At 38.6% G+C, this 144,179-nt stretch overlaps 3 protein-coding genes across 7 annotated transcripts; 1 reads left to right on the top strand and 2 right to left on the bottom strand.

Moving 5' to 3' along the window:
- Positions 1-44,797: 44,797 nt before the first annotated feature.
- LOC127814020 (uncharacterized) lies at positions 44,798-137,141 on the bottom strand. 5 transcript variants are annotated; one of them, XM_052355232.1, is made up of 14 exons: positions 136,650-137,141; positions 135,911-135,988; positions 135,774-135,815; positions 97,381-97,538; positions 80,834-80,909; positions 68,975-69,042; positions 68,081-68,333; positions 67,731-67,859; positions 67,522-67,628; positions 67,391-67,444; positions 67,201-67,284; positions 47,220-47,383; positions 45,587-45,737; positions 44,798-45,315 (listed from the first exon to the last, which is right to left on the bottom strand). In XM_052355232.1, exons 1-13 carry the CDS (start codon positions 137,020-137,022, stop codon positions 45,590-45,592), a joined length of 1,734 nt encoding a protein of 577 aa, XP_052211192.1. In that variant the 5' UTR covers positions 137,023-137,141; the 3' UTR covers positions 44,798-45,315; positions 45,587-45,589. The 5 variants fall into 5 exon arrangements, with proteins under 5 accessions (XP_052211192.1, XP_052211193.1, XP_052211194.1 ...); XM_052355233.1 differs by having other exon boundaries at positions 67,522-67,625; XM_052355234.1 differs by lacking the exon at positions 135,774-135,815.
- On the bottom strand, positions 73,949-76,097 carry LOC127814021 (uncharacterized). Its single transcript, XM_052355238.1, has 2 exons — positions 74,293-76,097; positions 73,949-74,166 (listed from the first exon to the last, which is right to left on the bottom strand). The coding sequence occupies exons 1-2, from the start codon at positions 74,846-74,848 to the stop codon at positions 74,111-74,113; spliced, it is 612 nt and encodes a 203-aa protein (XP_052211198.1). The 5' UTR covers positions 74,849-76,097; the 3' UTR covers positions 73,949-74,110.
- Positions 106,180-106,999, top strand: LOC127814022 (uncharacterized). The gene is made up of 2 exons (XM_052355239.1): positions 106,180-106,293; positions 106,388-106,999. Exons 1-2 carry the CDS (start codon positions 106,228-106,230, stop codon positions 106,853-106,855), a joined length of 534 nt encoding a protein of 177 aa, XP_052211199.1. The 5' UTR covers positions 106,180-106,227; the 3' UTR covers positions 106,856-106,999.
- Positions 137,142-144,179: the final 7,038 nt, after the last annotated feature.

Genomic DNA, 144,179 nt, shown 5'->3' with positions numbered 1-144,179 from the left:
TAAGAAACATCCCGAGCCAAAGCTCCCTTGGGCCTGTGTTATCGAAACCCAAGAACCTGGTATGCTAATAACGTCCGTAAACCCGGCATGGCATAACCATCCGTAAAATCCAGCATGCCAATCCGCGTCTGTAAACCCATCACAACACACACACACACACACAGCGCCAGTAACCATGCAATGCACAAATATAATGCAGTAGCATAATGAGCATAAACGATGATACAAAGCCCCCATAAGCCATGCATCAAACCCTGCTCGCCCATATAGGAAATCACACACAATGCAGTGCTCATGTAATGCAAAGGCATAATGAGCACAAACGATGATACATAACCCCCATAAGCCATGCATCATGCCCTACTCGCCCCGAAGGGAAGACAAATATACAAGAATATGCCCATGTCCAAGCACACTAGTCACATGAAACCCCCATATGCATATCCCAAACCCGTGCATGCATATGAACTGACAAGATACTAGAAATAAAAGAATCACGTGCAAATACTCTCAGCCATAACCACCTCTAACAAGATCCTAACCACAGGTACCTAGCTTCATTCCACAAAAGAATATGAGAGGAAACTAACTCTCCATTGAAACAAGAACAAGACCCAATTTACTATTTACGACTCGATTTACTATTCATGACCCGGTTACTATTTATCAAAACTTATCCCGACCGATCGTGATTTTAACCGTACTACTATTAATTACATAGAAATACATATTACTAATATTATTTACTATTATTATTTACATAGCAACACATATTCCTAATATTAATTACTATTATTATTTACATATATAATAACAACAACAGTGGTAATAACAATAATAATATTAGTTATTATTAAAATCTCCCCCCAACCCTTACACTCACGGCCAAAGGCCATCTTCTGAGCCTAACACTCAACATTTAATATTAAATATGAATATATATATAAATATACTCACTCTAGTTTTATCATTATAATATTAGAACACACCCACAGTAACCCATTTCACCCCTTACATTCACGGCCAAAGGCCACTTAGTCTTCCTCACATACTCAAATACTCACTGTGCACCTGGACATATATATGAACTTACGCATGGTGATGGATACACACCCACACGGACACAGTAAGCCCCTTGGCCAAAGGCCATTTCTTTAATTTGAGCACACACACACACCACGCTTTCTTTAGCTTTAAACACACACTCTAACACTCACACAGCAGAGCCCCTCACCCACGGTCACGTTGCTGCCCATCGATACATACATATATATATATATATACACTTGTAGTCCCCAGCAATGGCAGCCACCCGAGGACCTATCGGAACTCCCATTCCCAACTGCCAAACACCTTAGAATACCTCACAGACTTGCGCGAAGGCCACCGGGACCGTATATATATACATATTTAACCACCGAAACCCACTGCTATATAAAACATGTAACAACAAGAGGGAGGAGGCAGGCAACGAAGAGGAGGAACAAAGACGCTTGGAAATAAAAGATAACTGGAAGGCGAAGAGCTCGCAGCTCGCACATTCACTGGAAAAATAACAGTGACCCAAGGAGAGAAAAGGAGGAGGGAAGCTTGCCTGATTCGCGAAGAAGAAGACCCCAAAAGCTGCCAAACTCTCCTCCTTCTTCCTTTGTTTTCTTCTGCTCTCGGCAACTCTGAAAATTCTCCGCCTAATCCTCACATTCTCTCTGTTTATATAGGCTGAAATTAGAGACAAGAGGAGACAGCGACTAGACAGCCTGGAAACTCTCTACCACCACTCTAAAAGTTGGGATTTTTGGTCGAGAAATGGCTTGGGAACTCGCTTCCAGAAACATGCGTTCGTCTGATTTCAGAGGATACCCGAATGGCCGACCCGGATCCGGATTTGAGAGGGTTTAATGAAAAGCGGATATTTCTGGACAGATTCGACATGCTTTCGAATTTCAGGCATAACTCACTCATCCGAGCTCCGATTGAGTTGATTCAAAATGGTATGGAAATTCAAGAGACAGATCTACAAATTTTATGATTTAAGTTTTTATAGAATCTGTCTTAATCACAGTCAAAATTCAGATTGAATGAGGAGACAGAATGCTGGAACGCAGCATTTACGGAATTCTGGACAGCTGCGACACACCGCACTAATTTGGCCATAACTCTCTCATATGATCTCAAATTTTGGTGATTCAAGATGATATGGAAATCTAATAGAAATAGCTACAACTTTCATCCTTTGGGTTTTTAGAGATTCGGACTGCATCAGGGGCGAAATTGGATTGGAATGCAACATTGCACACTGAAAATATAAGCAAATCCGAGTCACCTACACCCAATTTGAATCTCTCTCTCAATTCGGATCACACTCGCTATCCTAATCAAATACCTATTAAATTAATTCTGATACTCCAAACTTACACACAACACTAAATTAATAAACACTAAAAATAACATATTAAACATCCAGGCTAATCAATTCAACAACAAGATACTGGCTGCACTCCTCACCCTACAATTTAAATAGCCTTAATCAGTTTAGATGTTCAGTGTTGAAATGGTGAGGAGGTTTAAACTCACCAGTGTGTGAGTGTAGTTGTAGCACAAATATAAATTCCGGACAAGTCCGGGTCGATTCACTGGGAGGTTTATTTAACAAAAGAATGGGTCATTCGGGTTGATTTATCCAAAGAGAGCTAAGTTTTCTTGATTGTGAAAAGGTTTTTTTTTTTTTTTGAATATTAAAAAGGTCTTGGGTTGAGGCGAGTTCAAAACCATTGCCTAATAAATCTCTTATAGTAATTTAAATAGCAACATTAATCTGAAATAAACAGATGATCATTTGAGAGTTATAATTCAAGATACGAATGAGTCTCAGCTAAGCAACCCTCATACATGATACGATGGTTCTCGGTTAAGATGTCACTGTAAATTGTATTATACTACAGACTATGATTTGATCGTCTGAGTTTGGGTATATCTCATCTCCAATTCTAGCAACTCTCATACATGGCATGAGAGTTCTAAGTTAGGATGATGACCCAATCCAAACTCACAAAATCATTTACACACTCAACTCGAGTTTAACTCAGATAAATCTTGCATTCATTGAGGTTTGGCTTATTTTTGAGATTCAAGAACATTGGCCACTGTCCTCGCCTTAACCCAAGATTAGGTTTAGCTACTCATTTCCATTTAAAAGTTAATTGGCAGGAATTTAAATGACGGGAATTAAAAGACAGTATTTAAAAGACACTTTTTTTAACCGACCATATAGGCGGTATATAATTGAAAGATAATAATTGAAATTGCAAGAATTTAAAGGTAGAAATTAACCGACCATTTAGGCGGTGGATAATAAAGTAACAATAAATGACATAAGAATTTAAATAAGAAAGAGAAGAAGTAAGATTTGCAAGAGAAAATAAGAGAGAACAAGAGCAATTAAAACAACTAAAATTTCATTCCAGAATAATCATCCCTTACAAGTGCACCTAAGTGCTCTATTTATAAGCTAAAAGATGTAATGGAAACCACTTAATTATATAATTTAATAATACAAAATATCTAATTGATGATGTAAGCAATGATGTCATTCCAACCCATGATGTAAGCGATGATGTCATCCTAACCCATGATGTAAGCGATGATGTCATCTCAACCATGATGTAAGCGATGATGTCATCCTATCCCATGATCCAAGCGATGATGTCATCTCAACCATGATGTAAGCGATGATGTCATCCTATTTGTGGGACTTGGGCTTTTCATATTTATGGGCTTGGGCCTTCTTTATGTTGGGCTTGAGCTTGGGCTTGGGCCTTTCTTGTGTTGGGCTTAAGCTTGGGCTTGGGCCTTTCTTATGTTGGATTCTATTTGATTGTTGAGCTAAGTGCACTTGAAACATCCTCTAGACTCTATAGTTGCCCCATGATTTTGAGCAACAATAATGGGTAATCCAACGTCTTCGATTTATGCCCCTAATTAATTGTAGAAGACAGCTTCCTTGCTTCATCCTATAATAATATATAATGCAAATAATTATTTATTTTAAGCATAATTATAAAGCCAAAATAGGGATATAATTCATTAGGATATAGGAAATATTGACCCTTATCACACCCCCTAACTTGAATATTGCTAGTCCCTTAGCAATTAAATTATACACCAGCCATGATCTAATCGCAATACTTGCATGAATATAAAAATTTCAAATTCGAAACCAAAATGCGTAGAGTAGAACATTCAAAATAAGTCGAACATTCAAAATTAGATTTATGGTTAAAGGTCATACAATCTTAGGAATGGCAATCAGGATGATCAATACACAGATTTACTCCCTCGAAGTTTTGACTTTAAGCCTTACTGTGGATTTTCCCTATAATAAAACGATTCCTCAGGTGTACACACAAGGGGGTGCACCGTTATAAGAGTAAATGTATAACAAGTTCAAACTCGGTGTCATCCCAAATACAAAGAACGTATTTTCATGAAAGAACAGGGAAATTAACATAGCTTCATGACTAGAATAATGCCATAGATAAATAACTTTTGAATTTAAACAGAATTCCTTGCTCCGAACTCGAATCTTGAGATCACATGATTTATAGCATCAAGAGGGACCAAACTGGGTTGTAATGGGGCTGTGAGGTTAATACGGGTTGTCAAAGAAAATGGTAAGTGTGCAAATGGTGTGTTAGGTTTTTTTTTTTTTTTAATCTCAAACTGGATATAATGTTTTCTTCAGCATTTGTTTTGAAACACTTATGCTGAATAACTAAGAGAACTTCCCCTTTTCTTTTCTTTTCTTTTTTTTTCCTTTTTTTTTCTTTTTTTTTAATATGAAAATACTGAGATAGACTAATTCCTAGAAACTCACCAGGTTGGACAAACTTTATATGGTTACAGGTTTAGACGAAGGTAAGGAAAGAAATTGTGCTAAGAACAGCTCAAATGGGCTAGCAAGTTAGGCTAATGTAAAGAAAGAAAAAAAAGTTAATAGGCCCAAATTGAAAGTAATTGATCCCCCTATCATACTTCTACAAAACAATGTTACTCAGTCAACTAATTCAGAGTTTGAAACCAGCCAAATTCATCCGCTATCATACTAGACATTCAAAGCAAATTGATGTTTTGAAACTATTGAAAAGATGAGATAAACAATAAAGCATATTTAGAGTAAGTGTTATTTCACTCAGAAGTAATGATTATTAAGCTCAAACACTCACTTGGGTAATAGTCTCTACTTCTGTTGAGGGATCATGTAGTGTGCTAATCAGCTAATTACCATTGTCTTTGACTTTATGACCGATAAATCAATTTCTAATTATTGAACACCCGATGCATGCAAATCATCTATTCTAATTCCATACATATACGTTTTCAAATAAGAAATTAATGTATTCATGATTCATATTGCAAATTCAACTGGCTATCAGTGTATAATTCCAAAGCTTTAGGGATAGCATTATTTAAAGCACACACATTCTTTTTTTTTTTTTTTTTCTCTCTTTTTTTTTTTTTAATTCACACAAAACTACAAGCATGCAATTGCAAATTCATAGTTAAACATAGACCAGATAATTCAAAAACATACCTTACTCCTCCCAACTTGAATTGCAGTAATAAAATAGGGTTGTTAGGAATACCTGTAACTCCATAAGTCCATAGATTTACTGTGAACTGCTAAAACTCAAACAAATAAATGAGCATACCATATATATATATTTTTATATTTTCACACCAAAATAAAAATTTCATTCAAGTCATAAGATAAACAAAATGCGTCTCAAGAGTACAAAGTACTCCTTACTCAGCCATCTTATCATAGACTCGCTTAACAACATTCCACAATTTTTTTTTTTTTATATATATATTTTTTTAAGAACACAAGAAAATAAATTTTGTACAAGTCATAGGAGATGCGTCTCAAGAGTACAAAAAGTACTCCTTACTCAGCCATCTTATCATAGACTTGCCTTACAGGGATAATTCTAAATTAATCGAACATTTTTGCCGCTTGTTTTTGATTGCCTTAGACCAATCTATCCGAGGCTCATAAGGATCGTGCTGTGGAACATAAGTATGTAATTTCTCTAGCAGCTCCTCGATGGTGGATGCAGAAATAAGAATCTTTCTTGCTGAAGGAGAAATGAACTGTTGGTCCACAGCCTGATCAATAAAAGAGAGCAACCCATCGAAAAAATGGTTAACATTTAAAAGTCCAATGGGTTTGGTATGCAGATTGCTCTTGGCCCAAGAGATTATACAGAAGATTTCTTCAAGTGTACCAAAACCTCCTGGTAAAGCGATGAAAGCGTCTGACTGATAAATCTTACAAGCCATGCGCTCAGACATAGAAGTCGTTTCTACAAGTTGACCGCGTGTAATCCCAGAAATACGTGGTTCAGCCAAAGGGATTGGCATTACACCTACCACATATGATTTTCCAAAAAGTGCAGCTTGTGAAACATAACCATTCAACCCACGACTTCCCCCTCCATATACCAAGTTAATCTTTTTCTCTCCTAATTTTTGGCCTAGTTCGCTTGCTGCAAGTGCGTAACAAATATCACTCCCAAGTTGAGAGCCACAAAGTACACATATGGTTTTGATTCGACGAATTAACTGGCCTTCCATGTTTGTTTCTTTTGTATGCCCTGGAAAGAGGTTTGGCAATCAAAAGTAGCTATACAACAATTCAACAAGAAATAAATACAAACAAAAATCATGCGTATGTACAAGTAGTTGTGATTGTGGCTCACATCTTCCTCTGGTTTTACGTCCAGAAACGGCTTAAACACTTTCTATGAAGTGAGGATAAGCTTCCCATCCAATTTTCTTATAGATTGGCAAACAGGGTCATTTTTAGTCAGATTCCCAAGACTATAGCGTTGGTGGTCACTTATGAACTGGGTCCATAAAGCAAGAAGTTCTCTTTGCACTATTCCACATGGATGCGTCTCAAGAGTCAATCGGATATCATCCAATGACTCCTTACTCAGTCCATCCTTTATGAAACTAATTTTATCTTCTCGATTTACGGACATAAACCCTACAGATTTGCATCGAGTGTTATAGGTCCAACAAGCACACTTGTGACAACCATTCACTCTTTCAGCTCTTCGTTTCTTCGCAAAACTACTCTTCCCTAAGCCCGGGAAGTGCTTAAAACTAGGTGAAGTTTCGCCAGCTAATCGAACTTTTGCTTTGATCAGCCAACGAATATCTTCAGGGATGTTATTACGCATCAATATCCTAAGTCTTTCACACCTACCAATATAAATTTGTTTCAAATCATTCATTGGGAGAGATGGATAGTACTTGCGGATTTTTGATAGTTGAAGATCCATTTTTTTTTTTAAATCAAAAGACAACTATAATAAGAGAAAAGTAGAAACTATAAATCTTACAAAATGAACGAAAATACCTGATCGAAGAACAACACGAAGGAGAGGAAACTGAGCTTGCTTGCAGACGTGTGGTTTAGCTCATACAGATATGGAGTCTCTTATAGAGCAATGGGTGTCACTATTCTATACTTGGCTCGAGGCACGCCATAATTGTAGGGTCAGGCGCATCTCTTTTTTTCAATGCTCGGTGCCTCATTTTTCAACATTTGGCAGTGCGCCTTTTCCTTTATAGGACAGTGTGATTGCACTGCCCGAAAAAAATGGCCGCCACCAGCGCCAATTCTGTCTCTCTCAATTCAATTTTTTTTATATATATATATATATATTTTTTTTGTTTTTTTGTTTTTTTTTTTGAAATATATATATATTAGTTTTTATTTTTATTTTTATTTATTTATTTATTTATTTTAATTTTTGGGTTAGTTAAATTTTTTTTTAGGTGCTTAATAAAATTATATATACCACACAAAGCATTATTATCGAGTCAAACAAAATTATTTGCACAATAGATTAAATTCAAACACCAATAAATGCCTAAGTACACCTTACCCCCCAACTTAAATTGCGCATTGTCCTCAATCGGCAATAAAATGATAGAAGATAGGCATACCTGGCGATCTTCAATGCATGAACTCGTATGCAAAAATTTTTATTTAGACTGCACACAGAGAAACACTATTTAAGTAATGCAGAAAAAAAACAAATTTTTATATACTTTTTTTTATTATTATATATATATATTTTTTTCAAATCTAGAAACATCCATTTAACCTAAATGGAAAGGTGGTCTTTTAACGTCAGATTCCCAGACGAATGTGTTCCTAAAGGTCACTCAACCACTGATGGTGGATCACCCAACTCCACCATCTCTTCATTTCCTTCAACAAGATCTTTCTCAGCTATGCCTAGATATGGTTTTAGCCTTTGACCATTCACTTTAAAACATTGTCCAGACTCTTTGATTTCAATTTCTATTGCCCCATATTCTGATATGGTTTTGATTGTATAGGGTCCTGTCCATTTTGATCTCAACTTCCCTGGGAACAAATGAAGCCTTGAGTTGTAGAGAAGCACCTGCTGACCAACATGAAAATTTTTTCTGTTGATGTGTTGGTCATGCAACTTTTTCATATGCAACTTAGACAATTTGGCATTTTCAAATGCCTCATCCCTAAGTTCTTCAAGTTCATTAAGTTGCAATTTCCTATTAAGGCTCACTTCTGTTGATTCCTCATTAATCTTCCTAATGGCCCAGTAGGCTTTGTGCTCTATTTCAACTGGCAAATGACATGGCTTGCCATATACCAACCTATAGGGAGACATGCCTAGAATGGTCTTGTAAGCAGTTCTATAAGCCCAAAGTGCATCAATCAACCTCAAGGACCAATCCTTGCGATTAGAATTGACTGTTTTCTCTAAAATCCTTTTTATCTCCCTATTGGCCAATTCAGCTTGGCCATTGGTTTGAGGGTGATATGGGGTTGCAACCTTGTGGATTACTCCATATTTTCTCATTAATTCAGCCACTGGTTTGTTGCAGAAATGAGAACCTCCATTACTTATGATGGCCCTAGGCATTCCAGACCTACTAAACATATTTTCTTTCAAAAACTTCATTACAACCCGATGATCGTTTGTTCTTGTTGGGATTGCTTCTACCCACTTGGACACATAGTCAACAGCTAACAAGATGTACTCGTGTCCACCTGAATTAACAAATGGTCCCATGAAGTCTATTCCCCAACAATCAAAAATTTCTAACACCTGAATGGGTTGCAAGGGCATCATATTCCTCTTGGTTAGGCTTCCTAGCCTTTGGCATCTATCACATGAGCTACAGAACTGATGCACATCTCTAAACATGGTAGGCCAAAAGAATCCACTTTGTAAGATCTTGGCCAATGTTTTTCTTGTGGAGAAATGACCTCCACAAGTAAGAGTATGACAAAAATTCAAAACACTCCGTTGCTCATGCTCGGGGATGCACCTTCTTAAAATTTGGTCAGAACAATACTTAAACAAGTAAGGGTCATCCCAAAAATAAGTCCTAACCTTCCTAAAGAATTTTTGTTTATCTAGCTTGGTCCAATGATTTGGAATTAGACCGGTGGCTAGATAGTTGGCCAGATCTGCATACCATGGTGTAACAGAGGTTGAGGTATCATTGATAAGGAAGAGTTGTTCATCTGGAAAGGTGTCCCTGATTGGTTCCTTGTCTAGATTAAGGTCTTGGCATGGAAGTCTAGACAAATGGTCTGCCACCACATTTTCTACTCCCTTTTTATCTTTGATTTCTATGTTGAATTCTTGGAGTAACAAAATCCACCTAATAAGACGCGGTTTGGCATCTTGTTTGGTGAGCAAGTATTTCAAAGCAGCATGGTCAGTGAAAACAATGACCAATGACCCCACCAGATATGATCTGAACTTCTCTAATGCAAAAACTACTGCCAATAGTTCCTTCTCAGTTGTTGTGTAATTCTTTTGGGCTTCATTGAGGGTTTTACTGGCATAGTAGATGACATAAGGTTTTTTATTTTTTCTTTGCCCTAGGACTGCTCCTATAGCATAATCACTTGCATCACACATGAGTTCAAAGGGCAATGACCAATCTGGTGGTTGAATAATGGGGGCTGAGATGAGAGCATTTCTTAACCTCTCAAAAGAGGTTTGACAAGATGATGTCCACTCAAATGGGACATCCTGGGAGAGCAAATTACACAGAGGCCGGGCTATGCTGCTAAAAGATGCTATGAATCTCCTATAGAACCCAGCATGCCCCAGGAAAGACCTAATGTCCTTAACACTCTTAGGGACTGGTAATTTTTGAATGGCTTCAACTTTGGCTTTGTCCACCTCCATTCCCTTAGCAGAGACAATATGCCCTAGGACTATACCTTGTTTGACCATGAAATGACATTTTTCCCAATTAAGCACAAGGTGGGTTTCTTCACAACGAGCTAGAATTCTCTCTAAATTCTCTAAACATGCCTCAAAACTAGCTCCATAGACAGAGAAATCATCTATAAAAACTTCCACAATGTGTTCTGTCATCTCACTAAAAATACTCATCATACACCTTTGAAAGGTGGCAGGGGCATTGCATAGTCCAAAAGGCATACGTCTATAGGCAAATGTCCCAAATGGACATGTGAAAGTGGTCTTTTCCTGGTCTTCTAGGGCAATGTCAATCTGGTTATATCCTGAATAACCATCAAGGAAACAATAGAATGCTTGCCCAGCTATTCTTTCAAGGACTTGGTCCAAGAATGGCAATGGAAAATGGTCTTTTCTAGTCATTGCATTGAGTTTTCTGTAATCGATGCACACTCTCCATCCGGTTTGGATGCGAGTAGGGATCAATTCATTCTTTTCATTTCTCACCACTGTGACTCCAGACCTTTTTGGGACCACTTGAGTGGGGCTGACCCACTTTGAATCCGAGATGGGGTATATAATACCCGCATCCAGCAACTTTAGCACTTCTTTCCTAACCGCCTCTTTCATGTTAGGATTGAGTCTCCTCTGCATTTGCCTAACAGGTTTAGCATCCTCCTCTAGAAATATCCTATGAGTGCAAGTCAAAGGGCTAATTCCATGCAAGTCTGAGATGGTCCAACCTAAGGCTTTTTTATGAGCTCTCAGAATGTTTATCAGTTGAATTTCCTGTTGGGATGTCAAACTTGAAGAGATGACTACGGGGAGTGTGTTCTCATCACCTAGAAATGCATATTTTAACTCACTTGGCAAAGGTTTCATTTCAGGTGTGGGTGAGGTGTTATCAGATTGTGACTCCTCATTGTTCAAAGAACCCAATGGTTCTGATTTGGGAATCCATTGAGCCACAGGCATTGCTTCTTGCTCCCTAGTGTTTTCCAATTCTTTTAACTCTCTCTCTTCTTGATCGTCTTCCATAGATTTGTTCAAAAATTCTTTTGCAAAATAGTCCTCAGCTAATGTTTGAACCAAATCTACTTCCTCCACCTCATTCTCAGCTATGTGTTGTTTGGAAACTCTAAAGATATTCATTTCTACAGTCATGTTTTCAAATGATAACTTAAGTATTCCATTCCTACAATTAATTATGGCATTTGAAGTTGCTAGGAATGGTCTACCAAGAATGACTGGAATAGGGGGTTGAGGGCCTTGATGGGGTTGTGTGTCCAAGACTATAAAATCAACAGGGAAGTAAAATTTGTCCACCTGCACTAATACATCCTCCACTATCCCCCTAGGGACTTTGATTAACCTATCAGCAAGCTGTAGGGTAACTCTTGTTGGCTTGAGTTCTCTTAAGCCCAGTTGCTGATATACACTATAAGGAAGCAAGTTGACACTTACTCCTAGATCTAAGAGTGCTTGGTCCACCCTCTGGCTTCCAATTATGCAAGAAATGGTTGGGCTACCAGGGTCTTTGTACTTAGGAGGTGTTTTAAGTTGCAGGATGGAACTCACCTGTTCGGTTAAGAATGCTTTCTCCTTGATGTTGATCTTTCTTTTAACAGTACACAAGTCTTTTAAGAATTTTGCATAAGATGGTGTCTGTTTGATTGCATCAAGTAGAGGAATGTTAATCCTCACCTGCTTGAACACTTCATAAATATCAGCATTTTGTTTTTCCCTCTTTGTTTGAGTAAGTCTTTGAGGGAATGGTGGTGCAGGGTTGCTCTTGAATTCTTCCACCTTATTTTTTTCTTTACCTTCCTTTTTTTTTGTTTTCAAGTTTTTCCTCCAAAGCTGGAGCATTGACATTTTTTATATTTTCATTTTGTTCTTCTTCTTGTGCATTAGGTTGGTTTGTCCTAGGGTCATCTGGTTTGTCAATTATTTTTCCATTCCTAAGGACAGTGACTGCTTGCACCTGCTCATGATTATAGTTCCCACTATTTGATGATTCCACTTGATTTGTTTGCCTCACGGGGTTGGGATTTGGTTGAGAAGGGAATTTCCCAGGTTCTCTCACAGTCAAAGTTTGAGTTAGCTTAGTTAGCTGACTCCTCATATCCTCAATTGCCCTATTTGTTTGCTCTTGGAATTTTGCTACCTGAGCATTGTTCCCCATCTTCCCTTGCATAAATTGTTGTAGAGTATCCTCTAGGGATCTCTTATGCGGTGGCTGATATGAGCCAGATGGTCCTTGGTTAGGCTAGTAGGGCTGTGGCTGAGGTTGTGGCTGTGGTTGTGAGGGAAATGGTTGGTGTGGCTGAGGTGCTGAGTCATTTCTCCAAGAGAAATTTGGGTGGTTCCTAGAATTTGGATGGTAGGTGTTTGAGTTTGGGTTGTACCCTTGATAATTTCCACCCTGGTTCTGGTTTTGGTATATCCTACCCTCTGTTTGCCTTGGTTGTGAGTTTGAAGTTTGGCCATACAACACTTCTTTGAAAGCAGGGAGAGTTGGACACTCCTCTGTTCTATGGCTATTAGCTTCACACACTACACAATGCACCTCTACCTCATTGATAGCCTTCATTTTTTTCATCTCCAATTCTTCCATTTTCTTTGTCAACAGAGCTAATCTAGCACTGATGTCATCAGTTTCATTTAATTGGAGTTTTCCCTTTGGTTGTGGATTGTATTGGTCTCTCAAATCTCCCATGGTTAATGGCCCAACTTCCCAATTTCTAGAGTTTTCAGCTACATGGTCAAAGTATGCAATAGCCTCTTCAGGAGTTTTTTTCATAAAAGTCACCATTACACATGGTGGACACCAGCATTTTCAAATTAGGAGTTAAGGCATTAAAGAAGAAACTAACTACCCGCCATTGTTCAAAGGCATGGTGTGGGCAAGAATGCAAGAGGTCCTTGAAACGTTCCCAAGTTTGGGCAAATGTTTCATTTGGTTTACAGACGAAATTCATCATTTGCCTTTGGAGTGATGCTGTTCTATTAGCTGGGAAGTATTTTTTTAGAAATTTTGTTTGCATCTCCCTCCAAGTTCCTATTGATCTAGGCTCTAGAGTCCCTAACCACATTTTTTCTTTATCCTTGAGTGAGAACGGGAAGAGTTTTAGTCTAACAGTGTCCTCATGAATATTTTGATCCCCACAGGTACCACATACCTCTTCAAAATCCCTCATGTGTGTATATGGATTTTCAGAATCCATACCATGAAATGTGGGGAGCATTTGTATGGTACCTGGTTTAAGGACAAATCGATGATGGTTTATTGGTAGGATTATGCAAGAGGGAGTGGTTTGCCTTGGAGGGTGCAAATAATCCCTGAGGGGTTTAATCTCATCAACATCATGTTCTCCATGATCACTCCCGTGAGCAGATAGGTTTTCATTTTGTTGAGACATTATGGATTGTAAAAGTGATATTTCAGTCTCTGATAAAGAATCTATAGAATGGTTTAACTGATGGCTTAAGATTCTACCAGATCTAAGTCTCATACAATTTGAATAATATGCAAACAGTTAAGAAAAAAAAATTATTAAGAACAAAGTTACCCGTGGAGTGAATTTTTTCTTCTGTTGTACCTCCCCGGCAACGGCGCCAAAATTTGGCTGCACTCCTCACCCTACAATTTAAATAGCTTTAATCAGTTTGGATGTTCAGTGTTGAAATGGTGAGGAGGTTTAAACTCACCAGTGTGTGAGTGTAGTTGTAGCACAAATATAAATTCCGGACAAGTCCGGGTCGATTCACTAGGAGGTTTATTTAACAAAAGAATGGGTCATTCGGGTTGATTTATCCAAAGAGAGCTAAGTTTTCTTGATTGTGAAAAGGTTTTTTTTTTTTGGAATATTAAAAAGGTCTTGGGTTGAGGCGAGTTCAGAACCATTGCCTAATAAATCTCTTATAGTAATTTAAACAGCAACATTAATCTGAAATAAACAGAGGATCATTTGAGAGTTATAATTCAAGATACGAATGAGTCTCAGCTAAGCAACCCTCATACATGATACGATGGTTGTAGGTTAAGATGTCACTGTAAATTGTATTATACTACAGACTATGATTTGATCGTCTGAGCTTGGGTATATCTCATCTCCAATTCTAGCAACTCTCATACATGGCATGAGAGTTCTAAGTTAGGATGATGACCCAATCCAAACTCACAAAATCATTTACACACTCAACTCGAGTTCAACTCAGAGAAATCTTGCATTCATTGAGGTTTGGCTTATCTTTGAGATTCAAGAACATTGGCCACTCATTTCCATTTAAAAGTTAATTGGCAGGAATTTAAATGACGAGAATTAAAAGACAGTATTTAAAAGACACTTTTTTTAACCGACCATATAGGCGGTATATAATTTAAAGACAATAATTGAAAGACTATTTTGACCAACCATATAGGCGGTATATAATTGAAAGATAATAATTGAAATTGCAAGAATTTAAAGGTAGAAATTAACCGACCATTTAGGCGGTGGATAATAAAGTAACAATAAATGACATAAGAATTTAAATAAGAAAGAGAAGAAGTAAGATTTGCAAGAGAAAATAAGAGAGAACAAGAGCAATTAAAACAACTAAAATTTCATTCCAGAATAATCATCCCTTACAAGTGCACCTAAGTGCTCTATTTATAAGCTAAAAGATGTAATGGAAACCACTTAATTATATAATTTAATAATACAAAATATCTAATTGATGATGTAAGCAATGATGTCATTCCAACCCATGATGTAAGCGATGATGTCATCCTAACCCATGATGTAAGCGATGATGTCATCTCAACCATGATGTAAGCGATGATGTCATCCTATCCCATGATGCAAGCGATGATGTCATCTCAACCATGATGTAAGCGATGATGTCATCCTATTTGTGGGACTTGGGCTTTTCATATTTATGGGCTTGGGCCTTCTTTATGTTGGGCTTGAGCTTGGGCTTGGGCCTTTCTTGTGTTGGGCTTGAGCTTGGGCTTGGGCCTTTCTTATGTTGGATTCTATTTGATTGTTGAGCCAAGTGCACTTGAAACATCCTCTAAACTCCATAGTTGGCCCATGATTTTAAGCAACAATAATGGGTAATCCAACGTCTCCGATTTATGCCCCTAATTAATTGTAGAAGACAGCTTCCTTGCTTCATCCTGTAATAATATATAATCCAAATAATTATTTATTTTAACCATAATTATAAAGCCAAAATAGGGATATAATTCATTAGGATATAGGAAATATTGACCCTTATCACACCCCCCAACTTGAATATTGCTAGTCCCTTAGCAATTAGATTATACACCAGCCATGATCTAATCGTAATACTTGCATGAATATAAAAATTTCAAATTCGAAACCAAAATGCGTAGAGTAGAACATTCAAAATAAGTCGAACATTCAAAATTAGATTTATGGTTAAAGGTCATATAATTGTCAGTGTACAACATGCCCAATCAGATTGAGTCTAGAGCACCTACACTAACATTCTCCCACTTGCATTAGAGCTAATCACTCATGTATCTTATACCTAATGATCAAACATGACTTTCATGTTTCTCTTGGGATAAAGCTTTAGTCAAGGGATTTACGACGTTGTCATCTGTCGATACTTTCTCTATATATATCACCTCGGTTGATAATCTCCATTATCTTATAGTGATGTCGCAATACAAATTTAGTCCATTGATGAGATCGTGGTTCCTTCGCTTACGCGATGGCTCCATTGTTGTTCTGATAACTGTTATTGGATCAACAATGTTGAACACCACTTTAAGTTCATTAATGAACTTACGGATCCATACAACCTCCTTAGCTGCTTTGAAGGTTGTTATGTATTTGACTTCAGTTGTTGAATCTGCCATTATCTCTTGTTGGAACTCTTCCAACTCATGGCCCGGCCATAAAAGTAAAATATGAATTTCGATTGTATGTGATTTAAAATCATCATGGTCGAATTGGAAACTGGCATCCATAAACCCCTTCACGATATGCTCTCCTTCTCCATATGGAAAAAATATCTCTTTAGTGCTTTACATGTACTTAATAATGTTTTTCACAACAATCTAGTGTTTCTCACCTGGATCAGCTTGATATCTACTACATATGCTCAAAGTATATGAAATATCAGGCCTCGTACATAATATGGCATACATGATCGAGCCAATAGCCAAGGCATATGGTGCTTGACTCATCCTATCTCTCTCATCTTGTGTCTTCGAACACATAGTCTTTGAGAAATGTATTCCATGTGACATGGGAAGACTTCTCCTCATAGAATCTTCTATGCTAAACCTCTTTAGCACCCTGTCAATGTACACACTTTGGGAGAGTGCTAGCAACCTCCTGGATCTATCTCTATAGATCTTTATTCCCAGAATATAGGTTGTTTATCCCAAATTCTTCATGGAGAAATTTTCTTAAAGCCATCTTTTAACTAATTGCAACATAGGAACAACATTCCTAATGAGCAATATATTATCCACAGTAATATATTGTCCACATATAGGACTAAAAATGGTAATCGCGCTCCCACTAACCTTCTTGTAAACACAAGGATCAATTTCATTTTTTTGAAAAATCAAACCTTTTGATCTTTTAATCAAAACATTGATTCCAACTCCGGGATGCTTGCTTTAGTCCATAAATGGACCTTTGCAACTTGCAAATCTTATTTGCATGTTCATGGGTAACAAAATCGTCAGGTTGTGTCATATACACATCCTCGACTAGGTTTCCTTTAAGGAAAGTTGTTTTGTCATCCATCTGCCATAACCCAGAGTCAATGTCAGACATTGTCTCATCATAGGTAGTAGGCTCATCGTTCACTGCTAAAAGCACATCTCCATGTGCCGAGATGAGAAATCCATATCTCACTTGCTCACGACGAACCCTCGTCGACCCACAAGGTTCTTGTGTAGAAGGTTGTGGAACTGACACAACATCTTGTGTCTGATCTTCCTCGGGTTCTTGGAGGGGAGTATTTGTTTGTGGTTCGCCTTGATTCTCTTCGAGTTTAACATTCCTCCTACTAGTCACAACATCTAAGAATTCATTCTCAAGGAATACCACATACTTAGCAACAAAACACCTTTTGTTTATATGGGTTGTAAAAGTAATATCCATTTGTTTCTTTTGGATATCCCATAAACAAACATCTTGTCAATTTGAGTTTTAACTTATTATTGTCAACACACTTGACATAAGCTTTACAACCTCAAATCTTAAGAAAAGACAAATTTTGGCTTCTTTCCTTTCCATATCTCATATGGAGTCTGAGTAACTGACTTACTTGGAACCCTATTCAAAATGAAGATCGCGATGAGGAGTGCGTATCCCCAAAATGAAATGGGGAGTTCAGTATGTCCATTGTGAGAGAATCTCATTCTGCTTCAGATGATCTAGAAACTCACTGTTCAAGTATTCACTACCTCGATCTGATCAAAGTACTTTGATAGTTTTCCTAATTCATTTCTCTACTTCAAATTTGAATTCTTTGAACTTTTCAAAAGCCTCAGATTTGTGTCTCATGAGATACACATAACCAAAACGTGATCTATCATCAATAAAGGTTATGAAGTAGACATATCCACCTCAAGCCTAGATGGACATGGGCCCACACACATCAATGTGCACAAGCCCTAGCACTTTTGTGGCCCTCTCTCCCTTTCCTTTAAAATGAGACTTAGTCATCCTGTCAAGCAAACAAAATTTGCAAGCACCATATGATTCATAATCAAATGTACCGAGATATCCATCTTTATACAAGTTGGATGTGCGAGTCTCATTTATATGGCCAAGGCGACAATGCCATAAATAAGTGCTATTTAAATCACCTAATTTAAGTCGCTTAATATTTATGTTATTGATAGGAGTATCAACATCAAGGACATACAAACTATTACGTACTGTTGTTTTACCATAAAACAACTCATTTTTATAAAACAAACAACTATTGTCCTTAAATAAAAATGAATATCCATCCTTGTCCAAACAAGAAATAGAAATTATATTCCTAGTCAAACTAGAAATGTAGTAACAATTATGTAATTCCAATACTGGCCTTGAGGGAAATGTCAATAAATAGGTCCTTACAACTAATGAAACAACTTTTGATCCATTTGCCATGTGTAGGTACACTTCTCCTATTATTAATCTCCTTGTACTCCTAAGCCCATACACAAAAGTGAAAATATGAGCACTAGATCCAGTATCTAATACCCATGTGGACTAGTCGGAAGTAGATAGATTAATTCCAATAATATAAATACCTGAAGTGCCCTGAGTAGAACTCTTCTTACTCTACACCTCCTGGTTTATCATAGTGGAGATAGATCGCATCCTCCTTGCCCTTTCGAGTTTTGGTCTTCTGGACTCTTCCAAATGGCGCTATGGAAAAACTTTTCTTCCTTCTGTCTTTCTTATTCTTGGGCTTGCCCCTGTGCGCCTTGGGCCCTTCAACTAAGAGAACACTTCCCTTGGCCTTTATACAAGCTTAGGCTCAACGTCCCTTAGCATGGACAACAACTCTTCAAGAGTCTTTTCCATAACCATTAGGGAGGGACTTGTAGCACCAAATTTAGGGTAAGTTTCTACATCCATACCCAAGTTCAGCTCTAATATTGATAAAACGTATCATCTCCATGACATGCTTCTCAACAGATGATCCTTGAGCCTAGCCATGATCTCATATACATCATAACTTTTATGTTGTCGCTTACACTCCGGGATCATAGCAGCCAAGGTGATACACCAAGCGATGATCATATCACCCTTGTGCATTGTCCAGGCCTTATGTGCTACTATTTACTCAACTGGTGGCTTCGCAAGAAGAGATCTCTCTATCGCATAGAGGATCTTATCATGTATGAGGACTATCCTCAAGATGATCTTCCAGTCATAGAAAATAGTCCCATTGAAGGTATTTTTACCCTCGAGTATCAATCTTATCAACATGTTTCCAGACATTCTAGATCAACAATCGAATATAGAGATATTATTATAATCATATTGAATTATGAAATCATAAATTGCAAGAAGTAACATTTTATGATTGCTCCCACTATTTTCTACGAGTTCGCCACCCTCAAGACATAACTCGAGAAATCCTGTTGGAAGATTTCCTAGCGGGCTAGGATCCCATCTCCCCTCGCACAACCTTGAGTGACTCAACAAATTGTACTAGGATTGATTAGGTAGGTACTTGCTACCAATTGCATCTCCATGCAACTCCTAGATTCATTGGGTTGACAACTCCTTGTCAAGCACATCTTATGTGTCTCTCAATCTTTGCCTCTATACTCAATAAGGCCTTGAGTAACTCAACAAACCCCACCTTTCTAGTTAAGTCAGACCCATCATTCAAGGACATCTCATGGCCCATGAAACATAGGAATCATAGGTGACACATGACCTCGAGTGACTCAACAAATCAAGTGCCAGCTAGAAACCTAATGCTTCATAATGATGGAAGGCAAGTTGGCTTAATATTAATGAGGAATTTATTATTTATCTATTTAGGTCTCATCATATGCAATTAATCAAATTAATAATGCATAATAAAGGACTCAAACCAGTGTATGGTATGGATAACTATGGCTAGCCCCCTCGAGCCATAGAAGGAAAGCTAGCGGGTCAAACCTAGGTGAAGAATCACAACTTGTTTCTCAAGCACATTCTTCAAGCCTTCATGGGTCTTCGAATCTTGTCTTCAAATTGGGTTCATCTCTTACTCTTCATACAAACCACAACTATCACTACTCTATTCTATTCTACATATATTACATAGAATCAGAAACCCCGAGTTACGTTCGGGGGGAGTGAGATGAGAAGAGAATGTACATCAGAGTATAAGAGAGGCAGGACACGCAGGCTCTATTTCAAAAATCAAATTTACAAGCATTCATTCCCAATATAAAATAAATGGTTGACTTAATTCATACCATACACCCATGCAATCAATCACATTGATACATTCACAATTATGTTAATTAATTGTCGCATCTATTTCAATCTTAATGAAACGCTTTCAATAAATTAAAAATTTGTATAATTTTGGAAAAACAAAATTGTTTTAATTGTGTTGGGCTTGGGCTCCATCCATTAGTCTAACTAATAAGGCTTAACAGACCTTGTGTAACACCCCCTTTCCTAGATCTGCCCGAGAAGAGGTGCTACGAGAAAAAGAAAATAAACTGACTGATAAACTGAATTCTGATACCAATACTGTATATGTCAATTAACTGTAATAAAACTCTGAGTCAACAAAAACTAAAATCATAAACTGCATCTAAGCGAAATCCCTAAACTGGAATATAAAATAAACCTAAACTGATCAAACGCTAACTAATAAATTGACAACTCCCAGACATCTTTGGTCTTGAGTGGCTCCATGTACACACACTACTAGACACTGCTGCTAGGCCCCACATCTGGTACTCCCCCGCTAGGACCTGGAATGGTGAAGAGTACAAGGTGAGCTGCAAAGCTCAGCAAGTAATAAACTGGAAAGGAAAAACTGAAACTGAATCGAGAGATATTGATACTGATTAAAACTTACTAAACTTGTACTGAGAGATATAATAATCACTAGATGGCATTATAAGATGTAATGCACATAAACTGTAAACTAAATGCAGGTATGCAGCTTTGGCACGTAGGCCCACATAACTGTAATACATACCTGGCTGATCTGAATCCTACATACACAAAAACTATAAGCACATACTGTGGGCAATATGCCCCTGGCTCCCTGGTCGACAACAAGCGAGCAAAACAAAATTGAAAACTAAACTGGTGGGATCCCCATGGACAAGCCGCCTAGCGCGCTTAATGCAATGCTGTGCACATATATATGCTGGCACACAATATGTAGTGCTCCATATAAAATCGTGCCAAATGTTCATACCAAAAATGTATGCACATAATCTCACAAATAATGCTGACCATGTTATAATAATATACTAAACATGTAATCTAATCTTTAATGTATTAGAATACAAAGATTCCATGAACTATGTATTATGGCATGGGCATGATTAGCTCAATATAATCTGGCATTTAAATTCAATAGGTGTATTGACTATTTTATCGAAGTTAAACTTGAATTGGACTTTCTGGAAGCCTACTTGAAATTCTGAGGAGACCCATCCAGATACTAGAAAAAAGGCATATGGATACTCTGAAGGGTATTTGGATAATCTGGGATAAAGGCTTTCGGATACTAAAAGAGACAACTTTAAGAAAATACGGAATTCGAGACAGATTGTTACCCTTTTGTATTTTAGCCATAACTCTCTGCTCTGAACTCCGATTGAGCTTATTCAAATTGATATGGAAAGAAAAGAGGAAGAAATACAAGTTTCATATTTTTCATTTTGCGAGATTCAGGCTCCATAAAAGTCAAAATTGGCCCGCAAGAGAACAAAAGCTTTCTAGAATGCTGAGTGGACAGATTGATACCCTTTTGTATTTTTGCCATAACTCTCTATTCTGAACTCCGATTGATCTTATTCAAATTGATATTGAAATACGAGAGGAAGACCTAAAACTTTCATGTTTTTATTTTTTCTAGATTCTGGCTCCATCAAGGTCAAAATTGGCCCGCAAAAGAACAAAACTCAAAGAGACAACTTTAAGAAAACACGGAATTTGGAACAGATTGATACCCTTTCGTATTTTTGACATAACTCTCTCTTCTCAACTCCGATTTAACTAATTCAAATTGATGTGGAAATAAAAGAGGAAGACATACAACTTTTATGTTTTGAAGTTTCTGAGATTCGGGCTCCATCAAGGTCAAAATTGGCCCGTAAGAGAACAAAAACTTTCTGGAATGCTGGGTGGACAGATTGATACCCTTTCGTATTTTGGCCAAAAATATCTCTTATGAACTCAGATTGAGCTGATTCAAATTTATATGGAAAGAAAAGAGGAATACCTACAACTTTTGATTTGATTGCTACACATGCTCCCGTAAGAATGATTTACAAGGAGAAGAACTTGTCTTTTGATTTGATCAATCAACCGATGAAGACCAACGGATGGAACTTGGATGAACTCTAGGCTTCTTCAATTTGTTTTCTTTGTTCTTCACGGCGTGACTCTATGCTAGAGTTTAAAGGCTTATATATATATGTATATATAAGTAGGAAATACAACCCTAAATCCCATAACTCACACTCTTTTAGTAATTAGGAGACTATAACTTAATCCCTCTTCTCGGAAGGATTCTTCCAACATAATAACTCTTAATTAAATAATTTAATTCTAATTAACAAACCTCTAAAAGACTGTCATGTCCTTATATTCAATCCTCACAATTTAATAAGAATCTAATGCTATTTAAATATTATTTTCTCAAATAAAATCTCAATTGCCACATTAAGTAATTAACTCCCAATATCTTAAATAGAAAATTAATGAAATAAATTAATCAATGCTAAATAAATACTAAACCCTCTTATGGGTCGTTACACCTTGGATCAACCAATGCATGTCAAACATACACTAGCAGCACAATAATTAATAAATAATCCAATTAACGGCCCCGGCCCATTTTTAATCACGGCCCATAGATGTCATACACTCATGGATCGGATAAAAATAATAAAAAAATTGCCAAACAATTTGGTCGAGCCCCACCCGAGGGAACGGAACGCACTGGGCCACCGAAAGGTCGGCCCGAGTGCTTCACGTGAACCCCTAGGAAGGGTCAAACTGAAGCCCGAGGCAGCGGAAGGGGCCAGGAGGCGACTAGACAACATATCATACGTGTTGCCATCCCAAAAGGCTAACTGGGCACGCTTGGGCCGCGCCTGGCGCACGATGGGCGTGTCTGGCACACACGGGCCATGCTTGGGCATGCAGGGCCGTGGCCAGCGAAGGCTGTAGGGGTTGCTCGGGTCGGCTGCGGCCACGCAAGGGTCGCATGCGGGTCGTGGGTCGAACCTGCGGGCCTCGCCTGGGCACGAGATGCGCGCGTGCGGCCGAGCCTGGCCGGGCCATGCACGCGCCCAGGCTGCCCCAAGCGGTGCCCAACGCACGCGGACCCCGATTGGCCGAGTCTTTCGACACCCCGGTGCATCCGTATGCACCCCGAACCCAATTTTTTCCTTTTTTGTGTCATACACGATTTTTTCCCTTTCATAAAAGAATGTTTTGCAATCCAAAAAAATACAAATGCAACAATTATTTAATTATTTCACAAATAACAACATAATCGAATTTACACGTACGGAATTGAAATATTTCGACGATGGCTCTGATACCACTGAAAGTAAAGCAAGATCGCTACGGGATAAGCAACGTAGTTCAAAAATTTTAAATCTTACCTCGATCCCAGCGATTGGATCAACGTCGAAATCAAATCATTCAAATACAAATAAAATAAAATCTAACCTTTAGATTTTCTAGTTGTTCGCTGATTCAAGCCGTCCAAGCGTCCGTCCTCTAACTCGTGATACGCGGCACGCATCCATTGACAAGGAGTGCGGAATAGGAGTGCTAACTCCTTCTCCTTTTGCGGCTTGTGTATGGACAGGAAAAAGAACGCGCACGTTTCAAATCGATGCCAAAAAGAAACGGGGAAGAGTGAACGGCAATACGTTTTTCAACTCTTAAAAAACTATACCAAAAACTCTCTAGTTTGGGCAACCCATAAAGGGGTATTTATAAGGAGCTCTAGGGTTTCTTAAACCCTAATGGATATGGGCCGACCCATTTAATTTAGTCCAATTAGAAACTTAAATGGGTTTATTCTAGTCCAACTAGAAATATAATTAATTGGCTCAAATCCTTTTATAGGTTTAAATAAAATATTTTGACCCAAATCTAATTCAAGCCCAAATATAATATTTAATATTTGGCCCAAATCCAATTTAGTCCAAATATAATATTTAATTTAATATTTGGCCCAAATCCAATTTAGTCCAAATATTAACTTAAGCCCAAATATATTTTATTTACAATTTGCCACTCCAACAAATAGAAAAATATTAAATTAGAAACTCCTTCCTAATTTAATTAATTGTCATTTTAGGAAACTCTTTCTTTTATGACGACTCCTCGTCATATTGACGTTATTATGTCTCTTTGTTCTTTTTCCGTGAGAATCTACGACGGCACAACTTCTTGCCGAAGTGTCCCACTTAACCATACGTCCACTCTCTTGGTTTAAGCCTGGGACCGTGCCTATTGTGTATGACCCATTAGGCTTCCGAATATGTTGGCAATGTGTCAGTACAAAACACATAAGAGAAGATTGGCCTTTAGCAAGGCATCATACATACCCAATTATTCAGAAGGATTCATAATTCGCAAATAACCTTTCACGAGCATGGTTACCATGTAATTCGATCCTCTCGTCAATGTATCCTATATGATCTCAAGTTGGCAACGTGTTGCTTAATTATGATCACATAAGTTTTTTTTCTTCGGTTATCCAGATATCTTCACTTAATAGAAAGTAAATCAATAAGTCCTTATTGATCTCTTTCACCATGGCCATGGATTTAAAATGAATATCTACCGAAAGCGCCTTAGATACATCATCCTCTATCAAGGGATAGACGAGTCTTATCTTGGCTATGAACCCATCTCCATAAGCCTCACGATATACCCAACGATCGCCCACATGCAGCCTTTATCTGGGCTGTAACACCTCGTCTCACCGGGCGTGTCACTATAAGGGTATCTCCAGGAATCTTTTTTTTTTTCCAAGTTCATCACGCGCGGTGATTTTAAAAACAATCTTCACATGCAGACAACGAATCCCGAGAACCCCAGTCTTGCCTGTTTAACTAACAAGATTAATAATCTTAACAACTAAACGAGACATATTATAACGCAGCAAGAACAATAACATTAATACCATGGCCTACCACGAGTTCCATACAAGGTGTTCCAACACCGAAACATTTATTACAAAACTACCAAATGATAACAATATTATCATACTACCGTTTATACACATCCAAATACATACTAACGCCTCCAAATGATACAATAACTAGTAAGCTAAACACTGTTGGTCTCAACTAGCCACGTCCTCACCCTCGCAGCAGTCCCTAACTAGAACAATTGAACTTTCCAGGGGCATAACCCAGGTTAGATGCTAAAACATCTAAGTGATGGCATGAATAGTTTACATAATGCATGAAAAACATATGAGCATGGCCTACACATACAAAATGACAACATGCAAATATGTCTAACTTGATAAATCTCCCTAACATACTCAACCTCCCGTGGAAAACACATTCCACAAACCGTTGGGGTTGACCTTGCTGCGACATATTTAATCTCTCGAGTGCCCTACTGTGTCACTCGTTCACTTGGATTAACCTTGTCCCATTCTCAAGAAGACCCCATCCCGTCCCATACGGACCCAACAATGACACGAAAACCAATACCCCGATGATATGAAAATCACACGCCATGCACCGACTCTTTTGCAAGTAAACAGTTGATGCAATATACCACATGATCAATATGCAAATGATGTCATATGTACATGAATAAAACGCATAAGCATAGCATCCCGAGTTTTGGTGAGACCGCTCACCTGAACTCACTACACTCACACCAAGAGATTTCCAAAACAAGGGTAAAACTAGAATCAGACCACTCACCTAAACCTATTCGGATCTCCTTGATCCTCGTGCATTACCTTGATTTGCGTGCCAAATCGAAATCACTAGAACTTACACTCAACGTCGAGCCACAACACTTCCTAAACATCGTATTTAATTAAGGAAACATTAAAATCCATTGTCCTCAATTTTTTCATAATTTTCTCTATTTTTCTCCTATTTTTCACCTCGATAATTCAAAAATAATTATCTCCTCAGACATTTTCCAAAATATTTCAACACAATAATTCCTAAAATTATTAAATAAACATACTAGAATTAAAATTACTTAGAATGCCCTTATCCACGCTCCTTCACGCGCCCAGCGCTTGGGTGAGGGTGCTGTATGGCACGTGCAGCTCATGTGCCACCGTCTTCCCCAAAAATCCGACCGACGACGGATGCTCCGATGACCCCGAAAGTGGTACCCCCTTAAAGCCCACTTAAAGTCGATCACAATGGTGCAATTTTCAGGCCAAACCACCACCGGAAAGGCCACCAAATGGCCAGTTGCAGGTTCGGCGAGGCGGACCGCCTCCAACTCTCGGCCAAGCTTCGAATGGCCACCAAACGCACCCCAAAACGCTTCAAAATGCTCCCAATCCCTTCTCCTTGACACAAGGATCAAAACCCCTTATTAACTCTCTCGAAATCATTCAAAAGCATGACCGATTTAATGCCAAAAACCAAAACCCTCGACTTCTCTTTTATACCCAAAAATCAGCCAAAATCTAGCCAATCAGCAGCCAAGCTTGGCCCCCAAGCCTTCCTACCACCGTATAGCACCTTCCCCAGCTTTCCCTCGGCTATCCCGTCGCCGGATTTGGCCTCCACGTGCTGAGATTTGCGGCGGCCGAAATTCCATTGTTGTGTTCACATTGCAAACTTCCATTTTTTACACTTTCACCCCCTACTTTCTTCCAATTCCATTTTAGCCCTTACCATGATACCCCTGATCTTTCCAACACTATCACTAAGGCCCACAAGTTTGGTACTTCTCATTTCATCCTTGAAACTTCTGAAAAATTACCGTTTTGACTTCCCTCGGGCAAATTTAGAAAATTACACTTAGCCCGATTGATCGTTTTGACCCTAAATCCATTCGTTTCAACCCGAAATCACTTAAGGGTTGTTCTATACATAAAATATTGATCATTAACACGCTCCGTTGACCTTCCGAACGTCTCCTACGTCGATTCAGTTTTCTCAGCTCGGTCGACAGTTGTACCGAAACTGTTCCCGATCCAATTTCTTTCATCACTAAAAATCATAATTCGTATCACTCGTCAATACTATAACATTTTCCTTGGCTATCTAGAGTCCGGGGTACTCCCTCGAGTCGTTTCGGTCACTTAAGACTGCGATAGTGTGTCCTACAACCTTATTCTTTTGATAATTCCACTTGTACCCTTCATCAAATATTATTTATAGCCTCAAATCATTCCTGGGTATTACATAGGCCCATCGAAATGATGTCAAAGCATACCGGTCTTCTTATGAGATGACCGTGACAACCTCAGGTCCAAGGATTAGTTACACCTATCTCGTATGAGAATTCCATCAACATATAATTAAAATGGATTCTCATGGCGAGTCATGTCCAATGACATATTCTCCAACATTGGTCACCTATGTATTTGTCTAAGCATCCCCATACCTATAGGTGTGAGACCCCTATTGCTATCATATAGCAAAAACATAACACATACAAGTCTTACGGGAATTGTCAATGTCCATTCTTGACATTGCTACGACGTAGGCCCCGCAATGTGCTAGCCGCACTCGTGCCCGCGGCCACTATGGCCCCCTGCGGGCCACTAAGGGGCCCTGCTGCTGTTGCCTCCGTTTTTCTTCTTCTTTTTTTTTTTCTTTTGGCTTTCCAGCCCAAATTCTCCAGAAATTGCACACCACTAAAATGCATCAAAACCTCCATATTTCCAACAAAAACCATATGATTTAACTTCTTTGGTGCTTCCCATAACACACAAAAAAAAAAAAAAAACAAATTAGACTTTCACCTAACCTAGGCTTCAACATGTCATAAGCCAATATCTCATTTCAAATTAAAATCAAACATTCCAAAATATAAAATACACCCATGGTCTTAGGCTTTAACAAGCCATTACCAACCAAATAAATTTACATCTCATAAATCAAACACAACAACATAGGCTTCCATAAGCCATAATAAACTCTTGGATCTTCATTCCCATGCTTTCCCATGCCATTCCATCTTTGCCTTGATTTTTCCCATGCTTTAACAACCTATAAGTGAGGGTAAAAACCTCATGAGCTATTAAGCTCAATAAGGGTGCAATGCATGTAAATATGAATATAACCATGTTTATGTATGCCAAATGCATGCAAATGAGGCTAGGCCCATTCATCCTCACAACCCACCAAGGTTTGAGACATCAACCTACCCCTCCCATAACACTAGTCCTCCATATGACCATAGGTCCACTAGATCTCACATCACGCAAGTGATAACCACTACATGCAAATGCTACATAAAAATATTATCAAACATATTTACCAACTTGCAAGGCCACCTCCACATAGGGCCATCCCTTACCTTGACTTTCTTTGAGCTTTAACTCCTCATCTCAAGAGAGCTCCCATCATCATCTTCTCCCATCTAAGATGGCATTCCAACAAGCAACTTACTTTGCATACAAGCATACTAAAATAAAGAGAAGAAAGAATGAAACTTACCTTGATTTATTCTTCATTTCTTCTCCATTCTTCCCTTTCTTCTTCATTTCTTATCCATTCTTCCCTTTCTTCTTCATTTCTTTCATCTTCTCTCTTTCTTTCTTTCTTTCCTCCTTTGAGAGATTTTCCCTAAATCTTGGTATCCCAAAACTCAAGAACACATCCTAGCCCTTGATCTTTCTTTTTGAGGCTCCATCTCAACCCTTGGAAGAAAACGCAATCCATGCCATGGTCTCTTTAATTCTCAACCATTGGATTATTTTGCCTTTTCAAGACTTATTCTCCACCATTAAAAGAAAGCACAATCCATGTGCCTCTTTGACTTTTAATCTCAACCCTTAGAAATTCAAGACAATTTCTCCACCCTTGATCTTGTCTTCAAATCCCAAAAATATAATTTCTTTTCTATTTATTTAATTTGGCCATTTTCCAACCATCACATGAGAGACCACTTTGAAAGACATAAATACTTTCTTTCCCATTTAATAAAATCTCCATATTTTTCAAACATTAATGCTTGACCATTTTCATTTCTTTTGGATTTTTCTTTTAATCCAACACCATCATGCCTCTCCTTTAATGCTTGAAAGACTAATATCCTTTTTCTTTGCATTTATTTAATTCTCTCTTTAACTTGGACTGCATTAAGCCATGTGTCACTCCAAGACACCAATCTTGGCTCCCAAGTTCCATCTCATCCCTCTATATGGCATTACCACATTAATTCACCATTTTAGGAAAAATTAATTATTTTCTCAAATAATTGCATATTCTCCATTTTCCCTATTTTCCATAATTAAATTCCTTTATGGAATTAATTCCAAAATTCTCAAAATACCTTTTGTGAATTATTAATCCCATTTATCTCCACACTAATACAAAAATGGGAATTTAATTCACTTACATAATTAATTCCACCTAGGAATTATTTTTGATTTACCAAAATACCCTTTATTGGACTTCACTATCCAAATTACCAAAATGCCCTTCTCATAGGGCACCATTATTCTCAAGGATCCAACACCTTCTCAAGGGAATTTTTGGAAGTTTCTCACTTCCTTACTCATTTTCTTATCATCCGGTCATTACAATAATAACAAAAAACTAATAAAATGACTTCTTGTGAAATTGAATAACTCTTTATTGAATAATAAATATGATTGCAATTGTCAGTGTATAATATGCCCAATCTGATTAGGTCTAGAGCACCTACACTAACAGTAAGGTGTTCACAGACAAAACAATTTTTAATATTAATTATATAATCCACCTGTATCACAATCACAGATCCTGACTATACTTCTAATTTCCCTGACTAATATAATTGTTCCCTTTTGAAATAACAGAGTGTGAAATAAGAGAGTGATTACCAGAGTCCTTAGCTATGAACTGCAGAAGTACTTGGAATTCCCAGCTATAGAGTTGACTATTCATAAGAAAATTTAGCTTCTTATTATTAGAGTTAGACTTTAAACTTGTATGAACTTTTAAAAAAATATGATCTTTCCATATCTAACTAGATACTGCACACACATAGATGTATTTTAGGTTCAATACTCCAAATATTTTCAGCCACTTCTAAGTTATTTTTTTTCTTCTTTTCACTTCCTGGTGTTCATAAAATTTTCCAGAAACAATTCTATCTCTATTAAAAATGAAATATTGGAGAAAATGTTCGCTTGATCATTGGATTTTGTGAAATTTGAGGTTAATTTGTAATGTACTGAATCTCAATTTATAAACTCACAAAACATTTGCTCAACTGAAACTGTGTTAATTTGTTCCAAAATCCAAGTTAAAGTATATATCATTTGCTCAAATTGAAACTAACTTTAGAAGAACCAAAACTCAATATCTATAACCTCGAACAAAAATACAATCATTATTGCATATAATTGAAAGGACTATCAAAATATGTTGTAAGAAAGATACAAGCAAGTTCATCATGTCTAAAATAAAATAAAAAACAATTAATACAAAAATTATTAATGATTGAGCAAAAAAAAATAAAAAACAAAAAAAGTGAGATACAAACAAGTCCATCACGTCTTTGAAGTGACTCTGTGAGTCTACATGTGCAGCTTAATAAGAAGGCATTCACAGTCATGGTGAATCATAAATTCAGAAAAAGAAAGAAAAACATATAAAAAAATCGGATATAAAAAATATAAAATTAGTTGTGTGAGATGGAGAGACCTAGTTAACAACGATGGAGCAAGAGGCGGTTGCCGTGTTGAGGAGGCTACGACAGCATTGAGGAGGCGATGCAATGGGCTGGAGGCCGCGACGGAGGAGACGACCAATAGACGATGGGAGATGGAGACAACAAGTATAGAGGCAACGATCGAGGAGGCAATGGCGGTGGCATTAAGGAGGCAGATGCAATGAGCTGGAGGCCGCGCTGTGTTGAGGCGGCGAAGGAGATGAGTGAGGAGGTGGCAATAGAGTTGATGGCTGGAGACGATTTGGAGTATGGGAGAAGGAGATTTAACAATGGGAGAAATTAGGGATTTGGTACCCCAATGGAAAGAGGCGGGCAGAGGGTTATTTTTTATTTCTTTTAAACATTGAAGGGTTGGGGATTTGGGGAAGAAGGCGGGGGATCTCCCCCCCATATTTTTTGTTTTTCATTATTTTTTTAAAATATTTATTTGTTAAATACAAATAAAATAATTTATAAAAATAATATTATTAATTATTTAATTGATAAAAATAAAATATTTAGTTTTTTAATATTACATTAATGACCAAAATTAAAGTCGTAGTTAGTTTTTACTAAATAATATTTTATTATTTTCAATATTTCTAATTAATATTAGCTCTAAAAATTTAGCACTAAATTTGAGACGGAATTTTAAGACGAAATTTTTTTTGTCTCAAATTTGAATATATATATATATATATATATTGTACATATGTATATGGTATAAATATATCGTATCTTTTATTCTACAATTGCAAACAAATCAAATATAAAAACAATTGCTAACTTTGATTTATGAAAACAACATCTTGGAAAAGATCTTCATTTCTCTTAACCCATTTCTCATTATTACAGCTTAATAAATCATACAAATAGTAAAAAAAAAAAAAAAAAAAATTAAGGATGTCTACCGAACATGACTAATCCAAGTTCATCGACATTTTCTTCTGGGATATGAACAAAATCACTGACGAAACTCGGATCCAGTTCTGGAATAAGGTTGGTTTCTGGGTGAAATCGATTTTGAACATTTTGAGGGTTTGCATAAGAGTCTGCAAACTCCTTCAAAAAGGCTAAATAAACTTGTAGATTGTTAACCTAAAAATCACATATAATTAACAAATTAAGTCCAAAAAATTAAAAAGATTAAGGATACACAACCATAAATCATCATACCTGCTGTTGGAGGGAAAAAATTTCGGATAAATAGCCATAAATGGGATCTTGAAGCCTAGATTGAGCTTCATATGAGAGTGTAACGACAGCCACATAACGATCACTCACCGGAAGCTGGGACAGGAGTTTAGAGACATTTTTTGCACCAAAAATCGTGTGGATAGCTCCAAAAGAAGTAGGTCCTTATTTATAGCTAAAGTAAGGGACAAAAACACACTATTGGATACATTTTCTTCTCAAGAAGAACCTGCAAGCACCACATCGAGAACCAAATGCTAGAGTTATGGGCGGAGTTGCAACTGGGGCAGCAAATGAGGTTGAGGGAGCAGCATCGAGTTGACCAATTAATTAAAAAAAGTAATATTTATTTAAAAAATCATATTTAGTAATTAATATTTAATATTTATTAAATTAATTAAAAAATAACATGTGATGGCCACTTTCGTAGATTTGTTAACTTAATGGGTTGACTAATTAAAGTTCATATATTAGTTGTAGGAAAAGAATTTCCTAAACTCACCTAAAGTTTAATAAATTTAAATATTTAATATTAATAAAATTTTAAATTGGTTTAAAATAAAAATTTATTTATTTTCTCACCTTGTCTATACATAGCTCAGCTGAACCGTAATATTAATATTATTTTAACTTTTTTTCTTAATTCTGAAATATTTTAATAAAAATTAAAAATATTATTTTATTAAAATTTTTAAAAATAATATTTTTAATAAAAATTTAAAATTATCATAAAATAAATATTATTTATTATTTTTCAATATTTCTAATCAATATTGATACCAAAAATTTGGCATCAATATTTTATGACATATCTTAATATTAAATAAAAGTCAATTTTTCAAAGTTTTTGTTATTAAATAAGAAATTTAACTTTTTAGGTGATGAGATCAAAATAGTAAAGGTGAAATAAATTTTTTTAAGGAGGCAAATGGTAAGGGCAAATTTTTAACAAAAATTATAATTTGTCAAAAGTTAAATATTACTTTGCTAATTTTGAAGATATCTAATTAATATTGGCATAAAAACTTTGGTGCCAATATAAACTCAAAACACATTTATTTATCTATTTATTCATATTTTATTATTGTAATGGAAAAAAATATTACAAAATTCATTACCTTTAAAATGTATATATTTTTTAATAATATATTAACATTAAATATTTCTAATTTATTGAATAAAATATCATTAAAGAATTATTTTCAAAATTTCAAAGATAACTCGTTTTCTAATTTTCTATTTTGAGAAATAGTTTTTCAAATTGACAAAAAGAATGCGTTTTCAATCTTCTAAAAATAAATTACCAAAACAGAAAATTGAAAATGAATTCAAAATTCAAAACTGAAAATTGAAAAGTAAAGAAAACACCACTTTAATATTTTGTGTCAAATCAAAACAACAAATGTGAAATAAAATTTTTAAGAAAAATTAAATTAGCCAAAAACTAATTATTATTTTATTATTCTAGTGTTTCTTTTATAATTTATTAATATGTTTGTTAGGATATCTAATTAATATTGGGGTTAAAAATTTATGATAAAATATTATAATAAAATATTTTTGTCACTGCATGCATCATATCACCTTACACCTTTGGTCTCCTCATTATGTGACATCATTATCCAACAGGAATCCCGTAACCTTAGACGTCCTACTCAACCTTAAGTATCAAGACAAGAGTCTGATCTATCCATTACTCCATGAATGATAGCTTAACCTATAGTCCTTTTACTTATATCCTTAACCCATTCATTTGAAATTCAGGTTCCTTTAGATTCCAACTCAACCGGCTAGGGATTTTTCCATTTCATACTAATGTCTGTGCTCTAGACCTTGTTTTTATTCTTAAACCGACTGGGGTCACTTTAAGTCTTAGATATAATCATCTCCTCAAGTTAGGAGCTAATTCCTACCTTTAGCTCTTTATCTCACTTCTTAGGTTAGTCAAGTCCTACGGATACTATTTCGTTCAACTTGAATGCACAAGCCTTATTTCATTACTTCAATTTGAGGGGTAATTCTATATTTCCAAACATACTTGGCTAATCTCCTGACATAAGGATGTTCCACTAATCCCTCCTTAATTGTGTCTTAGGCTTATCACGACTTATGTTATAGCTCAGTTTCACACCCATAAGTCTTAAGGAATCCTTATCTTTGAAATGCTTATTATCCTTCATTCCACAATTAGATGCCCATACTTGATTCCCTAGTTCTTCTTAGCCTCTACCCACATCCTCATAAGTACCTCCAAATTGCCCCGTTTAAGTTTGTCTCTAAGAACTTTGTTTTCATGAGATCATTTTCCAAACCTTCGAGAAATCCTCTGACTAGGGAGGTCTTTCACAAATTACTATGATTCATTATGCAAGCACTTCTTAATGGACTTGATTCCTAATTGATTTCGTTCTAATAAGCCCTTCCCAAACAAATATTTTCGCTATAATCATGAACTCTTGGGTTGAAGCAATATCACTAGCAGAAAAACACATACTAACTAATGGAAAATAGGAATCATATCTCTCACATACTTATTCTAACATGAGCATCATACATGTGCATACATATAACAACATATGATCATAAATATCTTGAGAGAATAACTGCATAGTTACGGGGGACATGGCTTGCATGAGCATAGTATCCATAAAGAATAAGCATAGCAAAAAACTTGAACGGGACGTGGTGGATTTTCATGTTTCCTTAAAAGAATTTTCTTACAAATCTTTCTAAAGAAACTCATAATTTTTCTTTAAAAATAATTTGAGTCCACAAAAAAGTAAACCTTGCTCTGATACCACTATGTGACACCCGTAACTTGAAAACATGCTCATATGAACTCCAAGGTTTAGTGTAGAAAAAAAACTTGAGAAACAAAACTTCTGTTAACTTAAGTGAAATTTCAAACATAATAAAATTCAGAGCATGTTTTGTGTAAATACAAAGTTTGATATCGAAAACATGGCTTCAATAAAAGAAAGAAAGACTTAGCAAATATGCTCAGTAATAATAACATCCATATCGAGAAATTCGAACTTGAAATGAGACCTCATAAACTTATATAAACTTTAAGGACATACGATGTAGCAATAGTGTACATATATCATAAGAGTTTAATGCTGAAAATCTTTCTAAAACAAAAAGAGAGGAACAAGATTTCAATTATTGAAAATTCTTTTCAAAGAGTCACCACACTCCACGTCCATGTCCCGATCTCCTCATTCATGATCACCTGGGAGGGGGGAACATAAGGGGTAAGATTACGCAAATTTCAGTAAGTACAAAAGAACCATCAGACGTATTTAAACAAATCATGACATGAACTTGAAATATGAACGTATAACATGAGGGAACACGATAGGTTCTACCAACTTGTAGGGGTAAGAACCTCCGTGCGTAGCATTACTAAACCCCGGTCCTGTAACTTGCTTGAAACATAACATGAGGGACCACATAAACATGATTCATGAGCATGCTTAAACATTGTAGATAATTCATAGTGTACTTACCTCAACTTAGTTAGATGAGATCTGAATGTTAAAGGCTTCACACCTTACTAGGTTTGCTTTTCTGCAGAAAATACGTATTTTCGTGAACTAAACCCCAAATAATTTTACATAGTATTGTAGGTAATTTAATAAGGGGTTGATACATTAAATTTCATGGAAAAAGGGGATGTCACGTGCCCTCACGCGCCGACAGAAGGTGCCGCCCTTAATTTTTTAGACAACTTTACACCCCTTTGGTTTTTTGGCCATATCTCCCTCGTTTTAACTCTAATTTGACCACTGTTTTTTCCTACATACTCCTCTTTCATCCCTCTAAAGGAATATAAAAAAGAACTGGACTTACCTCACTGTTTTCCAGTGATTAAGGCCCAGATTCTTGCGACGCACAGTTTCGCTGGTGAAGCTCGTATCTCTTTCGTTCCTTCACCAATTTTCCTCATTTTTCTTGCAAATTTCTCCCTCTCTCTCAATAACACACTCTTTACCTTTAAACTTCTCAATATGACATAAAATTGGCTTCGAATGATTTGGAATGCCCAAAACTCAACCCAAAGATCCTATTTATAAACGTTTTTTGGCCAATCGTGTTTCGCCACATGTCCTATCATCATGAGGCCTCATTATTATCTTCCATGTATGGCCAATAAATGCTTGCCACATGACCCAAACTTGGAGGCTAAGTAATCTTGGAGAAGACTTATTTAACAAAGACTTGGAGAAGACTTAACAAAGACTTAGAGAAGACTTAAGACTTGGAGAATACTTAACAAAGACTTAGAGAAGACTAAGAAAAGACTTTGATTTAAATAAGGTTTGTACTCCAAAATGATCCAAAGCTATATTAGAGTTTTATTTGAAATCCACAATCATGACTTTCACAATCCCTTGAAATGTGTTATTTCCTCAAGTATCTGAATCTAAAAATCTTGAATATTATCATATATTAGTCTAGAAATCTCGAGTGTTAAAACCTGCCTCCATATACTATTACATAGAGACTACACAAAGAACATTTATATCTCTCACTTGAAATGGTTCTGCTTAACGACAAATCTCTGACACTGGTGCGTAAGACAATTGTGTTGCCTTCAGTCAAAGGACCAAACACATAATTGAAAATCAATAATAGATCATTAATCTTTCTAACCATCCAATTTGTTACAAGCATCACATTTAGTAAATGTTCAACCAATACCTATCCACATTTACATATATTCATCTCATGTAATATGACCTATGATTTACCATCATTTATCATTAGTATTTCATACTTATCAAAGGTAGTAAAGTCATGTATTAATCCATAATCAATTAATCATAATTTCCTTTTGAAGAATCTTAGAATTAGAAATACCTTTAAAAAATCCTATGTTGTAGATGTTTATCATATATTTTTAACAACTTAAGAATAAGATCATCAAGATATCTAAGGATTGATTTATATACAATTGGAGAGCTTGTGAATAAAAATATGACCATTTAGATTACATACAAGATTATATCATTCAGCCTAACACTCATATTAGACGTCATCTAAATCTAGTGTAAAGTCACTAACACCAACAAATACATGATCAACTAACCATTATATATTTATTTAGTATGTTAGTATAATATAGCAGCCTGCAAATATTTTGGGGCTAAAAAGATGGAAAAACACCCGGCATATAGCAAAGGTCTGGGAGCTATGTGTTTATTGTGAGTCAAAAAAGCTGTGTTTGGTTATAGTTTCTCCATTTTTGTTTCTCTTTTGCTATATTTTATTATACCCATCTTCATATTCACTACATGTTTGATAAATGATTTTGGATAGAAGGGGAAGACCTTACCTCCTTTCACGGAAACAATTTCAGAACCCATTCCACCCAAACAAGTTTTTAGTCTTCCTCATGGCTTGGCTTCTTATTCACTTTCTCCGTGTTTGTTAACAACTCTTTCTTAAGATACGAATGGAAGAAATAGAATCCTACGTCACTTGGTATTTAAGAACAACTTCATATGATGATTTTTGTTAGAATTGTTGTTACATTAGGATAAGTTCCGTAATGATAAGATAAATATTTAGAATTTGAATTTGTTTTAAATTCAATCGTATTTGAATTTTGATAATATGATAGGATAACTGATTGAAATTTGAATTAGATTCAAATTCGTAAAAATATATGCTTACCTATATCTGTGTGATTCCTATAAATAGGCATAGAGCCTAATGAAAAAAAATACGAAAATCAGAATCAGTTTTTGATCGCTCATATACTGTCTTCGACATCACTATTTGAGCCATGGACGGATAAGGAGTTGACGTACAAGAAAGCTTTTATAGTTTTCTTCCACAGAGGTCGTTAAACAAATCAGTTTCAATTATTCCACTGTGATCCAGGTATTTTAGATACCGTTTGCAACTTTATTAAAAGTTGTACAATGGTATCAGAGCTTTGTTTATTTGTCTACACCTTTCCGGTTGACTATTTGTATTCACGGGTTTTTGTAACTTGTGGTATCTTTTTTATGCATAAAATTATTTTCTATCCATTAAAATACAGATATGAATGAGATAGTCATCGACAACCGTGTTTGTCATCGCCGATGGGCAGCAGTAACGTGTTCAATCATCACTACCATGGCGGATGGTTGGCCATTTTCGCCCATCACCAAAGATCACCGTAGTCGCTGCCAGTGGGAGGTTCGATCGGAGTGGCCAATTCTTTGTGGGTTTGCCATGGGTCGTGGCTCGTCGTCATGAGTGAGCCATGGCTGTGGCCGAGACCTGACAACTTTCCCATGGATCATCTTCGCCATCGCCGGTGGTTGGTCTCCTATTTTCCTTTCTTTTCGAACAACAGCCTCTGTGGCCGCTGTTAAGGTAGAAAGCCGGTGGCTAAAGCCGCTGCGATGATGGGTGAGGAATGAGATGGGGCAACCGGCGATGATAGTGAGGAGAAGGCGGTGGCAACAACGACCATGGCGTCGTTTGTCGTCGCCAATGGTGCGTGTTGCTGGCCATGGCGTCCTTCGGCACTACATCACTTCTAGCCTCCTTTTCTTCACCTTCCTTACATGGACGACAGCCTTTGTGGCTGTTGTAAATAAATGCAAGCCAGCGACAGTTAGGGACTAAGAAGAAGAACGAAAGGAAGCTGGCAATGGAGGAATAAAGCGGCGGCAACGACTGTGCAAGGATGCGCCAGTAAACCCTAAGTTTGGGAAAGATGATGGATCTTGACCCACTGTGTTGGGTCGACCCACTAGGTCGGATTTGACCCGATCTATTAGGAGATCCATGAGTATGGATCTAAAGCTGGCCAATGCATTTGTTCAATTGGGCTTAGGCTTGCACTTGGGCCATTTGTTTTTGTTAATAATTGGACTAGGCTTTAATTAAAATGATTTGGGCCTCAATTTTGTATTGGGCCATATTATGGGTTTTTTATTTAATTGTTTGGATTATGCTTTCGGGCCATGAATTAATTAGTTTAATTTTTAGCCTAAAATTATAAATTAAATAATAAATAAATTTTGAGATTTAAAATAAATAAATAAATAATTTTAGAATTATTTTTAGAATATCTAATTCTAGAATATTAATTTTTGTAATTAGTAATATTGTTTTCATGACATTTATTATGTGTTTAATTTTATCATGATAATTGTTTTGATTATTCTTTTAGACCATAAATTAATAAGTTTAATTTTGAGTCTAAAATTATAAATAGATGTGATATGGCATATTTTTTGCTCAATAAAAATTAACTTAATTAATTATCTGTTGTCCGCAAATATTTAGTTTCATTTGCTTATTGATAATTAATTTCGATTTAGTACCGATCTTGGGTTTTGTGTGGATTCTAATTTATTGTTGGATTTTATGGATCAATTCCACATAAGCAATTGAGTCATAGCATTTTTAGTTATGCATCAAGGGTGATGACTTTGAAGCTTAGTGATCTGTTGATCCCGAAGTGCATAGCTAAATGTTTGATTTAATTGTTTGCCTTGAACATATGCATTGAATGTCTTTTGTTATCCCTGATTCAGTGATCAATGCACACCAGTTCAATTGTTGGAAGCATGATTAGGATAGATAAGTTGGATGGGCCCAACTACTCTACATGGGAGAAGCAGATTCAATATATACTTCAGATGGAGAAAGTATGGGACATTTTGGAGACTTCACATCTCGTGCCGCAAGGGGAAAATGTTTTCTTGACAACACAACAAGCCTATGATAAATGGCTTGAGAGGGACAATTGTGCTCATCTTGCAATGCTTGTAAGCATGCGGGCTGGCGAGTTTGAGCCTTGCCAGACTAATATGGAAATGTGGCAAAAGATGAAAATCACTTTTGGTTAGACATCTACAACAAAGTTTCGTGCTTTACAATTAAAATTTCAACAGTATGTCAAATTTTAATAGTATGTCAAGGACCCAAGGCACAACATGGCTAAGCATCTGAGAGTGATGGGTTCACTCATCAGAAATCTTCAGAGTGTAGGAGTAGCGCTTATTGATGAGTAGCAACTCTTATGGGTGATAAGATCCTTACCTAACCCTAAGTGGTCTTAGATGAAGCTTCTTATGACACACAACGAAAATATCAAAACTTTTGATGATATTTCACGTCACTTGGAGCTTGAGGCAGAGAGCATTAAAGTGAACCGTGTGGCGACTTTTGTAGCCAAGGTAGACAGACGTGAGGGCTTTGGGCCCAAGCGCAAAAGACAAGGATCGAGGGCATTAAGTCCTACACCTAAGATTAGCAAAGGCAAGAAGGCCAAGAGAGGGGCATGTGGAAAGAAAGACTTGTCCAAACTGAAATGCTATAATTGTAAGAAGAAGGGTTACTTCACTCGGGATTGTCCAAAGCCAAAGAAAGAGCAACATGACATATAAGTGTTGTGAAAGAAGGATTTGTGGATTACCACTAGGGGCTAGTGGGAACTCAGTACGTCACGCTTGGGAATGGCACACAAGAAGAAGTTCTTGGAGTTGGTTTGTTCCAGCTCAAGATGAAGAATGGTTCTACTCCTGAAGGACGTTATGTATGCTCCCGGAGTCTGGTGTAATCTATTATTAGTAGCATGTTTACTAGGACAATGTTATTCTTTTCTTTTCCATGATACTGGCATGAACATCCATTTGGATGATACATTCTTTGATAGTGGTTTCTTAGTGGATGGTTTTTTCAACCTTAATTTGGATCATGTTTATGATAATCGTTCTATTGCTTTAGTTTATTCTACTTCTTCTATCGTAAATGTAGATTGTGATTTATGGCACAAAAGACTTGGTCATGTGGGCCAAGAAAGGATGGCAAGGTTGGCGCGAGAAGGTCTATTGGGATCTCTTAATAAAGTAAGACTCACTATGTGTGAGCCTTGCTTAGCCGGTAAAGCTAAGAGGAAACTTTTTGGTAAGGCTTCTCGTGTATCTTATCCTTTGGAGTTAGTACACTCTGACATATGCTATCATATGAAGGTGAGGGCACGTCATAGTGCATCATACTTTATTACCTTTATAGACGATTATTCACGTTTCGATTATGTGTATCTAATTTCTCACAAGTCAGAAGCTTTAAATTGTTTCAGATGCTTTGTGCATAAGGTTGAAAATCAGATGGATAAGAATTTAGAAACTCTTCGAACCGATATAGGTCGTGAATATCTTTTTGATCAGTTTAGAAGTCTATGTGAGGAAAGGTATAGTTCGACACTTGACAATTCCTGGCACACCGCAACAAAATGGTGTTGCTGCCAGAATAAGATTTTGTTGGAAATGGTTAAATCAATGTTGGTGTAGGAAAATCTCCCTATTAGTTTTTGGGGAGATGCATTGTTGACTACAACCTGTATTCTTAATTGTGTTCCAAGCAAGTCTGTGCCCTTTACCTCCTATGAGTTATGGATTGGTAGAAGCCCAAACTTGGATCACTTGTGGCCTTGGGGGTCAGTTGGATATGTTCATAGCACGTCCCACAAATATGGAAAACTTAGACCGATAGCTAGCAAGAAGGTGTTCTTTCGGTATCCTATGGGTTCAAAAGGATACATTATGTATGGTGAATATTCTAGTAGGGGTTTGACTGAGATAAAATCTCAGGATGTAAAGTTTCTTGAGAATGAGTTCCTAAGAATTGGTGAGGTTGATAAGAACTTCCAATTGTAAGAGTTACAAGAGGAAATGCCTTTAGTCAGTGGGAGGATTCTTGTAGTTAGTGGGAGTGAACCCATAGTCAAACCTTTGGAGACTCTAGTAATTAGACGCAGCCAACGTGCGCTTATCCCTCGTCATCATTTTGATGATATTGAGGAAAGGGTACTTATGTGTGCCATGTTGGATGACACTGAGTCGACTTCTTATGAAGAAGTCTTAACCTCCCCAAATCGAGATTAATGGTTGATCGCTATGAAAGAGGGAATGGACTCGATAGATAAGAACAAGGTGTGGGACCTTGTCGATCTTCCACCAAATAGAAAGACAATTGGCAACAAATGGGTCTTGAAAGTCAAAACGTCGAGCTTATGGATCGATCGACAAGTATAAGGCCTGGTTGGTCGCGAAGGGCCAAATGAAGGAGTGTAGATTTCTTGGAGACATTTTCTCCTATGGTGAGATTTGACTCTAGTCATGTAATTCTAGCCATCCTTGCTCATTTAGATCTTGAGCTACACTTGATGGATGTCAAGACAACATTTCTCAATGGAGAACTAGACGAGGAGATATACATGGATCAACCCATCGGTTTTGTTATTGAAGGGTAGGAGGGCAAAGTGTGCCATCTCAAATGATCCATATATGATCTCAAGCAGTCATCTAAACAATGGTATCTACGATTTCATGAATCCATCACTTCCGTAGGTTTGACCATGTTGGAGGAAGACCATTGTGTATTGTGTGTATGTCTAAATGACAAGATATGGGTTCTTGATTTTGTCCTTATATGTAGATGAAATCTTATTGGCTAGAAACAACTTGAAAATGATCAACACCATTAAGGAATGGATATTCTCTGTCTTTGAGATGAAAGATTTAGGAGAAGCGACTTATATCCTCAAAGTTAAGATCTTGAGGGATCGCTCAAGAAGGCTTTTGAGTTTGTCTGAAAAGACTTACCTTCGTAAGATCCTTGAACGATTTAATATGGATAACTCAAAGTCTGTTGATACTCTAGTTGATAAGGGTTGTACCTTGAGTACTAGTTAGTGCCCTAAAATAAAGGAAGAAAAGAAACTAACGCAAAAAAAACCATACGCAAACCATACGCCAGTGCTGTTGGGAGTCTCATGTACCTAATGAAGTGTACTCATCCTGATATTTGCTTCGTTGTTGGGCTAGTAAGCAGATACGAAAGTAATCCAGGTGAGAAACACTAGAAAGTTGTCAAGAGAATCATGAGGTATCTACGCAGTACTTATGATTATGTCTTGGCTTTCCAAGGTGGAGATATGAAAGTACGTGGTTATACTGATGTTAATTTTGGCAAAGATATAGATGACAGTGTCTCTACATTAGCATATATTTTCACTCTTGCTGGAGGCTCTATTTCTTGGAAAAGCAAGAAGCAAGATTGCGTTACTTGGTCGACCATGGAAGCAAAGTATGTGGCTAGCTCAAAAGCTGGAAGACATGCATCCTGGCTTAGTACTTTCCTTCAAAAGCTCGGGGTAACAGCTCAGGCTGATGAACCTGTCGAGATTCGTATCGACAACATGGTTGCGATGCAATTCGCACACAACCCCAAATTTCATGATAGAGGAAAGCACATAAGAAGAAGATATCACTACATTAGAAGATTAATTAGGGATAAGGAAGTGATCTTGAGTTATATTCCTAGAGTTGAAATGTTGGCTGACCCATTGACAAAGCCATTTAGCAGGAATGTATTTCAATCTCATGTGAGGTGTATGGGATTACGTAGAATTTGAATTCTATATTTGATCACTGTTTACGACATTCCTATTGATTTATGCTAATGGATATTTGTTATCTTCTTTCTGTTTTCATTATATGACATTGTGTTATTGATATGAAAAACATTGAAATAGTTGCACACGTTCATGAATGTCACCAGGCTTGGATCAGTCCTCTCACGCGGATGATCGCCCTGACATTTGTGTGGTGTGCAAGATGAGACAACTTACTCTTGGACAGTCAGTATAAGTGTCTTGACACACGAGGAGTATTCAAGGTTGTTATTGTCGCCTTAGTACGGCTAAGATGAGGCTTATTTGAAGAAGTAGAATATAGATACATTTCAAATTTCATATTAAGCCTGAGAATAGCAAGATGTGAGCACTCATGAGTTGAGTGACTCATGCTAGTGCCTATGTGGTGACTGAGCTAACATCTGTACGGTGTTTTGAATGTGACATCCCTGATTAGTGGGAGTTCCACCGTAGCATGCACGTCATATAGCATGCGCTTATTCAATCGCTATAGGAAAATGACAAGATTGTTATCTCTCTGTCATTGTGTGGGACCCTATTCACATATGCCTTTTAACTTAAAATTGTTTTATAAAGTTGAAGTTCAAATACACTACTTTAGCATGTCATCTATTTGGCCAACAAGAAAACAGCTAGGCAGGACATGACTGGGCAAGTGGTTGAACCAAGAGATGGATTGATTTGAATTTTGGGAAAGATAATTTATACCACATCATGTAACTTTCGCAACTCATAGTCCGGACAATCATCTATGTGATGATCATGAGTGCAAGAACTTTGATTGATGACCAAATGCTGTTCAAAGTTACTCTTGAGATATTAGAAACATTTGATAGATGTGTTATTTATTATCTAAGGCATATATGGCATTATCCTAGTTTATTTCTTTTTGCAACAGTACTATGTTAGCATTGATGATTGTTTGATATAGTACTATTATCATTGTCATTAAGATCACACCCCTTAACGTCCTATATGAGGAGATGAATTGTTCATTATCTCATATACCCGAGTGAAAGATTGTTACAATTGCGGTTATATTGTGATAAGTTCCCTAATGACAAGTATTTAGAATTTGAATTTGTTTCAAATTCAATCGTTTTTGAATTTTAATAATATGATAGGATAACTGATTAAAATTTGAATTAGATTTAAATTCTTAAAAAAATATGCCTATCTATATCTGTGTAATACCTATAAATAGGCATAGACCTTAGTGAAGAAAATATGACAATCAGAATCAATTTCTGATCACTCATATACTGTCTTTAACATCACCATTCGAGCCTTAGAGAAACAAGGGATAAACGTACAAAATAACTTTTATAGTTTTCTTCCATGGAGGTCGTTAAACAAATCAATTTCGATTATTCCACTATGATTCAGGTATTTTACATATCATTTGCAACTTTATTAGAAGTTCTACAATTTCCGTAGCAACTCAGATAGAAGACTAAAAATACAATTTGTCATGATTACAAAAAAATTTCTATGAAAAAATTAAGAAACAAAAATTAGAGAGATATACAGTGGGAAGCACAATATATAGGTATAGGTCACAGCATCTCAGGAGGATACTGCACGTGACATTATAAAGTTCTGGTCACCCCATCATCCCTTAATGTCCTCTCTCGAAACTGCTTTTTACCTTTCCCAATTGGTATTTGGACAAAAATACGAGGAAGTAACAAAAGTCGCCTGAGAAAATCAGAGGTGCTGCTGCTGCCCTGGGAAATCAGCAGTCGAGCTCACACTTCTGAATGTAGATCCTCAAAAGCTACCTTGATAATTGGTTGTCATGATTCGGATGGACCCTTTGACTACAAATCTGTAAATGTAAATTGTAAACAATAACGATCAATTTCCATACTCGTGGAGGCTTTGTGAATTAAAAAACGTCGAGAACAAGCTTGGCCAGTTTCACAGTGCCAAATCATTAGAAATGCATACAATTGCCAATACTTCATGAATCTTCTGTGAAGCTAACTAGTTTTATGAGGTGAGCGCATGAATGAGAGTGCGTGCATGGGTGTTTGTATGCATGCCTATCTGAAAACACAGCATCGAGGGAGAAAAGTATGATTTGACTTTCATTTTACCTTTTAAGTGCGAACCCACAAGGGATCCAGAGACACAGGCTTCTCATTTCGTGTGTAAGCTGATTGAGTTCCTAAAGGAGGAGCATGCACCGTTATTGGAAGCACCCACTCGCACTTGTCCCTTCCCTCTATTAGAAGTGGATGCTCAAATCTAGCATTAAAGAACAAAAAAGGAGTTCAGAGACTTTTAGGAGACAGAATATTAAAAAAGAGCTCTAAATATGAGTACTTAATCTGGTGAGAATAGCAAAACAAGGTTCCAACAACATATTTATCATTAATCCCCACCAGGTGAAGTTGTCTACATGAATCCTAGCTCACTCTGTCTAGAATTTCATGATTTTATGCTAGCTACCGGCTACCTAATGCAACATGGTTTAAGGTGTGGTGGTTTTAAGTCCCTTCAATATTTCAACTAATGTTGGCTTACCAAGAAAAGTTCCAAGTGACCTGAAATTTGGTTCTATTTCTTGTTGAATTCCACTAATTAGTATTCAGTGAACTGGATGGTTCACTAGGTCTATTCAGATTGACATCAAACTTGTTTTGTCAATGAGAAAGCTGACATTGGGTGAACCATGCAAATAAAATAATTTGTGAGAATGAAGTGGCGGTTAAATGGTTTGATCTTCTCAGTGTAGCCTCCTTCATAGGTACTTCAACAGCAAGACGCAGATGCATTAGTAGGCTTACCATGAATCTTAATTATGTTTGGAACTATGATAGAGAAAAATAAATATTCTCGTGTGTGTTAAAATACAAAGGTTTTTCTTTTTTCTTTCACTGAAAAATCCTACTCTCAGACATAACCTTAATGATTTATGTACTTCCATTTCTTTTGCTATTATTGTCTCATAATAGAGTCATTCCATATATATGCATGAAATAATTAATTTTGTTGAGTGCTATGAGTTCTTGAAGACTAAGACAAACGAGAGATTTGATGTTTCTCTCTCACAAGGTTGAGAGACATCTTAAGGGATGTGTATATCCATCTGTTTGCTCAGGCATGCAAAACCATTAAACTGAGGGCATAGATTTTGAACAACTGAGGCTCATGGTTTAAGGGCTTCTCCTCAAAAGGAAGTGAAAATACAAAGACGTAGGAAATAATGACTATGCAGAAAAATGACATACAGTTTTAAACCATAACTATTGCCAAGGAGGTTCCATTTGAGTTAGGCAAGAACATTGAAATTGCAATTAGTTGACATTATTTAGAGTTGTTCCAGGTGATATGCATGAACAAAGCAACATTAGATCATGAACTTCTATGGGAAATGTTAATATTTGTCGAGAAGAAATAAGAAAAGAAGAAATTAAAGTATTCAACTAGTACAAAGCACAAGTGTTTTTCTGGTTTTTTTTTTTGGGGGGGGGGGGAGGGAGGGCGCTATAATTGTCCCCCCCTCCCCAGGCGGGCACTGCCACCGCCGCCCCGCCCCCATGACACCCCACCAAGTCATTACTAACACTGGAACGATAAATAGCCTACTACCAGCAACAGTACACTACCCATTAACATGCAACAATAATACAAAACAAGTGCTATCAATCTATCACCACAAAATCAGAATCTAAAACATGGAAGTTCATAGTAAAAACTATTTACGTGATTCAGTAAGCATCATACCTAGTCCAATCGACATTTTTAGGAGTGGTAAATAATTCAAAACGAAGAGACCACTGCACAGAGACACGAGGAGTAGAAAAGGACATTGGACCATCCATGGGAATGGAAAAAAGAAAGCTTGTCTGCACCAAATCTGCAACAACCTCATGGTGGTCACTCAGAACCTACATAATCCAACAAACACATATGTAATTATATCATTCATGGTATTTGTGCACTGCCCACGCCCATGGGGGTAACAGAGAGAACTGGTTGTTATATACAAGAGCATCAATATATAGATATATTTTCCTTCTCTTTTATGCAGTTCTGATCTGAAGGACCAAAATTGTATTGCCAAACTACCCAGAGTGGAAGCTTAAAGCAAGAATATATTGCCCAAAGTATTCCCCTCCAGCATTCAATCTCGGAATATTTCAAGTCCAAATCTAATTCTAGTGAATCTGCTGCAAATATCCCAACTTTCAAATATCTATTTTCACAATTTTGAAAGTTATTAGGCTATTGTAATACACCATGCATAATGATAATTTCACAAGTACAAACCTTAATGTAACTAGTCTACTTTTTCTCTTGGGACAAAAAGGTGAAATCCCTCAACCCAGGGGCCCCCGCAGCTCAGCAAAAAGAGAAGGAAAATATATCTTCTATTCTGGGCTGAGGTGTGAAGATTGTTGGCATAAAAGAGAAGGAAAATATATCTTCTATTCTAGTCTACTTTTCCCTTTGTTCCACTATGCTGGGCTGGCTACGTGAATTCTATCTTCTATTCTTTTCTATCTATGGTGCTGACGTGTGAAGATTGTTGACGTGTGAAGATCAAGGAGAAAAGGAAAGCAGCATTCAAGGACAAAAGGAGAGCAGCCTTATACCGCTATGCCTTTTTAGGAAGTTTCTAAATTTTCTAAATTTTGTTCTTTTGGATATTTTCCCAATGTAAAATTAGGATACTTTCCTAATATGTTTTATTGTAATCTTCTTTGTTGTAATATTTCCTAAGCTGTAAATATTCAACCCTATAACTAGGGCTGTATGTGAATAAGATTATTGAGCTTTTCCATTCAATTTCACATGGTAAAAGAGCTTAGGTTCTGAAAGAATTCCAGCCTTCATTGCTTTCCAGTACCATGTGCCTCTGTTTCGACCTTCATTGTCATTCCCCTCGACTGATACCCACTGTTCTGCCTTCATTGCATATTCTACTCCATCTAGCTTTTCAAACATGTCTGAAATTTTTGAGATGGCTCCATCAATGACCTCGGGAGAGACTAACACTTTTGATACTCCGACGGGAGGGCTACCTACCGGCGATCTACCTGGAATGCACCAATCTTACCGGTTGGATGGACGAAACTGTTAAAATATGATACCAGCAAGAAACAAATCAGAGATGAATAGAGAGAGAACTGAAATCGTATTAACTTGGTTTTTCAAAGTTACAGAAAATGAGAACTGACACTGATATATATAATCAGCTAACCTCTGATATATGACTACCGTATAAGCCAGCACTTTATTTATAACCAGCAAGCTTAACAGAAAACTAAACACAGAAAAGACTAACTAAAGTTTAGTTAGTCATGTCACGTGATCTCCAACATTCCTACTCAAAACAAACTTCCTGTTAGCAGCTGATTGTTCTTCACTTGTCTTGGAGTGAGCTTCTCCAACATTCCCCCTCAAAACAAACTTCCTGTTAGCAGCTGATTGGTCTTCACTTGTCTTAGAGTGAGCTTCTCCAACAGAAGCAGGAGACAGTCGTATGCCCAGATTAGCACAAAGCAACTGAAATCTGGTCTTAGGAAGACTCTTAGTAAAAATATCAGCCAACTGATTAGATGTAGGAACATATCTGATCTCTACTTCATCCTTCTCAACCTTCTCACGAATAAAATGAAGATCAATCTCAAAGTGTTTTGTTCGAGCATGAAATACTGGATTTTCTACAATGCTCTTAGCTGCCATATTGTCACTCCAAATAATCGGCATAGGCTGAGATTTAAATCCAAATTCAGAAAACAAAGAAACCAGCCACATTATTTCTGTGACACCTTGAGCAATAGCCCGATACTCAGCCTCTCCAACTGACCAGGCTACAACAGTTTGCTTTCTGGAACTCCACACCACTAAATTGTTGCCGAGGAAAACACAAACACCACTTGTGGACTTTCTTGTAACTTTACAACCTGCATGATCAGCATCACAGTAGACGACAAGTGGTAAATCAAGAGAAACTGGAGAGAACAATAACCCTTCACCAACAAAGCTATCAGATCTCGGATCTGGAAATAGCTTCCGCTACAATTTAGGCAGAATTGCGCGCGAAAGAGATACCCGAAGGCAATGAAAAGTGAGGGGGAAAGATAGAAATAGAGAAAGAGAGAGAATCGAGAGAGAAATAGGTGAGGGAAATGTGATTCAATCGTATTTTCAAATCCCCGCTAAAGGAGAATGAGTTGGCTTATATATCCTCCTCAAGGAGGTGCCAACATTTGAATTACAATTAGCTAACTACCACTTCTACATAGCTTCTACACACTTCTAACTCCAACCGCCTACTTCCATTATTACTACATTACCCCTTCGAATAACAGACCCCCTCGCCCCTGTCCGTGACAATTCCCCTCCCCTTCAAATTCTTCTTGTCCTCAAGAAGAGGTTAGAGGAGTCCGACTGCCCTTGGGAATTGCTGGAGTAGGTCTGGGAGATGCTCCCAGGTGTTGTTTTCCAGATGGAAGTTGGACTAACGGACGAGCACCTGGGTGAGGGGCAGATTTTGTCTGTAAATCACGCGTTTGTCCACGATGGCAATAGGTTCAGCTGGTTGTTGTGATGCTGGAACAGCCGGAGGGAGAGATGCGCTCACCGGGTTAGTACCATGAGATGGTTTGAGGAGAGAGATGTGGAAAACAAGATGAATAGAAGTCTCTGCTGGAAGTTGTAAGTGGTAGGCCGTTTTGCCCACCCGAGCTAACACTTCATACGACCCATAGAATTTAGGACTAAGTTTAGAGACGGTCGCCGGTGAAAGAGTCTTCAATTGAGCATGCCGCAATTTAAGATAGACCCGGTCCCCGACTGAAAAGTTGCGGTCACTTTGCTTTTTGTCAACGTATTGCTTCATGCGATTTTGGGCGTTCGCCCATTCCTGTTTTAATGTTTGCATCACTTGTTGCCGCTGAGTGAGATAATCATCCACTGTGGCTACTAAGTTGGGGCCACCACTGACCGGAAGCAGTGGTGGTTTGTAACCAAATAAAGCCTCAAATGGGGTCAGTCATTTTCAAGGACGAGTGGTAGTTGGTGTTGTACCACCATTGTGCCAAGGGCAACCACTTGTGCCACCCGGCAGCCTGCACCAAGCACACACACCTAAGGTAGGTCTCCAGGCATTGATTTACACGTTCCGTCTGTCCATCCGTTTCTGGATGATAGGCTGAGGACATGTGGAGCTTGGTCTCCAGAGATTTCATGAGCTCCTTCCATAGGAGGCTGGTAAAGACTTTGTTGCGATCGGAGACTATGACGCGAGGCAAGCCGTGTAATTTTCCAACCTGATCAAGGAACACTCGTGCCACTTCCTGGGCTGTGAAGGGATGAGTGAGACTTAGGAAATGGCTGTATTTGGTGAGTCTGTCCACGATTACCAGTATGCAGTCTTTGCCCTCTGACTTGGGTAATCTTTCTATGAAGTCCATACTGATGCTAGCCCAAGCTTGCTTCGGTTGAGGCAATGGTTGCAGCAGCCCTGGAGGGTGAATGTTCTCATGTTTACAACGGCTACAAATGTCACAATTCTTAATATAACTCTGCACGACCTTCTTCAACCCCGGCCAATAGAACAATTGTTGTACTCGATTATATGTGCTTTGGACCCCCGAATGGCCTCCTACGGGCGAGTCGTGCAAAGTTGTTAGGATCTTCCTTCGTAGCAACTCATCATCCCCGATCACCAGCTTCTCTTTGTACCGTAACAACCCATTCCTTAGCGAATAACCCGGTTTGCTCGTGGGGTCTAATGTCAGTTGCTCCATTAGATCCCTGGTCCACTCTGTGTGTGCATAACTGGCTGTGACCTCTAGGTGCCATTTTGGTATGACAAAAGTCATGGCTGCCGCTGTTCCTTCCTCCATACAGCGGGAAAGGGCATCAGCTGCCTTGTTCTTATGTCCTTTCCTGTATTGAATAGTGTAATCAAACCCCATGAGTTTAGACATACCTTTCCGTTGGAGGTGTGTGTGTAACTTCTGTTTCAATAGGAATTTCAGGCTTTCATGGTCAGTGCGAATCACTATCTTACTCCCTTCTAAGTAATGTGGCCATTTGTCGACGACGATCAACACTGCCACTGCCAAGAGTTCCTTCTCGTACACACTAAGACCGAGGTGCTTTGGAGCTAAAGCCTGGCTGATGAAAGCTATAGGCCTCCCTCCCTGAGCCAACACTGCTCCCAAGCCATAGTTGTTGGCATCGGTTTCCAGGACAAACGGTTGATTAAAATCAGGAAGGGTCAATGTAGGGACCTCACACATGGCCTTCTTCAGTAGATCAAAGGCGTTTTCAGCTACTTCATCCCAATGAAATCCATCTTTTTTTAGCAACACCGTGAGTGGCTTGCTGATGATGCTGTAATTTTTAACAAACCGCTTGTAATAACCCGTGAGACCCAAGAATCCCCGCAAACTCTTCACGGTGGTTGGCCGTGGCCAGCCATTCATAGCAGCAATCTTTTGGGGGTCAGTGCTCACCCCCTTCTCCGATATAACATGACCCAAATATTCCACTTGGGTTTGTGCGAAGGCACATTTGGACTTCTTGTTGAACAACTTAGTGAATCTAAGGATTTGCAAGGTTAACCGTAAATGCTCTATGTGTTTGGGGAAGATGGGACTGTAAGTTAGGATATCATCAAAGAAAACCAGAATGAATTGGCAGAGATAAGGTTCAAAAATCTGGTTCATGAGGGCTTGGAAAGTTGTTGGTGCGTTAGTTAAACCGAAAGGCATAACAAGGAATTCGTAGTGTCCTTGCTGGGTCCTAAAGGCTGTTTTCTAGATATCTTGGGGGTTCATACGGATTTGGTGATATCCGAAACGAAGGTCGAGTTTGGAGAAAACTTTGGCTCCATGTAGCTCGTCTAGTAGGTCCTCTATGATAGGGATGTGGAACTTATTTTTTATGGTAAGGGAGTTGAGTTGGCAGTAGTCTATGCAAAACCGCCAACTGCCATCCTTCTTTTTGACTAAGAGAAGAGGAGAGGCATATGGGCTAAGGCTGGGTCGAATGACTGATTGCTGAAGCATTTCCTTGATCATGCGTTCGATCTCAGCCTTTTGTTTTGGGGGATACCGGTAGGAACGAATGTTAACCAGCTTTGAATTGGGTTTTAGGGTTATGGTATGGTCAAATGGTCTGGGAGGGGGTAGAGCTTTCGGTTCCTCAAACAAATCCTTAAATTCATCTAAGAGTTCATCAAGTAAGTCTAGTTGAGTTACCTCCCACGGAATGGAGCCTTGTTTTGTTGCTACCAGTTTGATTTTTCCCCCAAAATCCAGCTCGTCCTCCTCCTGCTCAATTGTTTGTATCGAGAACAATTGAGCCACCTGTGTCCACTTGCTTTTGAATAGCTTATGTAGTCTTTTGCCTGAAATGAGTTTACATGTACCCGCCTCTGCACCGCCAGTGATAGTCATTCGTTTTCCCCCTTTGTCGAAAGTGATTTCCATCTTCTTAAAATCAAAGCAAATGGGGCTTACTTCCCTCATCCAATCCACGCCTAAGATCATATCACAGCCTCTTAGCCGGAGAAGTCTTAGGTCAGCCTCGAAGTTCTCCGCCTGCATCTACCAACAGAATCCCATGCAAGGAGACTTACAGATCACCTTCTGTCCGTTAGCCACCGTAACCGACAATGGTAGAGTCCCTGTAAGTCGACAATGGAGCCTCTTAGCCACCATTTCATCCAAGAAGCTATGTGTGCTTCTGCTGTCAATGAGTATAGACAAGTCATCCTCCTGTGCCTTACCGTCTACTTTTATGATTTTACTTGTGGATACTCCCCTTAGTGCATGGAGAGAAATCTTCATTTTCTCTTCGTCTCCCTCGTTCTCTTGGGTCTCAGCTTCTTCAGCTTCTTCTTCCCCATTCTCTGTACCTTCTAGCAACAGCAATTGGCGTTTGCACTAATGGCCTGGCGTATATTTGTCTCCACACTTGAAATAGAGCCCAGCTAACCTCCTATATTCTCTCAAATTGTTCCCAAACGATGGGGATGGAGCTGGCAGAGCTAGCGCCTTCCCATTGGATCCCCCTGTTCCTCTTTCCTTGTTCCACCCCCTGTTACTCTGTTGATTAGGCACTTGCCAACCTCTACTAACCCCTCCCTGCTTCTTCGATAAGGCCTCCACCGCTAGTTCTTGCAGCTTAGCACACTCAGTAGCCTGCTGTACCCTTTTTGGTTGGAACATTTTCACTATGGGGCGGATTTCCTCGCTCAAGCTGCTGATGAAGCTTGACATGAAGTAACCTTTGGTAAGTGTGGGATTGGTAATTAACATGAATGCCTTCAATTCCTCAAACTTCTGTTGGTAGACTTGCACCGATCCACCTTGTTTCAGTTTATTAAATTCTTCTACTACGTCTAACATTCCTTTCTCCCCAAATCTTCGACACATTCCTTCCACAAATTCCTCCCAAGAACACTTGTCTCTCACTCCCATCCACCCCTAATACCATGCATCCCCCATATCATTAAGGCAGGCTGCAGCAGTTGTTACCTTCTGTTGCTCGACCACGTTGTAGAGACGAAACACTCTCTCACAACGCCTCACCCACCATCGCGGATTCTGGCCATCAAATAAAGGAATCTCCATACGTAGCATCAACGTCCCGCTCTAGTTCGATCCCTGTGCTACGCCTGATCTCCTGACACCCGCGATTTCCTCTATCATTGGTTGCTTTGCTTCCAATTCCGCAGATCCCTCCGATCTGCCATAACCCCCTAGATCGTTCAGGATCGGTTCTAAATGTTCCCTCGGAGGAAACTCCGGAGAGATTCGTACCTGAGTTTGGCGTGATAACATCAGCATAAACTGATGCATATGATCCCGGAGAGTTTAGTTTTGTTCTCTCATTTGCTCCTCCAACCGAGCAGTCTGTGATCGACTCTCCTCTCGCCATACATTCACCGCTCCATCGATCCTTCTTTCCACCGAACTTTCAAACGTATCCATCCAATTCTGCATCTCCGACATCGACGCAGTCACCTGCTGGAGCTGCGTTTCCATATGCTTCATCCGAGTGCCGTCTGCCATAGCCCTCCCGATCGCCCACGAACGTGCTCTGATACCAAATTGTCAGATCTCGGATCTGGCAATAGCTTCCGCTACAATTCAGGCAGAATTGCGCGTGAAAGAGATACTCGAAGGTAGTGAAAAGTGAGGGGGAAAGATAGAAATAGAAAAAGAGAGAGAATTGAGAGAGAAATAGGTGAGGGAAATGTGATTCAATCGTATTTTCAAATCCCCGCTAAAGGAGAATGAGTTGGCTTATATATCCTCCTCAAGGAGGCGCCAACATTTGAATTACAATTAGCTAACTACCACTTCTACACAGCTTCTACACACTTCTAACTCCAACCGCCTACTTCCATTATTACTACATTACCCCTTCGAATAACAGACCCCCTCGCCCCTATCCGTGACAAGAGCCTTTAAGATAACGCAATAAGCGTTTGCAGGCCACCCAGTGTTGCTGTTTTGGAGAGGACAGAAACTGACTCAGCTTATTAATAGCATAGGAAATGTCAGACTGGGTGTAAGTTAAGTATTGTAAAGAACCAATGATTGTTCAATACAACGAAAGATTAGAAAAGAGTTCACCCTCAGATGTTAATGCACCGGTAGAAACCATAGGAGTGTCACAAGGTTTACAGTCAAGCATAGAAGCTTTCCGCAGCAAATCAACTGTATATTTGGATTGAGAAAGAAAAATTCTAGTGGAGTTACGAAGCACCTCAAACCCAAGGAAATAATGAACCGACCCTAAGGTCTTAAGAGCAAAGTGAGTGTCCAAATCACGAATGAAAGCTTGAAGAGCTGATGGTTTAGATCCGGTAATCAAGATATCATCTACATATACCAAAACATACATAACAAACTGATCAGTCCTCTTAATGAACAGAGAAGCATCAGAAATGGCTCTAACAAAACCCCAAGAATGCAGGGCTAATCTCAACTTTGTATACCAAGCCCTAGGCGCTTGTTTAAGGCTATAGAGTGACTTCCTAAGTTTACAAACATGAGTAGAAAAGCGATCATCAATAAAACTCTCTGGTTGGATCATAAACACATCCTCATGAAGATCTCCATTTAAGAAAGCATTATTCACATCCACTTGTTGAATATCCCAGCCATAAGTCACTGCTAGAGTAAACAAGACTCGGATTGTGGGGGCCTTAACAACAAGACTAAAAGTCTCCTCAAAATCAATGCCGGGTGTTTGATGGAATCCTTTGGCGACAAGCCGAGCCTTATGTTTCGGTATGGTACCATCAGATTTATACTTTATTTTAAACACCCATTTGCAACCAATCAAGTTCATATCATGAGAAAAGGGAACCAAATCCCAGGTATGGTTGCGTTGTAGGGCTGAAAATTCATCAATCATAGCCTGAACCCACTGGGAATCTAACAAGGCCTCACGAACAGAAGTAGGTTCCATGGAACTAACAAGAACATGAGGGGAAGAAGCAAGAAATCTGGTCTTGGACCAGGTTTGCATAGGATGAATAGAGGGAGCTAATGGAGGTAAAGGATGAGGAATCCGGGATTGAGTTCGGGTGACCATAGGAGAAAACTCCATAGGGATTGAATTCGAGATTGAGCTGGAGGATGATATAGTGGCTGAACCATGTGAACCAATAGGAGAAGACTCCACAGGCCAATTTGCTCTAGATGATTTATGCAACGGAAGAGATTGAAACACAATGGTGGAAAGTCCACCAGAGGTAGAAGATGATGAAGAAGAAGAAGCCATCCTAGGTGAGGAAAACAGCTAAGGATAAGGGAACTCAGCTGCATTGAATTCTACATGACGAGAAATATAGATTCTTCCAGAAAGATGCAAGCATTTGTATCCAGCCTGACCATAGCTATACCCAATGAAAACACACTTAGTAGAGTGAAAATCAAACTTGTGTTTATGATAAGGCTGAAAATAAGGAAAACATGTACAACCAAAAGACTGTAGCTTAAGATAATTCGACTGCTTATGAAAAAGGGCTTCAAATGGAGAGCAAAAATTGAGAGGAGAAGAAGGTAAGAGATTAATGGTGTGCACAGCAGTGTTGAAAGATAAAAACCTTTCTAAAGGGAAGAGGAAAGATAGATCACCTAACTGCTCCAAGCCCCAATGCATCAAATCCCGGATTTCCTACTTGGGATATAGAACTCTTTGATCATGTCATGGTTATGGAATGCTATGTAGTCAGAGGTTAATAAAAATTATATATTTTTATCCACTACTAAAGACATATGGGAGACAGTTAGACGTACTTACTCTAAAGTCCCAGGATGCTTTGGTTATTTTTGGTAATCAAGGGGCCCTAATTGTCACTAATATTACAACAAGATGAATGGGTATTGGCTGGAGCTTGATCACTATCAAGACATTAAAATGGTATGTGATAAAGATGCAGTCACTCTCAATTTTATACTTGAAAGAGATAGAATTGTAGAGTTTTTAGCTGGACTCAACACTGAGTGTAACGACCCGTTAGGGGGTCTGGACATTTTCAAGTATTTTATTTTGGGTTTAAAAATTTTTACTTTAATTAATTGAGGATTGAAAATATATATATATTTTTTTTTGGAATGAAGTGTAGTGGAAATAATAATTTGGTAGCCATCCAATTGGGATTCAAAATGTGAGGAAGGTCCAAATAGATTGGGCCATTAAGAAGTGTTTGAAATTTTAATTATATTATGAATGGGCTTAGATTATGATAATTTATTTGGGTTAATGAGTTGGGCCATGGAATGGCCCACGGTATGGGCTGAGCCCAATTGGGAAATAAGATTTGAAATTTTTGAAGGAAAATCTCAATAAATTAAATTGGCTAGCAAATGTCAATTAGGGCTTTCACATCTAAGATTTCACACTTGTTTGTGCTAAGGAATATATAGGAAGCTTTGGATGATCAAAACTGGAAATTAGCAGTCATAGAGGAGATGAATGCTCTAAGAAGAAGTGGTACCTGGGAGATAGTTAACTTGCCCAGAGACAAAAAAAATAGTAGGGTGTAAATGGGTGTTTACAATAAAATGTAAGGCTGACAGAAATGTTGACAGGTACAAAACCAGACTGGTGGCTAAAGGCTTCACCCAGACTTATGGGATTGATTATCAAGAGACCTTTGCTCCTGTGGCAAAAATAAACTCTATCAGAGTCCTGTTGTCTTTTGCAGTAAATTCAGATTGGCCTCTACACCAACTTGATGTCAAAAATGCGTTTCTTAACGGTGATCTTGAAGAGGAGGTCTTTATGAGTTTACCTCCTGGATTTGAAAATAAACTTGGGAGTGACAAAGTATGTAGACTGAAGAAATCCCTGTATGGTCTCAAACAGTCTCCAAGAGCATGGTTCGAACGCTGTGGAAAGGCAGTTACCAGTTATGGCTTCCTTCAAAGTCAGATAGATCACACTATATTTTATAAACACTCAAAGGATGGTAAAGTTGCAATTTTGATTATTTATGTTGATGACATTATTTTAACTGGTAATAATGAGACAAAGTTAGCAGTCCTCAAGCAGAAACTTGCAAATGAGTTCCAAATCAAGGACCTGGGAATCTTAAAATACTTCCTTGGAATGGAGTTTGCAAGATCCAAAGAAGGCATCTTTGTCAATCAGAGAAAATATGTTCTTGACCTTCTTGGACAAATAGGATTACTCGGCTGCAAGGTGTCAGAAACTCCCATTGAGCCTAATGTGAAACTATATGCTGTCAAAGCTAAAGAGGTAAAGGATAGGGAACAATATTAGAGACTTGTGGGCAAATTAATCTACCTGTCTCATATGCGACCCGACATTGCTTTTGCAGTGAGTGTGATGAGTCAATTTATGCACTCACTAGGGCCAGAGCATTTTGAAGCAGTCTACAGAATCCTAAGATATCTGAAAGGGACTCCTAGAAGAGGCTTACTATTCAAGAAACATGGCCACCTACAAGTTGAGATCTACACTAATGCAGATTAGGCAGAGAGTGTTAATGATAGGAGATCTACTTCAGGCTATTGTTTGTTTGTTGAGGGAAACCTTGTCACCTGGCGAAGCAAAAAACAAAATGTGGTGGCTAGAAATAGTGCAGAAGCAGAATTCAGAGCTGTTGCTCATGGAATCTGTGAGGGGATGTGGATCAAAAGGGTTCTTGAAGAGCTGAAATCTCTTCAATCAAAACCTATAAAAGTCTATTGTGATAACAAGGCTGCCATCTCTATTGCTCATAATCCGGTGTTGCATGATCGTACGAAACATATAGAAGTGGACAAACATTTCATCAAGGAGAAGCTTGATGCTAGAATAATATGCATGCCATACCTTCCAACAATTGAACAAATTGCTGATGTTCTAACTAAGGGTCTTCATAAGAAGCAATTTGATAAACTTATTGGCAAGCTAGCTATGGAAGACATCTACAAGCCAGCTTGAGGGGGAGTGCTGGAAATATGCTAAAATCAAGAAAGATTTGTCCTTGATCCTAGAATATTCTAGGATTTAAGTTTTTAATATGTAAATATAGTAAGTCAAGGATGTAGTTTAGGATGCTGCCCATATTTAGATTATTTCCTTCGTTTTTTGTTTATAATCCTCTCCTTAAAAGAGGATGTTGTTCTTGCTCATTTGTATCAATTAAGATAAATTGTCTTTGATTATTTCTAAGAAGACATCGACACCTATTGCATCTACTGGATTAGACCCTGTCTCTGACCATTCTGATCAGATTGCTACTAATCATCACAACCATCATCTTAGCCCTGATCAAGTAGGTAAAACTGAGGCATCCACCCCAGTTAGGTTGAAAGGCTCTCCCTTTGTGTATCACAAAAGACAACAACCCATTCGTCATTCTCAGCAAAGATCAGCCTGATTCCCAGCCAGGTACTGAGACTATTTCTTCCTTAATGCCTATTCATTCCAATCCTGACCCTATTTATTCTAAACCAAATGATTTGGATATGCCTATTTCCCTTAGAAAAGGGGTTAGAAGCTGCACTCAACATCCTGTAACCCACTATATTTCCTATCGCAGGCTGTCCCAAAGACATAAAAGCTTCTTGACTTCCCTAGACACCATTGTTATCCCTAAGTCAGTGGATGAGGTCTTAAAGGATTAGAAATAGAAGCTAGCCATGCAAGAGGAAATGAAAGCATTGGAGAAAAATAACACATGGGATTTGGTGCCAAGACCAAAAGGGGTAGTTCCAAGGGGCTGCAGATGGGTTTTCAACTTAAAATATAATGCTGATGGGTCTTTAGAGAGGTATAAGACCCGATTAGTAGCTAAAGACTACACCCAAACGTATGGAGTTGACTATTTGGAGACTGTTGCTCCAGTAGCTAAGATGACTACTGTGAGGATTATCTTATCCCTGGAAACTCACTATGGATGGAGATTACAATAGCTAGATGTGAATAATGCATTTCTTCATGGTAATTTAGAAGAAGAAGTGTTTATAGAACAACCACCAGGTTTCAAGGAAGAAAGAGCAGATGAAGTATGCAGGGTTTGATAAGTTCTCAAAAGCCATGAAGCTGATGGGATACCAACAGAGTAGAGGAGACCACACTCTCTTTTTTAAGCACTCAGTGAAGGGAAAGGTGTCTGCACTCCTAATATATGTGGATGACATCATTATAATAGGAGATGACATGAAAGAATAAAGAGTGCTAAGAAGCCAGTTAGCTCAGAATTTTGAGATTAAAAACCTGGGATCACTCAAATACTTCTTGGGAATAGAGGTTGCCTACTCCAAAGTAGATATCTTTATATCCCAATGTAAGTATATATTGGACCTTTTAAAGGAGATTGGTTTGCTAGGAGGAAAAGGAGTGGCCACTCTAGTGGAGCCTAATACTAAATTAGGAGAAGGTACCAGCAGTCCACCAATGGACAAAGGGAGGTATCAAAGGCTGATGGGCCAGTTGATTTACTTGTCACACACTTGGCCAAATATTGCCTATGTAGTGAGCTTGGTGAGTCAATTTATGTATAATCCTAATGAACATCATATGCATGCTGTAAGAAGGATATTGTGTTACCTGAAAACTACCCTAAGCAAGGGAATTCTACTCAAAACATGTGGTATCTTGGATATAGAAGGCTATACAGATGCAGATTATGCTGGATCATTAGTGGATAGAATGTCCACTACTGGATATTGTGTGTTTCTAGGTAAGAACTTGGTTTCTTGGCGAAGTAAGATACAGAGTATAGTGGCAAGTTCAAGTGTTGAAGCTGAATTAAGGGCTATGGCACTCGGCTTATGCAAATTGCTATGGCTAAGGATTGTTCTATAAGACCTAAAGATTGATGTTAATGAGCTAATGAGGTTATTTTGTGATAACCAATAAGCCATAAGTATTATTCATAATCCTGTTTTGCATGACAAGACTAAACACATTGAAATTGACCGGCATTTTATAAAGGAAAAACTTGAGAAAGATATACTTCGAATACCTTATGTTCCATTTGAGAAATAGGTGGTTGATCTTCTAACAAAAGGATTGGCAACTAAGAGGTTCGAAGACCTAGCATTCAAGTTGGGAATGATGGATATTCATTCACCATCTTAAGGGGAAATGTTGACATGTAAAGATTGTTGATGTAATACCCCGGGAGCCCAAAAGAGAATAGTATATATCGAGGATAGGTAAGAAAGGAAACAACACCAGCTGGATACCTTTTGGGCTGAATGTTGGCAAAGAACTCTCAAGTTAACCGTGCTTGACCTGGGGTAATCCAAGGATGGGTGACCCCCCTGAGAAGTTCGTGTAGGCCCATCAGGGTAAGTTGTTTCGGTCCTTCCTATCCCTCGATTTGGAATGTTATAGTTGACATGTGAAGATCAAGGAGAAAAGGAAAGCAACATTTAAGGACAAAAGGAAAGCAGCCTTATACGTCTGCTTCTAGAATGCTATGCCCTTTTAGGAAGTTTTTAAATTCTAAATCTTGTTCTTTTGGATAGTTTCCTAATGTCAAATTAGGATACTTTCCTAATGTGTTTTATTGTAATCTTCTTTGTTGTAATCTTTCCTAAGCTGTAAATATTCAACCCTATAACTAGGGCTATATGTGAATAAAGATTATTGAGTTTTTCCATTCAATTTCACATATGGACTTATCTTTTGTAACACCCATATAATTAAATATCAAACTTAAGTCTCCCACCAAGATTTTTTTTTTTTTTTTGTCTTCCTCTACCTGTTTTGCTAAGTATTAGTGTCATTCCATCTGCTCTCCTAATAGGAGCTTTTGTTGGTCTACTTCTCACACTTACCAAACCATCTCAAACATGTTTCCCGCATTTTATCTTCAATAGGTGCAACTTTGGCCTTAGGGCTAATAACCTAATTTCTAATTTTAGAGATGGCAACTTCTCTCTGCTAAGAATCTGTATCCTTACCTGATCATACTCAGGATTAAGTGCAGCCAAAAACTCGCCCTAATTTCTAATTTTAGAGATGGCAACTTCTCTCTGCTAAGAATCTGTATCCTTACCTGATCATACTCAGGATTAAGTGCAGCCAAAAACTCTACAATCCTATCTCTTTCAAGCATGGAAGTGAGAATGACAACATCTTCACTGCACACCATTTTAATGTTCTGATAATGATCTAACTCAAGCCAATATCCATTCATCCGATTGTAGTAATCGATTACCGACAGTGACCCTTGCTTAGTAATACTAATTTTTGTTTTAATCTCAAATACAACAGATGTATCTTCCACCTTAGAATAAGTCCACCTAAATGTTTATCAAATATCATTGGCTGTAGATAGAAATATATAATTCTTGCTTACCTCTGTAGCATAGAACTCCAAAGCAAAAACATCAACATCGAGTCCTCGATATCCCATGAAGTGAATGCTGGATCAGAGGTCTTAGGTGCTAGTTCGATAAGATACACTATTTTCCCTCGACCCTTCAGGAATATTCTCACCAATTGTGACAATTGAAGATAATTTTTGCCATCCAAATAGTATGAGTGATGCATCCCTAGTAGCTCACCAGTAGGAGCACCACTAGTTGATTGTTCGAAAGGAATAGCATCTACTGCAAAGATAGGAGATGTTGTTTGAAAGATTTCTAACATGGTATAAGGCTACAAGGGCTGGCAAAGACACAACAAAAGGAGACAACTGTGGCAATGAAGGCACACAATAGACAAATCAGAAAGATCGGGTTATGGCTCCGATACCATGTGGAAAAATGGACTAAAAACTCTCCATATGAATGATACAATCCTATTAATAGAGAACTAGATTACAACATAGGAAAGATTACACATGCTAACAATAAGGAAAGCTAAGCTATACAATGTACACAAGGATTTTCTATATCAAGGATAGGAAAGTATCTAAATCTGGACAAACAATACTTTCCAAAAAACTGAAAATTAGATTAGTGATAAATCAAGCATGATTTAACTAATGAATCTCTTGAGATCATAGCCAATTATACCATGATTCCAACACAATGCATTTTCACTTTTTTACCATGTTGGACCATGCAACAGATTGAGTGTGGGGACCAACTTGGTGCTAGGTGACAGGAGGAGGATGTCATGTACCTAGGGTTTTGATAGGAGATTGGAAGAATAAGGGGGAAATTTAGCAGAAGTGTAGGGAGAATTAGAACAGGAAGTGAGGGAGGTTTCATCAAGAGAGGGATGGAGGGAATTTGGAAGAGAGAAATCAGAAATATTTCAAATGTATCCATTCGTGCCTATGAATTATGCTGGATCAATCTTATATACTAATCCATAGAGTAGTGATTTGGCGCCAATAGGGCTCCAAATATTCAAACCAAGTATAACTGAAGGTTGCTACCTTCTAGGTACAATTGCGAGCTACTTCTAAGTACAACAGGTTCGATCCAAACTAACAGCAGATAGAACAAAAGAAATACATCTATTATCTATTACTACTATACCCCCCTTAGGAGCATGACAATTCCCCCATCCTTGAGAGAGTTCTTGTCCCCAAGAACTTACAGTAATTGGCCACTGCTCTTATCCAATACCAGCTTTTTCTATCTATTTTATTCCTCTTTCTTTCTTTCTCCTTCTAGGCCTATTCTTCTTCGTTCTTAGGTTCTCAAGATCAATTCCAAGCATAAGTTTATCCAAAACTTCAATAGAAGAAATCTCATAGAGTTCAAGCCCAATATAACCAGCTCCTACAATAGTTATCCAATCAAGATTGGTCTCCAATTTAAGAACATCTTTTGAGACATTAGCGTCAATTGCCTTTGTTAAAATTAACATAAAAAGCTGGGTCGCACCTTCTGAAATCTGGCTTGCATCTTCTAAAATAACAACACTGTCACATTGTTGAGGGTTTAGGGTTTAGGGTTTAGGATAAGTAAGATTTTCCCCTACTGGTGTCGTCTTCACTTTCTCGTTACCTTTTTTAGCCAAAGCTAAGGAGTCCTCAACATTATTCGGAATCAAAGGCAATGGAACAATATCCTTAAGAACTCCAATATCAATTCCATTCTTCGCAAAATTCTAATCCGGTACACCATCCAATCCTCCAATCTAGGCACTAGTCACCAGGGGTAACGTGTTGGCCTTAGTTACCTCAGTCACTTCATCAAATACTCTCCCATTTTCCTCTTGCAACCTTTTAGTAGATGCATCTTGAGGTATTATTTCTTCTTCTAACTTCTCAACACTGCAACAAAATTCATCTCAACACTACGGGTTTCAAAAGTTGATTGAGCCTGTGTCTCTTTGAGAAAAACCAGATGAATTTCATATGCCAAAGATCTAAATGTGTTTATTCCCCACTCCAGAATGTCTCTGTTGTCTCCTTTCATTCCTATCCCTTGATTGACTACAACAATCATCTCTTGTTCTGGACTTTCGAGAATATAATTTGTAGCATCTCCACCTGACTTATGGAAAAATTCAATTGGGATACTGAATTGATACTCCTTAGACAGCATTATGAAAAACTCTTGCATCTCCTCTTGTATCACACGACCTACTTCCTCACACATTTGACTAAACTTATTATCTAGTCTCTTTTCCCATGTTTCCTGATTCTAGCTAAACTCCTCATGATTTCTATTGTAACCCAATAAAACTACAACATTCTTCTGCTACAATTGAGACCCCAATTGTTTCACACATGCCTTGTTAGCCATGGCAGAAATCTCATGAGCAGGACAAGTCGAAGACCAAGGAGCATGAGCTTTGTGCATAGTGAATCCAAAACCTTTTGTGACCTAATCGGCACTGCTTCTTGTGATCGACCTATCTCAGCCCCTGATTCGCCTCTAGATCAGCTTCACAAATCCTCAGGACCTTGAGCTCTGTACTTGAGGATCTATCTAGTGGGACACCCTTGTTGCCCAGGGCCGCTGAGGGTATCTAGAAGCTAGGCATGTAGGGGATGTAGGTGCAGGAGATTTTTGCTCGGTGGACAAGTCCTACTCTTTGGGGCATCGTTCACTTGCCACCCAACTCCCCTGTTTCCTTTGGGATGTCATGGGTTATGGGTAGAGAGTTAGCAAATGCTCCAGAATAGTAGCCTCCCATGGTCGAACTAGAAAGTGTAACTTCAGGCTGGGATCCCCTTGTTTGAGTAAACCTTGTGTCTTTAGCCATGGGGGGTGACTTTTTATTCGATTCCCACAGATGACGCCAAATTGTTGTTGCCTAATTACAAAAATTAAATTTATTTGTCTTAGGGAATAGCTTGGTAGAGCTCAAGGTCCGAGGCACCACAGGAGGGTCAACAAGTGTCGGGCTCGATTCGTTGTCCGAGAGAGCTAAAAGGATGCAAGGAGTCTCCGGGTGATTTCTGAGAGTCTTCGAGGGCCTTGCTCCCCAAAGAGTCTTCGGATGGCTAGTCTTCTGCACGGTCCGAAGGGTCTTTAGAAGAGTTGCATCAAATGGGTCTACAACAAAGGAACAATTAGAAGGCACGTGGGGAGCTTCCCCATGCAGGCTCTCCAATGCTTAAGCCAGATGATGAAGCCATGAAGCACAAGTATGAATGTTTGTATATGTGTATGCGAATGGGAGTTTTCCGATGGGTTGTCTCCCGAAGGGTTCTATGTGTACTAGGGTTAAAGTCTTTGGGTCCGAGTATCAATGTGTGTGAGATAGAATCCAATAGGATCCCAAAATGGTTCATTTTTCATGTAATAGGCGGAAATTTATAGACATTTGGTGGTGGGGTCCATGTGGCATGCTGATGTGTGTCCCGACTCTTCGAGTGAAAAGGCTTTGGATGAGGCAGACAGGACTAGAGGTATCTTTAGGGACATAGTGCCCCGATGAGTATCCTCTGGAAGGGTGCAAAGAATTTTCAGAGTCATCAGATGGCTTGGGCCTGGAAGACTCTTCAAATGAGTCTTGGGCTTCAGGGATGCTAAGGACTAGGCTTCCCCAAAGACTCTCCGGAGGCTCCGAGAGACTCTTACCTAAAAAACTCTTTGGGGTCATTCGGGCCTTTGGCCTTCTCGGGATACTCCTAGGATTTTTGGGATTTTTGGCTTTGACTTTCCTAGGGCACCCTACAACAGATTTCGAATTATCGTAAATTAGGGATTGATTAGTTGGGATTGTTGTAAATTAGGATGAACCTTTTCCCTTATTCTTCCATGTGATCCTCTATATATATTCTTAATGAAATAGAATGGTTTTTTTCCTTTTTGCCAAACTTCTATGAAAACCAAAAGGCAACTTAGCAAAACAAAAAATTACAAAAGAAGCCTTAGCATAATCAAATCCTTTCAATTAAGAGTTCAGACCAGTTTGCCTTCCAAGTTGCATGAGGACCAATGACCAACCAAATTGAATCCTTTTATACCTCCCCTATGCATTTTTGCAGCCCTCATTCTTTTTAGTTTTTTTGTTAATGATTGCTTTTAATAGTTTATACTTTGTATGCATATAAAAGTTTATACTCCTTGTTTTCTTTATATGCATTTCACTTGGCTTAAGCATGTGCTTTGCTTTGCACTTAAGCTCCATTGGCCTTCATGCTTAAGTGCGCTTAGCGCTTCTCAAAACATTGAATGCATAATATTGCTTGAAGATTGGTTTTGAGCCAAGAGTTGACTGGTGGCTTTCTAGTGGTGGAGGTTCTGCACGCATGCCCCAGTAAAATCTCCATATATCAGTCAGATGCTAAGAAAAGGGCATCTCAACCCTCATGAAACAAGTTGGTCCATAGGGTGTGGCAAGTCATGGCCACACTAACACATGCCAAGGTAAGGCGTTGGGTGGTGTATCCAGGGATAGGGATGAGGTGCCGCATTAGAGGCATGCAAAAAAATCAATAAAAATAGCATGTGAGTTTCAAATATCATTTTAGAGCCATTAGCAAGATTTCAAAGTGAGAAAGAATAAGGATCTAGAATTAGGGAAGCATCTGTTAGGTCAGAGATAGTCCAAGTAGAATTCTTTGAAGTGACAAGAAGTTTAATAAAAAGTGAATGTTATGCCAAACCTTACTTAGGTCCCTGTAATTATCCCAGTAATTTATTACTTAGAAATAAGCAGTTTACTTTAAGCAATATCCAATACACATAAAAGAGGCTAGGGGGAAAAGTAATCATCGGCAAGAAAGATTTTTTTTTGGGTGGGATTACAGAAAGAATGTAATTTTTAACTAGACATTTTCTGTGCAACAATCAGTACATGTACAAAATCAATTATAGCCATGGCTTTTAGTGTGCCATACCTTAGTAATTGTTGGGGAATGTCTCCAAGAAGGGTGCACAAGATGACGATTTATGGTCTCAGACATTTCCAAGGTAACTGAAAGCTGAAAATCACAAAGCTCCAAGTCAATCTGATAAGGCATCAATAACGAAAACAAGATACATCAAAGATTAATAGTAATTTCTTTGTCATTTAAAATCTTCAATTACCTCAAGGCATCTCCGTGGCCCTTCTTCATGGAAAAATGTAAGAGTGCCACCAATCTGTTGCAAAAGTAATAAAAAAAGAAATTTAAGATGCAGAAATGAAGGGGAAAAAATATAAGGCGAAGCGCAATTACCATATCACTAAAGTAATAAGATGAGTCAGAGTTTTTGGGTGAAAATCTCAGCAGAACTTGGTCGTCCAGTCTGATGTTATAAGATCGTCCTCGAACGAAGCTTTCTGCTGCAGAAAATTTTGGCAACAAAATTAATTTTTTAGGATTAAGGTATAAGCAAGAACGGGTAAAAAATCATATTCAAAAAGTACAATAGAAGAATGGTTTACGCGCTACGGGCTCAGCAGCCACAGGGACAGGTGATACTCTCAAGTCATCATCTGTGGAGAGAGATTTTGAATGTTTTAGCTGATGTCTTGGTGATAACATGGTTGAATATTTCTTGGGAGATGAGACATCTGTTCAAAAAGATTTCCATCACTCAAAAGAATAGCTTTAATAATTTAAAACAGATTAAAGGTTTCATCATTCAATTTGACGTGGTAAGGAAGCTGCAATAAAACTATATAGCAACCTAAGACATTGAAAAAGCCAATCACATTAACAATTTGTGGAGTGAGAACAGGTGAAATAAATTTAATAAGACAATGAAAATTAAGGTGCTCCATGAATAGCTTACCCCCACTTGTATCATATAGGACCTCAGCCACAGAAAGCTGAGAAAGCGGCATGTATGAAGATATGCTGTTGCGTTCTTTGAAATAAGAAGCATCTAGACTTGAAGACCTTCCAATCGATGACTGCAAGGATAATGAACTCCCAAAGGCTCTGTGTATGCTTTCCTTGATGGGGTTGTTGGAAGACACAGGTGAGATTTGATCCCTTGAGCTTTCATAGCCTTCATCATCTCCATCTAGTTCATTAGCTCTAGCCTGGAAGGATGTAGAACTACATTATTGCACAATGAAGGTCACAATCCACTAATGTTTGAATTGGTAGAAAATTGGGTTAGTTTGATAGATATTAGAGAGGAGGACCACATCCTAAACATTGGAAACATTAAGGGGCAGTTCAGTTGTGGGAAATACACCCCCGTTTTCCAGAAAACAGAAAATTAGAAAAAATTGTTCAAATAGAAAACTGAGATTTGGGAAATGCAGTTTTCCAAAATTGAACAGAACTTGGAAAACTCCCAAAATGAGTTTTCTAAGGTTTCCTTATTAATTTGAAGAATTGGAAAATATGGTTTTCCAAAAATTTTTCCCAAATTATCTCCATCTCTGTTCTAACACGAGTTAAACAAGAGAAACTAAAGTATCTTTTCCTTCTTTCAAAATATGTTACAATTTTCTAGATTGGAAATCAGTTTTTTGTGTTATAACATTTGAACGTGTTTTACAAATTTCCCACAGAAAATGAAAACTACAAATCTTATAGAAAATTGGAGATATAAAACTGAAAATCGTTTTCCAGAACTAGACAGCCCCTACTCCCTAACCTCCCCAATCCTCCCCTCAGAGAGAGAAAGACCAGGCGCACACACAAAATGCATTGAAACTTCTTAGCAGCTTACCCAATCAGAATCTGCATCCATCTCTTTCCAATAGACATCCAAAAGGACAGTAGAAACAGGAACAATTCCTGGTAATAATGGTAAAAGGTTTTGTTCATTTAATATGTATGGAAAATTATTCAGAGGGGAAAAAGAGGAATACCCATAAGCTACAATGGCTAAATGACAAATAAGTTACAAAGACTTCCACAGGGATGAGTTCACAAATCGGATTACAATCACATACTGCTATGCTGATTTGCCAAACCATTGTTTACAGTTAATTTTATCAGAAGTAGCCAGGAAAAAAACCAATCACATTCCTCATTGTATAAGATTATATACAGTTGGTAAATAAGAACAAATTAATCTTAGTCTTCTATAATAGCAATTTCCTAATCAGCTCCTACTGAAATTAAGAAAGATTTACAACCTAGAATACAACGGGAAAGATACAGTCAAGACAGAATCTCCTAGGAGAAAGAAATAGAAAGGAAATATGGAAACATAAATCAAGCATATAAATCCCTAAATATGGATGGGAATCTTGGTATTAACTAACACTCCGCCTCAAGATTGTGAGTAAATGTCTAGCATTCTAATCTTTCTAAATAATCTTTGACAAACAGGACTAGGCAGACCTTTTGTAAGAATATCTATAAGTTAATCACCAGTAGGTACAAAGGATGTGCAAATTAGGCCACTATCTATCAGATCTTAGAGATCTGACAAGAGTTCTTAGGAATTCAGGGGAGGATTCTAGAGAATAGGGAAGAATTTGAAGAAGAACAGAGAGGGAGAGAGAAAAAGACAGGGAAATGAGGGAAATTGAGAGAGGGAGATCTAGAGAATCGAGAGGGAGAATTTTTAGAATTTGAATTAAGACTTCTCGTGCCTTCTTGGGGGCGATTAGTCTATTTATACTGACTCCCCAAGTCACATGGGAACTCATTCCCGCCAAAAGTGGCAACCGACTAAGTACAAAAAGAATAATCATCTACGTACAATCAAGCAATGCAAACCCGTGTTTCCCCCCTTATTCCAGTGTACAACATATTAAGTAGGTACATAACAATTTCCCTTCCCTTGAGGAATTTCTTGTCCTCGAGAAATACAGAGTAGGTTAGCGACCCTAGGGAACTGCTACTAGATTGGGGAGGTACTCCCAGGTATTATTGTCTGCATGAAAGGTAGATCACTTCACTAGAACAAGGGTAATAGGGGCGCCATGCCTGTAGATGACTCTCCTGTCCAATATAGCTGTCGGTTATGCCACCTTTTCACTGCCTCTCGTCCTTGGAGGTAAGTTGGGGCTCATAGCTTGGTTCCCTATAGATTTCTTGAGTAGGGAGACGTGGAAGACTAGATGAATTTGGAAGTTCTCGAGAAGCTAGAGCTTGTAAGCCACACTCCCCAACTTGGCTATAATGGGGAAAGGTCCATAGTACCTTGGACATAGTTTGGAGACAAGGTCGGCCATCATTGCCTTGAGATAAGATGGATGCAACTTCAGATAAACCTCTTCTCCAACCTCAAACTCCCTTTCACTCCTTCCCTTATCCACTTGTTGCTTCATTCTATTTTGGGCCATGGCCAACTCCCTTTTAAGGTGCTGCAAGACCTCCTGCCTCTGCTGGAGGTGTACATCTACAGCTGCCATGTTGGTAGGGTCGCGTATGGTTGGTTTATAACCAAATAGGGCCTCAAAAAGTGACATCCGGATTGAGCTGTGATGGCTAGAATTGTACCACCACTAGGTTAGGGCTAGCCACTTGTGCCATTCCTTAGGGTGTAGGAAGCACAAACACCTCAAGTAATTCCTCAGACACTGATTAACTCTTTTCATCTGCCGATGGGTTTGGGGGTGGTAAGCTGAAGACATACTTAGCTTGGACCCTAAAGTCTTCAACAAATTTTGCCATAGGAGACTAGTGAAAACTTTGACTCTGTCAACGATTATGGTGCTGGAATTCCATGCAACCTAACAACCTAGTCCAGAAACACTCTCGCCACCTCCTAAGTTGTGAAAGGGTGAGTTAGGCTTAAGAAGTGTGCAAAATTCGTAAGCCTATCCACCACTACTAATATACAATTCCTCCCTTCTAACCATGACAACCCTTCAACAAAGTCCATCGATATACTCTCCTAGGCTTTCCCTGGTATGGCTAAGGGCTGCAATAACCCTGGAGAAGCCACGGTTTCATGCTTGCACCTCTTGCAAGGGTCACAAGCCATCACAAACCTAATCACAACCTCCTTCAATTTAGACCAAAAGCAGAGTTGTCTGACCTTATGGTAGGTGTTTTGTATCCCTGAATGCCATCCTAGTGGTGACTCATGCAAGGTCTGAAGTATCCTTTCCTTAAGCGCCTGTGAATCTCCAATTACAATTCATCCCTGATATCTATCTAATCAGCCCACTCCTTAGTGTGTAACCCCTCCTGCTAGTAGGGTCTAAAACCAACTGCTCCAACAAACGTTTTAACACTTCGTCTGATTCATAACTACTAGCCACCTCCTGGTACCAGTTAGGCACTAGTGTGGAAATGGCAGATAATTCTCCCCCTTCTTGGCACCTGGATAGAGCATCAACAACTACATTTTCCTTCCCCTTCTTGTATTAGATTACATAGTCTAAACCCATCAACTTGGTCATACCATTCTTTTGCAACTAGGTGTGAAGTTTATGTTGTAAATAGGAACTTCAGGCTTTTGTGGTCTATCTTAATCACAAATGCGGTCCCTTTTAGGTAATGCCGCCAGTTCTCTACTACAATCAACACCGCCAATAGTTCCTCCTCATAAATGCTCAAACCTTCATGTCTCGGGGCTATAGCCTGGCTGATAAATGCCAGAGCTCTTCCCTCCTCCCTCCTGTATTAGAACAACCCTTACTACTTTTCCACAGGCATTAGTCTCCAATACAAAAGTTTTACTAAAGACTGGCAATCCTAGCACTGGGGCCTCACTCATTGCCCTTTTTAACTGTTCAAAGGCTGCCTCAGCTTCAGGGCCACATTTGAAATCCTCTTTCCTCACTAACTTCGTCAATGGCCTATTGATCACCCATAATTCTTGATAAATTGTCTGAAGTACCCTGTTAGGCCAAGGAATCCCCTCAAAGCTTTAATGGTGGTTGGCCTTAGCCATGCCCACATGGTTGCCACCTTCTTTGGGTCTGTGCTAACCCCTTGATCTGAAATGATGTAGCCTCGGTACTTCACCTGCCTTCGGGCAAAAGCACATTTTAACTTCTTAATATACAATTGGTTGACCTTGAGAATCTCAAAGGGAACCTTTAGGTGTTGTAGGTGTTGATCAAAGGTTTGGCTATACACAAATATGTCATCAAAGAATACCAACATAAAGTTTCTAAGATAGGGCTCAAAGATTTGGTTCATTAGGGATTGAAATGTAGCTAGGGCAATGGTAAGGCCAAATGGCATTACCAAAAATTCATAGTTATGGGTTAGAAAGATAGTTTTTGGTATGTCTTGGGGGGCCATTCTAATCAGGTGATAGCCTGAATGGAGGTCGAGTTTAGAAAAAATGATGGCATTCTTTAGCTCGTCTAATAAGTCTTCAATGAGTAGTGTTAGATGTATACAAATGAACAGTTTGTATTATTCTCAAGAGTACAACATAAGCATATATATACATACATTTACTTAAAGATAAATACACTAATACCCCCATACTTATCTTAATTAACACTCCCCCTCAAGCTGGAGCATATATATTGAGCATGCCTTGCTTGGTACAAATATAATTCACACGAGACCCTCTAAGCGACTTGGTGAGTAAATCAGCTAGTTGATCATTGGAACCCACATATGTTGTAACTACATCCCTAGAGAGCACATTTTCTCTAACAAAATGGCAATCAATTTCAATATGTTTGGTTCTCTCATGAAACACAGGGTTAGAAATAATATGCATTGCAGCCTAGTTGTCACAAACCAATTGCATAGGCTTAACCTGCGTAACTCCTAACTCCTCAATTAATTGTTTCAACCACACTAGCTCACATGTTGTTACGGCCATTGTCCTGTATTCAGCCTCTGCACTGGATCTGGCAACAACAGTTTGCTTCTTACTTTTCCAAGAGACTAGGTTTCCACCCACAAAAACACAGTATCCAGATGTGTATCTCCTGTCACTAGGTGATCCTACCCAATCAGCATCCGTATATCCCACAATCTGACTGTGCCCATGATTTTGATACAATATACCCCGACCAGGGGTAGCCTTAATATTTCGAAGAATACGGATCACTACATCCCAGTGACTATCACAAGGTGAATCCAAGAACTGACTTACCATACTCATAGCAAATGAAATATCAGGACGAGTGACTGTGAGGTAATTAAGTTTCCCAACAAATCGACGGTAGCACCCATGATCAGAAAGAGGCTCCCCATGTCTCGGTAACAGGTTGATATTTGGATCCATAGGGGTATCTATAGGTTTACATCCAAGCAATCCTGTCTCTTCTAGCATATCCAAGGCATACTTCCTTTGAAAAATATAGATACCTTGCTTTGACCGAGCTACCTCAATACCCAAAAAATATCTCAAAGGATCCAAATCTTTCGTCTGAAACTGTTGGTGAAGATGTGCCTTCAATTCAGTGATACCAACATCATCATCCCCTGTAAGTACTATATCATCAACATACACCACTAGAAGAATGTGGCGGCCACACTGAGAACGATGAAAAACAGAATGATCAGCTTCACTTCGAGTTAACCCAAACTCAAGAACAGCGGAACTAAATCGACCAAACCAAGCTCGAGGAGACTGTTTTAAACCATATAAAGATTTTCGAAGGCGATGCACCAGTCCAGACTCCCCCTGAGCAACAAAGCCAGGAGGTTGCTCCATATACACCTCCTCCTGTAAATCGCCATGGAGAAAGGCATTTTTTATGTCCAATTGATGAAGAGGCTAGTGAAACATAGCAGCAAGGGATAAGAAAAGGAAAACAGAGGAGATCTTAGCAACAAGAGAATGTATCGCCATAATCAAGACCAAAAACCTGAGTGTATCCTCTAGCAACAAGGCGAGCCTTAAGACGATCAATCCGGCCATCAGGGCTAACTTTAACAGTGTAAACCCAGCGACAACCAAGAGTAGACTTACCCTTGGGAAGAGGTACTAAGTCCCAGTGGAATGTAAAGCAGACATTTCTTCGACCATAGCAGCCCGCCACCCTGGATGGGAAAGAGCTTCGGGAACAGATTTAGAAGGTAAAACAAAAGATAAAGAAGAAACAAAAGTAGAATATCCAGGGGACAAATAATCATAGCTAACAAAATGGGAGATAGGATGGCGAGTACCTTTACGAAGAGCAATAGGCAAGTCAAGATCAAAAGTCGAAGGCGACGGACCAAAGGAGGAAGAACGAATTGGCACCGAGGATGAGTCAGGAGACGGCTCCTGCGGACTAGCGACAACAGTCGGTGCTGGTTGGGCCACGAGATGTGGACGCCGTTGATAGACCTGAAGATCAAAGCGGTCAAGGCGAGAAGCAAAGGATGGTGGAAATGGTGAAAACGTTGGAGATGGAGGTGATGTGAGGTCAAGAGAAGGAACAAGCAAAGGTAACCCAACAGACACAAAATCGGAGATTGCAGATGAAGAAGGGAAATAAGAAGATGACTCGAAGAAGGTAACATCCGCTAAAACAAAATATCGAGTTAATTGAGGAGAGTAGCAACGATACCCCTTTTGAAAGCGAGAATAATCCAAAAAAAACACATTTGACAGAACGAGCAGATAACTTATCACGACTTGGGACAAGATGGTGAACAAAGCACGTGCTCCCAAAGATACTAGGGGGAAGAGAATATAAATCAACCCGAGGAAAAAGAATAGAATGAGCAATCTGGTCATTAAGGACAGAAGATGGCATGCGGTTAATTAAGTAACATGTAGTTAAGACAGCATCACTCCAGTATTGAAGAGGAACATGCATATGAAGAAGAAGTGTGCGGGCTGTCTCAATTAAATGACGATTCTTGCGTTTAGCTACCCCATTTTGTTGTGGGGTTCCAGGACACGAAATCTGGTGAAGAATCCCATTGGATGCCATATAAGATCTAAATGGGAGAGACAAATATTCAAGAGCATTATCACTACGAAGAACACGGATAGGCAAATTAAACTGTGTTCTAATTTCAGCACAAAATGTAGTGAAGACTGAAAATAACTCTGAACGCGTTTTCATTAAATATAATCATGTAATCCGAGAGAAATCATCAATAAATGTTACAAAATAACGAAAACCGTCTTGTGAACTGACACGACTAGGACCCCATACGTCTGAATGGACTACTGAAAAAGGAGAACTAGCACGTTTAGTAACTCTACTTGGGAAAGAACTACGAACATGTTTCCCAAATTGACAAGACTTGCACTCTTAAGGAAGAAATACTAGAGAGATTGGGAACCATCTTCTTGAGATGGGAAGAGATGGCTGTCCCAACCGACAATGGACTTGTAGTGGGGAAGATGTTATCATGCACGCCGCTGAAGAAGCAGGGAGAGACAGATAGTAGAGACCGTGAGACTCAAGCCCCGTGCCAATCGTCCGCCCAGTCCCCCGATCCTGCACAAGAACAAAATCAGACGAGAAAGTTATAGAGCAATTAAGACTACGAGTGAGTTGATTGACAGAGAGCAAATTAAAGGTACATTGTGGTAAATGTAAAACAGATGATAATGGTAAAGTAGGAAGAGGTAATGCGGTACCAATACCCGTGACTGAGGCTTGAGAGCCATCAGCCAATGTAACAGGAGGTAGAGACTGCGAAGTTTGAACATGAGATGGGAGAGAACGATTACCAGACATGTGATTGGTGGCACCGGAGTCGAAGATCCATGGGCCAAGAGAAGATGAAGACTTAGTAAAGCAGGCAGTAGGGTTACCAGTGTCAGCAAAAGATGTGACAGGTGAAGTAGCCTGTTGTGCTACCTGGAACTAAAGAAACTGAGCATACTCCCCCTCGAAGATAGTCACTGGTGAGGAATCACTGGGTGTGATAGATGCATGACCCTCTAAAATGCCCACAACCATGTTAGCAGTACTGGCTGCATAAGGTGGACGTCCATGTAGGCGATAACAAGTCTCTCTAGTGTGACTAGGGGTGTTCAAAAAAACCTGTGCACCGCGGAAACCGGCCAAACCAAACCAAACCAAACCGAACCGGTCGGTTTTTTTTTTTTTTTTTTGCGGTCCAAAACGGTTTGGTGGTTGTACAAACCGCACGGTTTGCGGTTTGTATGGTTGGCAGTTTGGTTTAAAACCAAACCGCCCAAGAAAATATAAAAAAATATATAAAAATATATTATTATAAAAATCACCCCGACAGCCCCTACAACCCTTATTATTATAAAAATCACCTTATATTTTTATAATAATATATAACAAGTTTATAATAATATATAACTATTATAATTGCCAACAAATTATAATAGTTTATAATAATATATAACTATTCTTTCCAATATTTTTATACTATATTATATATTGTTAATAGTTATTTTCAAACGGCGGTAAACCGCACCAAACCAGACCGCAAATGCGGTGCGGTTTGGCCGCACCCAAACCAGACCGCGGTCTGGTTTGATCAGAAAATCGCACTAGCGGTTTGGCTTGCTGAAAATGGTTCACACCGGCCAAACTGCACCGTGAACACCCCTAAGTGTGACCAAGGCGATTACAATAAGAGCATTGGGGCCGTGGACGACCACCACCCCGACTACCACCACGATTACAAGTGTTGAACTTTCTGTAGAAGAAGTATCAAGCATCACTCCTCTCTATCCTTCTTCCACACGCACAATTGAGATTGTCTCATTTAGAGAAGGCAGATCCTCCTTTCCAAGGATCTGAATTCTAATTGCATCAAACTCCAAGTTTAGCCCAACAAGAAAATCATAGATTCTCTCTTTTTCAACAAATCGTTTTTGTAAAGCTGCATCATCATTTCACTTCATCTAAATGCATTGATAATGATTCAACTCTTACCACAAAGTTTGCAACGCATACTCGATGATTGATTGAGATCCTTACTTGGTGGCTACCACCTTTGTCCTGATCTCATAAATCTGACTAGCATCATGGACTTTAGAGTATATGAGCTTCACAGCATCCCAAATCTCCTTAGCAATGGTTAGAAATATAACTGTGTCACTGATCTCTAGTAGCATGGAATTCCAAAACCAAGACATGACCAACGAATCCTCATTGTCCCAGGCTACATATGTAGGATCATCCTTCTTAAGCCCGATTCCAAGTAAATGACTCAGCCTCCCCCTTTACCTTTCAGAAACGTCCAGATTAACTGAGACCATTTCATGTAGTTCCTACCATTTAGTCTATAGGCAGCCTGAATATTCTGCAATTCCCCACTATAAGTCGTACCATTATTTCCAGAAAAAGGTACCTCCGTTGTACCACTAGATTCAGTTGAGTCTGTCATGGTTGTAGGGTTTCGATAGCTATGAAAGTGGATTGGATATCAATATTGGCTATAGCCAACAAACCAAAACACCATGGCTAACTCTAGGAATATGAACTTAGGACTCTGATACCATGTCAAAACTAGCCGAGAAAAATACCAATCACATTCCTCATTGTAGGGTTACAAGATTATATTCAATTGGTAAATGAGGACAAACTAATCTTAGTCTTTTATAATAGGCAGTTTCCTAATTAGCTCCTACTGAAATTAAGAAAGATTTACTACATAGAATACAACTAGAAAGATACAGTCAAGATAGAATCTCCTAGGAGAAAGAAATAGAAAGGAAATATGGAAACATAAATCAAGCATATAAATCCCTAAATATGGATGGGAATCTCAATATTTTTTAACAAATTTTCTTTATAAAACAAGTCAGAGAACACTAGAATCTTACGATGTACAGTAGAGATATGAAAAGACTTTGGAAGTAACATGTTAGAGCAAGTTCTAGCAGGAGGTTATGTAGGTTATGATAGTGTTAAGTGGGTTTGTGACAACTTTAATTATTCATCTCATATGCACCTGGGTTTGAGCAAGAGTCGCTACATGTTAAAGAGCCACCTAGCTTGTTGCTACTCTATGCGCACTATGGTGCTCAAAAATAGAGTGAAAAAATATAAGAGATTTTCAAGGTGCTCAGCAATCTATTTCTTTTTTGTAAGTAACCATCTTTCTTTTTCCTATTTCTAAGATTGAGGAAAGATTGTCCATTTAGTCTTGATTAATTTTCAGTTACATCTTATTTCTTTGTCATGGGTGGTTTGCCCCTTGAGGATATTTGGTTAACAATATGCCTATTTGAAAAAAGGATAAATTACACTAGGCACCCCTGAGATTTGGTTAAATGATATAGACACCCTTGACATATCAGGAATGACAAAGACCTCGTATGAAATTATAGACCGTGCATCACTTTCCCCCATACCATGAATAAACAACCATTAATTTTTCACAAATGCCCATTGCCCAAAATACCCTCTCTACTCTCTTTCTTTGTTGTAATTATAGAGAAATAAAAATAATAAAAAAAGGCAACCAGGGCAGCCAACCGCGAGCACCCAACCACCACCAATGATGAACCTAAACGAGTTCCTCACCACCAAAGCAGTTGTTTCAATGGAGGAACCCAAACAATGTTCCTCCATTCCCCCCTCCCCCCTCCCTCTAACAAAGCCAAAGGATTTGAGAGAGAGAAAGAGAGATGTAACCTTACCACTGCCGCTATAGAGTTCCTATCTCTTTCTCTCTTCATCCCCATCAGCAAGCAAATTGAAGGGTTTGTCCTAGGCCACCATTGGGCAACAAAATTGCCATCAGCCCCCACATTGGGATTCGATTTGCAGAGTTGTTCTCGGAATATTAAACCCCACTAAGGTTTGGTAGAACCTATAGAAAGTGTTTATGGGTGAGGGGTTGGCTGAGATATGGGATTGACATTGTAACTGGAGAAAATGTGGCCTACATTGAAGAAGAGGAGCCCGATTGGCATGCATGGGAGAGGGAGAGGAAAGAGAAAGAGAGTGAATTTTAAAATGAGTCAATTTACCCAACAAGTTAACAATAGGGGAGGCTTTTGCCATTTTTGATATGTTAGGAATGTCCGTGTCTTTTTGCCTAACCTCAAGGAGGCCCGACGCAATTTACCTTTAAAAATTAAACAGTTAGCTATTTGCATACAATCAATCAATAACCAAAGATTCACTTGAGAGTTCAATTATTAGTCGGCTTGTACACAAGTAGATATATGAAAAGAGCAATTAGATGACATTCAAAAGTAAATTGTGGAGCAAGGGAAAAAAAAGAAAAAGAATAACTAGAACTTTTTCTTTGGCTCCTACAGAACTGCATCTAGATGAGATTTGTTTTCTTATTCTTTTCACGAGCCAGTCTGCTCTCACTTCAGTCCATCAAATTGCACAATAACTTAAAAATCAGGCTAAGTAGGATTCTTTAGCCATATGAACCAAATGAAAGGCAGTGATGAAATCAACCAAAGTCTGCATTCAGAAAACCAAAGGCCCTATGGTTTCAGATATTTGATGATATATTATTTGCATGTTGATAAAACTATCACAAGATTTGAAGAATTTTATTGTCAACAAGGTATAAACATCATAGGAGCACGTAGAGTTCATGTGCATTTGGTGTACCTAGGGTGTAACTTGGTTATATCAAATATATTCAACGATGACATGAATATCTTTATGAGTTACTACTACTTTTCTGAAAAAATACATATCATCTAATATATTCAACGATGACATGAATATAATCAGTAGGATCCAGTCAAGTCATATCATCTCTAAAGCAGCTTCATTGGCAAGGAAATTTGTCAAGAACTCGCAAGTGGGATATTCTGTGAATGCCAGTTTTATGAATCCAAAATACCTTTCCCTTCATAAGAGATATAATTAACGAGCTCCCTTTCAAAGAGATAATCACAGGGTCATTTCCCGGACAAACTTTTCGTCTGGTATTACATGCTTCTGCGGTTTCAATGTGATAAGTAACAAATACACAATAAAGTAAGCTTCTGATCAGACATGAAAGCAATGGTCCAAATATTGATTGTATACAAAAAAACAGCTAACTTTCAACATAAGAGGACAAATCCACCAACATCTTTCCTTTTGGCATGTATTTCATGAGCTTAATAAACAATCAAATGATTCATAAAGACCTAGGAGATTGCACTACGATGGAATGTTCTTGAACAGAGCTGTGGCAAATCAATAATGAAGTCATCATTAACCTTCCTATAATCCATCACCAATATTCAATTCATATGTCACTACAATCCCAATATGAAGAAAAGATAGTCAGAGAGATGTTAGATTGTTTGTTAATCATAAAGCAAATAATTTAGCAACTCTATCACAAACTTACTTTTAGATTCCCAAACTTGAAGTCAATACCTCTAGTCAGTTACTTGGTATAAATTTCTTACAGCGCCTTAAGATCCCGGATGTAAGGTGAACAGTCACTCAAGTTCTTAACGAACTAAAGCCGGCAAGATTAATTCCTATTCTTTCTGGTTTGCTTTAACAATCACATTGTAATCTATCATGACTTAGAATATTTAGATACCAGCCTTGGCCTGGCATCATCCCTAGTTAGACATTTACAAAATCCAAAAAGTACAACTTGTGGAAGGAGACTGCCTTCCATGAACCTTTGGCAACGCCTGTGTGTGAGCTGGAAACCTAACATATCAGTTGCTCAAAATCAAATTCAAGCAATGAAGGAAACCCTTGAATGGTTATTTTCCATCCAAACAAAAAGGAACATTTTTAAGCAAGACACTAAAAATTTACCACTTCAAGAAAGCAGGACCAAAGCAAAATCTCACCATCACTCTGACCATCTTCAATTGGCAAGCCATTGGTTTTCTGAGTGACCCATATTTGCAATGGAATTCTGGCTTCCTGTAGAAACTGAAACCCATGAGACATGTTCTGAAAAAAACATGAAAATTCACTAACAATAATTATGCTTAAATGTAGTAAAAGAAGCATATCCAGCTACCAAACATGTGCAAGACATCTTACAACTGAGTAATGCAACTTTAAGAAAATTGAGGAGAGTAGTTCGCATGAACCACAAGGAAGGCAGTTTAACAATAACCCAAAATAATTCTGCCACATGGAGGGCATATAGTTGCTGCTATTCAAGCTATTATTAATTTATAATGTTTACCATTACAAGAAAGTGCTTTTTGAGTAGTTGAGATAGATGACAAGACCTTCACCTTATAGCTAGCAGATGAAGTATATGGGAGGAAAACATACAAATCGAGAAACAAGAAACCATGCTAATGTTTTAGAAGAGAAAAAAAAAAAGCCCTGGGTTTTATCTATTCAATACAGGGAATAATTTTGTTTAGAAGACAAGATATACCCAAGTGGCTGAGAGTTTGGAGAAAATCCACTTATGCCAATGAATAAACATTTCATCAAGCACTTGTGAATGCATGGGGCTAAATCCTAGGACTACAGAGAGTATTTTCACTCCCCCTGATGTTCTAGGTTAAAGCTTAGAAAATGAAGATATGAAAAAGGAACCTAAATAATCAGTACCTTCCTCAAGGGCAAGATGGAAGAGTGGGGTGGAGGAACCATAGAAGTGACATTTCTAATGCATAATCTGCTGAGATATTTCATAATTTAAGAAGCATAAGTATAGATCATTGTTACCTCAAAACAATAATACTACACAATTTGCAAATTTAAGCATTCAAGAATGCTAGACTTGCACTCAGAATCAAATTTCCATGCATGACTAAGCAAGGAATAGTGAAGACGCAAGAGTATAAGGGAGTCCTAAGTGTCAACATGCAGAAGTTCCAACATACTGTCAAGTCTGGGAAGAGACTAGAACTCACAGAGAGTTCAGAAATTTTGAGAGGGAAAGAGAAGAGTTTTGGAGGGAGGGGGAGAGAGAGAGAGAGAGAGAATTAATAGGGAAAGAGATTATCATCAATCGGATAACTCCCATCCTCCAACACCTGGCCTTATATAGCCCCTTCCCATGGATTCTTATCATAACAGTGAGGAGCGTTCTACAACTACTTACACAAGTGGCCATATGGCTACAATTATTACAAGAAAATTTCAATAATGTCCTTGGGGTGGTAACATTCCCCACTCCTAGAAACAATTCTTGTCCTCAAGAATCTAAAGTAACCTTGTAGCTCGTGGGAACTGAGTGAGCAACTCGGGTAGCTACTCCCACGTTGTATGGTTGGGGTCCCTTTGTGTCCACCAAACTAGCACCTGAGTTAGGGGCACTGAGTCTCGATATATCACCCTCTTGTCCAATATACCTTGAGGCTCCACCACTCCTTCCACCTCGTTCATAGGGGGTAAGTCTAAGCTAACTGTAGCATGGGGCTCAATGGACTTCTTCAACAAGGATACGTAAAACATGGGCTACATGTTCACTCCCTCTGGCAATCTCAGCTTGTAGACCACTTTTCCCACCCATGACCAGTGTTATTAAAGGCTCAAGGCACATTAAGACGCAAAAACGTGTTGGAACCTGAGGGGCAAGGCGCAAGGTGAGGCACGCATTTGATGAAACTACGCGCATGCTTACTTAAAGAAAAGAAAAAAAATATCTTAGTTGAAAAATAATATATAAAATAAGTCATAACTCCTAATAACATATTTACAAGTATGCTATCAAGGAAATTAAAAAATTCAACATATACTAATGAAAAGAACAATAAAAAAATGCCAAAAGATGTAATCTAAAAATCTTTAAATCAACTTAAATTAAATCTTAAAATAAATTATAGGTCTTAAATCTTAATCAAGATTGACTAATTATGCAATTTAAATAATCTAAAAATTATCCTCATCATCAAGATCAAACATTTCTATATTTTCATCATTAAAAGCATCATCTTTAATATCTTCTTCCACATCATCTACTCCTTTTGTTGGATGATTTCTATGGTTTAGAAGTGTGATGATAGTTTCATACATTTTTTTGGTAGGTAATATACAAGACTTAAATTTGCATCTTTCTTTGTATAATGAAAACTCAGCCTCTGTGGTGTTTATAAATATTGATCACGCCAATAGAATGTTGATCATTGGATATTGAGTGTAGTTTGACTTTTTATTACTGGAATAATATAATTTTAAAGAAAATGGAAACTTGAACAACTTTAACAAAACATTGTTGAAGTAAATGAAACACAATAAAAGAAGATGGGAAAATAAGGAAAAGCCACTATTTAACTTGGGCCTATGAAAATATAATTTTCTTTGTCCCTTTTTGTCCACTTCTTGCATCTGGAGATAATAGATGATATATGCCTAAGAAAGATGGTTGCAAGTATGGGGGTGTTGTTTTGGTGACTTAATGTTACATTTTGTTATTGCATGCCTTGAATTTATTCAATTCTCCCTATCCATCTTCATCTAGTTCAAATTCAATTAGAGCATTTGAAGTAGACTGCCTTTTTACTTATTGTCAAATTTATAGTTGAAGTAATAAATATAAATCCTAAACAGTAAAAAATTAAATCAAGTAACAAACAGTCAAATAAAAACCTTAAAAAACAATTAAAAAGCCCAAGGCGCGCCTTAGCCTAAGGAGCCTTGGGTTGAGGCGCGCCTTGTAGTTCTACGCTCACCTGGGATGCTTTCAGGCGCCTAGAGTGCGCCTTGGTACGCCGTGCGCCTTGAGCCTAGGCATGCACCTAGGCGCGCCTTTAATAACACTGCCCGTGACTTTATTGCATAGGGCCCAAAGTATTTGGGGCTTAGTTTAGATGTTGATATAGTTGTAAGGGGTTGCTGTAAAAACCTTTTCACCCTCAGAAAAACCCAATCTCCCACCTCAAAAGTCCTGTCACTCCTTCTATCAGTACTCTACTTCATCCGGTTTTGAGTTACGTTTAATTCCCTCTTAAGTATATTCAGAATTTCTTACCTCTGCTATATATATTGTCCCACAATGGCCATGGTTGTTGTAGCACTTGATAGGGTTGGAATCAGTGGGGGTTTGTACCCAAACACTGCTTCGAAAGGGCGTCGATAAATGGCACTGTGGTGGCTTGAATTGTACCACCACTGGGCTAAAGATAGCCATCAATGACAACTCTTAGGCTTAGTGTAGCACATGCACCTCAAGTACCCTTCCAAGCATTGGTTGACTATCTCCGTTTAGCCATCTGTTTGGGGGTGGTAAGCCGTAGACGTGTAATCCGACTCCCAAACTCTTAAACAACCCTTGCCCAAACATGCTTGTAAAGATCCTGTCTCTATCCGAAACAATTGACTTCGGTACCCCATGAAGCCTCATCGTTGCATCCATAAACACCCTTGCCACCTCTTATGCTATAAAAGGATGGATTAGGCTAATAAAGTGTGCAAACTTAGTCAGCCTATCCACCACTACCATCACCACATCTCTACCCTCTGATTTGGGCATCCCTTCAACAAAGTCCATGGATACTCCCTCCCAAGCTTGCTTTGGAATTTCCAAGGGTTATAGAAGCCAGGGATAGGCCACATTCTCGTGTTTACATTTCTGGCAAGTCACACAAGACAACACAAAGTCCACTACTTCCTTCTTCTGCCCTGACCAAAAAAATAATTGTTTCACCTTGTGGTAGGTTGCCTGGATTCTTGAGTGGCCTCCCACTGGTGATCCATGTAGGGTAGTTAGGATTCTTTTCTTCAGTGGTTCATCATCACCAACCACCATCCTCCCTTTGAATCTTATTAGCCCATTAGAAAGGGTATACCCTGATGTCCCTAATGACTATCAGTCATACCAATAACTCCTTGATCCATGGTGTCTGATCATAACTTCCAACCACTTCTTTTACCCATTTTGGAACTACAGCAGAGATGGCTTGACATTACCCATTCTCTTCCTTCCTCAATAAAGCATCGGCCACAACATTTTCCTTCCCTCTACAGTACATAATGGTGTAATCCAGCCCTATCAACTTTGAAACCCCTTTTCTCTACAACCGGGAATGCAATCTTTGCTGAGACAAAAATTGCAAACTCTCATGATCAATTTTAATTATAAATGGGTTGGCCTCTAAGCAATGTCTCCACTTCTCAATAGCTCCCAATACTACTTGCAACTCCTTATCATATACACTTAGGCCCAAGTGTCGGGGAGCTAATGCCTGGCTGATGTAGGCAGGGGCCTTCCCTCCTGCATGAGCACTGTCCCTATCCCTTTTTCACAAGCATATGTCTCCACCACAAAGGGTTTAGAGAAGTTTGAAAGGGCCAGCACTGGAGCCTCTATCATAGCCTTCTTAAGGGTCAAAAAAGCTGCCTATGCCCGAGGATTTAACTGGAAGCTATCCTTCTTAAGGAGCTCTGTAAGAGGCTTACTGATAAGGGCATAATTCTATACAAACTTTCTGACTTTCTGTAATAGTCGGTCAATCCAAGAAATCCCCTTAGCTCCCTTACTAACTGTGGTCTAGGCCACTTCACCATAGCTGCTACCTTGTTAGGATCAGTTCTCATCCCTTCCCCCAAAATGATGTGGCCTAGGTACTCCACCTCCTTTTTAGCAAAGGTGCACTTTCATAGCTTAACATACAGTTTATTAGAATTCAATACCTCAAATGTGGTTCTTAGGTGGGATAAGTGCAAATCAAAGTCTTGGCTATACACAAGGATATCATCGAAGAGACTACGATGAATTTCCTTAGGCAATGTTGAAACAGTTGGTTCATTAGGGCCTGAAAGGTTGTTGGGGCATTGGTGAGCCCAAATGGCATCACCACAAATTTGTACAGCCCCTGGTGAGTACAGAAGGAGGTCTTTGGGATATCAAAGGGTGTCATCCAAATTTGATGATATCTGAATCTTAGGTCCAGTTTTGAAAAGATTTTAGCCCCAGATAATTCATCTAAAAGGTCATCAATGAGGGGAATAGGGAATTTGTTTTTGATGGTGTTGGAATTGAGTTGACAATAGTCAAACACAAAACCTCTAAGATCCATCTTTCTTTTTCACAAATAAAACAGAGGATCCAAAGGGGCTTTAGCTAGGGCATATGATGGAAGTGGAAAGCATATTAGCAACTTGTTTTTCAATCTCAGCCTTTTGTATGGGAGAGTATCTGTATGCTCTCACGTCCACTAAGACAGAGTGTGGTTTGGGGAATATAGAATGGCCTAAGGTTCTTTGGGGTGGCCGGGTATGAGGTTCAACAAATAGATCCTAAAATTCTTTTAATAGTAGATTTAAGCTATTGGGAAGTGTTACGTTGGTAGAGGATGGGAACATGGCCAAGCTACCTCCCATTAGAAGATCCTCCTCTATCTCTCTGCATTCTGGTTCATGCCACTCCAATGCATGAATAGAATACATTTGGGCTATCCGACCCCCTTTACTCTTCATCCACCTCTGTAATTTCTTTCCCCTTATCAACTTGCATTCCCCTTGCTCCATAATTCCCCTGAGAATGAGCCTTGAGTTACCCATCTTCACCGTGACTTCCAATTTGTTGAAGTCAAAAGTGAGAGGGTTGACTGTCTTCATCCAATCCACCCCCATCACTATGTCACAACCTCCTAATTCCAATACTCTCGGGTCAGCTTGGAATACATGCCCCTGCATCTCCCAACAAAAACCCTCACACTTGTTATGGCCTATGTTGCACGGAAACGGCTTAGAGCCGTTTCCCCGTTTCCAAAATGTTTTCGAAACATTTCTCATTCCCATTTCGGACCCTATTTATGCCTATTTTTATAAAAGAATGTTCATTTTCACATTTTCGTTTCGTATCAGAAATGTTTCTCGTTTTCGTTTCCATGTAACTTAGGTTGTGGCTATACATCTTACTCCCATTGGCCACAGTCACTGATAGGGGAGTTGTGGCCGTTAACTTGCACTTCAATGCCATGGTTGTAGCTTCATTAAGGAAGCTGCGAGTGCTACCACTATCGATCAGTACCAACAACTACTTCTTCCCCACTTGCCCTTGCACTTTAATGATTTAACCGGTAGGCCGATAGGTACCCCTTCAAGGCATGGAAAGAAATTTCCCCACCTTCCTACTCTGATTCCTCCTCAAAAATAGGCCTTGCTGCCTCTTGCTTCTCCTCATCCTCCTTTTCCAGGTCGGCAGCTGTTGAAATGTTGTCTTGAGTATATGGCATAAGTGAATGATGGCAGAGTTTTGATTTATTCTCTTCTATTGTAACGAGTGGATTGTATTCTCTAAGAGGAAGGCTAGAGTTCTAATTTAGCTTTGTAATCTTGGGAGAAAAGTTTCTATTTGTACTCGAGAATAGGGGGGAGATCTTGTTGTTGTTCGGGTCGGATTTATTTGATAAATAAGACTGCTTGGGGTGCTCTTTGAATGCTGGATGTAGGTTTCCTTAAAGGAAACTGAACCAGGATAAATCTTTGTGTTTGTGTGCTCTCTTGTTCTTATTTTCTTTCTGTTTGATTGCTTAAGTTTTCTGTTTCAATTCCTATTATCACCGAGAGGATTTGGGAGTGTTGAGAAAGGCCTATATCATCTAAGGGTAATTCCGCATAGTCCAAGGTTAACAAATTGGTATCAAAGCTAGGTTTTAGGTTCAAAAACAGTCCAAGAACTGTCAAGATTTCATCCATTTTTATTCTCTATCATAGAACAGTGTCCAAGATGTTGACCACTAGGTATGATATTGAGAAGTTTGATGGCCAGAACGATTTCGGCCTTTAGAGGATGAAAATGAGGGCATTACTAGGGAATCTAGGACTAGAAGAGGCTTTAGATGAGGAAGAAACACTTTTTGAAACCTCCATTGTAGAACAAAAAAAGGAAAAATCAAAAGAAAAGAAAGATATTGACAAGAAAGCTTTTAACACCTTAATTTTATGTTTGGGGGACAAAGTCTTGAGGGAAGTGGCCAAAATGACCACGGCATCAAACCTTTGGAAAAGATTGGAGACCCTTTACTTAACTAAAACCCTGTCTACTAGGTTATATTTGAAAACCAAATTTTTCTCCTTTAGAATGGATGAAGGTAAGAAACTGCAGGAGCACATATATAAGTTTAACAAGTTATGTTTGGATCTTGAGAACATAGACATCAAATATGATGATGAGGATAAGGCCTTAGTCTTATTGCACTCTCTACCAAAGTCACATATGAAACCTTTATTGACATCTTAAAACATGATAGAGACAAGTTGTCTCTAGATGATGTGACTGGAGCCTTAAGTTCCAAGGAATTACAACATAAGGTTGAAGGAAAGAACTCTATACATGATGCTCTGACAGTTGGGACTAGACCAAAAAACCGGGACCCTAAATTTAAGGGTAGGTCTAGGTCAAAATCTAGGAATGGAAGGAAAATGATAAGATGCTATCACTGCCATGATGAGCAACAAATTAAGAAGAATTGTCCCAAAAGAAAGAGTGAAGTCCTAGAGAAAAACCCTGGAATTTCTTCATCTGCGTGTGAGGTTAACTATGATAGTGCAGATGTAACACCCCCTCAACTCAAGTATTACATGAAGGCATATACACATAAGTTACCTAAGGGGTGTTAGGAAACCCCGATCAACGAAAGCTATGGATCGAACCTGCCAAGAGAATTGAAAGGGTTTCCTAGACTAATATAAGCACATACAAGTCTTTTCTTTCAGGTAGTATCTAAGTTTAACATTAAATAGTACATCCATTAAACTTATACAATGCTTTGAATACATCTTGAACAATACTACATATTAAGTTACAAGTTCTATAAATAACATTAAGCGTCCACAACTTCCTTGCTTGCCTCCTCAGTTCCTGACACATTAAACATACCTAGAACGTGAAACGTTCCAAGGGCATCAACCCAAGTTAGATAACAAGTATCCAAGTGAACTGGTTTCATGAAAGAAGTAAAACATTTATATTATGCACATATGCAAAGTGAAATCCCCTTTTGTGAAAACCATGCCAAGGTGTTGCAATCACCCCCACGCACGTCATGCTCACATCAAACACAGGTATGTGACCCCACAGAGCCACCCATGACGGCCACTAGCTTGCCACAACGCCTCATGCCATGTAGTGAAGAAAAAGTAAAGAAACATGCTATATAAGGAAATCAAGTGAGTAGATTCACAGCCAAGCACAAATGACTCAATAAATGATCAACATGTAGCAAGGAACATGCAAGAAACCATTCACCTTGGTCGTTAGCCTCGCCGAAGTACTGTTCACAGGGTTTTCAGTTCAGTTTTGCTACAGTTTCACAAAGTTCATGTCACCAATTCCAAATATTTTTGCATAAGATAATAGATAATAAATTAAGGGAGAATTATGGAAAATTTCAGAGGGAAAGGCCCTTTCACGCACCGCCACGCGCCACCAAAAGGGTGGCCACGCGGCGCAGCAGCTGGCGCGTGCGATGCGTGCACCGCCTTCTTCCTTGCATCTAGTTTGCCGGACTTTCACTACCGAAGTTTAAAAACTTCATATCTCGATCATTTTAGCTCCATTTTGGGTCCCGTTTGGACCCACATACTCCTTTTTCTGTCCTCTATGTGATTATCCAAAAATATCGAACTTACCTCGACGTTTTCCAGCAGCTTATACCAGTTTTCGGGCACCTCCTCAAATTTTCTGGCAGGCCTTGGATCTCCCTCGTTTTTTACTGTTTTTCCCTCTTTCTTCCACCAGAATCTTCCCTACTTTCTAGAGAATGATACTCTACCTTCCGCTCTCTAATTTGGTTGAAAGATTTGGATGAATCTCTCATCCTATTTATAGACTTCATTGGCCGTTGGATGATCGCCACCTCTTTCTTGGGATTTGTGCCATCATGATGACTTCTTGCCACCTTTCGCCACTTGTATGCCTTGGGAAGTGTGCCTCATGATTACCCCTAACGAGCCGTTCATCCAGTTTAGTTATTCCAACGATTTAGTTGCAAGTTTCTAGAAATTACGCCTTTGGCCCGAAGTTTCATTCCAACTACTTTTTGGCCCTTCCTTAAAACCTCCTAACTTTCCTTTAATTCCTCCAAGCTCCCCCAAAGAAAAGGATTTCTACCATTATTCCCTACGTTTCCAATAATTACGCTTACACCCCAATAATTCTGAGATATTACGCTTTCACTTTCTACCTTTGAAAATTGCTTTTCAAATCAAGCTCCATATTTCCTTAAAAACGTTTCATTCCTTTATATACACAAGGTTTACAAAACATTTCTCTAGGGGTATTACAGCAGATGTCTTTTGAGTGTCTAGAAATGTTGGAAAAGTAGCATAGTTTCTAAGTTTAGGGTGGACTCATCATAGGAAATGGTTTTTCAATCTATAGAGTCATAGTAGGTGATAAGGTGTTATTAGGTAATAATCAAGAGTAAAGTATCAAGGGATTGGAGATGCAAGGGAAATAGGAATCATGTAGATTTGGTAAGATCTTCGAAGTAAAAATCTCCAAATCAGACCTTGCATATGTCAAAAGCCCATTAGAGATCAGTTCTAGGATCTAGGAGGACCTATCAAGGCCTTGTCTCATGGTGGAGCTAGGTGAGGTGATCCTAGTGGAGATGGTGTGTCCCTAAGAAATTCCCAAGTGTATATGAGCTTGCGGGAATTAAAATAAGCTTGCTGGAAATTGCTTCTGGTATGAAAAGGTTAGGTGCTTTAGAGTTGTGAAATAGGTATGCCTAGGACTTCTAAAGCTAGGGTTCCTACCTATGTGGGAAAACTCTACCAATAGGACATAAAATTAGCAGATGCTAAGGGCAAAGAGATGGAATCTGGGATGCTGAAAAATAAAACAGCATGTATTATCCTTTGGGAATATTCTAAACTAACCTGTGAACCAGAGTATAGCAATAGAAAAATTTAGAAAAAAATTTGTCATATTCATTGTGTAAGCTTGGGCTAAATTGTGAGAGGGAGGAAGCTAGTGTATAGCTTTGGCTCTTGCAATGAGGGTCATTGTGAACAGTGAGGGAAAAAGGGTGTGTACAAGGGTTGTCTTGTATGGTGAAGCCCATGTTGATCAAAATCTGGATTAAGCAAGGAAAGGGAAATAGAATCATCTTGTAGATAATGAGCAAGGGAATAGAAGGACTAGTGTTGCCTAGGATGGCTAAAAGATAGAACCACAAGTAATCTACCAGTGAGGTATGGAATGTTGGGTTTAAGGAGTCTTATGCACTGTTTTTTGAGTGCTAAAGAATAGGCTGGAAAATAGAATCTCTCGTAGAAGAAGAAGGGATGCACTCTTGTCCAAATGAATGACATGAAGCCATGTAAATTTGGGGAGAAAATTAAACTTGGACTTAAATGGAATATCCCTTAGGTTAAAGGGGTGGAGTGTTGTTGTAGTGTCTATTTGTAAATTAAGTGCGTGCTGGGAAATGGGAAAAATCTAGGGAAATGGTTAGACATGGCCATTGGTTATAGCAGCACATGAAGGCTTAATTTGGGTCAAATAGGTGTCACTAATCAGCTAGTATCCATGGAAAATTAACAGAGAAATTAGTCTTATAGAGTAGCCCAAGGGATTAGAGGTTAGAGGGAAAGGTAAGCAAGGTTTATTGCTTAGAAGGTCTCTCTATGAGTTAAGTAATTCCTAAGCCAAAATATTATAAGAATTGGAGTCTCTTATGATGGTCCAAGGGGTTAAAAATGAGTGCATGGAAAAGCTGTGTGTATTCCAGTGGTATACCTAGTATATTGAGAGGCAGTTTTATTGATATTTTTCTCCTAATAGAACTCTCAAGGTGCAGCTGAGTGTTTAGATCAGTGTTTGAGAGTGTGGGAGAAAGGATAAGCTAGAAATCTAAGGCATAGAGATTGGAATAGAAATGGACAGCTTGAGGCAGCCTAGGTCTCCCAATCATAAGCATATTTTAGTAGGTTGGTAGTTAGATGAGTCTCAAGAGAGTTGAGCAATTCTCAAAGTTTGAAACAAACATAAGAGAAAGTCAGTGGTAAATCCTAAAAGCCCGGTTTTGGGAGCTAGGAGACAGTCTAGCAAAGTTAAGGCCAATCCGGGTAAGGTTCACTGTGTTGTGATGCTGTGTAAAAGGATGGAACCTTTGGGATTAAGGAATAACATTAATTATGGATTTGGTTTATGGTGGAGTGTACTTAGACAGAAAGTTATGTATTTTAGGTTGCTGGTTGTATAACTAGAACCCTAAAAGGAATGTCTAGGTAGAGAAAGTTGGCATAGCCAAATGGGGCATAGCCAATGGGCAGTCCATTTGGCTTAGTTTTTAGTCCCACCATGTAGTATATCAATCATATTAGTGTTAGGAATATGTTCATTAGGATTTCTCTTGAGGAGGATAATATCTAATGAGAGTTGCAAGTTTAGTTATGTCAGATTTCCGATTTGACCGGTTAACACGAGAACAGCTAGGGAAAGGAAATAGAAGACTCGAGAGAGACGGAAGGGAGAATAGGGAGAAATTTAGAGGGAAATAGAATTGAGGAGGAAACTGATTTCCTGATTTCATTCAACATATTCAAACCCAGCGCCTCGATCAATTTATATACTAATCAAAATCAATTAGGCGCCAAAAGCCGTTGGCTCGCCCATGCGAATGCACAAGTGGCCATGTGCACTTACAAGTGGTCTCCGCGTGCGTTGAGTACGCTTTCACGCGATTATGCATGCTGGAACCGTTTCTCTAGCTAAGCACAAGGATTTATTTACATTCTATTAATGCTATTATTTCTACTAACACTAATTAGCGTAACAAGTTATTGCACCTGAAATTTATTCAAAGGTGGTCGATTGTTGTGTTTTCTCAGCATTGTTTTGTTTGATGTGTTTGTGTTTTTTGAGTGATCAGGTTTATGCAGCAGGTCAAATGAGAGCAAGATGAGAGCAGGAGAAGTTCATCTATGAAAGGCAAATGCTTGATGGATGAAGGTTGAAGTATACTTAAGACAATGGTGGAGATTTGTTGAAATGTTGTCTCGAGTATATGGTATAAGTGAATGATGGTAGTGTGCTAGAGGGCCATTGAAGAATTAGATAGAAGTTTATATCTCAAACTATAATTAATGGAAATTTTTTTTTTTTGGAGGGGGGGGGGGGGGGGGGGGGTTAAATTGTAAATATCTAATGTCTTCTCTAGGGATAACCGCCCACTCTATAAATAGAGTGCTAGAGGGTGTGTGCAGCCATTTTATTCTCTTCTATTGTAACGAGTGCATTGTATTCTCTGAGATGAAGGCTAGAGTTCTGATTTAGCTTTGTAATCTTGTGAGAGAAGTTGTTGTTTGTACTCTAGAATAGGGGGAGATCTTGCTATTGTTCGAGTCGGATTTATTTGATAAATAAGACTGCTCGGGGTGCTCTTTGAAGGCTGGATGTAGATTTCCTTAAAGGAAACTGAACCAGGATAAATCTTTGCGTTTGTGTAGTTTGTTTTCTGTTTCTTGTTCTTATTTTCTTTATGTCTGATTGCTTAAGTTTTCTATTTCAATTCCTATTATCACCGGGAGGATTTAGGAGTGTTGAGAGAGGCCTATATCATTTAAGGGCAATTCCGCATAGTCCTAGGTTAACAGCAGCCTTGTATTCTTTTTCTCCTTCCATGTTCAGAAGCTACCTTTTGCACTAGTGCCCCGGTCCAAACTTCTCCCCACACCGATAGCACAATCCCATCAGTCACCTCTACTCCACAGTTTTAGACCTGAGAGGTGGAGGATTAGTTTTAGGTCCTCCTGAAGCTCCCCTAACCACTAAGGTCAACTATTCCCTCCTGCAAGGTAATTGTGGGGTGGAATTGGCTTTACCACAACCTTGTCCCCCTTGAATATAGCCTCCAACGTTAATTCTTGCAACCTAGACTTTTCTACCGCTTGCCTAACGATCATTGGCATCATCATCTTCACCATAGACCTTAACCCGTCGTTGAGGCCACTTATGAAGCTAGATACAAAGTACTAGTCGGTAAGGGTTGGTTGAGCATTCCACATCAAGGCTCCTAACTCCTCAAACTTCTCTTGGTACTTAGTCACTGACCCTTCCTGTTTGAGTTTGTTAAACTCCTCTATCACATCTGCCATCCCCGACACGCTTACAAAACTCTTTTGCAAATTCAATCCATCTAGCATCCATCCCCCTTGATCTACACCACCCCTGGAACCAAGCATTAGCCGTATCATTTAGATAGGTTGTGGCAAGGTTGATCCACTGATTTCCAGCGATTTGATAAAATTGGAAGAACTTCTCACACCTCCAGATCCACCACCTAGGCTTGGATCCTTCAAATAAAAGGATCTCCAATCTTGGCATAGAGCCTTGATGAGATCTAGGACAATTGAAGTCCCTTACTGGTTATATCGCTTCCTCATACGATGAACTCCCCATTTCTGGTACTCCTTGGGGTCGGGGAAGGATCCTTGGTTGCATCATACCGACTTCAGGAACTAACCGAGGAGGGAATTCTGGCCGCAACCAAAATTGAGATAAAGCGGACAGCATACTAACCACACTGCCTATTCGTTGCCCAAATTGATCTAACGTCTCCCTCTATCTCGCCAATTCTCTTTGGACTCCTCGAGACAACGCCATATCCTCTCGCAATTCTTGTTTGATTGCCCTGATCTCTTCTCTACTCTGTGACACTACTTCTTGCGTCTGAGTCCTTCCATACTCCATTGCTTCCATGTGATTCTCCAACTGCTTCAATCGAGTCCCCTCCGCTATAGGATTACCGATTGATCAGTCTCAATTCCACCGATCTACTCCACCAAATGCACTACCTCATACGCCAAAATCACAATCGAAGATGACCGGCTCTAATACCAATTGTCAAGTCTCTAGGAAGAGACTACAATTCACAGAGAGTTTAGAAATTTCGAGAGGGAGAGAGAAGTGTTTTGAAGGGAGGGAGAGAGAGAGAATTAAAAGGGAAAGAGATTATCATTAAATCGGATAACTCCCATCCTCCAACACTTGGCCTTATATAGGCCCTTCCCACGAATTCTTATCATGACCATGAGGAGCGTTCTACAACTACTTACACAGGTGGCCATGTGGTTACAATTATTACAAGAAAATTTCAATAATGTCCTTGGGGTCGTAACACATACAAGTATGTTGGCTATTGTTATACTGCTAGTGACATACGTTCTACGTATAGAATTGGCATGCTATCTTGCATGTTGTACGCAATGCAAGGACTTTACTTCAGTTTGACCTTGTCCTAGAAGTTGTGCTAACAAAAGTGTGTTATACCAACATGCTTGATTGCACATTGGCGGTCTCTATTTAAGTTATGGTATGCATATGAAAGACTTCAAGGCATGGTTTAGCCCAATGGGAAGGCAAACTTGGTTGGCTTAGCTTGCTACTGCTTGTGGAAGTGAACAGCTTGTGTGAGGCTTCAAACTTGGTTGGCTTAGCTTGCTACTGCTTGTGGAAGTGAACAGCTTGTGTGAGGCTTCAGCTTAAAATGTTGCCAAAGACCATGCTTGCAAACTCAAACCTTAGCAGGCTCCATTGGCATGTGGCCTTGTAATGGACATTGTCAGGTTTTCTTTGCATTATGCATATTACTTTGTGGCATGCATCAGTATTGATATTGCCTTGTTTGGGTTGCAGCCTTAAAATCTTCAATATGTGTGAGGATTGGCACAGTACATGGTATTGGGTTATAAGTGGTAAACACACATGATGGAGATAGTTTGGCCAAAGCCCATTTCTGTTACCTTACTCTTTTGAGTTGCAAAGAGTAAGTAGGGGACTTACCCGTCTAGTGGGCCTGACCTCTTTGGACATTTAAAGGACTTTTTAAGGAAAAAAAATCTTATGACTAATCAGATGGTGCATACAGAAAAACCCTCCCCCAACCCTTGTGCACTAGAAACGCCCATTTCTTTATGTGTAATTAGATTGAAGTGGCTTTTAAGCCTCCTATTGAGGATGAGATGTAGACACACAATGAAGATGGTTGGGCATGTGAGAAGAAGACCAATACATATTTAGGAGAGTGGATGGAAGGGAAGAAATTGTAGTAAAAGAGCAGAGAAAGACAAGAAACATCTTCATTGTGTAATGCTTGATCTGTCGACACCACCAAGAGAGATTAAGGCATGATATGTTATTGTTGTTGTCATTATTGTTGGTATTGTTGTACAACTAGTCTGACTTATCATGAAAAGACATTGGGCCTTAAGACCAATAAAGCACATTGTGGTATTGCCTTCTCTTGGAGGATGACATAATGGGCAGTCAAAGACATAAATGACGTGCTTCAAACCCACAAATACTCCTACATTTCCTAACAAAATTTCAAGGTGACAAAATTCAAGTAACAGTAGATTTCAGAAGGTATAGAAGGTTATTTCAGAACTTGGATTATTTAAAACAACTCAACAATTTCAATTGTGTGAGTGTAGTTAGTTATTCTTATAGTTGCAACAATTAATGCAGGGCAGTTGTGCCCATTTTGAGAATTCCTAAATTCATATTTGTTCAATGTTTGCTAAACAAGATCTTAGTCATAAACTATGTAAATGTCTGAGGTGATCCAATATCTTGAAAGAGGTCAAACCAGTCTGTGCTGAGCTAGGTTCAACATCAAGCAATGGATCCAAGTGAGCAATCATGGCTCAGGCCACCTGCCAGGTGATTTGGTTGAAGAACATATAGAAGAACTTGGTTCCAATGTACAGATCCTATAAAATCAATCTATGATAGAAAGACAACTATTAGCAAATCACATTAAAATTGATTCACTTTTGTTACATCAAAGACTCAACTCACAGATTTGAAAACATCCTTTTAGAGGTTCACAAGTCAGATTTATTTGTACGGAATTATGCATGCACCAACTTGAGAAGAAGTATAGCAGCATGTGTTAGGGAATATCCTAGAGCAATACTGATGTCTCTTAGCATGTAAATAATCTCAAATAAGGTAACACAATATGCTTTTCAATTTTTTTCTTATGCATTTAGTAGTCAGAAAATGATTCATTTAAAGTATTATAACAAGAACTGCAAGAAATCAGCTAGAACTGCCTTCACAATGATCGGCAGTTTGACACATAAAATGCATTATTTCTAGGAACAAATAACTAATCATCAAATGGCTTGCTTCCTCTGTGCCTTTTAATGACTGAAATAAGAAAAACGTACAACATAGTGAGTCAGCTACTGTATTTACACAGATACAACAAACATCTGACACTTGGATTAATTCATACAGAGAAGGAGTTTATACATGTAAAACTGACCAACATGAGACATTCAGCCACAATTCTTATCCATATTAGATACTGGACAGAGAACATAGCCAAATAGATACTGGCCATTGAGATACAGATACAGAGCTTTGAAGATGGTCTGAACAGAGAACACTGGGATATCACTGTAGATCATAAAAGAACATCCAGGGCTCAAAGGAGAAATTAGGAAATATGGGTAAACTAACCAGCTCAGTAAGATCTCTACTTGATTCTCCATGTGAATGTCCATTATCCAGAATCAGATATTCTCCAGATAATGTACATCTAACGTAATACAAATAACAAATGGTGGCACCCTTATATGATGGTGGTATAATGTCTGGAAGCAAAGTTCGCACCAGATCTGCACAAGAGCACAATTGCATTAGGCATTCACTAGCTTGAACCAAATCAAGATAACAGTAAAAAGTACGGCTGCTGCAACTTCAATTGCATCACATAGCAAAAAGATTAACCAACCAAATCAATTGGTAAGTGATAAAATAAATAATTAATTAATTAACATAAGAACATAAGTTGAGTGTAGCAAATGTTTCTCAAATCTACATGAAACAAGCTTTTTACGTCTTAGAAAATTCTAGCCAAGAATTGTTGTAATGCCACCCTAAGCCTCTAGTTGATCCATAATTTTTATCTATTATCCGAAAATAACTAAACAAGTTAAATAAATAATAAACAAGAAAGCTGGTTGGAAAGTAGAGGATTTTGAAACCAAGCTTCCAATGGATATAAGTGGCCCATTAAGTGCTTTTACGAGTTGACTGGTGATTTTTTTTAGATCCCAATAATTTAATTTAATTGAGTTAGTTAAAAGCGAAGTTAAATTAAGATTAAGAAATGGTGAAATTATTGGTCAAAATAATAACTAAAAATATACACAAATATTGGTATGTGCAAAGGCTAGGAAGAAGATGAGGATTGATATATATATATATATATATGTATGAACTAGTGGAAAAGAAATTAATTAAGTGGCCTATGGCTAAGCACAGCCTGGCGCAAGGGCCAGGCATGCAATTGGTAAGGACAACCACTGCTAGCAAAATGGTCAAGGGAACCAGTTGGGTCCCCTCCCGCTCAAGTTACCATTATTCTCTTTTTTTGAAATTTCAAGGGGAAAATACCAAAATTAAGGGTGCAATATGATTAGGAGATGGCCCTTCCATCCTCTCATTTTTTTTTTTCTTAAGTGAGTGTAAGTGCAAGTGCAAGTCAAGGGAGAGTGAGTTGGGAGAGGATAAGCTTGAGGGTATATTCTTGAGAGTCATTCGGAGTTGGATTGTCTCTCATCAAGTTAATGAGACTAACACCATTATGAATTGTTTACCATCATGATTGGCTAAAGGGGTAGTCTAAGTCTTTTGTTGGTTCCCAATGTTGTTATGATGCTCATGGAGAGATTACAAGCCTAGAAACCTGTTAAAAGATTATCATTTATGTTTATGAATGGAGACATCTTGCTGCTTGTAGTTTTCTATAATTGGTGTACGGCAATATCTTGATGCTACTGTTTAGGGCTTGAACAGGATTGTTATCTATGGATTTATGTCTTAAAATATACTTTTACCAGAAACCAGAATGTGTTGTGGAACTTTCAGCTCAACAATCATGGGGAAATGATTTTTCTATAATTAGTTATGAATTTTCTCATAAGCCCCATCTAAATAATCCGAGATGAAATGCCCATACATCAGTGTGTTTCAATAAGTGGCTGGAAATTTTAGATGGCATGAAAAAATCTGAGAAAATTTCACATATATAAAATACCTTAATTGTCATGTTGTTTTCTCTCCTCATACATGTGAGTTTTAGGCACCAGACACGAGGAAGATGATTGGTGCTGCTAAGGAACGGAATGGGTTGTACCATTTGAAGAAAAGCAATGCTTTCACTTAAGGGGATCAGCATATCCATGCCTGTTCATCACTACCTACTCCTATGACTGAGATATGACTTCAACATTATCGTTTAGGAGATCCTCCTTTTAGTTTGTTGTAGTCTATGTTTCCCACTTTATTTAAGGGTTTAAGTGTCACTAATCTTCATTGTGAAGTGTGTGAATTTTCTAAACATCATAGTCTCTTATCCCATCAGCAATAAATTGTCTTTTATTCTATTTTGTTTGATACATTCTGATGTTTAGAGGCCATCTAGAATCCCTAATTGTTCTGGGGCTAGATAGTTCATCTTTTTCATCGAAGATTATACAAGAATGACTTAGGTATATCTCTTATAGGATAAGGCTGCTATTAGTATTATTTTGCCTATATTCCATAAAATGATTTCTACCCAATTTGAATCCCACATTAAAAGATTTCGTACTGATAATGCAAGAGATTATTTTAATCACTACTTGCAACAGTTTTTCCAGCAAGAAGGTATTGTCCATGAGTCATCTTGTGTTGGTACTCCTCAACAAAATTGGGTGACTGAAAGGAAATGCAACATCTACTTAATGTTACTAGAGCTCTTCTCCATCATCATTTTGTTTCTAAATTCTTTTGGGGAGAAGCAATCTTAACTATTGCATATCTGATCAATCGGGTTCCTTCTAAGCTCCTAAATCGTCAAAATCCATTCTAGTGTTTGTCATCCTATTTCCCTGATATTGGTCTTCAAACTTCTCTTCTTTTAAAAGTCTTTGGTTGTGTGTCTTTTGTCCATATTTCTAAGCATCAAAGGTGAACAGATTTTGTTCTAAGGGTATAACAAACCCGAGAACTTCAACTAAGTTTGTAGAACTCAAACTTGTTAATTGATTCAATGAATAGACAGACATCTATTTATACAAGTTCTAAGCTATCTAATCCTAATATTTAGGAGATAATATACAGCAATAAGATAAACTATAACAGAACTTTAAGCAATAAACAATAAAAGATAACAATCAAATCTAATCCTATTATTTCTCCTGATTTCTAGGAGTTTCAATCTTCAAACTTTCTGCTTATCTTTCTAGCACTTTAGCAGTCTTCAAACTTTCTCCTATTTCACTTAGGACTCTCCAACACCCCCCCTCAAGCTAAAGAATAGATATCTCTCATTCCTAGCTTGTTAATGAGAGTCTCAAAGCTTGATCTTGTCATGGATTTGGTGAGCACATCCGCTTTCTATTCTGCTGTAGGAATATATGTCAATTTGATGTCTCTTTCTTCAATTTTCCATTGAATGAAACTTCGGTCAATCCTGACATGCTTCATTCTATCATGTTGTACTGGATTGTTAACAATACATATAGCTGATTTACTATCACTGTAAAGCTTTGTTGGCTTTGTTAGAGGTAGTTGTAGATCCTCCATTAATCTTACTAACCAAATTAGCTCACAAATCTCTTGGGCAATGGCCCTGAATTCTACCTCAGCACTGCTTCTTGCCACTATAGATTGTTTTTTGCTTCTCCATGTGACTAGGTTGCCCCACAATTTTGTGCAAAAACCTGATGTAGACCGGTTGTCCATCACTGATCCTGCCCAATCTGCATCAGAATATCCTTCAGCCCCCTTTCATTACTCTTTTGAAACAATAATCCCTTACCTGGTGTTCCTTTCAAGTATCTCAAAAATGTAGTATACAGCTGCCATATCTTATTGTGTTGGAGCATGCATAAATTGGCTTATGATGCTCACAGAATAAGCTATGTCTGGACGAGTTAAAGAAAAATAGATTAGTCTTCCAACTAATCTTTGATACCTTTCCTTATCCACCTGAGGATCATTATCTCTTCACATATTTCCAATTTCTTTCTAGAGGAGTGTATCTTGGTTTGCATCCGATCATTCCTGTATCTCTTAGAAGATCAAGAGTATATTTCCTTTGTGATATTATCATACCTTCTTTACTCCTTGCAATTTCCATCCCCAAAAAATACTTCATTGTTCCCAAGTCTTTTAGCACAAATTCTGCCTTTAGCTTCTGTTTTAGGGCTGCAATTTCTTGAACATCATCCCCTGTAACAATTATATCATCTACATACACAATCAAAATGCATCTTTTTCCATTGGTATGTTTAATAAATAAAGTGTGGTCAACCTTCCCTTGTGTGTACCCGAATTGAGTCAAAGTAGAGCTGAATTTCTTAAACCATGCTCTAGGAGATTGCTTTAAACCATAAAGAGATTTATGAAGTTTAAATACCTTGCCAATCCTCTCTTCTTTCTCAAACCCGGGTGGAATTTTCATATACACTTCTTCTTCTAATTCTCCATTTAGAAATGCATTCTTGATATCAAATTGAAATAGCTCCCAATCTAAATTCACCGTAATAGACAATAATACTCTAATGGAGTTTAATTTAGCAACTGGAGCAAAGGTTTCTTCATAATCTATTCCATAGGTTTGAGAGTAACCTTGGGCAACAAGCCTAGCCTTATATCTGTCCACACTCCCATCTGAGTTGTATTTAACTATAAACACCCATTTGCAGCCAATGATCTTCTTATTTTTCGGACTATCAACCACTTCTCATGTGTGATTGCCTTTGAGTGCCCTTATTTCTTCCATCACTGCCTCCTTCCATTTAGAATCAGCTAGGGCTTCTTGGATGTTTCGAGGTATACTCACTCCATCCAAAGTAGTAATAAAGGTCTTGAATTTAGGAGATAACCTGGAATATGTCAAGTAATTGGAGATTGGATGCTTCACACATGATCTAATGCCCTTTCTTATTGCAATAGGAAGATCTAACTCACTGTTAGCAGCATTATTTTCTCCCTCAGTTGTTGGACCTTCCCTCGGTTCTAACAATTGGCTGAATTAAGGAGCTGAACTTTTACCTTGCCTTGATAGACTTTTATTGGTTTTTTCATGTTCAAGTCTTCTGCTATATCAGTTTCCATAGGTCCAGCTGGGTTTAGAGATTCTTGAGAGGGAGGAAGGCTCGGACAGTGAGGCTCAAACAAGGCTGGCTGAGGACAATCAGCAGCAGTTGTTGGATTTGAATCATGATTAGGAATGGGTTGAAGAACTGGAAATAAAATGGGCATAGGAATAGTAGGATCCCAATGGTTGTCCTTCATTTGAGGTGTGGTATTTGAGTAGTATAACTCATTCTCCACAAAGGTTACATCACATGAGATAATAACTTTTTGTGATGTTGGACAAAAGCATTTATACCCCTTTTGAGTAGGAGGATACCCAATGAATATACACTTTAAGGCTCTTGGTTCAAGTTTATGACAATTTGGACTGGTTTGGTAGACATATACTACACATCCGAATACTTTGGGAGGAAGATTGTTTAGAATCCGAACGTGAGGAAAAATAGATGTAAGGTTGTGCAAGGGGGTTTGGTATTTTAGGACTTTGGAAGGCAGCCTATTGATGAGATAAGCGGCTGTTAAAACTGCCTCCCCCCAATATCTATTTGGAATGGAACTTGTGAACATAAGGGATCTAGCCACTTCAAGTAGGTGTCGATTTTTTCTTTCAGCTATTTCATTTTGTTGAGGGGTGTAAGGACAAGTACTTTGGTGAAAGATCCCATTAGTAGTTAGATATTGGGTGAATGGATAAGAAAAGAATTATCGGCCATTGTCAGTCCTAAGAATGCAAATAGAGGACTGAAAAACATTCAAAATGAGTTTATGGAAAATCTGAAAAATAGCACATGCCTCGGATTTTTCTTTCATTAGGTATACCCAGCATAACCTTGTATGGTCATCAATGAATGTTATAAACCATCTTGCACCATTTAAGTTTGGAATTCTAGTTGGGCCCCATATATCACTATGAATCAAATGGAATGGTCTTGATGGAGTATACAGTGTTATTAAAGGCACGCCTAGGCGTGCGCCTAGGCGCGCCTTGATACCAGGCGCAAGCCTGGCGCCTAGAACCCGCCCAGGCGAGCGAGATCTGCCCAGGCGCACCTGGGCGCATCCAAGCCCTCAAGCGCAGCCTTGGGCTTAGGCACCCAAGGCTGCGCCTAGTTTGTTTTAATTGAATTTCAGTTTAATTTAGTTTAAGTTTAGTATTTCTTGCAATATTTTAATCAAATCTAATCTTATTTCAAATTATACCTAAATAAAAGAAAACAATATATATTGAAAAGCTGAATTCAAAGAGACTTAAAACAGAAGAAATCCCAAAAGTCTGCTGCTGTCCTCTCCTCTCCCTTCTATTCTATTCTCGACTATTCCTCTCCACGGCAGTCACGACACAGCTCCAAGACAACCAGAACTCCTCCCCCCTTCTCGGCTTTCCTCTCCCTCTTCAAACGGACGGCTGCAACGGCATAGCCCTCCTTTCTCGCTCGTCTCTCCTCTCCCTATTCAAACAGATAGGACAAGCTGCACAACCACCCTTCTTGGCTCTCCTCTCCCTCTTCAAACGGACAACACCCTTCTCGGCTATTCTTGCCCTCTTCAAACGGACAACACAGCTATAGCTGCTACACAACTTATCTCCCTTCTTGACTCTACTATCTCTTCTTCAAACGGACAGCCGACAGCATAGCTATTAGCTACTAGCGGCTAGCCTACTGCATCATCTCCCTTCTCAGCATAGCTATTAGCAACGGGAAACAACAAACATCAAACAAAGGAAACAACAAACGGTTTCCAGGTATGTTCATTGTTGTCTCCTCTCTTTATTTATTTTCTAGTTTCAAGTTACAAGTTTCAAGTTCAACACAAAGGGCAGCAAGCCAGCTGCCACCAAACTGCTGATTTCTTATTGTTGTTGGATATTTATTTGTTCTTGGAGGAGTTATTTTATTACTCCTAAGTTCCTAACAGTTTATTACTATTCTATAAATAGAATAGTGGTCAGCAGCTCTTAGCAGCATGAGTTGCATGGCTCCAATGACCCTTAGGCCTTAGCAATTCTGCCAGTTCAATACTGTTCATAAATAGAACAGTGGTCAACGTCAACTGCATTAGCACTCAGCCCCATGAGCTGCATAGCTGCAATGACAAATGACCCTTTGCGGTATTTTTTTTTTCCTTAAGATGGTCTTTAGAGTGAGTGGTATTGTTGTTGACATGTTGTGTATCTTGCAGGAATCAAAAATTTAAAATGACATCTAACACTATTGATCCTAATCCTGATAGTAGTTCTGCTAGTAGAAGAAAAGATCCAGCATGGAAATATCATAGTTTGGTAAATCCCAATGACCTTAACACTTTCAAATGTAATTTTTGTGGGAAATTAACCAAAGGAGGTGTATACCGAGCCAAACAGCACCTTGCTGGAGGTTATAGGAATGCTGAAATTTGTTCAAAATGTCCTCCTCATGTTAGAGACGAAATTATAGAGTTTATGTCAAAAAAGAAAGGGAAGAATGACTTTGATGATATGCCAGATTTTGATGATATAGACACACTAGGAGATGATGTTGATGATGAAATGGACGTAGGGGCCTTCCAAAACCGTGGTAAAAGGCCTATGCAAGGACAAGCATCATCTATGCAACAAAAAAAACAAAGGCAACAGCAAAGAGGGCCTCTTGATTTGTTTTTATCTGCTAAACCTAAAGTGAGTAATCAAAAGGATGCAAAAGGAAAGCAAACTACAATAGAAAGTCATGTCAATAAAGAGTTGAGAGAGAATGCATGTGTTTGGTTTAGTAGATGGATGTATGAAGCTGGTATACCATTTAATGCAGTCAATTACCCTAGTTTTAAGCCAATGATGGAGGCTGTTGGGCGAGCTGGTCCGGGAATGAAACCCCCAAGTTTTCATGAGGTTAGAGTACCTTATCTTAAGAAAGAGGTGGAACACACAAAAGAAATTATGAAGAGTCATAGGGAGGAATGGGCAAGATATGGATGTACAATCATGTGTGATGGTTGGAAGGATAAGCGAGATAGGTCTTTACTCAACTTTTTGGTAAATAGTCCGAAGGGGAGTGTGTTTATTGAATCTATTGATACATCTTCCTATGCTAAAGATGGAATGAAACTTTACCAATTGCTTGACCGATTTGTGGAGGAGATAGGAGAAGCAAATGTTGTTCAAGTTGTAACTGATAATGCTTCAGCGAATGTTCTAGCTGGTAAGTTTTACTTTTACTAATTTATTTTTTTCTTTTTAACTTTTACTGAAATTAAGGACTATTTTTTTCCTTGAATTAATGTCTTGCAGGAGAGTTCTTAATGACTAAGCACAAGAATTTGTATTGGACACCGTGTGCTGCCCACTGTTTGGACTTGATGTTGGAGGACATTTTTAAAATTCCTAGACTTAAGAGCACATTTCAGAAGGCATGTTCAGTCAATGGGTACCTATATAGCTCTGCACAAGTATTAAATATGATGAGATCATTTACACAAAAAAGAGAGATGCTAAGACCTGGAAAAACAAGGTTTGCCACAGCTTTCCTCACCCTTTCAAGATTTCATAAACAAAAAGCTAATTTGAGGAAGATGTTCACTTCAGAAGAGTGGACTAACTCTAGATTTGCAAAGGAAATACAAGGTAAGCAAGCAGCTCAAACAGTGCTCCAGGAATCATTTTGGAAAAATATTCTTTTTGCTCTCAAGGTGTCTGGGCCTCTTGTCAAGGTGCTTAGAGTAGTGGATAATGAGGACAAACCTGCTATGCCTTATATTTATGAGGCTATGGATAGGGCAAAAGAAGCCATTGCAAAATCTTTTGATGATGAGAGCAAATACGAGAAAATATTTGAAATCATTGATGAGAGATGGAATCTTCAGTTGCATCGTCCTTTACATGCAGCTGGATATTATTTGAATCCAGCATTTTTTTACTCAAATGAAAGTATTAGAGAAGACAACGAGGTTATTGAAGGGTTGTATGCTTGCATAGAGAGGCTGGTTCCCACCGCAGAAGTGCAAGACAAACTTTCGAAGGAGTTGAGCTTTTATAAGAATTCTGAAGGGTTATTTGGCAAACAAATATGTATTAGAGGAAGGAATCAATTATCACCAGGTAACACGGTTTTCTAAATTATCTAATTTAGATTAGAATTAGATCAATAATCTATATTTTTAATTGCTAATTTGTATGTGTTTTTCTCAGTTGAATGGTGGTCTCAATTTGGCACTGGAACCCCTAATTTGCAAAAGTTTGCCATGAAGATTTGTAGTCTCACTTGTAGCTCTTCAGGTTGTGAAAGAAATTGGAGTATCTTTGAGCATGTAAGCATTTCAATCTTATTAGTAATATTAAGTATTAACTAGATGATTTCTTATATCTTTTAACTTACTAATTCTAATTTAATTATTATGGCAGCTTCATAACAAAAAGAGAAACCGATTGGAGCAACGACGTCTTAATGATTTGGTATTTGTGAAGTATAATAGAGCTTTGAGACGTCGCTTCAATTTACGTAAATCAATAGATCCCATTTCCTTGGATGAAATTGATGAAAGTAATGAGTGGTTGCTTGGGACAATTGACCAACTTGATGATTCAGATAATGAACTTGTACATGAGGGCGATGATTTAACATGGGCTGATGTTTCTAGAGCTTCTGGTGTTGAAAAAGCTCACTATGCAACTAGATCAAATGCTCCAACTCCAAATTTGACAAAGAGTAGAAGAAGGGCTACTTCTACTTCAAATGCTCCAATTGAACCTGATGAAGATGAAGAGGAAGAGAGATATGATGTGGAAGAAGAGGATATTGGAGATGATGTTTCTGATGATGGAAATATGGAAATGTTAGATCTTGATGTTGACAATGAGGCTGATTTTTAGATTATCTAATCTTAATTAGGATTTAAGATCTACAAACCTCTTTTGGATTTAATCTAATTTTAGTTAAAGACTTTTCTTACAAATTTTTTGAACTTCCGTGATACTTATATTTTGGTTGCTGAAATATGTTTGGATTTGTTGTGCTGGAATTCACAAGTATGTAACTTGTTTTAATATTTATTTTTCTTAGTAGTTAGCATATGTTGAATTTTTTATTTTTTTTATAACATGCTTGTTAAAATATTATTAGAAGTTATGACTTATTTTATACCTTTTTCTTTAACTAGGACATATATTTTTATTTTATTTTATTTTTATTAATTTGCGCCTAGTTCCACCAGGCTCACGCCTTGCCTTGCGCCTTGTGCCTCAGGCTCCAAGACCCTTGTGCGCCTTAGTGCGCCTTGCGCCTTTAATAACACTGGGAGTATATGGGTTTGGTTGATAAGTGCTATGAGTTTGTTTGGCAAGAATGCAATGATCACACTTGAGTACCAACTTTTCTTTATTAATAAATAAATTGGGGTACAAGCGTTTCAAATATGGAAAACTAGGATGACCAAGACGTCTATGCCATAATAAAATTTCAGAATCTAAGCTAGCTGTAAGAGAAAACCTATGTGGAGGTTGACTAGGAGAATTCTTGCTATTGGAAAGCCAATAAAGTCCATCCCTCTCCTCAGCACGGCCAATCGTCTTCCCCGAAAGTCGGTCCTGAAAAACATAATATGAAGGAAAAAATGTCACAATGCAATCCAAGTCTTTTGTTAATTTGCTCACTGATAACAGACTATATTCTAAGTTTGGCACATATAACACTGATTTGAGCAATAAATCAGCCACATAAACACTTCCCTTTCCTTTTACCAATGATTGTGTTCCATCAGCCATCAAAATATTTAGCCCCTTTTCTTCAATCTGAAAGATATCAAGTGTGGCAGCAGATCCGGTCATATGATCGAATGCTTCGGTATCTACCACCCAACAATCCTTATTTATTTTTCTAGTGGTCAAAGACAAAGGCTGATTACCTTTTTGTGCCATAGATGCCGAGTGACCTGGTGCAACATCCTCCAATTCCCTTGTAATATGAGAGTTTTGTAACAGCTTCTGTAGAAACTCAAGCTGATCATGAGTTAGACTCATACCTGTTTTGTTTTCACTAGTAGGAGCACTTGTTGTTGCATAGGCTAATCTCTCTTTCTCCTTCTTAGACCTAGGTTTCCAGTTTGGGGGTTTTCCATGCAACTTCCAGCAGGTACTTTTGGTGTGATAGGGTCGGTTGCAGTGCTCACACCATTGCTTCTCCTTAGAATTATCTTCCCTCTTTGTAGTAGTAAGAGTTGATCCTGAGTTATGTTCCGTTGTAGATGGCAGCATTACTTTTTTTCTGCTCTCCTCCCGTCTTATCTCTGCAAATACTTCTCGAAGGGATGGTAATGGTTTAGTGCCTAGAAGTCTGCCTCTTACCTCATCCAAATCTGGATTGAGCCCTTGGAGGAAATCAAAAATTCTCTCCTTTTCCAGCATCTTGCTATGCTTTTGGCTGTCTTCTGCACACTTTCAGTCAGGTTCATAAAACAGATCCATCTCTTGCCATAACTCCATTAGGTTGTTATAGTATTCTGTCACGCCGAGGCTGCCTTGCTTGGTAGTCCGAATTGCAGCTCTAACCTCGAAACATTGGGCTGTATTTTCAAGATCGGAATAGATTTCTTGAACAGCCTCCCAAATTTCCTTCGCCATTTTATAGAAAAGGTAGGGTCGACCTATCTTTGGCTCCATAGAGTTGATGATCCAAGTCATCAAGATCGAATTTTCTACCTCCCATCTTTGATAATCTCCTGAATCTTCTAGTGGTGCTGGAATTGCCCCGGTTAGGTAGCCATATCTTCCCTTGCCTTTTATCACCAAGGTTACAGATTGAAACCATTCTCTAAAGTTTCTCCCATTTAACCTATGTTGGGTGATTTGCAAGGTGTTGCTGTCTAATGACAAGGTGTTGTGAGACGCCACAGTCGCTGGAATTGAGGATTGCTGAAGAGCAGAACTATCAGATGATTCCGCTGCAATTGGAGCTGTATTCCCACGGCCTTGCAGATCCATCTGTCTTGGATCGTGAGGCTAGATAGAGCCGAGCTCTGATACCATGAACAGATTTTGTTCTAAGGGTATAACACACCCGAGAACTTCAACTAAGTTTGTAGAATTCAAACTTGTTAATTGATTCAATGAATAGACATCTATTTATACAAGTTCTAAGCTATCTAATCCTAATATTTAAGAGATAATATTCAGCAATAAGATAAACTATAACAGAACTTTAAGTAATAAACAATAAAAGATAACAATCAAATCTAATCCTATTATTTCTCCTGATTTCTAGGAGTTTCAATCTTTAAACTTTCTGCTTATCTTTCTAGCACTTTAGCAATCTTCTTTATCTCTTTGTAACACTCCTATTTCACTTAGGACTCTCCAACAAAAGGGATAAGTTTGACCCCCAAGCACTTAAGTGCATCTTTCTTGGTTATTCCCCTACTCAAAAAGGCTACAAGTGTTATCATCCTCTCACTAGAAAATTCTGTGTCCAAGGATGTTACATTTGTTGAAACTCAATCATTCTTTGTGTTCTCTAGTCCTAGTCACCAGGGGGAGAATGTTCCTAGTGGTGACCAAGGTGGTAGGTCTTCCTATCTAAGATTTGCCTCTTGAGTTACACCTAGATGTACCGACTCATCTTCTTCTCCCTCGGGCAAATAGGATAGACTAGAACCCCAAGAAGCATAGCCACTGCCAATGCTATTGTCAAGCCCTCAAATTGTGGCTGGACAATTGAAGGAATTCAGATTGAATTCCAAGAAAGAAATGAATGTAGGAAGAACAGATAGAATGAGGAAGGGAGAAAAAGAGAGAACAAGAGATAATGTGAGAGAGAGAGAGAGAGATGAGAGACAAGAAAGAAACTTTTGTATCATTCAATGCCTTTCTTCCACTCCCTTTGGTTACATATATAGCCTCCCTCTTAACAGGTATAATAGAAGAGGTTAGGCTGTTTTAGCGATTCAACTCCCTAATTGTTTAACAAACCCACTGCCAACTGTCTATCCCCTTTAACTACCAGCTAACTGATATAGTTGTTGTTTATTGATAAATCTCCTTCTTACCCCTAGGGTCATGACAATTGCCCCTTCCTCGAGAGAGTTCTTGTCCCCAAGAACTTGTAATTACTGACCCTGTTCTTCATCCAATTCCAACCTTCACAATCTGCTTTCTTCTTCGCCTTTTCTTATTTTGTTCTCTTACTCGCTTTGGTCACTTTTTCTTTCTCCTTCTTGGCTTTATCTGATGAATGAAAGAGGAAACAACATCCCTTTGTTCAGCAAGTATTTCAAGCTCTCTTGAAGTACCTCCTTTATTTTCCCCTGCTAAAATCAACACCAACTCCTCTGCATCTTGAGCGACTAAGAAATACCCAACAATATCATCTGTTGTGATTTCCTTAGTAGTGCCTAAAAGATCAACAAAATCTTTTGCCACACGTTGACAAATCTTTTGCCACATGTTGACCTTTTTGAATTGCCTTGTCCTCCTCCTCTTTGGCTCTATTCTATAGATCCTTAAAAATTAGCTTTGTATTGTCATCAGGTATTGGAGGAGTACCTATTTCGTCAAGAGAAACAAACATGAAGTCTTCAATATCCACAGTTGTTGTGATCATATCCCTTCTCAATTTCACAACATCATTTACTTCCTCAACTTCCATAGAGATCTCCTCCATCGTATTAACTTTTAGGCGGCAGTCCATGCTTTCTGTACATGGCTTCCAACGCCCACTCTTGCATCCTAGCCCTCTTAGCTGCTTCTTGTAACGTGGTAGGACACATTATTTTCACCATAAGCCTCAATGCATCATCAAGACCATTAACGAATCTCAATACAAAATAAGACTCAGTCAAGGTTGGATAGGAATTAAGCACAAGTGCTTTCAATTCCTCAAACCTGACCAAGTACTCCATAATCGAGCCCTCTTGTTTCAGCTTGTTGAGCTCCTCTTTGTAGCCCTCATCTCCGACCTGATCCTTCTTAAAAGACATCATCAAAGATTCATCAATTTTCCCTAATAGGCCTTCCAACTTTCCAATAATACCATCCAACCTTCCAATAATTCTGTAGCCGAGGCCTTACACTTACTAACTAATGCCAAAGTCAACTCATAATTCTAGCTGGTCTCCACTGAATTAACTAACCAAGCCATAACAATAGCATTCTCAGCCCCCCATACGCTTGAAGCAGCAGATTTTAAACTTGGCCTTGTTGTATCTCCAGTTAGGTAGCCTTCCTTGCCTTTGCCTCTAACAACCAACAAGACTGATTGGAACCATTCTCGAAAATTAGTTCCATTCAGTTTGTGCTGTGTAATTTGGAGAGAAAGATTGTCTAAGGTTGTTGAGAGAGGTGGAACAAAAGGAAAAGTCCTCACCGCAGGAGGATTAGAGGTGGTCACCTCACTATTGGAGTCGTCTTCCATCTCAGAGTATTAACCCGACTTCTTGAGATGGATTAATGGAAAAAATCAAGCGCCACAGGAGATGGCTCTGATACCATGAAGAAATAGCTAGGGTAAAATAAATCTTTCACCCATAAATGATATATCAGCTTTAGGGAGAAATTTATACAGCAAAAGTCCTAAAAAATCTCCTACAATCTCTCCTAAGATATCTCCTAAAATCTCTCTTACTTTACAGTAGTAGATAATATACATTTAAACTACAAATATACATGATAAATATCTAAAAACATTCCTAGATTTTAGCTAGCATTATCTTCCAGAACTCCTTCTTAATCTAGGAGTTTAATCCGCACCATGTATGCCACATTTCACGCCTCAAATTCTTCCAACACACATAACCCCGTGTAACACGATAGAACCAAGCATGTGGAGATAGACAGACAATTCATAAAGGAGAAATTGGAAATTGGCCTGATCTGTGTACCATAGGTCCCCTAAAAAAAACAGCTAGCTAATCTTTTGACAAAAGGGCTGCCCACTAAAAGGTTTGTAGAGTTGGTAGGCAAGCTAGGAGTGATAGATATTCATTTACCAGTTTGAGGGGAAGTGTTGGTTCCCGAAGAAAGAAATAAGAAAACTTCACTAGCATCTCAAAGAGAGTTGTTAGTTAAGTTATCCTTGATTTAGAAGCCAATCATATCTTCAGCTTTTGGAAATTTCTAAATCAGTATTTAGGAAACTTTCCTATTGTTTAGGAAACTTCCTATTTGTGTATCGTCAAATCTTTCCTATTATTTAGCTTTTGTAAATCCTTCCTATGTTGTACATTCCTCATCTCTATAAGAGGACTTGTATTTTGTGCGAATGAAGTAATGAAGAACATATTTAGTTTTCACATAAACAACGAAGATTTGGTTAGTAAAATAATTAAAATACAGTAGTGTGCTGTAACAGAAACTTAGTTGTGAACAACAGCTTCTTGAAATTTTTTAAAGGGTCAAGTGATGTCCTTTGAAGTTGGTATTTCTACACAATGTTGATTTATAGATCTTCTAGTTTCTGTAAAATTTTCAAGATTTTACATGATGGCCTGGATAATTTAAAATTTTAAAATTTGACAGGAGATCTAGTAGTATGAACAGGCGGCTAACTAGGGAAACCACAGGATTTCCCATATATGGCTCCACTAGGCAACTCGGTCCCACACTTGAATATGGGAAATAAGTACTATCTTGAATATTTTTGAAGAAATTTTTATCCCGTATTTTCTCTCTCATATATCAATCAGAAATGAAAGACAGGTGTTACATTAGTGATGTTCTTGTTGCAAAAGCTATTCCACCATAAAGATATAATAAGCCATAGTTAAAATTTGGTATAATCAGGACAAGGAACAAAGTAAGAGGGGTAAAAGAAAAAGGAAACAAAGCATAGATAGCCCTATCATGGATAAAGGTATAATGCAAAGAAACAGCGGTAGTAGCTGTACTCAAGAATTTGTTTTCTAAGAAAAGGCACGGGAGTTTCCCTCTGGCTGAATCCCTGGAATTTCCCATAAAAACAAATCAGTCATGCACTGTCAGATTTACTGGGACAAATCTACTTTTCAACAGAAGGAAATTTGTAAGATCACGATTACCAAGGCGAGATGCGATGATGAGTATGATTCATACAGCATCTAAAATCAGACATGTCATCGCATGAACATGAAATCAATTAAAACAATTTAGCATTCATTACTGCCACCCCGCCTCATAAGTATTCACTCTATTAGAACTTTAATGTTAACTAATTCATTGAACAATAATAGTTGAGTAGTAACTTTTGATGTGCATCTTAGGCTTCGTTTAAGATGAGATACAAGCTGCTTCATGTTTGGATCAAATTTGAATAAAATGGAAAGAATAGACTTAACAAAGTTCCAATATTTTTACCATAACTTTATGCTACACATCAAATTTGTTCGACCCCTATGATGTTAGAAAGACTACTTAAAAAATTTACAACTTTGCACTTTATGAAGATTTCAGATCACAATTTTTGGGTCATAAAGTGAGTTTGGAACGGAAGCGTACAATCCATCAAACAAGTAATTAGATTGTCCATTTCTCCTATAAGGAAGAGTACATTGTCAATTTATGTTTTCAAATGGACTTCATTCAAAATTTTGAGTTGTTCAAACTTCAAACCACATTTTCAAACTTCAAGCCGAAGTTGTTTGAATAGAATGCATCAGGTGACATTGTGACAGAGTCTGACTGTTTTAAGTCAATTCCATAAGGAGTTCCACCCAAACATGTAATCAATCTCCCTTCCTTATACTTCACCAACTATAAACACAACTCCAAATGATGCCTCAGTCAAACCAAAGATATCAGAGAGCTTATATAGAGAGATCTTAGGATGAAATCTTCATATTCAAACTTTTCTCAGATATCAGAGAGCTTATGAAATGAAACAGCTAGGGCAGAAATAAAACCAGAAAGAACACAAGTAGGATTTCCAGTAGAGAGAAAAATAATCAAGCCTCTAATTTGATTCTGAAGATGAGCTGCTTTTAAATAGACAGCTCATGACAAAGACAGCTCATAACAAAACACATAACTACCGCTTATAAAAACATAAAGCTAACTAAGAAGAATAAAGAACAACATATATAAAACAGAGAGAGAAGCGCATGACATTTAAACTAAACTACTCCAACACTTCCCCTCAAATCAGACTCCATTGAAGTTGAGTGATTAGATGTAGACAATCTTTCACCATCTGTAGAACCAGCACATACAGGAGATAATGTCAAACCAAGTCTTGCTCGTAAAAACTTGAATCGATCTCTAGGCAGTCCTTTTGTAAGAACATCAGCCACCTGATTAGTTGTAGGAACATATCTAACCTCCACTTCACCATTTTTCACTTTCTCTCGAACAAAATGAACATCAACTTCAATATGTTTGGTTCGAGAATGAAAAACTGGATTCTCGGACATGCTTTTGGGAGCTAAGTTATCACTCCACACAATAGGAATGGCAGCACATGGATAGCCTAACTCTTGAAACAATGTTTTCAGCCACATTAATTCAGTCACACCCAAGGCAATAGCGCGATATTCAGCCTCTCCTACGGACCTAGCAACAACAGTTTGTTTCTTGGAACCCCAAACAATAAGATTCTTGCCAAAATAGACACAAAAGCCACTGGTAGAGTGCTGAGTCACCTTGCAACCAGCATGGTCTGCATCAGTGTACACTTGTAAGGACAAATCATCTCATGAGGGAGAGAAAACCAAGCCCAAGCCAACTGTGCCCTTTAGGTATCGAAGAAGACGCTTACAAGCTAACCAATGCTGCACTTTGGGACAAGACAAAAATTGACTCAGTTTGTTAACTGTAAAAGCTATGTCCGGGCAAGTATATGTCAAGTATTACAGTGAGCCAATGAGAGTTTTATACAAAGAAGGATTGAAAAATAGTTCTCCTTCATCTGTTAATGAAACTCCAGCAGCCATAGGAGTATCACATGGCTTGCTATCATGCATAGCAGCCTTTTTCAGTAAGTCAAGAACATACTTAGTTTGAGTTAGGTAGATACCATTGTTGTCTCTATAAGCTTCAAAACCCAAAAAATAGTTCACCGAACCAAGAGTCTTAAGAGCAAAATGAGTGTCCAAAGCTTTAATACATGACTTAAGTGCATCATTATCAGAACCAGTGAGTAAAATATCATCAACATAGATCAACACATAAAGCACACAACCAGCAGTCTTCTTAACAAACAAAGACGCATCCGATACAGCACGAACAAAACCCCATGACTGTAAGGCTGTTCTCAGCTTCATATACCAGGCTCTAGGAGCCTGCTTCAGCCCATACAAAGACTTTTGTAACTTGCATACATGTGTAGGTAACTGAGTATTAACAAAACCCTCAGGTTGGACCATATAAACTGTTTCATTTAAGTCTCCATTGAGAAAAGCATTATTTACATCAACATGTTGGATGTCCCAACCATAGGTAGCTGCCAAAGCAAACAAAACTCGAATGGTTGGTGCCTTAACAACCGGGCTAAAGGTTTGTCCAGCCCCTAAAATGGGCTGGAGTTGAATCGAAATTTCTGAGAAATTCCGTTAGAACAGAGTTTAAGAAGAGACAAGAGAAGAGACTTAAGAAATAAGAGAGTTGTTATTCATTCCAAAAACTGCCTTCCTGTTTCATCCTTCCCCTATTTATTCATAGGTAGGTTAGTTAGTTCTAACCCCCTCTCTCGCCTTCCATTCTCCTTCTACTTATTACAAAAATACCCCTCAAGTCCTAACAATTCCCCCCCCCCCCCCCCCCCCCCGATGAATTAATTCTTGTCCTCAAGAATTTAGAGCAAGCTGATAGCATAGGGAAATCTTGTCAGTACATCTGGCAGGTACTCCCAAGTTGGCTGGTCTGGCGGTAAATGGGACCATCGAATCAGCACTTGAGTAATAGGGGTAGCTCCTCTATAGATCACCCTTTTATCTAGAATTGCCCTAGGTTCAATGGGCTCTTCTGATTCCTCCTCTATAAGTGGTAAGACAGCAAGTGATAGGCCTTCATTTCCTTCCTCCACTGGTGGCAGTGAAGTCCCATTAGTGGCTGTCACTCCTTTAGCCTTTTTTAATAAAGATACGTGGAATACCGGATGTATTCTCACATCTTCTGGTGGTTGTAATCAATAAGCCACCTCCCCTACCTTTTCTACAATTGCATAAGGCCCAAAATATTTTGGATTGAATTTGGATACTGCCCTCTTAGTAAAAGCAGGCTACAAAAATCTTCTAACCTTCAAAAATACTGCATCCCCCACATTGAACTTCAACTCACTTCTCTTTTTATTTGCATAGTGAACCATTCTACTCTTAGCAGTTGCTAATTCTCTTTTTAACTCTGTTAAGACTTCTCTTCTTTTCTAAAAGTATTGTTCTACATCTGCCATTGTAGCAGTAGAATTGGAAATGGCAGGAAGTAAAGGTGGATTATACCCAAACACAACTTCAAAAGGGGTCCGTTTAATAGCTGTATGATATGTAGAATTATACCACCATTGAGCAAGTGATAGCCAACGGTGCCAACTCCTAGGCCTAGCAAAACACATACAGTGAAGGTAGGCCTCTAAACACTGATTTACTCTCTCCGTTTGTCCGTCCGTTTGCAGGTGATAGGCTATAGATAAGTGTAGACCCACTCCCAAATTCTTGAATAATTCCTGCCAAAATCTACTAGTGAATATCTTGTCTCTATCGGACACAATGGACTTGGGAATTCCATGAATTTTAAAGACGGAATCCAGCAATACTTTGGCCACTTCTGGAGCTGTAAAGGGGTGTGTCAAACTAAGGAAATGAGCGAACTTAGTTAAACAGTCTACAATCACCAAAATTGTATCCTTTCCTTCTAATTTCGGTAAGCCTTCTATGAAATCCATTGAGATGTCCTCCCATACTTGATCCGGAATTGGTAGTGGCGATAATAACCCTAGTAGAGCCACTGTTTCATGCTTGCATCTTTGGCATACTTCACATTCCAGCACATATTTCACCACAGTTTTCTTTAATCCTGGCCAATAGAAAAGACATCTTACCCTATGATAAGTGGCTCTTACCCCTGAATGTCCGCCTACTACTGATCCGTGCATGGCCCTCAAAATCTGTAATTTCAGCTGGTTATCCTCTCCTACCACAATTCAACCTTTGAACTGGATAAGTCCCCCAACAAGAGTATAGCCCTGTTGTCTGGTAGTCGTTATTGCTAACTGCTATAACAATGTCTGCAACCAAGGTGTCTGGTCATAACTTCTCACCACTTCCTTCACCCATTCGGGAGTTAATGATTGGTGCCTTAACAATCGGGCTAAAGGTTTCAGCATAATCTACCCCCGGAGTTTGATGAAATCCCTTAGCAACCAGCCTGGCTTTGTACTTAAGAACGGAACCATCAGCATTGTATTTCACCCTAAACACCCACTTAGAGCCAACTAGATTCATATCCTTAGACAAAGTCCCAAGTATGATTTTTCTGCAAGGCTATATATTCTTCATTCATGGCCTTAACCCATCGTGAGTCTAAAAAGGCCTCACTAACAGAACTAGGCTCAACGAAACTCACTAAGGCATGAGGAGAAGGAGCAACTAACTGTTTGGACTTGGATCTGGTGACCATGGGATGAAGAGAGGGAGCAGGAACAGTTTTAGATGGCTTAGGTTTAAACTGAGGTGCGGAAGTAGATATAGGATGGGGCATAAATACAGATGAAAAGCTGGATTAGATTGCAGCTCTTGTAAGTGTTCTGCAAACGAAGAGGAGACATCTCTTTGACTACTAGACTGTGTGGAGACCGGAACTGGTGCAACCGAGGGACACCATGAAGAATTAGAGTGAGTGAAAATAGGTTCCAGAAAGGCAGTAGAATACCCGTGAGGGAAAAAGATGACGTAGACACTGAAGAAGTAGAAAACAAAGAAGAATAAGGAAAATCACTAAGATTAAATTGGACATGCCGAGACACATATACTCTCCTAGATGGATGCAAGCACTTGTAACCAGCTTGAGTATGACTATAGCCAAGAAAAATACACTTGGCATAATGAAAATAAAACTTATGTCGATTATATGGACAAAGAAAGGGAAAACAAGCGCAGCAAAAAGGTTGAAGAATGAAGTAATTAGGTTGTTTATTATATAGCAGTTCAAATGGTGTTAAAGACTTGAGAGACGAAGAAGGAAGCAAGTTAATAAGATGAACTATTGTTTGAAAAGATTCCACCCAAAATCGAAGAGGCATATGAGCACGAGACAACAATGTTAAACCCATTTCAACGATGTGTCTGTGTTTGCGTTCGGCTACATCATTCTGTTGATGAGTATGTGGGCAAGTAAATCTAGATTGGATTCCATGAGTTCGAAGATAAGGTAAGAAAGCTCGAAATTCCCGCCCCCCATTATCAGTTTGCAAAGCCTTAAGCTTAGTGTTGTATTGAAGTTCTACAAACTTATGAAAGATAGTAAAGACAGACAAAGCATCTAATTTAAGCTTTAGAGAGTAGATCCAAGTATACCGAGTGTATGCATCAACAAAGATGATGTAGTACCTATAGCCTTCTATAGACAAAACAAGGGCAGGTCCCCAGAGATCAGAATAAATCAATTCCAAGGGTTTAACAGCAATGATATCATGACTTGTAAAAGAAAGCTGACTTAATTTTCCAATCTTACAAGAATCACAAATGATAAATCTAAACCTGAGCAAGAAATTCCCATTTTATTCAATATAGATATGAGTACATTCATAGAAGGATGTCCCAACCTATCATGCCATTGTTGGCAAATTTGAGTATGCTAAACAGCATTTACAACATGTAGGGACTCATAACAAAATGAGTTTGATCTTGTACATGTATCTAGTTTATTACATGTATTTGAAGGAAACGCAGAAGGAACCAAAGAAGTTTCTAGGGATGAAGCAAGAATGCTGCCACCAGCAAAACAAGAGGCTGGATTCAACCGATAAAGCCCATCCTTAAGGTGTCCCCGAAGCAGCACCAGTTCGGAAGTTTTTTCCTTAATCAAACAAACATTTGAATCAAATTCAGCCACATCATTATAGTCATGAGTACGCTGAGATACACTAATCAAATTCTTCTTCATAATAGGAACATGGAGAACATTAGGTAATGGAAGAATTAAATGTGATTGAGACTGCAAATAACTGGTGCCAACATGAGTAATAGGAAGTTGCTTACCATTACCAACAGTAACTTTGTCTCCACCAGTATAGGGAGCATGCAAAGAAATGTTATTTAGGTTGGAGGTGATGTGATTAATTACCCGAGAGTCAACAAACCAGTTTGAATCTGGAAGAGAAGGAGAAGCTGTAAAGTTGTCAGGTGTGAAAGAATTAGAAGAACTACCATAGTGAGAGCCTTGTGTTGAAGCCATGTCATTAGTGTAGACCCCATTAGAATCACTAAAGGAGGCCAAGTAAGCTCTAGAAGGGTGTTGATTCATAAATTGAGGCTGATTAACAAACTGTGGTGGATTACCACCATCAGATCTGCCAAAACTTGCATTTGATGGCCGCTGGAAATTTTTATCAAACCAACGATAACACCAATCCACAAAATGGCCTGGCTTACCACACAACTGACAGTAAATTATCGTATTAGAATTTCTACCTCGACCTCTTCGTCCTCCTCTATTACCATATCCATTGCCTCGTTGAGATGATCCCCCTCGAGTGCTACCAAAATTATAATTCTGAGCAGAAGGTATTGAAGCCACATTTACATGCATAATAGAGACCGAATCAAAATTGACAGTGGAGTTTTTGACTGAAAGTCTTTGTTCATGTTAGGAAACCAGCGACTGTGAAGCTTCGATTCTGCCCGATTATGATCCGTAGAGTCGCAAATGCAAACTCCTCCAAGTCGGTCCACACGATCGACCCTTTCCACGAACGTCTCAAGTAGTGCTAGCAACCCTAGGCGCCTCTTGAGAGATCCGAATTTCTTCTCGTTTTTCCAGCTTCTTAAGCGGCATATTTATAGAGTTAAAAAACCCTAATCATACCTTGGAAAACCCCTAAACAATTTAGGCTCGGCCCTTAATCACATTGAGCCAAATCTCTCTTTTAAATTGTGGAACGGGCTCAACCTAAGTGTGTGACCCCTTAGGTCCATCATTGGGCTAGATGTAGGGCCAATTTTATTGGGCTATATTAAGGACCAACTTATTAGATTAATTAAACTCTTTAATTAAACTTATGGGCTCCTTAATTAGCACATCTCATGGGCTTCTTAATTAAACTCTTTAATTAACAGTTTTAGAATTAATCAAATTAATTCTAAAACCCTACATATCATGGTTAACGTCTAGCAACACGCCATGAATACCTAGCCAACGATGAAAAAACACGGACATTTTCAATTGCAATTACCATGCAGTAAAATCCTTTCATCAATCTATATCCCAATTGAATTTAGGGTATGGTTTTATGACAAAACCCTAATGATTCAATAACTATGTATCCATTCCAGATTTATGACTTGATAGGTGAAATCAAAACGTTTTGATTTCCACCTCACCTTGGCGAAGGATTTCCTCAGTCATGAAATCATCGAAATACATAGGACATCTTCTTATCTTATCGATAAGTGATGAATTCTATTTCGACATTCACAAGCCTTCATATGTGATAAGGTTACGCCCAGTGGTAATTTGTTAATGACTCCATTAGAATCCAAAAAAGAACCAAAACGTAACCAGTCAAATATAAGACTACCATGATGTCTCAAGTCTAAGGATTAATCTACACTATTGCAACACAGGAATTCCAATTCGACATTAAATAATAACCATTAAGAATTCTGTAGCGAGTCAGTTCAGTGTACTTATTCTTATAATAAGCACCCACATATGCACTAGTGTCCTCACACCAATGTCCATGAAACGAGACATTCTCCTAATTGAGCATGCGTCATATGTACTAGTCTATCCGAGTTATTAGTGTCCAATCCTAATAACTCTATGACTAGGAACATTTAAGATCAAGGCTTGAAAGGAATATGTTCCATGATCATCATCTTTATACACGACCATATTCCATGAGCCTATTTGATCTATGGACTTTGTCAAGTATGGATTACAATAAATAATGATGACAACCATCACTGACAAATAAAAACATAATGCCTTGCAATAATAATTGATTGAAGATAAAGAATCAAAATGTAAAGTATGATCAATTACATGTAAAAATAATTGACTTGTGGGGCAGAACTCTAACGGTTCATGCATCAACAACAAGTATTGTACCTTCTCCAAGTCTATCTCATCCATTTGATATGTAATAAGGCTAACAACTGTCTCATACTCCTGATCTAGGCCATTAAGAATTGCAAGTAACAATTCTTTATCATTCAGTGGTTCACCTATTGCTGCCAAAGTGTGTCCAACTCTTTTAATCTTGAGAATGAAATCATTTATACACAGAGAATCCTTTTTCATAGACCGTAACTGCTGTTTTAATTGAAAAGATTTAGTTATAGTTTGGCGAGAGTACAAATTTTCTAGAATACTCCATACCTCAACTGATGACTCACTATGAATCACCTAAGCAAGTACCTCTTGATCAATTGTTGAGAACAGCCATCCCAACAGAAGCTGATCGGATCGAATCCAGCTCAAATATACTGGATTAACTTCCGTTTCTTCATCGTCGGATGCAACCAGAAACTTCATAGGAGGTGTCATTTTATTGAGAAACAACACCAGATCGAAGGCACACACCGTAGCAAGAACTTGTGCCTTCCAAAAGATATAATTGTCAGAATTGAGTTTAATCAGGACAAAATTCAACGCCTTAGCAACTTACGAGAAATCTGACTGAGATCCAGTTGATAACGAGGAGGAAGAACGAGGAGAGGGAGACGAGGAAGAATCGAGAGTTTGATTGGAGGCCATCAATTTCGAGTCTTGGCTTTGATACCATGAAATGAAACAGCTAGGGCAAAAATAAAACCAGAAAGAACACGAGTAGGATTTCCAGCAGAAAGAAAAATAATCCAGCCTCTAATTTGATTCTGAAGAGCTTATATAAAGAGGTCTTTAGGATGAAATCTTCATAGTTCATATTCAACCTTTTCTCAGATATACCTTCCATCATTGTTGACAAACAATAGTTAAACTAGAGAGCTGTTAGAAAATACCAGAACTGAACCAAATATCAAATATCTTGCTAAGAGGTGCAATGACCCTTCTTAAAGATAGTTGGAGTCTCCCACTGTGCAAGGGATCCAGCAACTCTACCACCAAGATTCAATTTAGCTTGGATTCAATCCCATTCCCTCACGGTTTTACACCAACAAATAGGAACCGAGTACCACTCAACCTCTTATCTAGAGCCCAATATATCATATTGTACACAGATATTTCCATTTGATTTATGAATATTTTAATATTAACGGAAAACCATCTGGACTTCTTAATTCATTTATGTCTTCTGAGATCCTAATTAATGTGTAACTTCTCTACTTAATGTATATTTTAATATGTCTTTCGGATAGCCAAAGTTTCCAACTCATTAATTTAAACTAATTTACTTAATTTAAATCATTTACCAACAATCATTATTAAATTAAATATTATGAAAATTCTAATCAATTCTAGGTGGATTCAAATGTATCATTGGCTTTCCAATACTCAAGCAACGGTTGGAGAATCATGTCGTGGAATTCCTTACTAAAACCATAGAACTTGGTTAGTCATAAAAAGGTTAAAACACATCCACAAGTTCATTGTGTTTGATTGGTGTAGTAAGACACACTTGCATTTTTTATTGTAACAGTCCATACGGGAGTAGACCCTTAAATTTCCCTTTTCAGGATGTTCACACAAAACAAGAATTTTTTTCTATATTATGTGAGTGTTTTCACATTTATAAGCACTCTACAACATACCAAACCTAAATACCACTAGTGGCGTTGGCAACATAAATTCTACCTCACCAATCATTTTAACTTTTATAAGCACAGATTAGAGATTAATAAATTCAATAAATTGCGTTCTTGGTAAAATTCCCTCAGTTTTCCAATTGCTGCTTAGCATCCATGAACTCCATATCTCCAATAATTGTCACCAACTTATGGGTATGAACGATGACATAACGCATACTTGAAGAAATCCTTGAAGGAATAGGATTTCTAAGTTTTCTATATTGGCTGAAAATTTTACAAAACAGAACTTGAATTTTTATGAATACACTATGTCTTTAAATACAAGAAAATTCTATCATCTATCTCCTAAAAACTAGGAATTAGAAATACAAAATACAATAGATTAAGTTAGAGAATTTTTCTCTAAAATCATCTCCTAAAATTTAGGAGATAATGCAGCTAGATCCTTTCCTATTTTTTAGGACTTGCTGTGGCTGATCTTTATCTTCTTTTAAATCTTTTCCGCCAACACTCCCCCTCAAACTGGTGAATGAATATCGATCATTCTCAGCTTGCATACTAGATCTTCAAATCTTCTAGTTGCCAATCCTTTTGTCAATAAATCTGCTACCTGTTTTTCAGAAGGAACATAAGGAATTTGGATTATACCTTTTTCAATCTTTTCCTTTATAAAGTGTCTATCAATCTCTACGTGTTTAGTCTTGTCATGTTACACAGGATTATGAGCAATGTTTATGGCTGATTGGTTATCATAAAATAACTTCATCGGCTCATTGACTGAAATCTGGAAGTCTTCTAGAATAATTTTGACCCATAGCAACTCACATAAGCCTAGTGCTGGCTTTGAACTTTGCCTCTGCAATTGACCTTGTCACTATGCTCTGCTTCTTGCTTTGCCAAGAAATCAAATTTTTACCTAAAAACATGCAATAGCCGGTGGTAGACCTTCTATCCATAAGTGACCCAGCATAGTCTGCATCTGTATATCCTTGTAGGTCCAATGAATCTCCTCCTGTTTTGAATAGAACTCCTTTGCCTGGGGTTGTTTTCAAATAGCACAATATTCTTCTTACAGCTTGCATATGACTTTCAATAGGGTAATGCATAAATTGACTTACCAAACTCACCGCATAGGTTATATCTGGCCTAGTGTGTGATAAATAAATTAATCTTCCTATCAATCTTTGATACCTGCCCCTGTCTACTAGAGGACTATCATTATCTTCACTTAACCTTGCATTAGGTTCTACTGGAGTACATACTCCTTTTCCACCCAACAATCCTATTTCCTTTAAAAGATCAAGTATGTATTTGCGTTGAGATAAGAAGATACCTTCTTTAGAATAGGCTACTTCTATTCCCAAGAAATATTTGATTGATCCCAGGTCCTTAATTTCAAAATTTTGAACCAAATTGTCTTTCAATGCCTGTTGTTCCTCCAAATCATTTCCTGTTACAATAATATCATACACATATACCAATAATACAGTCAGATTTCCATTCTTAGAATGTTTGAAGAAGAATGTATGATCTCCCCTACTCTATTGATATCTCATGAGCTTCATAGCCTTAGAGAACCTATCAAACCATGCCCTTGGAGATTGTTTGAGACCATTAAGAGCCTTTATAAGTTTGCATACCTCACCCTTGTGTCCTTCTTTGAATCCTGGTGGTTGTTCCATAAAGACCTCTTCTTCTAAGTCACCGTGAAGAAATGCATTCTTCACATCTAATTGATGCAATTTCCATCCATAAAAGACTACCAAAGATAGCAAAATTCTAACTGTGGTCATCTTGGCAACCGGAGCAAAAGTCTCCAAATAATCTATCCCATATGTTTGAGTATAGTCCTTAGCAACCAATCGGGCCTTGTACCTTTCCAAAGATCCATCTGAATTATATTTTAAGTTGTACACCCATCTACAGCCCACTAGGTTTACTCCCTTTGTCCTAGGCACCAACTCCCATGTATCATTTTTCTTTAGGGCTTTCATTTCCTCTTCCATGGCAAGCTTCCATTTCTGATCCTTTAAGGCCTCTTCAACCGTTTTAGGAATAATAATGGAGTCTACAAAAGTTAGAAAGCTGGAATGTTTTGGAGATAACCTGTAAGTTAGATAATTGGCTAGAGGATGCTGAGTGCATCTTCTAACCCCTTTTCTGATAGCAATAGGGATATCCAATTCAGTAGAGAACATATGAGCAGGATTGGGAGGCTGGTTCATATTAGTTCTTGACTGTAAAGGAGATGTTGATCCTGGCTAAGGAGTAGATAGGAGATGTTGTTTCTGTTGTTTTCGATGGTACACATAAGGGGATCCCTTAAATCTGACCGAGGAGGATGTCTCCAGGTGTTGATCTTGTCCAGGATTTTCCGAAGGGTTTTCAGCTGGAACAGAAGCTGGAATTTCAAGAACAGCAGTAGGAACAGTGGGGATAGTGGTTGGTATTGCTGAAATTTCAGGAACAGTGGAGATAGTGGTTGGAATTTCAGGAACAGGTGCTGGAAGATCTAGATTAAGCAAACCTTGGTCGCCATTCAAGTATTTCTCCCCCTGGAGACCAAGGTGAGTAGAAGGGAAGAAGGATTGAGATTCTATAAAGGTTACATCTTTAGAAACAAAGAATTTTCTAGTAGGGGGATGATAACATTTGTAGCCTTTTTGAGTAGGGGAATAGCCAAGGAAAATGCAGCGAAGAGCCCTAGGATCCAGCTTGTCCCGAGCCTGTTGAGGTATGTGGACAAAGGCAACACATCCAAAGATCCTAAGAGGAAGAGGAGTATGCAAGCTAAGATGAGGAAAGTGAGAGATGAGACATTGGAAAGGACTGTTATAGCCAAGAAGTTTGGAGGGCACTCGATTAATGAGATAAGCTGCAGTGAGGGCTGTTTCTCCCCAAAAAGTTTAGGGACATTGGAATGATGAAGGAGAGTTCTAGTGACATTTAGGAGATGTCTCATCTTTCTTTCAGCCACTCCATTTTGTTGTGGAGTGTTGATGCAAGAAGATTCATGGACAATTCCTTTTTCATTAAAGAAATATTATGCAAGTGATGATTAAAATAATCCCTTGTATTATCAGTCCTAAATCTTTGAATAGAAGATCCAAATTGAGTTAAGATCATTGAACAAAATTGAGACAAGATCATGCTAAAAACAGCTTTTTCTTTTAAAAGAAAGATCCAAGTCATTCGAGTGCAATCATCTATAAAAGAGATCAACCATCTAGCTCCCGAACAATTAGGAGTCCTAGATGGCCCCCAAACATCGGAATGAACTAAAGCAAAAGGGTGTGAAGACCTTGTATTACTAATAGGATATGAAACTCGATGGTGTTTGGAAATTTCACGTACATCACAATGCAAAGTACTAAGATCTATTTGCTAAAATAACTGAGGAAACATTGTTTTTAACAAAAGAAATGGTGGATGGCCCAGCCAATAATGGTGAAACCAGATTTTAGCATGCAATGGTTAAGATTGAGATGTGCAGGCTAGGGTGGGTAATAAGGTCCTTTGGTTTAGAACATACAGTCCATTCTTCTCCTCAGCCGCACCAATCATCTTCCCTGTTGCCAAGTCCTGAAATTGACAAGAATGAGGAGAGAAAATAACACGGCAATTTAGATCCTTAGTAAGTTGATGGATAGAAAGCAGGTTGGTTGACAAATTCGGAACATGAAGGACTTGGTTGACAAAAAAATTAGGGTTAAGAGTGACTTTACCTTGTCCTTTGATGGGAATGGATGTGCCATTGGAAATAACAATTTGTTTAGGAGTTAGAAGGGATTTATAAGAATCAAAGACAGTAATATTATGGGACATATGGTCTGTTGCACCTGAGTCTAGAATCCATGTATCATCCCTAATGATTTTAGAGGCTGTTAAAGAACAGAAATTGAAGCAGTCACCTGGTTTAACACCTGATTGAGCAGTGGAACACAATCTATCCTGGATTGTTTGTAAAACTGCTTAAGCTTGCTGATTTCATTAGCATTTAGTTGATTTAGTTCCATTCCATTCGCTGTGTCAGTCTTTTCGACTCTCTCTTCCAGTTTGTTTGAAAGATAGACCTGATTTCGAGCAGGCATATTTCGAAATCCCCCTATCTTTTGAAGGACTGCTTCCTTGCCATGTAACTTAAAACAAGTTTCACGGATATGCCTTGGTTTTGAAAGACTGTCCATCAGTTTTTCCTCCTTGTTTAAACCGTGACCCTTCTTCATCAACTCTTCCTTGTTGTGGTTTGGACTGCATCCTCTCTCCTTTATTAGTCAGCATTGCAGATCCTTCAAAGTGGATCTCCCCCAGCATTGCAACTCTCCTATTTTCTTCACTGCAGATAACTGCAAAAACTTCATTAAGAGATGGCAACCTTTCCCTTCCAAGTATCTGAAACCTTACTTGGTCATAATCAGGATTAAGTCCTGCCAAGAATTCCACAACTCTATCCCTTTCAAGAATTGAGTGTAGAGTTTTTATATCTTTTCCACGGACCATCTTAATGTCTTGATAATGATCAAGTTCCAGCCATAGACCATTCATCTTGTTGTAATACTCAGTAATCGTTAGTGATCATTGTTTAGTGCTACTTAATTTCATCTTAATCTCAAAGATAACTAAAGTATCCTGAACTTTTGAATACGTACCCCTAACAATCTCCCATACATCCTTAGCATTAGATAAAAACATATAATTTCTACTAACCTCCGGCTGCATAGCATTCCACAGCCATGACATGATCATGGAATTCTCAATATCCCATGATGTAAAGCCTAGATCTGTTAGGTGATGCAGCTTCTCTTTACCCTTCAGGAAGGTTTTCACCAATTGAGCCCACTATAGATAGTTGCGCCCATCCAATCGATAAGATTGGTGCAGCCCTGGTAAGTCCCCAGTGACCAAACTTCCTATCGGAGTATCACCCATATTGGGTCCTTCTAGAGATGACGGGTCTTTCTCAGATGTTTCAGACATGGCTGGAGGAAGAGATGAAAAGGACTATTGCAATCAAGGCGGAACTTTGCAATCAAGACAAGCACTGAACAAATCAGTTGAAGCAGCAGTGCAGCCGGAACTTAAAGTAAACTGAAAGAGCTAGAACAACAATGAAGGCTGAGCAGACGAAGGGTTAGAAGAGGTTTAGAGACATGGCTATGATACCATGAAGAAATCCTTGAAGGAATAGGATTTCAAAGTTTTGTTTTATCAACGTGACTTTTAGAAGTCACTTGACATTATGAATGATGTGTCACTGACTCTATCTTCAATAGGGTAAGATGCAGGGCAGTTATAAAGTTACATATATATATATACATATATATTTGTTGAGTTATATGGTTATAGTCTAGAGTTAATCCTATGTTAGAGCCCATGGCCCATTGTATTTGTATATATATATATAGGTGTATAGTCTATGAATTTAATTAAGTGAAATATACATATTAAAAGCTAGGTTTTCTTCCTAAGTTTGACATGGTATCAGAGCCAAAGTACAAACCCTAGCAGCCACCATACAAACCCTAGCTGCCGCCGATGCCACCCACATCACCGACAACCACCATCAGCCGCGTCGCCACCAACCGCCGCAGCCTGCCGCCCACTGCGTTTCCACCGCGCACGCGCTACTGTTCAGCAACGGGTCTTCACCGTCCGGTCACCGATCACGCACACCGCCGCCGCCGTTGCGTTCGCCGGCCTTCGATCTGTTGACCCCCGGAGGATCGTCACTGTTGCCGCTGCCACGCGCCGCCTCTCTCACACTATTCACGAAGACGTTTTTGCTCCGATCTCTCTCACCAATGCTCCGATCGCAATGCCATCTTCACCATTGGAATCGGCTCCTTCAGTCCATTCCAGCCCCGGTGATTTTGTCACCATCCGTTGCTACCGGTCACCGGCATCCGCCATCTACCGTCGCTCCAGCGCGCCTGTTCTCTGTGCTGGATCATCCAGCCCTTATTTTTTGGCTTATTTCACCCTTTTGTTTCAGATTTGTTGATCTTGTAGGGCTCTCTTTCATCCAACATGGCTGGTACTAGTAAATCTGGCTCTTTCTCTGGTATTTTGTCTCCCTCTCCAGCCATTGCTACTGAAAAGTTGATAGGCAGTTCCAATTATATCTCTTGGTCCAAGGCAGTTGAACTATGGTGTATGGGTCAAGGTTTACAAGATCATCTAACTACTAAGGCCGAGAATGTGACCACAAATAAATCTGAGTGGCAGAGAGCTGATGCTCTGTTGTGCAGTCTCTTGTGGCAATCAACTGATCCATCTCTTCATCCAATCTATACTAACTATACCACGTGCTGTGAATTGTGGGCTCAGGCCAAGGCATTATACACTAATGACATTCAACGCCTGTATTCAGTGGTATCTAATCTGCTCAGTTTACGACAACAGGGTTTGACTCTTCCTGATTTTCTTGGTCGGATGGCCTCTATTAAAGCTGAATTTAACTCATTGTGACCTGCTGGTAAGACTACTACAGAGGATCTAGCTCAGCGGAATAAGTTCTTCATGGTGTGTACTCTTGCTGCCATTGGTCCTGAGCTTGCTCCTGTTCGTGATCAGATTCTTGCTAGTCCTACTGTACCTATTATGGATGAAGTGTATTCTCGTCTTCTTCGAGTTTCATCTGTTCCTACAGTGCCTCCCTCTTCTGCAGGTGATCATTCAGTCATGGCTTCACAGGTTCAAAGTAGTGGCGAATAGGGAGGAGATCGTGGTAATTGGGGCAAACACCCCAAGTGTAACTACTGTCACAAGTGGGGGCATACTAAGGAACAGTGTTATAAGTTGCACGGCCGCCCTCCTCGTGTTAATGTTGCTCATGCTGATGGTTCTCGATCTGAGTCCTTTGATGGTCATCCACCGCAATCTATCCTTATCACTGGGGCTGACTATGATGAGTATCTCAAGTATAAGACGTCACAACAAACCTCATCCACAATTGCTTTTGTTGCCCACACTGGTGATTCCACTGCCTGTCTCGCTCAGTCATCCTCTTTGGGACCATGGGTCCTGGACTCAGGTGCTTCTAACCATATCTCTAGTATTCCACATTTGTTCTCTTATTTTACTAATTCTATTTCTTTACCTTCTGTAACATTAGCCAATAGGTCCAAAGTGATTGCTAAAGCTATTGGCACTGCCAAACCCTTACCTTCTCTGCCTTTAGATTCGGTCCTTTATCTTCCTCATTGTCCCTTTAATCTTGTCTCTATTAGTAAACTTACGCGTGCCTTAAATTGTTCTATCACCTTTAATGATCATTCTGTTACTATCCAGGATTGCAGTAAGGGACAGATGATTGGCATCGGATGTGAGTCACAGGGTCTCTATCATCTCAACGTTCCTGCATCGCCTGTTGCTTGCTCGGTGACTGAGTCTCCTGCTCTTCTCCACAATCGTTTGGGACACCCTAGTTTGGCTAAGTTTCAGAAGATGGTCCCCAGTTTATCTAGTTTGTCATCTTTTCATTGTGAGTCTTGTCAACTTAGAAAACAGTCTCGCACTTCTTTTCCAAAGCGTGTCAATAATCAGGATGTGTCCCCGTTTGCTTTAGTTCATTTCGATGTCTGGGGTCCTAGTCGTGTCGTGTCTATTTTGGGTTTTCAATATTTTGTAACGTTTATCAACGATTATTCTCGTTGCACATGGTTATATTTAATGAAAAATCGTTCTGAGTTATTCTCAATTTTTTAATCCTTTTGTGCTGAAATCAAAATGCAATTTCATACCTCTGTCCAAGTATTGCGCAGTGACAATGACCCTGAGCATTTTTCTCTTCCCTTTACTACCTTTATGTCTTCTCAAGGGATCTTCCATTAGTCATCTTGTGCATATACACCACAGCAGAATTGGGTTGCTGAGCGAAAAAACAAATATTTGATTGAAACTGCTCGCACTCTTCTTCTACATCATCATTTCCCTTTTCGCTTTTGGGCTGAAGCTGTCCTTGCTGCTTGCTATCTCATTAATAGGATGCCCTCCTCGGTTCTTCAACACCAGATTCCTCACTCTATCTTGTTTCCTGATCAACCATTATATATTCTTTCTCCCCGTGTCTTTGGTTGCACCTACTTTGTCCATAACCTATCTCCCAGTCAAGATAAATTGTCTACTCGGTCCATCAAGTGCATTTTTCTTGGTTACTCTCGCCTTCAGAAGGGTTATCGGTGTTATTCTCCTGACATCCGCCGTTATTTTCTTTCGGCAGATGTTACCTTCTTTGAGTCGTCTCCTTTCTACTCTTTGCCCCCTTCCGAGTGTCATCCCATTTCTGAGGCCATCCCTCTTCCTGCTCCTATTCTCCCTATTCCTTCTTCTACCCCATTGCAGGTTTATCATCGGCGTCATCAGCCTCGATCTCCTCCCGGTGGAGATGTTATTCCTACACCTTCTCCCGTATCTCCTCGTACTTCGGCGACTCCTACTGCCTCACATCCTGCTCCAGTCTCTCCACCTGCCGCGGTCCTGCCTTCTGAGGATCTGCTTCCTATTGCCCTTCGGAAAGGTACCCGTTCTTCTTGCAATCCTCATCCCATTTATAATTTTCTTAGCTATCACCGTCTCTCGTCTCCTTTTTGTGCTTTTGTGTCTTTCTTATCCTCTGTTTCAGTACCTAAGACTGTTAGTGAGGCACTTTCTGATCCAGGGTGGCGACAAGCAATGGTGGATGAGATAACTGCTTTGCATTCTAATGGTACTTGGGATTTGGTTCCTTTACCCCCAGGGAAATCTCTTGTCGGCTGTCGGTGGATCTAAACTGTCAAGGTGGGTCCTGATGTTGATCACCTTAAGGCCCGTTTGGTTGCCAAAGGGTATACTCAAGTTTATGGCCTTGACTATGGTGACACTTTTTCCCCTGTTGCTAAGATGTCCTCTGTGCGTTTGTTTCTCTCTATAGCAGCTATGTGCCACTAGCCGTTGTATCAACTGGACATTAAGAATGCATTCTTACATGGTGAGCTTCAGGAGGAGATTTATATGGAGCAACCTCCTAAGTTTGTTGCTCAGGGGGAGTCTGAGCAGGTTTGTAAACTCCGTCGCTCACTATATGGGTTGAAGCAGTCTCCTCGAGCCTGGTTTGGTCATTTCAGTGCTGTCATTCGAGACTTTGGTATAACTCGTAGTGAGTCTGATCATTCGGTTTTTTATAAACACACATCATAAGAGAGGTGTATATACTTGATTGTCTATGTGGATGATATTGTTATTACAGGAGATGATTAGGATGGTATTATTCAGTTGAAGAAACATCTTTTCCATCATTTTCAGACTAAGGACTTGGGGTTACTTAAATACTTTCTTGGCATAGAAGTTGCTCAGTCCAGTTCTGGTATTGTTATCTCTCAATGAAAGTATGTGTTAGACATTCTGGAAGAAACTGAGATGCTTGATTGTAAACCTATAGATTCTCCTATGAACCCTAATGTAAAGCTCTTACCAGGACAAAGGGAACCTCTTACTAATCCTAGAAGATACCGCAGGCTAGTCGGAAAACTTAATTATCTCACTATCACTCGCCTAGATATTTCTTTCTCAGTCAGTGTTGTCAGTCAGTTTTTACAGTCTCCTTGTGATAGCCACTAGGATGCAGTAGTCCGAATTCTCAGGTATATTAAGGGAGCTCCAGGTAGGGGACTATTGTATAAGGACAGAGGCCATACGCAAGTAGTCGGATATTCTGATGCTGATTGGACAGGTTCTCCTTCTGATAGACGGTCTACGTCAGGATATTGTGTTCTGGTTGGAGTATCTTGGAAAAGTAAGAAGCAGGAGGTTGTTGCTAGGTCGAGTGCAGAAGCAGAATATCGTGCTATGGCCTTGGCAACGTGTGAATTTATCTGATTAAAACAATTGCTTCGGGAGCTCAAGTTTGGGGAGATATCACAGATGAAATTAATTTGCAACAATCAAGCTGCATTACATATTGCTTTCAATCCAGTCTTTCATGAGAGGACCAAACATATCGAGATAGATTGTCACTTCATCCGATAGAAGATTTTATCTGGTTGTATTACCACAGATTTCGTCAATTCCAATGACCAATTAGCAGATGTCTTCACTAAGTCTCTCAGGGGTCCTCGAATTGAGTATATTTGTAGTAAGCTTGGTGCATATGATATATATGCTCCAGCTTGGGAGGAGTGTTGAGTTATATAGTTATAGTCTAGGGTTAATCCTATGTTAGAGCCCATAGCCCATGGCCCATTGTATTTGTATATATATATAGGTGTATAGTCTATGAATTTAATTAAGTGGAATATACATATTAAAAGCTAGGTTTTCTTCCTAGGTTTGACAATATTTAATATTCCTCTTTCTCTGCTTTTCATCTTTTATGCTTTGTGGCAGCAGGGAGTGTTCATTGTTTTCTTTCGTTTTTAAGGATAGAGTGCCAACTTAGAATGTCATGCTTTCTTTCCTGTAAGTCATAGGCCTCAAAAACTAAGAATGCTGCAACCAGAAAAACGAATTCAGTACTGGTACCCATGCTGTACAAAGTAGAAATAAAAGCCTTAGGGTAAGTTTTTGACTAAGTAAGAAATGATTATTGCTCTGAATCTTCTCGGGATTGAAAAACTCTCCAGTAAATAGATATTTTAAGAGAAAGTCTGAAGTAACAAGATGCAATCCCAAGACCTATTTTCTGTAAATAGTGATACCAACAAAAGCATTGGATCTTCTCTGGATTGGTACTTACTGTGGTAAATAGATATATTTAGACAAGATCTGAAGGAACGAGATATAAGCCTGAGACCTTTTATTCCTAAATAATTCTACCAATTAAAGCATTTGATCACCAAGAACAAATAAATTTGGCCTAAATCCATTTACCTAACAAAAAAATAAAATAAAGTAAAATAAAATAAATTTGGCACAATCCAGCCTATCCCCAGAGCTTTATGCAAACCATCCAAAAGTAAACCAAAATCTTAGTATCATGATTTAGTACATGTTCTCAACCTGCTATTATACCAAATTTCAGTCATTACCATGCCATGAACACCAATCTATGTAGGAACTCTACCCTCAAGACGAATGGATGAAGTTCCAGAAATTTCCAACAAACTTTTGTTTCACAATGGCAATTCCATGACTTCTCTCATTCATATAACATCTTTTCCCAGAGTTCCACTCCAATGGCATCTGTATGAAGATACAAAGAAGATTTGAGAAACCTAACACCTGAAAGTCAGAACATTACTAGACCAAGTTGTTTGTACGTTGTAGATAGGGTGCCTACAGGCTACAGCATCTAAAATTAAGTTGAAAACCAGAATACTGCCAAACATCACAGGTACAAGAACTCAGGTTTCTCATACAAGTATTCCATAAAGAACCCAACACTATAACATTGCCATAGCTCTGCCTTTTCTATACCTCCTCACAGAAAGCAGAAAACCATAGCTGAAATATATATATAGAACAACTTATCAAGCCTTTATCCACAATGGGGGATCAGCTACAACTGAAATATATATATATATATACATATATTCCATCCAAGAGAACATTCAATATTCAGTTCTAGACAATACCATCCACTTTACTCTAACATGGAAATTGAGAGGACATAAATCATCTGGTAGCCAAAACAAAACTTTCCAGGCTCACTAAGATTTTTCTATCTCATTAAATGCCATGTACATCACAAATTAAATGCATAAAGAGATTCCAGCCTTTTTGTGCCTCTCCTCAAGGAAGTATGCTGACCCCAAAAATCATCGCAAATCCCAATAAAGAACATCAACAACTTGACAACACCAAAGACCTAAGTAAATCTTCCTCTACCTTCATATATCCCCTCTTTTTCCAAGAAAAGCGCCTAGTGTCTCATTGTCAAGTTAAAAATATGGAAGGAATGCTGCATATGTAAGAATTAGACCCTCTGAAATACTTAATCATGTCTATCACAGAAAACAAAGGAAACTACAGTTGCCTACAATTTTTTTCAATTTCCCAATGATCTTCACTGTACATATAAATGTCAATAATCAGAGAGTTAATAGCATAAAATTAACAAAACAAACTTATAATAATATAAGTTATTATTATCTGAGTAACATCTGCATAAATATTATCCCATTTCTCTTTTAAAATGTGACTCAAAATTTAATAGGGGGAAAAAAGAAAAGGAAAGAAAAAAAAAAGAAGCAGTTCATGATCTTCCTAATCCCCAGTTCCATGTTTCAAATATAAAAGGTATTGAGCAATGGATACAAAAAAATTAGTCATATGGAAGAAAGTCTGGGATAATAGTATTAGCATACAATTTAAGATTCTAAAACAGATATTTTAGCATTCACTCACCCTCACAACCTCATAAGTGGGAGGAGAGAAGCAGCTGGTAATTTCTAGTTAAAATCATTCAAAAAACACTACTGATGTAGAGCAAAAAGTAGATATTAGGAATTAGTATCATTTCTTTTGTTTATTTCTCTATTTTAGTTTGTTTCCTAATTTCTTTTATTTATCTTTTAGATAATCCTTTATTGATTAGGTTCCATTACAACACTAATTAGATTAGGATTATGTTTATTGGAATCCTGATTAGGGTAGAATTGTAGCTGTTTGGTGCATATATATAGTGTATAGGTTGTCATTGAAGGTAGCCTTGATTATTCATATTGAATTTGAGAATTGATTTGAGTTTAGTTTTTAGGTTTGTTCTTGTCCTTCTCTTGGTTCTGCATCAACTGGTATTATTGCTATCTCTTGGTTAATCATTCTGCTTCAACTACTTTTTGACATCTTATAAAAGTTGGAACATGTTGTCTGATGACTTGGAGAACAAAAGTCAGTTCTGAAATGAATATGTTGCAATTATAAAACCAATGGTGTAAGTATTGAAGCTGCTTTTCTGTCACTTAAAAGCGCATCAGCACCTTCAACTTAAACCAACTTAAGGATCAACATACCTTCACCCGAAGGACAAAAAGAAACGAAAGGAATGAAGCCACCTGAATTCCTCGGACATTTAAATTAAGCAACATGTATCCCAAAAAAAACATAGAACCAAAAAAGCAGAATGAAATGAAATTATAATCTGGCTTACAAGTTTTAGTGGCCCCTGAGGAAACAATTTGATTTGAAACTATAGAAGTCACTGAGCAGTCCATAAAAACATACTCACCTGGAAAAAAAAAAATTATAGGACAGTTAATAACATATAAAAGAAAACTGAACCTAGGTGACCTTTTCCAATTATTTATTTTTCTTTAATTCTTCGTTTTGCTTATCTGGCTATACTTTTTAATTACCTGTTGCAAGTAAAGTGTGCAAGAGATGGATTTGACAAAAAAAAAAACCAGCTTCACTAACGGCAGGGAGCGGAAATTAGTAATACAAAAATCAATGCTGAATGGGTGTTCTTAGAGAAAACCCTACAGAAGAGTTGCAGGGAAAGAGAATCAGGTCATGTTTGGCATACAGAATAAAACTAAGTCAGAACGGAATACAACAGAAAATAAAATGAAATACTTGTTCTCACTCCATTCTCCAACTGCAAGGAAGAATCTTTTAACAGTCGGGTCAATTTACTGTACAATATCGAATTGTCTTCTTTACACTCGAGTACGCTTCTGGAAAACAGGATGTCATGCTAAACATAAATGGGATTTCACAAATAAGAGCTATTCAAAATTTTCAAACACCGGATTGGCAGCAGCCAGATTTGTGCAGGCAAGCATGATCATAGAACGACCACGGTTCAAGCAATAATAGAGAAAAATAAAATTAGGTAAAATGGAGAGCGAGGAGAATTAATAAATTCAATTCAGAATTGAGATATAAACCTCTCCTTTGCTTGGAATCGGGAGAGGGCTTCTGCGTGGTGAACCACTGAGTATTCAACTTCTCGATCCCTTTCATTTCGAAGGTCAGGCTTTCGATCAAAAGCGAATAGCCAGCATTAGTATCACCACTACTAGTCGGCGCATCGTTGCCCTGGACCGTCGAACTTGGACTTGAACTTGGCGAATTGTTACAGATCTCGACAGTGACCAGCACCGGATCACCGGGCCTGTAGACATCTCTGTCCGTATTTAGCTTCAGCGACGGCGGGACGGCCGCTGAACGGCCTCGGTTCTTGACCTTCTTGGCCGAATCGCGGGCGCCGGAGCCGGAACCGAAGAAGGAGAATCCGAGGGAAGGTTTTGGTGGCGGCATTGTCCTCAATTATCTCTACCTCTGATTCAGCTGATGTTGGATCCCAAAGAGTAGTGTCGTTCTCGTAGACGTGGGGTTTGTGCGAGAGTTCAATCTTTGAACAAATCAGACCTGGGAAGCGGTTGTCACGTGGATTTCACTTGCATTTTAAACTAACCTGAATTTTATTATTCGACGGACGTCGGAGCTCCGATTCGCGGTGGGAGACGTTAAGTCTTGTTTGGTTGGGGAAAATGAATTGAAACAACGCATTAATGAATCCCAATTAACCCACATAAATAACTACTAAAATTAGGTAAATTATCAAAATGGTCACAAAACTTAGGGTCAGGATACAAAGAGGTCATTGATTTTTAATTTATTACAAATTAGTCATTTGTTATACTAATTAATGTTAAATTTTATTAATGAAATACTAATGTGATAAGATTTTTAAAATATTTCAAGTAGTTAAAAATCCATCATTAAAGATAAATTATTATAATGGTCACTGAACTTTGGGTTATATTTTAAGAATATATTGTCGCATCAACATTTCGTTATTAAAATTTAATGATAATCAGTATGAATGACTTAAAATATAACAAAATCAAAATATAATAATCAATTTGCAATAAATTAAAAGTCACCGACTTTCTTATACTTTCATCTTATATTTAGAGTTACCATTTTAATAATTTACCTTATTAAAATTCATAAGTTGAAAGAAGATAAGGTTTATTTAAATAAATATGTAAATGGGATTAACTGGAGACCTAAGTTGAGTTGACATGTAATATAGTGATATGTATATGCAATTAAGAAGAAATAGAAATTTCAAATAAGAGTTCACTTGCAGCGATTTCACTTTGTAGTTGTAATTTAATTTTTATTTTTAAATAAATTTTAATTGATGACTATGCCAGGAGTTATTTAAAATTCAAAATGCAAATGATAATTCTTTGTTATGGCATGTTTATTTGTAGAAATCCCAAATTTTTTAAAGTGATTAAGAGTAATTTGAGCTTGGACCATTGAAGAAATTATTAAAGGATTATGGGCTTAAGTATAATTTATTATAGTTATAATCGTCGAATCGACTTGAGAAAATACCCCGTAGTGTAATTGGCTATGAAAAATGACACGGTCTCGATTAACGTTCTGAGATAAGATTTATTGAAGTAAAAGAAATCGGAATTGAGACGATTTTCAGTACAACTAAATTACAACTATGATTGAGACTGAAATACCGAATTGTCATAGGAGACTTTTGGAAAGTCAACGGAATCTTAGAAAAACTCCGATTTTTCGTAAGGATCAATCCTTTAGTGGTTGCGGGATGAATCGAGAGCCCGATGAGGACCCGGGGGGTAAAATCATCCTTATCAAATATATTTAAAGTTATTAATTATGGGCTTTAAGCATGGTAATGCAATTTTAATAGGTCGTGGGGTGTATTTGTAATTAAGAAATCCCCAAAGTGTAATAAGGTAGAAATATGGGGATTAATTGGGTGATATAAATATAAGATATGTATTATATAATGTGTAATGTATGTATAATGTGCAATTCATATGCACGCGTGGAGGGCTTCGAGATGGTTGTCTGTGAGGCATGGGGAGCAAGCTCTGCAACCGTGGAATTGGGCTGAGAGTTGTCGAGAAGGAGATTGGCGCCCAAACTTCCTTAGATTATATATATATATATATATAGAGAGAGAGAGAGAGAGAGAGAGTTGAAGGAGGGAGTGGCCGAGAGAAGGGAGCAAGGAGAGATGGCCGAATCGGCCATGGCCAAGAGGGAGAAAAACCGAGAGTTGCAGAGAGAGAAAATGCGAGAGAGAGGAGAAGAGATCACGAGAGAAGAGAGCTTGAGGAGGGGAGTTGGTGGCGCGAGGAAGCAGCCGAAGTTGGCTGCAACAGCTTGCGGCAGCCATGGCCGCAAGCTCGGCGAGCAGAGGCTGCTGTTGCAGCAACCAGGCGCGGCAATGGCCGCGCGAAGCGAGCGAGGCGGAGCAGGGCAGTCGCGACGTTGGGTGCAGCAGCGAGCTTCGGCTGTTGCAGCTGCGATGGTGGTGAGCAGCGACTCGGTGTCCAGCGGCGTCGGGTGAAACCAGCCATGGCAGTGGCTGGTGCGCGCAGAGGAGGCTTGGCGCGGTGGCTTGCGATGAAGACCACCGGTGGTGGCGGCCGCGGCGCACGGCGAGGACGGCGGGGCTGGTGCGTGGATGAAGCACTCGCACGCATGAGCATGCGCAGAGAGGAAGAAACGGTGAAGAAGAAGTTGCAGAGGAATGAGGAGGAACATGAATAGGAAATAAATAAAAGAAAAAAAGAAAAGAAAAAGAAAGAAAAGAAAATAAAGAAAAATGGAAGGAAAAGGAAACATGAAGAAATGAGGAAAAAAATGGAAATAAATTCTGGAAAAAATTTTGAAAAATAGGAAATGGTGTTTTAGAAATATTTCAGAGATTTTGGAGAGAAAAATGGTTCGAGCATGCGTTTCGAGATGATGTACGAAAATTAAGGCGATGCACAAAAATTGAGATATTGCACAAAAATTGATGTGGGTGCAAATAACGAAGTAGGGTGTGAGAATCAAGGTCGAGCGTGAGAATCAAGGTAAGACTCGGTGATCAAGATTGTGCACGAAAATCGAGGCGATGCAAAAAATTGAGATGTCGCACAAAAATCGAGGTAAATGTGCAGGAATCAAGGTAGTGCTTGACATTGAGGTGGTGTGCAAGAATCGAGGATTTGTGCGACAATCGAGGTTGGTCACGCATACCGAGGTATTCTGAGAGGCTAAGTTAAGATAAGTAGAAATTCCTTAGAAAATTTCAGTAAATTAGAAAAATTATTTTATAAATTATTATAGATAAATATTTGAGAAATGCTTAGTATGGATTTACTAAGAAATTATTTAGTGAGGAAAATGTTTAAGAAATTATTGAGGAAAATAGGAAGAAATAGAGGAAAATTATGAGGAAATTATGAGAAATGGAATATTGATGTTATTAAATGAATATGATGGCCAGGGTACATTGAGAATTCGAATTGATTACATTAGAAGCCTGGCACGAGGATCGAGATGTTATGAGATGCGAATGAGGTAAGTAGTACTACCCATATGGATTTGGATTTATGGAAAATGCTTTGTTTGTAAGTAGTACTACCCAAATGAATTTAGTTTTATGGAAAATGCTTGATTTAAAAATGGTTCTTCCAAAACCCAAATTGATGTAAATGATTTTATCATGTTGTCATGTCTTAATGTGAATATGTCATATAAATTACATTTACATGTATTGATGATGAAATGTGCATATATTCATGATGATGTTATTGATCATACATTTCATATGAGTTTACGATGGCACCGCTGCACCCATTGACCTCGGCATGGAAAGGAAGCCGTAGCAATGGGGGGTAGCATTAAGGTGCAAACGAGAATGCAGATCGTCACTGCTGCACCATTGACCTTGGCATGGAAAGGAAGCCGTAGCAATGGGGGTAGCATAAGGTGCGGTCGGTTCACGGAAGGAAATGATGAATGATGACATTTGCATATTGCATACATGCACGAAAATGATTTTTGTATGCTTACTTAGATGATTCATCATCTAATTTGGGCTTTGCCCCTGGAATATTCAAACGTTCCAGATGGAGATAGTAGCAGAAACGAGGATGGATGAGGAATGAAACGGCATTTTTCAAGTGCACGATGAATTGATTTGAAATGAAATGGCACTTAGCTAAGTTCATGATGAATTGATTGTGAATGGAATGTGCATACGTAGCCCATGTGTTTAAGTTCTACTACTTTGAAATCTGAACGCTTTGAAAGGTCCATGATGTAAGATATGAGTTATGATTGATGATTGATGATTGATGAATGATGATGTATAACCTTATGATTAATGATGATGTAGAACCCTAGTTAGGGTTAATGTTAGATGAGAACATATGTTATGTTTTAAGTCATGTTGAGGATTAAGTTCGAGAAACGGTGATGTAAAGATTTGATTTATGATTTATGTTAAAGTAAGATGTCAGGTTCCGTTCTAGCTTCTGCATTTGAGGTATGTATATGATGTCTCTCTTTTGAGATAAAATAATGTAGGGAAATTTTGGGACGGATGCGATTTGGTATGAGTTTGAAAGAAAAAAAATTATCGTCCCAAAATTGTCCCAAGAATTAACGCGCCCGGAAAAGCGGGGCATTACATCATTCCTAGTAAAGTAAGGCCACGATTAGACCACCGGTTTGGATTCATGCGATACAAGTCAAATTTGAAGGCTGAAAGGGCAGTTAAGGCTGAAAATGGTAGGCTACTACATGGAAGAAGGTTGTTCATTAAATGGGTAGACTATGTCCAAGCTGGTAGCGGAAATGGTAGAGGCCTGGGCGTGAGAAGGAGGTCATCCTCACTAGTTCATCACTCAGATACCATTAACCGATCTTTTACAAATGTGGTTAGGCAGAGGAGTGGTGATTTAGCCTGGAGTGTGCATTCGAGGGGGTGGTACCTCTCACGCATACTTCCCTTAATTTGTTTATCGGCGCTAGTTTGAAGGACTGGTTGCAATCTTGCTCTGTTGGGCACGTTCAGTCCAAGGTACTTGCTGATTTCCTATGTGGAAGGCATCAATGCTAAGACATTCCATATGGCCTTAGGCCGATGGGGGTGAAGAGTTTCCTTATTGTATTTTCGAGCCCTGAAGCTAAGAGGTCTTGCCTGTCGGAGAATTCTAAGTGGTTTAAGCATTGGTTTGAACGAGTTTTTGATTGTGATAAGCTCTATGTGATCGATGAGAGGCTCTCGTGGATAAAATGCCGGGGTTTTCCAGTGGCTGCCTAGACAAAGGAAAACCTCAAGTCGCTGGTTACCTTGTAAGGGGATTTCATTATAATACACGCTGACTCCAAAGAAAAGAGGCTTCTGGATGTTGCTCAGTTCTTGGTTGCAACAAGGCATTCAATGATTAAGGACAAACAGGTGTCGATATTTATGGATGGCAAGAAATTTATTGTGCATTGTGAGGAGGAATCGTTGTGTGGAATGATTGGGACAAAATCAATCATCATTTGTTGGGCCTTTCGATGAAGTCTCCGCATGCCCATGTAAAGTTTCCAATTCTTGACATTCCAGCTGGCGGGAAGTTGGTGGGTATTATAGAGGATTGATCCACTCCATTTGAAGTTGTGGGGTGCATCTTGGAAAACTCTGGTTGGCGTCAAAGAGAGGTGGGTGAGGCGGATGGACATGTGGGAATTGCTCGCGTGAAAACTCTGGTTGGAGTCAAAGGGGTAATGGAAAGATTACTTGCTAATTTGAATAATCAGATGCCTAAGGGGATTGATGAGTATAACCCTCGAGCGATGGTCACCTTGGATGGGCATGATCTAGATGGTCTTTCTTGCCAGTTGGATGGCCCCCTTGGATGCGAGCTCGGCTTCATGCAAGGGTGTAGGGAGGTGGGCTCTAGCGAGGAGGCTCAAGCTATTGGAGGTCAAGTTTCTACAGCAGATGTGGGCATCTCATCCCCGGGGCCAATGGTGAAGCTGATGCGAAGGTTGTTCCTCCCGGCAGGGATCCCCATCCTCTTGTAGGGGGTTCAAGGGAGCTGGTTCTTTAATCTCCGGCCTTGGATCGGCCTAGGCAGAGGTTTCGGTCCCCTCAGATGGAGATTGTTTCAGGTGCTCTTCCCAATAAGGCTCGGAGAAGGAATAACTTGAGGTTTGCGTACTCCAAAAAGAAGAAGAAACCAGGTGTGGGTGCTCTTACTCACGATTAAGGTGGCTCTAAATAAACTGAGGAAGAAAGGAATGATTCCCATGATAGGGTATCTTTGGATCCCTATGCAAATGTGATGGACACTCTGAACTTGGGAAAGGCCTTGGGGCTACAAGCTAATAGTAATGAGGAAGAATTAATTCAGGTGCTGGTGACTTAGGATGCTGAGGAAATGGAGGCTTGGGAGTAGGAGAAGGGGAGGGACGTTGTCCAATGAAGATTATGTCTTGGAATATTTGGGGATTGAGGGCGGACTTGAAAAAACGATCAGTCCTTAGGCTTGTTCAAATGAGGGGCATAGAGTTTGTTGCGATTTTGGAGTGCAAGTTGGCTTTAGTTTCGGATGGGGAGGTGAAGAAGATGTATGGGTTCTCAAATTTTGGGTGTGTCTTGTTGAGGCAGTGAACTTGTCGAGGGGTATCTTGGTTATTTGGAATAATGATAGGCTAGAAGTCCATCAGCAGTGGAAGTTCGGGGCATGGATTGTAGTTGAATGTACTTTGAGGTGCTTGGGGGTTAGATGCATGTTGGTGGTAGTCTATGCTCTTATAGATGTTAGGGTTCAGGCAAAGGTACTATCCCAAATTCTGGGGTTTTTGCAAAGTTGTAGCTTGCCTTTGTGTATTTTTTGGGGATTTCAATGAAGTGCTTAGAAAAGAAAAGAGGTTAAGTGGGCTGGTATCGGTAAGGGGCATGACTAATTTTATTGGCTTTGTTGACGGTGCTGCTCTAATAGAAGTTCCTTTGGAGGGGAGGTTGTTTACTTGGGTAAACAACATCAATGCTAGGAAAATTGATAGAGGTTTTATATCTTCAGAGTGGCTGATGGCTTTCCTAGATTATAGACTATGGGGGCTGCCAAGGGGCTTGTCTGAACATTGTCCGTTGGTTTTTAAGGTTGGTACAGTGAATTGGGGCCCCAGGCCTTATAGATTCTTTGACTATTGGCTCATGGTCCCGGGGTTTGGGAAGATGGTGGAGGCCTGGTGGTCCTCCTGGCTTCTAAGTTTGTGGGCTCTTGCTGTTTTGTGGATAAGCTAGAGGCTCTACATTGTATGGTAAAGCAATGGAACAAGTCCTCGGGGGGTAATCTTCCGAAGCAAATAGAAGCGATTGAGGTTGACATTGATAAGGTTAACCTGGAGCTGGAATCAGGTCCTTCTAATACAAGCCTAAAATGTAGGAGACGATTTTTGTAGGTTAAGTCTTACTGGTTTTAGCAATCCAAGATCACCTGGCTTCTTAAAGGGGATAAGAACACTAAATTCTTTCACTTGACAGCCTCAGTTAGGCCTAGGAAAAATTATATCAGGGCTCTTAGAATTAAAGTTGTTATGGTATCAGACCTGAAGTTGATTAAGGAGGCCATCGTGGATGGCTT

Source organism: Diospyros lotus, chromosome 12 (assembly GCF_014633365.1).
Source record: "Diospyros lotus cultivar Yz01 chromosome 12, ASM1463336v1, whole genome shotgun sequence".
Taxonomy (NCBI): Eukaryota; Viridiplantae; Streptophyta; class Magnoliopsida; order Ericales; family Ebenaceae; genus Diospyros; species Diospyros lotus.
Note: the sequence above shows the minus strand (reverse complement) of the source record. Positions and strands in the feature narration are given on the sequence as shown.

What these genes read in the sequence shown, in the direction of transcription:
- LOC127814021 (XM_052355238.1), bottom strand. Translation starts at nt 74,848, where the DNA reads ATGACCAGATTGCTCATTCTATTCTTTTTCCTCGGGTTGATTTATATT. An exon ending in GCCTATTGCTCTTCGTAAAG is followed by an intron (nt 74,167 to 74,292) that starts GTACTCGCCATC and finishes TTTCCCATCCAG; the next exon opens with GGTGGCGGGCTGCTATGGTC.
- LOC127814020 (XM_052355232.1), bottom strand. Translation starts at nt 137,022, where the DNA reads ATGCCGCCACCAAAACCTTCCCTCGGATTCTCCTTCTTCGGTTCCGGC. An exon ending in CGATTCCAAGCAAAGGAGAG is followed by an intron (nt 135,989 to 136,649) that starts GTTTATATCTCA and finishes TTTTTTTTCCAG; the next exon opens with GTGAGTATGTTTTTATGGAC. An exon ending in CTTATTACTTTAGTGATATG is followed by an intron (nt 67,445 to 67,521) that starts GTAATTGCGCTT and finishes CTTTTGCAACAG; the next exon opens with ATTGGTGGCACTCTTACATT.
- LOC127814022 (XM_052355239.1), top strand. Translation starts at nt 106,228, where the DNA reads ATGAAGATTTGTAGTCTCACTTGTAGCTCTTCAGGTTGTGAAAGAAAT. An exon ending in ATTGGAGTATCTTTGAGCAT is followed by an intron (nt 106,294 to 106,387) that starts GTAAGCATTTCA and finishes TTATTATGGCAG; the next exon opens with CTTCATAACAAAAAGAGAAA.